This window comes from Chanodichthys erythropterus, chromosome 13, assembly GCF_024489055.1.
Source record: "Chanodichthys erythropterus isolate Z2021 chromosome 13, ASM2448905v1, whole genome shotgun sequence".
In the NCBI taxonomy this organism is placed as follows: Eukaryota; Metazoa; Chordata; class Actinopteri; order Cypriniformes; family Xenocyprididae; genus Chanodichthys; species Chanodichthys erythropterus.
In genome coordinates, this window is record NC_090233.1 from 17,920,710 (window position 1) to 18,064,888 (window position 144,179).

General features: G+C 39.3%; 7 protein-coding genes and 1 long non-coding RNA gene across 10 annotated transcripts in view; 4 read left to right on the forward strand and 4 right to left on the reverse strand.

The window, feature by feature from the left end:
- Positions 1 to 621, forward strand: part of nrarpb (NOTCH regulated ankyrin repeat protein b) — a 3,016-nt gene extending 2,395 nt beyond the window's left edge. Inside the window, exon 2 of the mRNA XM_067407067.1 lies at positions 1 to 621. This exon is cut by the window's left edge and continues 2,179 nt beyond it. The gene's annotated coding sequence lies outside the window, so the exon portion shown is untranslated.
- A 7,162-nt stretch (positions 622 to 7,783) lies between these two features.
- lcn15 (lipocalin 15) lies at positions 7,784 to 14,287 on the reverse strand. Of its 3 annotated transcripts, none has more exons than XM_067407895.1 (7): positions 14,144 to 14,287; positions 11,797 to 11,936; positions 11,574 to 11,650; positions 11,034 to 11,144; positions 10,838 to 10,939; positions 10,536 to 10,560; positions 7,800 to 8,395 (listed from the first exon to the last, which is right to left on the reverse strand). In XM_067407895.1, exons 1-7 carry the CDS (start codon positions 14,243 to 14,245, stop codon positions 8,251 to 8,253), a joined length of 702 nt encoding a protein of 233 aa, XP_067263996.1. In that variant the 5' UTR covers positions 14,246 to 14,287; the 3' UTR covers positions 7,800 to 8,250. The 3 variants fall into 3 exon arrangements, with proteins under 3 accessions (XP_067263998.1, XP_067263996.1, XP_067263997.1); XM_067407896.1 differs by having other exon boundaries at positions 8,253 to 8,556; XM_067407897.1 differs by lacking the exon at positions 11,797 to 11,936 and having other exon boundaries at positions 7,784 to 8,395; positions 14,144 to 14,238.
- Positions 14,288 to 16,444: 2,157 nt separating this feature from the next.
- On the reverse strand, positions 16,445 to 30,832 carry slc2a8 (solute carrier family 2 member 8). Its single transcript, XM_067406651.1, has 10 exons — positions 30,526 to 30,832; positions 29,971 to 30,133; positions 29,503 to 29,709; positions 27,685 to 27,784; positions 26,735 to 26,946; positions 25,103 to 25,252; positions 24,915 to 25,023; positions 24,642 to 24,818; positions 17,739 to 17,884; positions 16,445 to 17,653 (listed from the first exon to the last, which is right to left on the reverse strand). Exons 1-10 carry the CDS (start codon positions 30,609 to 30,611, stop codon positions 17,507 to 17,509), a joined length of 1,497 nt encoding a protein of 498 aa, XP_067262752.1. The 5' UTR covers positions 30,612 to 30,832; the 3' UTR covers positions 16,445 to 17,506.
- Positions 30,833 to 31,106: 274 nt separating this feature from the next.
- On the forward strand, positions 31,107 to 40,880 carry LOC137034942 (tetratricopeptide repeat protein 16). The gene is made up of 13 exons (XM_067408188.1): positions 31,107 to 31,241; positions 31,390 to 31,457; positions 31,545 to 31,635; positions 31,725 to 31,868; positions 33,356 to 33,456; positions 34,371 to 34,500; positions 34,581 to 34,795; positions 36,500 to 36,777; positions 36,966 to 37,107; positions 37,202 to 37,367; positions 39,812 to 39,948; positions 40,109 to 40,253; positions 40,725 to 40,880. Exons 1-13 carry the CDS (start codon positions 31,215 to 31,217, stop codon positions 40,878 to 40,880), a joined length of 1,800 nt encoding a protein of 599 aa, XP_067264289.1. The 5' UTR covers positions 31,107 to 31,214.
- A 20,453-nt stretch (positions 40,881 to 61,333) lies between these two features.
- On the reverse strand, positions 61,334 to 63,617 carry mymk (myomaker, myoblast fusion factor). Its single transcript, XM_067408306.1, has 5 exons — positions 63,483 to 63,617; positions 62,595 to 62,709; positions 62,218 to 62,366; positions 61,598 to 61,714; positions 61,334 to 61,480 (listed from the first exon to the last, which is right to left on the reverse strand). Exons 1-5 carry the CDS (start codon positions 63,615 to 63,617, stop codon positions 61,334 to 61,336), a joined length of 663 nt encoding a protein of 220 aa, XP_067264407.1.
- A 7,253-nt stretch (positions 63,618 to 70,870) lies between these two features.
- Positions 70,871 to 102,790, forward strand: adamtsl2 (ADAMTS-like 2). The gene is given in 22 exon segments (XM_067407886.1): positions 70,871 to 70,938; positions 70,940 to 70,975; positions 70,977 to 71,085; positions 73,436 to 73,452; positions 75,234 to 75,336; positions 75,633 to 75,775; positions 76,589 to 76,664; positions 76,893 to 76,995; positions 77,079 to 77,224; positions 77,323 to 77,446; positions 77,551 to 77,631; positions 79,731 to 79,906; positions 80,345 to 80,666; positions 88,571 to 88,925; positions 92,800 to 92,900; positions 93,013 to 93,139; positions 95,521 to 95,734; positions 95,950 to 96,105; positions 97,013 to 97,183; positions 97,265 to 97,441; positions 99,563 to 99,707; positions 102,669 to 102,790. Coding segments are annotated over 22 exon segments (3,072 nt in total).
- A 3,075-nt stretch (positions 102,791 to 105,865) lies between these two features.
- LOC137034866 (uncharacterized) lies at positions 105,866 to 106,666 on the forward strand. Its single transcript, XR_010896999.1, has 3 exons — positions 105,866 to 106,026; positions 106,159 to 106,275; positions 106,542 to 106,666. It is a non-coding gene; the product is annotated as an uncharacterized lncRNA (long non-coding RNA).
- Positions 106,556 to 109,112, reverse strand: LOC137034865 (protein FAM163B). The gene is made up of 3 exons (XM_067408086.1): positions 108,979 to 109,112; positions 107,091 to 107,206; positions 106,556 to 107,008 (listed from the first exon to the last, which is right to left on the reverse strand). Exons 2-3 carry the CDS (start codon positions 107,181 to 107,183, stop codon positions 106,556 to 106,558), a joined length of 546 nt encoding a protein of 181 aa, XP_067264187.1. The 5' UTR covers positions 107,184 to 107,206; positions 108,979 to 109,112.
- Between the last annotated feature and the right edge of the window lie 35,067 nt (positions 109,113 to 144,179).

Here is a 144,179-nt window from a genome sequence, read left to right on the forward strand (position 1 = left end):
TATATCTGTTTAGCTGTTTGTTTATTTTTCGAATTTTGTAAGTGGTCATATTTTAAATATATTACTTGCTGTATTTTGTACGTTTTGTACAAAGGCATTTTAGATATTAAATTCTGTGGTTTTAAGAAGATTAATGGTGTAATGCATAGACTTGTGCATGACTCAGTCAATGTTATTGTTCCTTGATTCAGCCTCTGCCTCTTCCTGTTCCTCAGGTAGCCATAGGGCTGCTCAGTATTTCGAAGAAACATTTCCAAGCGTTGTGACAAATGAACAGTGAAGCACATATAGGAATGCAATTAGTCCAAACAAATGTCTTTATATATATTAGTATTACACTGGTCCATAATTTAAAGAGAAACAGGTTCTATATGCATATAGCCTTGAGCAGATGGTAGCTGTAGCATGTATTAGCATTTAGCTCCTCAGTAAACACCAGTTTGGCTGCAAAGAAATTAACTAGTTAAAACAAGTCTACATTAATACCAACAATGTGAAAAAGATATGTTTAACTGTACTGCATGTGCACTACTTAATCTCAGTATATATTTTTTTTAAAAACGCATCTTGCAGATAATATATTAATGAAACTAAAGGCCACTGTTCTTTAAAGAGAGTACACCTTCGTGACTATGTTAAGCAAACTTTTAAAAATTGCACTTTGTAATAATAAACATTAAGTTTTAATTTAAAGTAGGCTACATTTGAAATCATTATGTTTTTGTCATGTTTTAAAGTACACTTATTTTGATGTTGACTATGTTATTTGATGTTATATTTAGGTAATATATTTTAAATGTAAGTCGCAACTTCGTCATTACAAATGTGTAATTGAAAATATATTAAAATACATGATATACAAGTTTCAATAGTAATGACATGAAAATATATTTCAGTTTACCATAAATGCCTGTCAATACATTCAACAGTAACCATATTTCAAAGACAATATAAGTAATTAGGAAATTAAAGATATACTATAATTAAGTACTACTTAAGTGGGTCAAAAAGCAATCTAAAATTCAGCTACGTGCACTTAATATAAATTTAGAATATACATTTAATATAAATTTACATTTAATGTAATTGTAAATAACATGCAATGAAGTGTCCAAAAACATTACATTCAGTTGGCGCTTAAGTATATTCTTTTAAAGTATTATTTTCTGTAATAAGCACTTTTTTTTCAAAAATAAGCTAAAGTTGTTTTTCCCAAGGGAAAACACATGTCCACCAGTCATTTGCAATATGCAGTTTCTTTGTTTGCACTTATCTCCCACATTTGAAACATTTATAAAAGGCACAGTTTCAGCTATATCTCGAACTTGAACTCTGCAAATGTCAATTCAGCAAATAAGTTACACATTTGTACATGTCTGTGTCTCAGTAGCATTTCCAAAGATGGCTACTATAGGCTACAGTGTGATATCAGCTGAAGGAATTAGCGCCATTATATGTACAGCTAATGCTAAATGTAACGCGTTGCCAAGCCCAATCATGCTAGCAACCTAAAGAGCAGAGGATTGTTACTAAATACTGTTAAAGCTGCTATATTTGTATCAGTGTATCCTAATTACTGGTTAGGGGAGTATGGGTAAGGATGTTAGAATTGCCACAAGTGCTTCCTTCGCTACACTGAGTAGAAAAACAACATGTTTACATTTGTTATATCAATTCAGGAGCTCTTGCCAGCATCGTCTAAGGATACTTAAGGGTAACAATACAAATCAATTGCCATTTTTTTAATATTGTTATATTCAACATTCTGTGAGCTGAACGATAGAACAATTATTTTGTGAGTTCTGATTAAATCACAGAAGAGAAGAACGTTATTAGCACATTAAAATTGCATCACACGTGTTCTTGTATTGCATCAGTTGTTTATGAAATAGTAAAACGAGTAGTTCACTTGTGGTTCACTCTTACACATACTGCTTACATTGCATTTTTCTGCCCAAATCACTCTCTCATGCCTCCAACTTTTAGTCCCTCCATTGACAGAAGGGGCAAAAGACAGATAGCAAGAGAGACAGGTGGCCAGGCCAATCCTTGCATGCCCTCTGCTCCTTTTAACTTTCTTTCACTATTTCACTCCATTTTGTGTGCTCTAGCTCGCAGTGACAAGCCGCCCCATTCACTCGCCCATTCTTCTCTCCTCTTCTCTTTTGTTCGTCCAGTTCAACTCTGTGCGCCTCTATTCATTCCCCAGACGGCCCACCATTGACGGGAGCCCCTGCCTAAGTCACACTGCCCGACCCGGACCCCCTCCCTTTACACACACTAACACACACACGCACAGCTCTGCAGCTGCTATGGTAATGAGAGAGGGGACAAGCAAGGGAGAAGGCTGGAGAGAACAGAAAGAGAAAGGGAGATCCTTCTCATGCAACTCAATAACCAGTGGCCCTGTTTTTTTTTTTTGGTTTTTTTACAAATGGAAAATCCGTCTACCTCCTTTTCTTCTTCCCTCCTGTCAGTTTCCCACCCTGTTCCCTTCGTCCTTCCCCTCCCCTAGCCTCTACACCTCCTCTCCTGACCTCCTCTTTCTCATTCAAATCCATTTCACACCATGCCCTGAAAAGGGATGTTCAAAGGTGTGTAAAGTAACCCGCATCCAACACTTCGGGCCTGAGAAAGCTGGGTGTTTATGTGTATGCACTTGCATGGGTGTCGGCTTCGATGTGCAATTGTGTGTATTTTTAGACTGTATGCTTGAATTGCATAGTACATAAGCAGCGGTGTTTCATAAACAGAGGTTTTATTGCATTTGATAATGGGTCAGAACATCAAAGAAAGTGGCATACAGATATATGAAGTCAAACAGGTGTAACTGCAGGTGTAGCTTGTTAAATTAACTTTGAACATGTTCTGACAAAACGATACCGGTTCACACAGATCAGCGAAAACGACTAAAACCGCTGTATTATTCATGCCAAGCCAGTAGTTGGCGATGTCACTTTGTCTATGTCTATAAACTGAACCCATAATATGCATGCATGTGACCTCACCGTTTTCACAAATTCACATTTTCGTAGTTTACACAGAGACAATAACGGTAGCCTATTGTTTTTAAAAACTTGCACTTTGAGTCTCGTTTTTAGTTTGCGTTTTTAGTCCCCCAAACACAGTTGCTGTTTAAATGAAAGGCCAAAACACATAAAAGGTTTCAGTTTTTAGTTGAAAACTACGGAGCCTCGCACATGACATGCAGGTAAAAAATAGTAGGTTAAATTGTGCACACGCTTTACTAAGTCGTTCCCTCGATTTATAAATCGTGCACATGATTTACTAAGTCGTTCCCTCGATTTGCTAAATCGTCTGCATGATTTACTAATTCTTTCCCTCAATTTCCTAAATCGCACACGCTTTACAAATTTGTTCCCTCGATTTATAAATCGCGTGCACGATTTTGCAAATCGAGGGAACGAAATAGTAAAATGTGCGCACGATTTAGCAAATCGAGGGAACGAATTAGTAAAATGTGTGCACGATTTACTTTTTTTCTCTGTATGTTATGTGCGGGGCTCCGTAGAAAACTGTGTTGTCTCTAAGAGAGAGGTATAATAATATTATAAATAAATAAATGTTAATATAATATAATATTCTCTGGTTTATTTTACTAGTTTTTAATTTATTAGTTGATTTTAATTTTTATTTATTCTTGAGGAATTAAAAGTGCAAATATTCCATGTAGTAAATCAGTTAGTATGAGGTCATAAAAAGTGCATGCATAATAATGACTAATTATTATGCATGCTTATTATCAGCGAAAATAAAATAATTTAAATTGAGTATAGCATGCCAAAGGCCATCTTTCCAAAAGCATTTCATGTCAACTGCCATAAATATCTACAAAATTATCTTTTGTTTTATATTTTATAGTTTAAAATGTAACATTTCTTTTTGTAAAATAAATTCCATTTGGTTTGATTATTTCTTATTTCTGATATTCTACATTTTCATCTAAGCGTAGATGTCCAAATACCCTTCCATTATATATGCAATATATACAGTAGTGGCCACCCTTTATTCAAATATTATTAAAAAAAAATGTGTTAAAGATTTTGTAAGCAATTGTTTTATTTGTGATAATGCAATGAAACATGCCAAATTGTGCCAATATAATTTTGGCCAGGTTGTCATACAAAGAAATTATGAACACATGCAAAAACAAGAGATAACCAATGAAATAATAATACAGTTGTGGCCAGAATTATTAGACCCCTTCATAAATATGATCAAAGATGACTCTAAAAATAAATCTGCATTGTTTATCCTTTTGATCTTTAATTTATAAAATTAGCAAAAATCTAACCTTTCATTGAAGGGAAAGAATTGAAAGTGCACCCCTAGAATTTTTTATGAGTAAAATATCTCTGAAGTATATTCGCATTCATATTTAACATTTTTTTAGCTCACCAGGGTGATCATGAACATGAAATTGGCCAGCCAGGACTTCCTGTTCCACAGGAGTATAAACATGAGGAAACACAGAGGCCAAATTCCCTTAATCATTCATCACAATGAGAAAAAACAAAGAATATCGTTCTGATGTGTAGCAAATGATTGTTGAGCTTCACAAAATAGAAAGTGGCTGTAAGAAAATAGCTAAAGCATTGAAAATCCCCATTTCCACTATCAGGGCAATAATTAAGAAGTTCCAATCAACTAAACATATTACAAATCTGCCTGGAAGAGGACGTGTGTCTAAATCGTCCTAATGTGTGGTGAGGAGGAAAGTTTGAGTGGCCAAAGACTCTCTAAGGATCACAGCTGGAGAATTGCAGAGATTAGTTGAGTCTTGAATCTCAGAAAGCCTAAAAAAAATTATCAAACAGCACCTACATCACCACAAGTTGTTCAGGAGGGTTTCAAGAAAAATTCTCTGCTCTCATCCAGAAACAATCTCCGGCATATTCAGTTGTTGAACTTCAAACGGGACCGGCTTCTACGGTCAGATGAAACTAAAATAAGAGCTTTTTAGCAGCAAACCCACCAGATGGGTTTGGTGCACACATGGATAAAAAGTGCCCCATGCCCACGGTTAAATATACTGCTGGATCTTTAATGTTGTAGGCCTATTTTCCTGCTGGAGCTCCTGGACATCTTGTTCAGATACATGGTATCATGGATTCTATCAAATACCAACAGATAAAAAATCAAAACCTGACGCTTTTGCTAGAAATCTTATAATGGGCTGTGGTTAGATCCAAAACAAACATCAAAACCAGCACAAAAATGTGTCACTGAGCACAAAATGAAGCTTCTGCCATGGCCATCCCAGTCCCCTGACCTGAACCCAAAAGAAAATGAGTGGAGTGAACTGAAGAGAAGAAGCACCAACATGGAGCTGGGAATCTGAAGGATCTGGAGAGATTCTGCATGAAGGAATGATCTCTGATCTCTTGTCAGGTGTTCTCCAAACTCATCAGGCATTATAGAAGAAGAGTGAGAGCTGTTATCTTGGCAAAAGGAGGTTGCAAAAAGTATTGAATAAAAGGGTGCTAATAATTGTGGGCAACGTATTTTGGAGAAAAACATTTATTTCATAATGTTATTTCCCCCCCACTTTCAATTCTTTTCCTTCAATGAAAGGTTAGATTTTTGCTAATTTTATAAATTAAAGATCAAAAGGATAAACAATGCAGATTTATTTTTAGAGTCATCTTTGATCATATTTATGAAGGGGTCTAATAATTCTGGCCACAACTGTAACTGATTTTGTTGTAGTTAATACTTTGTCCTGTGACCTTTTTGTTTTTCTATGCATTTTGTTGCATAATAAAATAAAACCTGTAGCTGTATTTGCCATTTTTTGCCAAATAATTTTGTCAGATAAATATCAAGTGTTTTGTTCTTCCTTCATATTTAAAATATTAAAAAATATAAAACACCCCCCCCCCCCCCTTTTTTTTTTTTTGATGGTTTAATCAAACTTGTAGGGTCATTAAAAGCAAATATCTCCGCCAGACATCACTTTTGGCCACTACTGCATATTACCATTCCAGTATATAATAAAATACAATTTAATAATTTTGCTCCAAGACCTTGTTTGCCTTTTATATGTAGGAACAAGAACAAGAGCAAAAACAAGTTTACCTTATAAGAACGAAAAAAAACGAAAAAAAAAGAGAGAAATATATATATATATATACATATATATATATATATATATATATATATATATATATATATATATATATATATATATATATATATATATATTGCATTAATATTAATAAACATATAAACTAGGGAGTGGTAATATATAACAAAACTAGCATGAAATATCCGTGTGTGTGTGTGTGTGTGTGTGGGGGGGGGGAGTGAGTGGGGTGAACTGGGGGACTCTGCTGGCAGACGGCTGAGGGGCCCCATGCAGTCTGTACTGCACAGCTATTCGTCTTATGTCTGTGCACGGTGACCTGTTAGACCATGTGACATCTGCCTGGCTGCCAACACAGAAAAGAGATGCAGGAGTGTCCATATGGAGCCTCCTTTCTCCAAATACTGACACACAGTTCGGCCCAGAGAGTGTGTGTGTGTCTGAGTGTTTCATTTTGATTAATAAGCACAGACACACTCAGATGGGGTTACACATCTGTGAGGTAACAGGCGGAGGGGCCTTGAGCAAAGCGATGGATTTCATGAATGGCACCGCAGACAAAAATGTTTCATTTAAGTAACTTTAAACCACAGAAACGTGTGTGCTTAGAGTTTGTTTTGCAGCGTTAATCAAGTATACATTCCTTACACGTGTTTGGGTGAGAAAAACATATGTGAAAGCATGCTTAAAATCATATATATATCGTTGAATGTCAAAGATGATGCGTTGGCACCAATGCATTTCAACCTAGAAATGCAGTTTTGAGATGTCACAGACCTTTTTCAGTTCAGGTCTAATTTGTGTTTTGCTCCATAATAGTGGTGTCAGATGTTGAATGACAGCATTATAATAATGATGTTAAATTACCATCAGTCACCCTGTGACATTGACCATTTACTGATATACTGTATGGCTTTCTGTACGTACGTGCTACAGTAAGTGTGCTTGCTTGCACCTGTATGTATGCATGTATGTATATGCTAGCACCTAATTACAGAGGATAAAGACCCAGTTGTACTAAAAGAAACTTCTGGGTTTGGGAGAGCAGAGCTGCTTTTCTGTTTGGCTGGCTTTGCTGAATGGAGCCATTCACAAGCCTCTAACCGCATGCTTTCTTTATCTTCATTGTTATCCCCCTCTTCCCTTCACCCACCGCAGCATAATGGCACTCCGTAAAAGGGGTGGGGGAGCAGTCTGATGGGGAAGGAGGGGGGTAATTGGGTGAAAGTGGAGTGGGGGAGGGACATGTAAAGGGGAGGAAGGAGTAGAAAGGGACAGAGGACCCCAAAGAGGGGTATATGGTGACAGACAAAGGCCCAAACTAAGCCACGCATCATTTGTCGCTGACAAGTGATGATAGTAGAGGAATGCTTTTCAGGAACTAGTTAATTGATTGATTGATTGATTCATTTACTAATTGAATGACTGATTAATTGGCTGCATTTTACAATATGATTTGACACAATGTTTACATAATCATAACCAACATAACCATTTATTTTTAATTAGAATATATATATATATATATATATATATATATATATATATATATATATATATATATATATATATATATATATAACATATGGAACCATATATATATATATATATATATATATATATATAGAATGCACAACATATAATACAAAATGCACCAAATCATCAGCATATAAGATAAGATTTCTGAAGGATCATGCAACACTGAGCACTGTAATTGCATCACAGGAATAAATTACATTAAAATAGTTATTTTACAATATTACTGTTGTGTTTTTATTCAAATTAATGCAGCCTCTTTGAGAATAAGACTTTCAAAAACATTAAAAAAATGAATGGTAGCGTATATACACACACACAAATGTAGCCTATTTATATGTTTTGTAACATGGAATCATGACCATTAAGAATGAGCCTATTTGTTTTATTTAATTGCAAAAAAAAAAAAAAAAGAAATAGAGTGGAATTGTAAAATTATCACAATGATTTGACACAAATGTTCTGTAAACATTAAGCAAGCAACCACACTAATACATTTCCATTATCAGTAGCACTGCCTGTTTGTAAACATCAGTGTCAGGTGGAACACTACATTATCAGAGGTTAACAGTGATGCTGGATGAATACAACAGCGCCACCTGCTGGTTTTACAATTGTAGCATGAACTGCGTTACATTGACAATGTTATAGTGTTGCATTTCTCCAATGATTGTTTGCGTTAAAACAAACACTGTTCCCCAAATGTGTAACAAAACTGAATATATGTAACCCAAGGTCTGACTCCACGGCTGGCTGAAAGATGGTGAAAGTATACAATTAGTTATAGAGTTCGAGTGTGTTACTGATAAAAACATCCTGTCCAAATCAATCACACTTTGGAAAGATTCTCAGTGGCAAAGACTGATTGATTAACAGTTTGTGCAGATTTGTCCTCTCTGAATTCTGCTGTATTCCTGCAGGTGAGTGAACAGTGGTGTATATTTTAGATTTGATAAAACAAGGCTTTTCATGGGTTTTACATCAACAACGTCACATTACAGTCCCATGTATTTCAGCAACAGGGAGACTGGGGCTAGTTGTCACAAATGCTTGTAGCGATAAGGTTTTGAAACACCAGCTACACAAACGTGTTGTATGTTGGTTTTAAACATTAATTTCAAAACATGTTGTTCTGAATAACAGCATTACTTCAATTTAGCCATTGAAGCAATTTAGCCCACATGCTGATATTCAGACCAGCATGATTCCCAGTGTGATATTGCATTTATACAATAGTACAATAAACAAGAAGTTAAAGGGGTAGTTCACCCAAAAATGAAAATTATGTCATTATGACTCACCCTCATGTCGTTCCAAACCCGTAAGACCTCCGTTCATCTTCAGAACACAGTTTAAGATATTTTAGATTTAGTCCGAGAGCTTTCTGTCCCTCCATTGAAAATGTATGTACGGTATACTGTCCATGTCCAGAAAGGTAATAAAAACATCATCAAAGTAGTCCATGTGACATCAGTGGGTTAGTTAGAATTTTTTGAAGCATCAAAAATACATTTTGGTCCAAAAATAACAAAAACTACGACTTTATTCAGCATTGTATTCTCTTCCGGGTCTGTTGTCAATCCGCGTTCACGACTCCGCAGTGACGCTGCTGACGTAATGTCATCTCATCTGCTGAATGTTACACATGTTCCAGCTGCGGCATTACAGAGCTCTCAAGTGTCAGGCATTGAGCGCGACAGTCACTCATTTCAGTCTTTTGTCACGCACTCCTGCCACACATTGTATTTTCACGCAGAAAAACTATTTATCATATATTTAATATGCCGCAGCGCCACTCTCTCTATGGAGCAGGGCAGGAATCAAGCGTGTCTCCCCTGGAGTTCTTAGTCGAGCCTGCCACTTATCAGCCAATCAAAAATAAGAAAGAGGCGACACAATAGCCAATCAGAATATAGCACTATTGTATCTGGGTAAGATTTAACGCAACAACCAATGAAAAAAAGCATATCCTGGAATTTGTAATGCTCGGAGCTCCACTTTAAGTCATGATCTCCTGTTTTAATGTTACAACTAATTCACAACTTTTAGACATGTTTGCGAAGGTTGTTTTGTTTACAGCGTGTGTCTCCCTCAGACTGTAAACAAAGCTCGGGCGCACCAGATAACACGTCATCAGCGTCTTACGTCAGCAGCGTCACTGCGGAGTCGTGAACGCGGATTGACAACAGACCCGGAAGAGAAGACAATGCTGAATAAAGTCGTAGTTTTTGTTATTTTTGGACCAAAATGTATTTTAGATGCTTGAACAAATTCTAACTAACCCACTGATGTCACATGGACTACTTTGATGATGTTTTTATTACCTTTCTGGACATGGACAGTATACCGTACATACATTTTCAATGGAGGGACAGAAAGCTCTCAGACTAAATCTAAAATATCTTAAACTGTGTTCTGAAGATGAACGGAGGTCTTACGGATTTGGAACGACATGAGGGTGAGTCATTAATGATATAATTTTCATTTTTGGGTGAACTAGACCTTTAATATTGAGTAACTTACATTTTAAACACAATACTTTGTCTGTTTTTGCTCAGCCAACGAGAATACTTCCAACTACCAAACACATCAGAATCAACTGTTTCGTTCAGTGAATCAGTATGTTTTGAACAAATCATTTGATTCACTGACTCACTCATAAAGACGGTCAACTTGTCACCACCTACTGGTGTAAGGATGTTATAATAAGAGTCATTGTAAAATCTCCATCACTATCACACAGGTTTACCAGTCTAGTGTGACAACATACCCCACTGTAAATTAACTGTATGTTATTTCTTGAGCACTAACGGTACAATGTTTTGCTTTTTGTAGGCATATACAGACAACAAGCCCCAGCCCTTATTTATATGAGGAAGTGGTAAATCCATACCTTGGTTCTAGGATAGGGCAGGGATCTAAAAAAAAAACATTAAAAATGCATTACAAATCAGCATATTTATGTATAATTGAAAAACGTAAAAACGTAGATCAATATCTGAGAATGATTCCTGTTAAGAGTGACATGTTTGTTCTGTGTGTGCGTGGTGTTTTGTTGATTCAGCAAACTTTAGAGGCCCTATTTAAGGTCACATAAATATTAAACATTAGCCTCAGTGCAGCTTATTCCTGTTTTTTGCAGTGTGGCAGTCTGACATAAACAGTTTATGTTCATTATATCACATGCAAACTTACCAAGATCTTTTGGGGTGATAATGGCCTCCTCAGAAAAGCCCAGAGATAAGGCAAAAGATCTGAATTTCTCAATTAGATCGGGTCTTAGTATGGATGACCGTCCTAGGAGCAATGTTTCTGACAGATTAGCATGCTTCATCAATATGTCCAAGACAGCATATGTGATATATCTTTTACATCATCAGTTTAGACTTACCATAAAGAGCTACTTGAGTGTACTCTTTGTCCATGTTCTTGTATTTAAGGACCAAACTATAATCAGTGTAATTGGTCTCCACTATCGTGACGTCTTTTGTTATCTTGTGCCCTTAACAAAAGGTCAGATATATCATGTTAATTTTAAATTAAGGGATGTGATGCATGTGTAGTTGAAGTGCATACTAAAATTGAAGTATATAAAGTTTAAAAAGTATACAGAGTGAAGCTAAATATATTGAAAAAATGCTAACCTATATTTAATTAAAATATTATTTAATATAACTGAATCAACCTAAAAACATTAATTTATATCAACAAAACTTTTTAAGGGTTTAATAAGGTAGATATATTTTTGCAAGTAAATTCAGTTTAATTTTATTCAATTTTGCACTATATTCTCAATATGCTGTATATAATAATTATTAATAAATTGATTTAAATGCATTTAAAAGTTTTTGAGAGTTACTGGTGTTCTGTGTGTGAATAATGACATCATGTGATAAGACAAAGATGTTTGAAAGAGGAAATGATAGCTTACTTTGGCTAAAGTAAGTGAACTCTCCAGGAACATCTGTCTTCTCGTATGAATAAACACTGACGGAGCATCCATATGGTCTGTTAGTTCAAATATATACAGATCATTAACGCAGAGCTCAAATGTTATGTTTAACCTCATTTCCCTATCACAATATGTTTTCCCTTTGTTATTCGAGATGGTGTGATAATGTAAATATGAAACAATATCTTGTCAAATTATGCACCTCATGGTCCACATGGTCAGGTTTACATTTCCATTGGTATCTGGTGCCAGAAGACCTTTAGAAAGCTTTATGTGGTTTTTGTACTTTGCAAACAGCTCTGACTCATCTGCAAGTCCAATACGGTACCATTCACCTGAAAACTAACAGTAAAAGGAAGTAAAAATGGTTTGCTGTATGAAAGATGGGTGGTAACTAAATACATTTTTTTTTTTTTAATACAGAGATAGTGTGTTAAAAGCACATTTTAGTTCATATTCATGGTCTCAAAATAGCACAAATGAGTACACTTAGTACACTTTGTCAAACCTGAAGGTAGGTGAGTGTTCAGGTGCTTCTTGAAAGATGTGATGGTTTGGGTAATGAGACCTTATTGTATGGTCTCATGTACCTATGTACTATACAGGCCAATTTGCACATGCTTACATCTTTTCAAAACTGTTAAACTTAAAGGATTAGTTCACTTTCAAATAAGATTTTCCTGATAATTTACTCACCCCCATGTCATCCAAGAAGTCCATGTCCTTCTTTCTTCAGTCGAAAAGAAATTAAGGTTTTTGATGAAAACATTCCAGGTTTATTCTCCTTATAGTGGACTTCAATGGTTCAATGTTGAAGGTCAAAATTACAGTTTCAGTGCAGCTTCAAAGGGCTTTAAACGATACCAGACAAGGAATAAGGGTCTTATCTAGCAAAACGACCAGTTATTTTCGAAAAAGAAAAATGTATATGCTTTATATAAACAAATGATTGCCTTCTAAGTGGTTCCGCAAAAACCGCACTTTCGTATTCTTCAGAAAGCTTACGCTGTATGTCCTACGCCTTCCCTATTCTACTTACGAAAAAATGGAACTGGCGCTGCGTTTGTTCCGTAAGTTTTTTTTTTTTTGTGAAAAAATACGAAAGTGCGTTTTGGCGGAACCACTTGGATGGTGATCATTTGTTTATATAAAGCATATACATATACACTTTTTTTGAAAAAGGGGCGATCGTTTCGCTAGATAAGACCCTTATTCCTCGTCTGGTATCATTTAAAGCCCTTTGAAGCTGCACTGAAACTCTAATTTTGACCTTCAACCGTTTTGAGGCCATTCAAGTCCACTATAAGGAAATAATCTTGTTTGTTTTCATCAATAACCTTAATTTCTTTTCGACTGAAGAGAGAAGGACAAGAACATCTTAGATGACATGGGGGTGAGTAAATTATGAGGAAAATTTTATTTGAAAGTGAACTAATCCTTTAAGTTGAAAACCTAGCATACACACAAAAAAAAAACACAAAAATGAATAAGACAGAAGACAGCAACATTTTTACAGTAATACCATATTGAAATAATCTGAATCTAAAACATCAAATACTATCAAAGCAATTAGATGTAACTGAACACATACACAAGCGTTAGTCTTTCAGTTTCATTACCATCCATTCAAAAGGGGAAAACTTGGTAATAATTTTTACTGTAATGTAAACATGGCCTATGTAAAAGATACTGCAGTGTATTATAAGCAGTAGAGAGTGTCATTCTTGCTTTGTAAAGAACTTTTACAAAATGAATCATTATCATGCATCATGCTACCTGATGTTAGTGTTTTTAGGACTGTGTTTGATGATTGACAAAGTGTGTTTGTTGGATGAAAACCTTTGCTAGTGTTATGGCAGAATGACTTGATTTGAGACATGTATGAAGTGTTTTGGTAGTTTTAGTGCAAATGTGAAATTAACTGCTGTGCCAAGTTGGTTTGAAGAACTAGTGTGAAGAGTTTTGAAACAGTAACTTAAGTATCGAGAAATGTGTCCTAGCGGTTGTAAAAAACTGTAATGTTAAGTAACTCGTATCACCAATTAAAGCAGGAATTATGAATACATTTTCACATCACTGCATCTATTCAATATACATCAAAACCGTTGATTTTCATTCTTGTATATAAATAAATGTACACTCAATAAAAGTGCAAACATTTTAGCATTACAACAGCTTGTCACTGGGGCAGTACCAAAGATATTGCTACTCTAAGGTACTAAAATACACAGTTTAGGGGTAAATAAGGTACAAAGTTGTCCTTTTAAGGGTACTGCCCCAGTGACAAGCTGTTGTAACCCTAATGGTACAATTCTTGCACATTTTTTTCTGACAGTGTAAGCTGATGAACCATGATCCATGCTTTAAGTAAATATTGTGATATGTGACACTTGATATCCCACTGCAGTTCGGCCTCTTTGCAACAAATGTAATGCTGTGAACATAGATTAATTTGAAATGTCTCTATTAAATGAAAAACATGCATTCAGTGCTTAAACTACTAACCCTCGAAATCTGTGAAACCCAAACAATTGAAAAATCATACTTACTTTCTCCAGATCAAAGTTGGGCTGAGGTTCAATAGGATACTGTTTGTTGAAACCATGCGTCCCCAAAAACATGCAAAGCAAAAGTGCTAATTCCAGAGTCATGCTGAAAGTTCAAACAACTCTGGATGGAAAAAGGGAAGAACGCAAAACTAATGACATATCAGAGAAGCATTGGGGAAACTCTTGGGTTTATATTTGCCAACAGCAAGGCAATGTTTGTGAAGGACAGGAGACCAGCCCCTAACACACAATGCATGTGTACCGTCATCTTCCAGTAAACTGCAGACCAGTAATGCAGTCAAGAATTAAAACAGCAAGAATTTTTGTATGTTAGAGAATCTGACAGAACAGAATCATGTAGGTATTATACTGAAGATTAGACATAAACAGTAACATATAAGGACATTGCAAACACAACGCTTTCAACATAATGCTTTTTTTAAACAATCTTTGGACAACTCTGCTTTCAATGTTGTTCTACAGGGACAGACTGTGGGTGTAAGATGACCCTGGACTTTGACTTGCACTGGTCCACACAAACATTACGACATCAATCTCTACATTACTCTTGTGTACACTGATGCACAAAGACTTGAATTAAACAGAGATCTCTTAATACCCATTAATACCTCTCTGATGGGCTACTTCTCAGGCAGTGCAACTTTATGCACATACTTTAAAAAATAAAAACAACAGTTGGAAGCCGCTAGTAATTTCACAAGTTCACTCTTACATTTAATCAGATTTTAATCCGAGTATATGCATATTTGGCGTGATGCACGAAGGGAGGGCACCGAGCTTGGAATTTTGTCTGAACCCAGAGTACTCCCCCAAATCCCTGTTTAGGATATGAACAATCGAGAGTGAGGAGTTGGGGTGGTGGAGGGATGCTGGAAAACTGTCGTAGGACAGAGGTAAGTCGGCTATAGGCCTTCTCTCTTGCTGTTTGGGTAGATTATCTGAACGTGCACCTCCTGAACTTTGTTAATAAAATTATAAGACCACACAAGCCATGATGACTCATTAATGAACAACATCACAATACATGAAATGTTAAACAGGAACTGCAATATGTAAGAATAAATAAAGAAATAAACAAATTGAAATGTAATGTTGAATTACTCTGTCTATATAGTTTTAGGTAATCTTGTTAATTACAGCTACTTTTGTGCTACTAGTTCTTTACATAAATGGACAGCAGTTTGCATTTTTAAATGGTTATGGTTCTGAAAGATACACAATGCTACAACAGAAACTAATCCCCAAGCTCTCGACTATAAGTGCAGTTATACAGTGCATAAACAAAGTTCACACAGCTAATATAACTCTCAAATGGATCTTTACAAGATGTTTGTCATTCATGCTGCATGCATGAATCGATTCCTGTGAGTATAGTATTTATTTGGATGTTTACATTTGATTCTGAATGAGTTTGAGGCTATATGCTCTGTGGCTAACGGGCTAATGCTAACGTTACACACTGTTGGAGAGATTTACAAAGAATGAAGTTGTGTTTATGAATTATACAGACTGCAAGTGTTTAAAAATGAAAATAGCGACGGCTCTTGTCTCCATGAATACAGTAAGAAACGATGGTAGCTTTAACCTCATTTAACAGTACATTTGCAACATGCTAACGAAACATTTAGAAAGACAATTTACAAATATCACTAAAAATATCATGTAATCCTGGATCATGTCAGTTATTATTGCTCCATCTGCCATTTTTCGCTATTGTCATTACTTGCTTACCTAGTCTGATGATTCAGCTGTGCACATCCAGACATTAATAATGGCTGCCCTTGTCTAATGCCTTGAACATGGGCTGGCATATGCAAATATTGGGGGCGTACATATTAATGATCCTGACTGTTGCATAACAGTCGGTGTTATGTTGAGATTCGTCTGTTTTCCGGAGGTCTTTTAAACAAATGAGATTTATATAAGGAGGAGGAAACAATGAAGTTTGAAACTCAACGTATGTCTTTTCCATGTACTGAACTCGTTATTCAACTATGCCAAGGTAAATAAAATTTTTGATTCTAGGGCACGTTTAAGTACAAAATTAGTGCATGAAAATAGAGCACTTTAAGTACATTATAGAAATGTACTTTTTTATTTCACCTGGGCCCCAAAAAAAACAAAAACATTTCTGGATTGCAAAATAGTGTGACACAGGAGAAGACAGTTCAACACTTACACTTCAGCAATTAAAAAAAAAAAAAAAAAGTAACATGCATTACATGCATCGTTACTTGAAAAAGTAATTTGATTACATGACTCAAGTTACCCCCAACTGCTTATAGCCACTATCTAGTACCAGATGGCAAAAATAATAAAAGTGATTTATTAGGGGAAAAAAACTCAACTGACAAAGAATGTAGAGGCTGCTCATTTTATCTGTATTCATCAGAATTATAGAAATATCATTTTACAAAATTCCTTTTTTAATAAAAGAAAAAACATTTTTGGCATATCACATAATTTGGCAAGTAATTGTTCATCCTTGACATTATTAAAGTACAGTGTGTAATACTGTGAACACTCAGCACCACATTCCAAAGCAATACATCTTCACTTTTGAGAGTTTGGTTTAATTTTGCTCACCTCATGAATGAAGCAAACAACAAAGAGTTCTTCAGTAACCATGTATATTAAAGGAATTAGTATTAATTAGTATTATCGCACTTTGTTCAATTTCTTTGTTATAAACTAAATAAAATGAGCAAGTGAGGTCAGAAAAAAAATTATGTAGTCACCAGTGCAGGTAATTAAATTCTTATTTTACTTTACTAACAATATATCTACAGAATATAAAAATGAGTTTCAAGTTAAACAACATTTCAGAAATATTTTTGAGATTGATCAAATCAGATCAAATAGTAGTTTGAGTTAAATTTTAAATTAGAATGTGAGCCACGTACATACTAATTTTAAAACGTAACATGAGCTACTACCTTGATACAGAGGAAATGCAATGAAAACTAAAGGAAAAAAGCTTATAAACTCTGCGTCAAACGAATAGTTGTTCATGCACAGTATATTGAGACCTTTCTCAAAAAACATCCATCATGTGACTTGCAAAGAAGTTCAAAAATAAACACAATGTAAAGTCATGATGTTTAAGGGTGTACCCATAGTAACAGTATGATGAGTCATGTTAAAAATTCTTGAACAATGAAACATCAGCCACTATCTATCACGCTAATTCAATGACAAATCACATTAAGAGAACAGAAAAGTGTCAAATACACACATCTTCGATTTGTAAACATTTTCATTATTTTAAAACATTAGATGTTTCTAACATGTCAGTGCAACTTGTTTCTTCAATATTTTGATGTTGGCACTGAGAAAAATTGTCTAGCGCTGATAAGTCCCTTTAAAACGAGCTTGAATCTCCTCCAAAGTTTTGCCTTTAGTCTCAGGGACAAACACAGCAGTGAAGATGACATTGAGAGCACACAGTCCTGAGAACATCCAGAATGTCCCTGCACTAGTTATGGCATCCTGAAAGAAACATTATTGATTCAGTATCGGACGTGTTCATTAAACCTAGAACGTTTATGGGGAAAATATATAACAGTCAGCTCACCATAAGGTTGTGGAAGGTCTTGGTGACAATGAAGGCACAGGTCCAGTTGGTAAGCACACACAGAGCACTGCCCAATCCCCTCACTCGCGTGGGAAAGATCTCGGACATCACCAACCAAGGAGTAGGACCCCAACCAAGAGCAAAACCTGGTTAACGTACAGTATGTAACATATAGTCAGACTAACTACAGTCTGTTCACTCACTCATCTTACACATATTTCACCAAAAATATGAAATGGACAACATCGCAAGTATAGCTAAATAAACTTTTTGAGAAATAATTTTTCATTGAGGCATGAAGTAGCAAGAAAACTAGATATCACTGTATATTTTGCTTTGTTTTAAAGTCAATTTAAAGTCTACATCTGTAAAATAATTGATACTCATTATTTAGATGGACAGAAAGTTCACAGACCGGGCAGACCGTGAATCAATTCGATTACCCATTCATAGGTGTTTTTTCATAAGTGCATTAATAAGATTAAGAACAAGCCAATCAAGGTCCTCAGGATTACTAGAAAGTTATAGTCAGGTGAGTTTAATCACTGGCTGTGTCCGAAATCACCCCCTACTCTGAAATAGGGCACTATTTGAGGGGACAGCCATTTGTAGTGGTGTCCAAAAACCATAGGGGACATTATCGAGTGCACTTATTGAATCCAACTGTACAACTGATGTACACTCAACGGCTAAAGAATACCCATAATGAATTGTGAGGGTTGTGCCGAATTAATTCCCATGTCTTGCCAGAAGATACGCCCACAGCTGAATCATCCATCCATCAATTTTCAAAACTGCTGGTCCAATGTAGTTACAGCGTAATATTATACAGGTATAAATAATTTTTTACTTGATTATTAAATTGTTTAATTAAGGTTTATACTGTACATGCTAGTTTCCAATATAAATCTTTTCATTACTAGTGGAGCTGCCAGTTTGCTGAGTTTCAAATGATTATTAAACAGCAAGCACAAACTATGCAAAAGCAAAAGCCCTTCCCAGTAGCTCCTCACTGCAGAACACAAGATCCAGGATCCAGATCCAGGGGGTGAAGATGGGTAGTTATAGGGATATGTTAAGTGGGAGGAGTTGGATTCAGAACCAGGGGATGGAGATGGGTAGGTTTAGGGATCAGGGGATGGAGAGCGGTAGGTTTAGGGATATGTAAAGTGGGAGGAATTGGATCCAAATCCAGGGGGTGAAGATGGGTAGTTATAGGGATATGTTAAGTGGGAGGAGTTGGATTCAGATCTAGGGGATGGAGATGGGTAGGTTTAGGGATCAGGGGGTGAAGATGGGTAGCTATAGGGATATGTTAAGTGGGAGGAGTTGGATTCAGATCCAGGGGATGGAGATGGGTAGGTTTAGGGATATGTAAAGTGGGAGGAGTTGGATCCAGATCCAAGGGATGGAGATGGGTAGGTTTAGGGATCAGGGGATGGAGACGGGTAGGTTTAGGGATATGTAAAGTGGGAGGAGTTGGATCCAGATCTAGGGGGTGAAGATGGGTAGTTATAGGGATATGTTAAGTGGGAGGAGTTGGATTCAGATCCAGGGGATGGAGATGGGTAGGTTTAGGGATCAGGGGATGGAGACGGGTAGGTTTAGGGATATGTAAAGTGGGAGGAGTTGGATTCAGATCCAGGGGATGGAGATGGTTAGGTTTAGGGATCAGGGGATGGAGACGGGTAGGTTTAGGGATATGTAATGTGGGAGGAGTTGGATCCAGATCCAGGGGGTGGAGACGGGTAGGTTTAGGGATATGTTAAGTGGGAGGAGTTGGATTCAGATCCAGGGGATGGAGATGGGTAGGTTTAGGGATCAGGGGATGGAGACGGGTAGGTTTAGGGATATGTAAAGTGGGAGGAGTTGGATCCAGATCCAGGGGGTGAAGATGGGTAGTTATAGGGATATGTTAAGTGGGAGGAGTTGGATTCAGATCCAGGGGATGGAGATGGGTAGGTTTAGGGATCAGGGGATGGAGACGGGTAGGTTTAGGGATATGTAAAGTGGGAGGAGTTGGATTCAGATCCAGGGGATGGAAATGGGTAGGTTTAGGGATCAGGGGATGGAGACGGGTAGGTTTAGGGATATGTAAAGTGGGAGGAGTTGGATCCAGATCCAGGGGGTGAAGATGGTTAGTTATAGGGATATGTTAAGTGGGAGGAGTTGGATTCAGATCCAGGGGATGGAGATGGGTAGGTTTAGGGATCAGGGGATGGAGACGGGTAGGTTTAGGGATATGTAAAGTTGGAGGAGTTGGATTCAGATCCAGGGGATGGAAATGGGTAGGTTTAGGGATCAGGGGATGGAGACGGGTAGGTTTAGGGATATGTAAAGTGGGAGGAGTTGGATCCAGATCCAGGGGGTGGAGACGGGTAGGTTTAGGGATATGTTAAGTGGGAGGAGTTGGATTCAGATCCAGGGGATGGAGATGGGTAGGTTTAGGGATCAGGGGATGGAGACGGGTAGGTTTAGGGATATGTAAAGTGGGAGGAGTTGGATCCAGATCCAGGGGGTGAAGATGGGTAGTTATAGGGATATGTTAAGTGGGAGGAGTTGGATTCAGATCCAGGGGATGGAGATGGGTAGGTTTAGGGATCAGGGGATGGAGACAGGTAGGTTTAGGGATATGTAAAGTGGGAGGAGTTGGATTCAGATCCAGGGGATGGAGATGGTTAGGTTTAGGGATCAGGGGATGGAGACGGGTAGGTTTAGGGATATGTAAAGTGGGAGGAGTTGGATCCAGATCCAGGGGGTGGAGACGGGTAGGTTTAGGGATATGTTAAGTGGGAGGAGTTGGATTCAGATCCAGGGGATGGAGATGGGTAGGTTTAGGGATCAGGGGATGGAGACGGTAGGTTTAGGGATATGTAAAGTGGGAGGAGTTGGATCCAGATCCAGGGGGTGAAGATGGGTAGTTATAGGGATATGTTAAGTGGGAGGAGTTGGATTCAGACCCAGGGGATGGAGATGGGTAGGTTTAGGGATCAGGGGATGGAGACGGGTAGGTTTAGGGATATGTAAAGTGGGAGGAGTTGGATTCAGATCCAGGGGATGGAAATGGGTAGGTTTAGGGATCAGGGGATGGAGACGGGTAGGTTTAGGGATATGTAAAGTGGGAGGAGTTGGATCCAGATCCAGGGGGTGAAGATGGTTAGTTATAGGGATATGTTAAGTGGGAGGAGTTGGATTCAGATCCAGGGGATGGAGATGGGTAGGTTTAGGGATCAGGGGATGGAGACGGGTAGGTTTAGGGATATGTAAAGTTGGAGGAGTTGGATTCAGATCCAGGGGATGGAAATGGGTAGGTTTAGGGATCAGGGGATGGAGACGGGTAGGTTTAGGGATATGTAAAGTGGGAGGAGTTGGATCCAGATCCAGGGGGTGGAGATGGGAAGGTTTAGGGATCAGGGGATGAAGATGGGTAGGTTTAGGGATATGTAAAGTGGGAGGAGTTGGATCCAGATCCAGGGGGTGGAGACGGGTAGGTTTAGGGATATGTTAAGTGGGAGGAGTTGGATTCAGATCCAGGGGATGGAGATGGGTAGGTTTAGGGATCAGGGGATGGAGACGGGTAGGTTTAGGGATATGTAAAGTGGGAGGAGTTGGATCCAGATCCAGGGGGTGAAGATGGGTAGTTATAGGGATATGTTAAGTGGGAGGAGTTGGATTCAGATCCAGGGGATGGAGATGGGTAGGTTTAGGGATCAGGGGATGGAGACGGGTAGGTTCAGGGATATGTAAAGTGGGAGGAGTTGGATTCAGATCCAGGGGATGGAAATGGGTAGGTTTAGGGATCAGGGGATGGAGACGGGTAGGTTTAGGGATATGTAAAGTGGGAGGAGTTGGATCCAGATCCAGGGGGTGAAGATGGGTAGTTATAGGGATATGTTAAGTGGGAGGAGTTGGATTCAGATCCAGGGGATGGAGATGGGTAGGTTTAGGGATCAGGGGATGGAGACGGGTAGGTTTAGGGATATGTAAAGTGGGAGGAGTTGGATTCAGATCCAGGGGATGGAGATGGGTAGGTTTAGGGATCAGGGGATGGAGACGGGTAGGTTTAGGGATATGTAAAGTTGGAGGAGTTGGATTCAGATCCAGGGGATGGAAATGGGTAGGTTTAGGGATCAGGGGATGGAGACGGGTAGGTTTAGGGATATGTAAAGTGCGAAGAGTTGGATCCAGATCCAGGGGGTGGAGATGGGTAGGTTTAGGGATCAGGGGATGAAGATGGGTAGGTTTAGGGATATGTAAAGTGAGAGGAGTTGGATCCAGATCCAGGGGTTGGAGATGGGTAGGTTTAGGGATCAAGAGATGGAGACGGGTAGGTTTAGGGATATGTAAAGTGGGAGGAGTTGGATCCAGATCCAGGGGATGGAAATGGGTAGGTTTAGGGATCAGGGGATGGAGACGGGTAGGTTTAGGGATATGTAAAGTGGGAGGAGTTCGATCCAGATCCAGCGGGTGAAGATGGGTAGTTATAGAGATATGTTAAGTGGGAGGAGTTGGATTCAGATCCAGGGGATGGAGATGGGTAGGTTTAGGGATCAGGGGATGGAGACGGGTAGGTTTAGGGATATGTAAAGTGGGAGGAGTTGGATCCAAATCCAGGGGGTGGAGATGGGTAGGTTTAGGGATCAGGGGATGGAGACGGGTAGGTTTAGGGATATGTAAAGTGGGAGGAGTTCGATCCAGATCCAGCGGGTGAAGATGGGTAGTTATAGAGATATGTTAAGTGGGAGGAGTTGGATTCAGATCCAGGGGATGGAGATGGGTAGGTTTAGGGATCAGGGGATGGAGACGGGTAGGTTTAGGGATATGTAAAGTGGGAGGAGTTGGATCCAAATCCAGGGGGTGGAGAAGGGTAGGTTTAGGGATCAGGCGATGGAGACGGGTAGGTTTAGGGATATGTAAAGTGGGAGGAATTGGATCCAGATCCAGTGGGTGAAGATGGGTAGTTATAGGGATATGTTAAGTGGGAGGAGTTGGATTCAGATCCAGGGGATGGAGATGGGTAGGTTTAGGGATCAGGGGATGGAGACCGGTAGGTTTAGGTATATGTAAAGTGGGAGGAGTTGGATCCAGATCCAGGGGGTGGAGATGGGTAGGTTTAGGGATCAGGGGATGAAGATGGGTAGGTTTAGGGATATGTAAAGTGGGAGGAGTTGGATCCGGATCCAGCGGGTGAAGATGGGTAGTTATAGAGATATGTTAAGTGGGAGGAGTTGGATTCAGATCCAGGGGATGGAGATGGGTAGGTTTAGGGATCAGGGGATGGAGACGGGTAGGTTTAGGGATATGTAAAGTGGGAGGAGTTGGATTCAGATCCAGGGGATGGAAATGGGTAGGTTTAGGGATCAGGGGATGGAGACGGGTAGGTTTAGGGATATGTAAAGTGGGAGGAGTTGAATCCAGATCCAGGGGGTGGAGATGGGTAGGTTTAGGGATCAGGGGATGAAGATGGGTAGGTTTAGGGATATGTAAAGTGGGAGGAGTTGGATCCAGATCCAGCGGGTGAAGATGGGTAGTTATAGAGATATGTTAAGTGGGAGGAGTTGGATTCAGATCCAGGGGATGGAGATGGGTAGGTTTAGGGATCAGGGGATGGAGACGGGTAGGTTTAGGGATATGTAAAGTGGGAGGAGTTGGATCCAAATCCAGGGGGTGGAGATGGGTAGGTTTAGGGATCAGGCGATGGAGACGGGTAGGTTTAGGGATATGTAAAGTGGGAGGAATTGGATCCAGATCCAGTGGGTGAAGATGGGTAGTTATAGGGATATGTTAAGTGGGAGGAGTTGGATTCAGATCCAGGGGATGGAGATGGGTAGGTTTAGGGATCAGGGGATGGAGACCGGTAGGTTTAGGTATATGTAAAGTGGGAGGAGTTGGATCCAGATCCAGGGGGTGGAGATGGGTAGGTTTAGGGATCAGGGGATGGAGACGGGTAGGTTTAGGGATATGTAAAGTGGGAGGAGTTGGATCCAGAGCCAGGGGGTGGATATGGGCAGGTTTAAGGATCAGGGGATGGAGACGGGTCGGTTTAGGAATATGTAAAGTGGTAGGTGTTAGATCCAGATCCAGGGGGTGGAGATGGGTAGGTTTAAGGATCAGGTGGTGGAGACGGGTAGGTTTAGGAATATGTAAAGTGAGAGGAGTTGGATCTGGATGGATCTGGATTAATCTTGTGTTCTGCTGTGAGGACCATCTCACCCTTCTGCCGCACTCAGTGTCCAAATTCACTTACTTGTTTTCATTCACTCCTTCAAGTGGACTTTATTAGTTGAGTAATGTAAGTAATACGGAATGAGGATATAAGGGGTGATTTTGAACACAGCTAATGTTTAGAGCTAAACTCTGCAGGGAAGTGGACCTAGATGGCCAGAGTTGAGAACCTCTGATCTGGGGTATGAATTATATAAGGTTATTTTGTCATCCTGCAACTGTTTGATAAAAAGTCTGATAGTCCCTCCCCATTGGCTACGCAAGGAAAGCTGCAACAGTTGAGTTCATGAAGTGTCCAACATTCCACACAATTTTTTTGGTTAAGTAAATGCATCATTCATGTATATACTGCGATTCATTTTATTTATTTATTTTTTTACATTTTAATTACATTTTTGACAGAAACAAATGATTCATGATTCAAAAATCCATGATTCACGATTGATGCATATGCATTGGCAGGATTTGAAATCAATGCATTGAGAAAACAAGTGAATCTTTACACCCCACTGCACATACAAACAAACAAACTGCGGAAAACGTCCTCACTATGTATGGAGAATTAGCCTAGAATAACCTAATCATTTTATCTTGACCACATACAGCAGCAAATTTTAATACATCTGCAGAATAATTCTTGTTCTATGGTAAGTTTCAGTGAAATACATTTCTTCTAACCTGTAATAAAAAGGCCCATGCTTCCCACAGCCAGCCAGGCCAGGTCTGTCGGGGGCTGCTCCGCCAGAGGACCCTGGGCGTCTGTTAGTAAACTTGTCAGTGAAGAGTTATTGTGCTTCATCACAGTCAACTTGAAATACACTCCAAACACTGCTTCACTAACACACATGGTGACACCTTGTGGGGGACCCAAAATAGAAAATCAATTTTAAAGAATTTTTCTTTCCTTTCAAAAACAGTGCAAATAGATTATTCCATAAAAGATGCTTCTACCAGAAAAGATGAGAAGAACTTTCCTCCCAGCCTTGTCCATGATAAGAGCAGCAACTGCAGTGAAGACCACCTGTGTGGCTGCAACAATAACAGTGGCCACATCGCTGCTCTGTGGCAGGCAATAAAGAACATTACAGTGTGCATTAACAGTAGAATGAAGGTTTTTGAGCTTCATCAAAAACACTCACTTTGAAATGGGCCTGCTCGAAGATCGTCTCTGCATAAAACATGATGGCATTAATGCCAGTAAACTGCTGGAGGAGCATCATCATAATGCCTACACCTAAAGGCTTATAGACACCAGGGTCCTTCAGATCCGCCAGACTGAAGCTTTGCTCCTGTAATCAATTAAATATCAATCTTAGTGACTTATATACAGCTGTACAAAGAATTTTATTTATTTATTTATTTTTTAATAATTTTTTAAAAAAGCTATGGAAAAGTGAAATAAACTTAAAATCATCAAAGATAAAATGAAACTTCAATTCTGGTTGGTAACACCCATATTTAATGATTCAATCAGTTCATGTTGAATAAAATTAAAGGTATAGTTCATCCCCAAAAATTCTGTCATTAATTACTCTATATAATGATATGCCATCGTGTAGTTTCATACCCACAATACTTTGACTCCTCTCCAAAACACAAATTAAAGGTGCAGTATGTAGGATTTCTGTCCGCTAGAGGTCGCTAGAGGCCTATTCAAAACAAAGGCGTAGTTTGATGACGGCAAGTTTGAGCGCGGAATCTTGGGACATGTGGTCTTCACCTCAACGGGCGGTGCAAAAGAATAGGGATAGGACTCGGGAAGAAATCATGTTCATGGATGCGATTATTAACATTACTGTAGTATGAAGCAGAGCAGGAACGAGTGTTGTTGGAGCTGAACGAGGCCGCTGGAGCGATTGCGCAACACACGCCTCACGAGCAGCGGAACTTTTATTATGACACAGTTTTCTCATGATTTACAAATAGTTGGAAACTTTTGGGATATTGTAAGTGCTCAAGTGAACAAAATATATAGCACTGGCCTAGTGGTTTTTTACTGCAAAAATCTTACATATTTAAATACTTTTAATGAATCCATATTTGATGTGCTCTTTGTATGTGCCTTAGATCAATGTACTGTATATTAATACACATTGATGCATTTATATATATTTTAATTAAATTTGAACACCCTCATATCTTAATTTAAAACATGAGGGTGAGTAAATGACAGAATTTTCATTTTTGGGTGAACTAACTCTTTGGGTGTGTTTACACCTGGTCACTTCATGGGTTTTCTCTGATCAGATAGCTATCCCATTGTGAAAAGACCAGGTATAAATGCCCTCAGAAACGCTTTCGAGACTTCAGGAGGTGTTCTGAGATGCATTCCACATTAAATTGGACAAGTGTAAATGCACCTGGTTGTTGAAACCACATATGCAAATTTTGTTCCTCCCAAAATGTTACAAAACATGACATTATAGCCCGATATGACAGCGCTAAAATGCATTGCCACAGATGAGTAGCTGAGTATCTCAGCAAGCCAACGCGCAAACAAAACTAAAATAAGACATTTATGTGGCCACGTGTAAATCAAACCATTTTAACAAATCAGATAGCTATCTGATCTGTTAATATGCATGAAGTGACCAAGTGTAAAAAGGCCCTTTAAGTTGCCCAACATTTTTTGTCAATGAATTTCCAGTTCACTCATAAAAAAAAAAGTCACATTATAAAAGGTAAAATGGCAATTCATGTTGATTTTAGTTTTGAAAGCAGCTCAACATTCGTTGTTTGAGATGTGAAATGAGAAATTTGTGATTTCTAACTTCATTTTTGTAGGCCTCTTCTATTCTCGCACACTCCCACTCTGCAGGGGCATCAGGACCCCTGAGAAAGCGCAGGGCCTCTTCTGCCTCTCTTCTTTTCCCTTGAGAGAGCAGGAACCGTGGCGTCTCCGGCATGAAGCACATAAACACCAGCATTAGTGCGGGAGGGATAGAGGATGTGATTGCTAACCATTGCCAGTCCAAGAACAAACCTGATAAAATTAATTTTGCATTACTTAAAGCGGTACTTCACTCAAAAATTACTATTCTGTCATCATTTACGCACCCTCATGTCATCATATAAATCACACCTTAATTTACTGGAGATACTTTTAAGTTATATACTACTACTGTATGTCACACAGAATGGGTCAGGTTTTCATATTCTTCATGTAAACACAGCTCAGATAGAGCAGTGTACAATGCAAGCTCTGTGTATGTTGAAGAGGGACATTCCAGAGCTAACTCCTGACCTATTCCATTAATGCAATACTGAAAAGCATTAAGATTCATTCCACAAGGATTCTTGCCAGAAGAAATTCGGATGGCATTCACACACATCTAAGCAAATTTCAAAGAACAAATGAAGTACTGGAGTGCAGGGATTCATTGGAAAAGAGACATTATGGCCTGGTTTCAAAGACAGGGCTTAGACTAGGCCATTTAAGTAGCTTTTATAAACGTGCCTTAAAAAAAAACATTACTGGTGTGCATCTTGAGTGATTGACAATTGACTTGCATGCATTTTAGTCTGGGACTAGGATTAAGCCTTCTCCATAAAACCAGGCATATATGTGCAAGATCTCACTGAGGTCAGTGAAAAAGGTTCAAATGTGTCTTCTGATTAAACATTAACAATCATCTCATACAGCTAACTGGAGTAACAGCTAACTATTACTCTCAAAGGCACTCAAGTAATTCAGTCACAAGACTTAAATGAGAGCCAATACCTGCTATATAGGCTCCCATAATGCCTATCACAACCATAAGTTGCACACAGGATCCCAAAGTTCCCCTAACACGCTCATGAGCCATTTCAGAGATGTAAAGCTGCAGAAACAGAGAGAAAAAAACAAGTCAGATGGATAATGTGCTATTGATCTTAATTCCATACATTTGGGTAAAAACATTGCTTGCATAATTTAAATATATATTATATAATATATAATTATATACATTATAATTAATATATAATTAGAAGAACACATGGTCAGGTCAAAGTGTCTGAATAATTTTTGGTTCCAAATTTTTATCAATTTCACTGGTAGTCCACTGTATGAAGAATATTTGGGTATAATATGTCACAGTTTACTTTACATAAATTAATTATAGTGTCCTGCACCCACTAGTAAAAATGTCTTTATAATTTTTGGTTTGACTAATTGACAATGGACGGACGGACGGACGGACGGACGGACGGACGGACGGACAGACAGACAGACAGACAGACAGACAGACAGACAGACAGACAGACAGACAGACAGACAGACAGACAGACAGATAGACAGATAGATAGACAGATAGATAGATAGATAGATAGATAGATAGATAGATAGATAGATAGATAGATAGATAGATAGATAGATAGATAGTGCAACAGTGCCCACCAACTTTTTCAGTGGCTGTGCCAAAAGTATTTTTACAATATGTTTTACCCATAATGATTTTATGAATGTCTTTGTTTAAGTGTAATAAGCCATAAAACAAACTAACCAGCTATGAGGTAAATCACAAAATTTAATTTGACGCAAAAATTGAAAATTGGACAAAAAGTTGAATGGCTTTAATGAGGGAATCTTCATGGGATCTAAAATTCCATGAAGCACTGTGAATAACATAATATAATTAAAATCAATGGAGAAATATAAAACTATTCAAGGAAACTATTTATTTAAAGCTGTTGATTATATACAGAAGCATCTATTGCTAAAAATGCATTCAAACATTCAAGTAGTCTGAGAGCATAGGAACATTCTCTCTATTACATCATTCGCAGTGCTTCATGGGAGTGGTTTGCTACTAAAGAACTCCTTTGCTCTGATTGGTGGAGATTTCTTTGCAGAATAGGTAAATTAGGTAAAGTATTTATCACTAAATTCTCATGGGGAAAATTAATAGGATTTTTAACAGCTAAGACTGTTAACTAGTACAAAAAACGTGATCAATTTTAGCTTCTCTTCATTGGCTGTATTTTTTAGAATTCAATTTAAAATTTTGCTGATTGATTTTAAACCTCTTAATGGACAAGCACCATCCTATATCTCTGATCTTATTTATTTGAACTCAGCTCCTAGGTCCCTCAGATCTGCCAATAAAGCGCTCTTGCATGTCCCACGGTCACGTCTAAAATCAAAACGTGACAGAGCCTTTGCAGTTGCTGCTCCACAGTTATGGAATTAAGAGTGCTTCTTCTATCTTTGTTTTTAAGTCTAGACTTAAGACCTATTTTTATTCCCTAGCCTTTCCCGTTTATTAAATTATGGATTAGTAATTGTTTTCTTTGTTCATTTTATTTTATTTCATTTATATTTTATGATTGTTTTGTACAGCACTTTGGTCAGTGTAAACTGAAGTTAAATGTGCTCTATAAATAAAATGTACTTACTAATTTACTTACTTTTACTTTTGTTAACTGACTTTTGCAGTCTATAATGATGATGAATATAATACTAATGTTTTATAATAATACTAATTTAATCAATAAATGTATTATTATTATTATTATTATTATTATACTCTGCATATGGCAATAAATAAGGTATTCTTACAGGTACAACAAGTGAAGTCACTCCACTGGCCAGACCAGTGAGAACTCTGCCCACATATAACATCCAGTGGTTCTGAGCAGCAATAATGATGGTAAACCCAAAGATGAATGGTATTGCACAGAACATAAGGCTCAACTTTCGTCCAATCTTCTCCACAATCCATCCTCCCAGAAGACCCCCAAGAGCCGCACCAATGGTCACCACAGACTATAAGACACAAAAATATAATGTTAAAACATCTGAACCCATTTTTGACAATCAAATGTCAATACATTGACAACTACATTTGGATTTTGGTTCTTTTTTAAACACACTGACACTACAATGAAAATGTAAGTTCTAGGAACTGAAAATGACAAGCATTTCCTTTACTGTACAGCCACATTGTAGTTGATAATGATAATAATAATAATAAATTAAAAAAAATCACATTGAGAAGAACAAAACGGACCAAAAGCTTTCACACACCCCAAACCAGGAAGCCTCATCTTTGTTGAGCTGCAGTCTCGGGTCTTGGATTCTGCAGAGTTCAGGTATGGCAGGAGAGCTGTAGCCCAGCACAAATCCAAAACTCAGGGGTCCCAGAACTGCTGCGAATGTGGCCATGTATAACTTCCCATTTTTAACTTTACTGTTGAGAGAAACATTAAAATGATTTAAGAAACAATAAACATTCAGTAAGTTTCATATCCTTGTTGAACAGGTTTATGTTTACCGGTGTGGTAAAAATATTGTCATACCAGAAATAAGTCTGCAATGACTTTCCGCAAAGGGAAAGTCATTGCAGACTTATTGTATGACAATATTTGAATATTTCCTCCTGAACTTTGAACAGATTACTGAGTGAATAACCATTTAAAGTGGCAATTATCTGTAATTGAGTAGTATTATATTTATTTGAGGATATAAACCATGGTGTTCTTTGAAGCACCGTGATAATCATCGTTGTCACATGAGATCTTCACATAACTTTTGTTTTCTCTAAGAGGAAAACCGCCTGAAGACAATACAGTGAACACTTACTCCAGGTAGGAGTCCTGCTCGGATCTGTCCTCTTCTGTTTGTTCATCATTGACCAACAGTGGTCTGGTCTCCTCATCATGATCCATCGTGTCTCCTCTTACAAATGATAATCAAGTAATCAAGTTCATAGATGATCGCCACGGACAAATTTGTGTTTTATGTCATACTTTACAACTGACAACACATGAACAAGTTCAGCCAGTGATGTAAGTTAACGTTATCAAAGCCTTTGCGTTTCGGCATCCCGGGTAAAAACTGCTATACTCAGTAAAAATAGTGTCATTATTGTCAGCTGATGCATGTGACAATAATAAACATACGTCCATTGATTTCAAAATAAGAGTCCGCAGCTTTTATTTTGCCTTACCTTGTCAAAAAGATCCTTTCACACAAAAGTATATGATTATACGTTATAATTTTATTATTTTTTCTATACATTTGTCACTTTGCACTAAATTACATTTTAAAGATATTGTTTAGAAAAAAAAATCTACATGCGGCCGTTTCTCTTCTTTTGCCATTCAATTGTTCCCATAGTTACTAAATGTTTTCAGAAGTGCTTTTGGTGTGAAGGACTGCAGGGTTTGTCGATTTGCTTTGGTTGTGGGAAACAAACGTGAGGCCTCTATAGGATTTTTATTTTCTTTAAGTGATTTTATAAACTTTTACGTCTTTTACGTGTTGTCAATATGAATCCACCTGATAACTGCGCTAAGGTTTGTATTTTTAAATGTGTGTGCAACATTTGCTGTGTGTGAGAGAGAGAAAGAGAGATTAAATAATATTGTACATACTCATGCTGCACAAGGAGGAATCCTTCCTGGTCATGTGTGATTTTGTATACAAAAATCTATATATTTTCAGACCCCAGAAATGAAAAAGAAAACGGATATGTATGGGCAGCTCATAATAAAAGAAAAGGCTGATAAACAGTAAGTGAACAGATTTTTTTTTTTTTTATATAAACAATACAATATAGTCTTACTGAGAGGCATACTTACATATGCCTACATGTTTAGTTATGAAGCAGGTGTTGGTGCCATGTCACAGTCTCAGTTTGAAAAGGCTGTGTCCTGTTTCTCAAAGGCCATACTGCTCCAGTCACACCAGGTAGAGGCCAGGCAGACTGTATTATGGATTGGTACTCCATAATTATTTGGCCCTGGACATCAATCACATTTTATATTTTCTAACTGCAGACTCAGTTTTACGTCCAGCGAGCAGAAGCGTATCTTCAGCTGTGTGATTTCCAGTCTGCAGCACTAGATTACAAACACGCCTGCAGTCTGCAACCAGAGACTGAGGCCTACCCTCAACGACTCTCCTTCATATACTACCTACAGGTACAAGAATTCATTTATTCACAGATAATAGAAATCAGATTAGGAGTTATGAATATTACAATCTGTGGACCCATTTTTAGGGGTTCAAGCGCAAAGCGCTGAAACCCTATTGTAACTGTTAAATTTTAAGTAGTTGTAGGGACTTGAAACTTTGAGGGCTGGTAGTACTCATACCGCCTACAACGTCACCAGGCTCACCCCGATCGGCCTGATGGGGGCGCTACAGAGGTCAAAAGTGTGAAATGGCTCATAACTCCTGAACCGTTAGGCCTAGGCTCAAGTGTGTCTCAAGGCTTCGCTGGTTGCCCTGGCGAAATTTTCAGGTATTTTGTATTTTTTGAAAATCCTACTTTTGCGAACAAGTCCTAGGTTTTTGACCCAATCGGAACCAAACCAGTGCAGCGAGATTCTCCAGATTCTGATTGTTAATAGTTACTAAAAAAAAACTAAAACGGCTATAACTCGTGAAAGAAATTAGATATTTTAATTTTAACTAAACATTTTTTTTTTATTTTTTTTTATTTAACTAAGCTCATTCTGTGGTCATGTGAAAAAGGATGCAGCGATTGGCCACTTGGTGGTGCTATAACAGGAAAAAAAACATGTAAACGGCTATAACTACTTCACCGTTAGTCCGAGAGACTTGAAAATTGCCTTGTAAGGTCTTCGTCCGAGGGGCCACTATTGTCTATGACAACATTGACGCACCTCGAAAAACATGTCCGCCGTCGGCCACTGAAGTTTGAGCAGCTATCAGACAAGGTTAACGGTGGCCAATTGGAACGAAACTTGCTGGGCCTGTTTCACTCTTGGCCCTAGAGGCCTGTGAGAAATTCTAAAGAAATCGGCCACTGGGGAGCGCCTTCACGTTTTTCACCTGCGTAAAGCATCTTGTATCACGCGATTTTTCGCATACGCCCACGACATTCGTACCACATGGTAGAACCCCTCACTCTGAGCAACTTTGCCTCTAGGACCGCCACTTTCCATCAAATCGTTCGTTAAATATTGGAGATTATTTCAAAAAACAACTTGGGCGAACTAGTCCAAGGTTTTTGGCTCAATCTCAAGAACTGTTAAAAAGCTTTAAAAACCACATATTTTCAATGGTAAATTGCCTGTATTGGCTATAAATGGTCTTTTCCTTTTATAATTTAAGTGGTTACATGCTTAATAAAATGTAAAATCTTTAACCCCAGTGTTTAAAGGCCTTAAAATGCTTGAAGCCCGATAATTGCTGCTTGCAGCTATATTTCTGTTTTTGTTTTGAAATGTAAAAATGCCATTAGAATATAGACTTTTTTTTTTTTTTACTTCATGCCAATTTGAATTTTAGCAATGTGTATGCATAGTTGAAATGCATTTTCCATGCAAATTAATTAATAAAAAGATAAAATGTGCAGAAATTTAAAGCCACCATCACAACAGTCCTTTGCCACAAACATTGTTAATGCCCAATTTTATGTGTGTTTTAACTGTCCTTGCAGGGCCAGTGTCTTTTTGATTTGGGGAAGTTTCTGGAGGCTCTGGAGTCTTTCACAAAAGCTGCAGAACTCAAACCCTACTTCCAGCCTTATCACATGAGAAGGTCATTGTAAATCTTAGCAGATATTTGATATTTGAAGTGCCCTTCAACGAGACTTGAAGTCTGCATGTGTCTGAACAAGCTGAAATAACCTTATAGCAAGCAATAGCATAAAATACCACCAGGTGGCGCTACAAGCTCTTTCTTCATCTTACTATCACCTAAGGTTCAGCTGTTTACATTGAGTGCTATTGCTTCTTTAAATTTTCCTTCATATGTTTGTGCATTAGGCACATTCATAATTATTGGGTAGCAGCATAATAACATAATTAAACATATTACTGGTTTATTATTGTTTAAAAGATGAACTGAAATGTATTTGTACATTTAAGTCACATTTAAAAATATGTGAATGTCTTTGCATTATCTAACAAAATATCAAAGTTTAATTTATTAATAAGAAATATAGTTTAAAATATAGCTAAGGAGACCTTAAACAGACTTTTCATGAAAAATAATTAAATCATTTATTTTTTACATTTTAAAACAATAGACATATTGTTCAAAATGAAGACAGAAGGTATTTGGACACCAAACAATTGATCTTACATTAGTTTCCACCAGTAACATTTAAAAGTTTTATTTAGCATGACATTTTAAAAGCTGAAAAATGCTGAAAAGTCAGGTTGAAGTAAGAAAAGTCTGTGTTGAAGTCTAAACAGTGTTAAAATTACCCTCAGCAGTACGAAAGACTTAAAAGCCATTGCACAAATGGCTAGACAAGTGCATTTAGTAATTTAATTTTTTTTTGCTGATGACACTTGAAATTGTTCTTTTAGATCTAATGCAATGCAATTCAGACATTTTTAAGTGTGACGTAAGTCTTCAAAAGTGTCCAAACACTGTTTTGGGCCACAGTGGATAGCATGAGATCATAATTTTCCATCATGTTTGCCTTTTTGTTTATATATTCATAGCTTGGCATGTCTGACTGCCCTGGGCCGCTACTCTGAGTGTCTTCGGTTGGTCAGTAACTGGCTGGAGACGGATGTCCAGTCAGCTGACCTCCTCATTCTGAGAGCTCGCCTTCACCACCAGCTCAATCAGGTCAGACCACAGCCTACAGAAAAAACATTTCCCTTCAAGTGACTGTAATAAACAGGTAAGAGGGCTATTTGTCTCCTCAGATGACTTTGTGCTATCATGACTTGAGGTCAGCACTCAGGCTGAAACCATGCTGTCCAGTTGCACTTGCACTGTTGAAGAGGCTAAAGGAGGCAGCGGAGCATTCCCATCGGGCAGCTGTTGATAAGGCATTGAATGGAGAGCTTTCAGACGCGCTGAGGAAAATAAACAGTGCTCTGGAGTATAACCCCAGTAAATCGCAGTACTACCTCTTTAGGTAAGGCTTTGAAGAGCTGCGTATTACAGCTTGCTGAAAGATTGAATTAAACATTTTCTGGTTTTATATAAATTTTCTGTTACAATGATTTTTTTAAATGTTGCTTTTTTTATGCAAAATACATATATTACCAGTCAAACATTTAGAGACACTGATTATATGTTATTACTGTTCTCCATATTTTACAATAATTTCAAAGTCATCAAATGATGCAGATATATTAAGAATATTTTAGCTATTTAAACTATATAGCTATAGCTTCTTCAAATTTTGTCTACATTGATAGCCATGGTAGTAGTATGATACATGTCACCCCCAAAAAGTGGTATTACTATGGTACCATGTCCAAAAAAAATTATTCTGGGCAGTATCAGAGACGACTATAGAATAACCCAAGATGCGTCACTTGTACTTTATGGGAGAATGTGCAACACGCAATATGGCAGAATAAGTCCCGCCTTCTAAATTAGAGCCAATCGCCGATTGTTAAAGTCATCCCGTCATTGCAGTGGCCGTTAGAAGCTCCGGTTCCTATGGAAACAGTCAGAGACACACGAGACGCACACTTAGGACTGCGCATGTGCATTAGCTTGATCCAGCCTGAAAAAAAATGTTTTTTTTTTGTCATGATTCGAGCGTTTAGAAACAAAATTTATGAGACAGTTGTTGTCGGATTTCATTGGTGATTTCAAATATGAAATTTAATTGAAAGCTTGGCAAACAGCTTTGGAGAATTTGATGTTTCCCCATTCAAAGAAATAGGAGCGGCACTTGAATGCCCGAGAGGCGTTTCAAAGGTGGCCGCCGAGTGAAATGACTTGTCTTAAAGGGACTTTGGCAGTACATACTGGTCCACCACCAACACTAAACCAGCATAAATAGACAGACAGACAGAGCATAAAACACCATTGGCTGAAGAAAGAGGGAGGGTGAAGTACTGGTGAAGTGGGTGGTCTGAGTCATGTATGATTGTTGTATATGCTTTACGAACCATAAATAAAGTAACACAATTGGATAAGTTGGAGGTGGAAACAAATGGCACCATACAGAAGAACTGGCTCAATAATGCTAAGAAAAAGATGAGGTTTTCTTACAGCTAAAAAGCAGTAAGAAAATTATTATTACACCATGGGCAAAAAAAGGATATGGAGCATGTTGCTAGGCTTTTTGCCCATGGCTTAAAAATCATTTTCTTACTGCTTTTTAGCTCCTCCAAAACACCAATCCATCACCATTAAAAGCGAGAAGGTCGAAATGGTGGAGTATTAGGCATTTACATGTCAACAGAGACTTACAGCTATCTGTAAACACTTGTCTGTCCAACCTCATCTTCTTTTTCTTAGCATTATTGAGCCAGGATGGCTGTCATCTGCATATTTAAAATAGTGGGATATTGGTGGTAAACTTTATTTGAATAACACCTTTCAAACATTCTAGCACAAAGTGTGTCATAGCATTAATAATATATACAACAATAAATAATAAATTGATAACACAAGAAAATATAAATTTTGGATGGACATCAGAACAGAAGTTCTTTAAGAGCTAACTAGTTTTTTCAGCAGTGATACACATTAGAACCATATTGTTAGTAGATGCTTTGTAAATGCTTTTAATAAAATAAAAAGACAAACTAAAGATATTAAATAATAATGTAATAATGTAAATGGTTTTAAAGTGCACATATTTTCTGCCTGCTCAAAGGGGGATTCTTTATCGACGCCTGAGAGACTTCACTGCTGCCATTGAGGATTTAGTTCTTGCTGCTGAATTCTGTGGAGTTGAAGAAGATCCTCCTCAGAAACACATGCAAGACAACTCAGAGGATTTAGAGGAAGATGCTCAGACACAACTGGTGCTCACATACAATGATTTTGCAATTCAGTGCTTCTCCCGCGGTCTGCACAGCGAAGCCATCATGCTGCTTAACAAGGCCATAGAGAAACAGAGAGACGCAAGTGAGCTGTTCATCAACAGAGGAGGTGTGGACTGATGGTTAAAGAGGTTAACGGGTGTTGGGCTGAGAGTGGCATAGAAAAATCTTAGAAAAATATTCAGAGAGGAGGTTATTGAAATGGCAGTTCTTGAATGCTTGCTTGTTTTACTTTGCTTATAGTTACAGGGCAGAATTTGTATTATCCAGGTAAAATCTGTCTCCTTTTTCCTCCAGATTGTTTTTTTAAGCTTTGTGATTGGACCTTTGCACTGGCTGACTATCAGCAAGCAGAGGAGATGGACCCGGACAACACAACTATCTGGCTACGACTTGCTGTTATTCACAACACAATGGGTCTGCACAGCTATAATGACAAGTAGGTTTAAACTATAGTGTTAAATGTGAAATTGAAAACATATTTCTTTATTTTATGCCTCTTGATATTATTTTAGAAATTTGATTTGTTCCAGGAAGTACCAGGAAGCAGCAGACAAGTTCTCTGTTGCAATACGGTACAACCCTGGTGTCGTTCAGTACTATGAGAATCGAGCAAAAGCTTATAGCAAAGTGGCCGAAATGGAAGAGGCCAAGAAGGATGCCATCAGTGTTCTTATCTTAGAGCCCACCAATGACCAGGCAAGTTTCTCGTCTCTTTGTCCCAAACTATGGTGGATGTTCCTTACTTAACAATACAGCATAAACCTGCATGAATTCCATGTTGGTCTAGGCTGGTTTATGTTGGTTAGAGCTGGTATAGTGCTGGTCTAGCTGGTGGACCAGATTAGGCCCTTTTCATATGACGTCACACAGCTTCCGTTTGGACTTGAAGCAGTGGATCCTCACTTCCGTCAGCATAGTGGAACACTAGCGCCGCTCAAATTAAGTGCACCCAATAGTTGTACATATGCCACAAAATGTGGTTAGAGGATGACTAGTCGCCTAATATTATTTAAATTCAAGACGGGGTGTTTGGCAGATCTCAAACCTTCTTACCGATCGGCGAGATTTGCTGCTTGAAGTAGGAGGAGGAGTTGAATACAAAGCATTGAAGCCATACTTTCTGCTGCCCTTAGTAACTTGTAAACTTTGCTGTCTTTATTGTAGATTAAACGATTAGTTCACTTTCAAATACAATTTTCCTGATAATTTACTCACCCCCATGTCATCCAAGATGTCCATGTCCTTCTTTCTTTAGTCAAAAAGAAATTAAGGTTTTTTATGAAAATATTCCAGGATTATTCTCCTTATAGTGGACTTCAATGGCCTCCAAATGGTTGAATGTCAAAATTACAATTTCAGTGCAGCTTCAAAGGGCTTTAAACGATACCAGACGAGGAATAAGGGTCTTATCTAGTGAAACGATCGTTCATTTTCGAAAAAAAATTAAATGTATATGCTTTATATAAACAAATGATCACCTTCCAAGTGGTTCCGCCAAAACCGCACTTTCGTATTCTTCAAAAAGCTTACGCTGTATGTCCTACGCCTTCCCTATTCTACTTACGGAACAAACGCAGTGGCAGTTCCATTTTTTCCATAAGTAGAATAGGGAAGGCGTGAAAATGTGGTTTCGGCAGAAGCACTTGGAAGGCGACCTTTTTTTTTTATATAAAGCATATACATTTACATTTTTTTTTTTTTTAAATGACCAATCGTTTCGCTAGATAAGACCCTTATTCCTCGTCTGGTATCGTTTAAAGCCCGTTGAAGCTGCACTGAAACTTTAATTTTGACCTTCAACTGTTTGGAGGCCATTGAAGTCCACTATAAGGAAAATAATCAGTTTTTCAGTTTTATTTAGATAAACATGACATACATAATTAAAAAAAATATATGTTTTATATATTTCTACATGAAAACTGTTAATGTTGTAAAAACTGATTCCTGTACATTTTAACCATAGTAAAAAAAAAAAAAAAAAAACATTGTTATCATCTCTTTATTGCAGAACAAGACTGTTGCATACACAAATATACAGAGATTTACAACAGCACTCATTGTTATAGTCGCATTAAATGAATGAAATCAAATTATTTCTCTCGGGAATAACACTGAATGAACACATATTCTATACTTTCATTTTGTATTTTCTATTTCTTACAAATTATACAATCTTATTATATTGCACCAGTTCAGTTTAAACTGGTATGATGTAAATGATCTAAAATCTTTACACCATTAATTATTTGGGGAATTGTATGTGGATGTGCTACTTTCAGGTGTCCATTATTGGTAAACAAATTTCTAAAAATATCAATCAAATCAATTTCTAAAAATAAAGATGTTTTTAAAGACAATATTCTTGATATTCCAAATAGGCTAACAGATTTGTTTGGACACACAATGGTTGTGATAAAACTCTGACAGCAATTCAAGGACACAAGTCTACATTGCTAGCGGAAACCCTAAGCAGTTACAGAATGGAAATAATAAATAACGTTACCAAACGAACCCGTCTGTGTAAATATGGTAAATACGTTAAAATAATTAGTCTTACTGTTGACATTTAGTTCGCATTTAAAGTTATTACAGCATTTTCCTGAGAAGTCGCCAGCGCAAAGGTAAGACAGAACTAAAGTTAAAAATAAAATTAAAAAAATTATTTTATGCAGAATGTTTATAATAAATATAAAGAAATTGCATGAAAGTTACGATAGTTTAATGTGACTTATATCTGAGTGAAATGGCTTCTCAAACAAGAAAAATTTTAGGACAGACTTGATTTTATCCATCAGGAATTGATTGGATCATTGTGGTTTGCTATTGCTGTGTAGGGGAAGTTTGATTAAATATTATAATGGCACATGAATTTTGAGCACAGATAAATAATTTATTATAAATACAGAAAAATTCCATAAAAAAAATAAGTATTGTCCATTTTCATTTCATGGTGACTTTAAAAATACAGTCATTGGCTGTTTTTGTTACTAATGAAATATTTTGTGTGAAATATTTTTTTCACTGGGCTTGAAAACAATGACTTGAAGAATAGAAAGTGTGCAAAAAACCTTGTTTAGTTGTTTAAGATGTAAAAAAGACAATCTTTAAATTGAGTTTATTATTCTTAAATCTCGGTTTAGGTGGTGCCTTTGCTGTTGAGTATGCTCCCAGGATGCTCCTTGACTGATATTATGTCCTGTGCCACTGCACAGTCAGTCAAAACTCTGCTGGTCGCAAAGATTCAAGCTTTCAAAATAGCAGCATCCAAAGTGTCAAGGTTTGTTGACTTGCTTGAACTTACTGAGGTTTATAGTTTTATTGATTATAGAGATGTCTGGGTTCTCATATCCTCAGAAGATTTTATGGTAGTTTGTGTGAATGTGGGTTTGATGCTAGGAATCAGTTTTTAGATTTAAGAGCACCATTTCTTCTGCTAGAGTTGGCAGGATGGCCCTTGCCAAAGATGACAGCCAATCACAAACATCCTCACAGAAGTTACAGGCTGATGATTGTCCACAGCAGAAGATAAAGCCACATGTCGCTCCAGTAGAGCTGGACAGCAAGCTATTTAAGACAAAACAGGTACACCTGTGGTAGATCTACACATAAAATGTGATTGCATTTACTTGTTGGTGGTGATACGTTATCGCTTAAACTATACAGACATTACCAATGAATTGTTTGGAATCAGTAAAACATTTTTATGTTTTTTATTACCCAAAGTAATAAAAAAAGTTGTTCAAAATTACTAATATGAATTATTAATATTTAAAAAAAGACTGTTTTATAATTTAGTCTTTATCTGTGGAGGTAAAGCCCCATTTCTCTGGTTTACTTAGAAAAACTATTACCTCATCAAAAAATGATTCCAATGTGCTAATTTGGTATCACAGAAATCTTTATTATAATCATAGCATAGTTAGAATTGGCTGTGATTCTTATAAATATTTCTTTCATTTTTATTCTGTTATTCTCAGTTAAATGTGTGAATTTTCTCAGAAAAGCTAAATCTGTTAAACCTGTGACATTAATTTCTTCTGTTTATGTTGTCAGATGAATGAATCTGTGAAAAGAGCTCTGCAGCAGAGGCAGCCCCTGCACTATGACGGGCCACGTCTGGCCCCTATCCACTCTGTACGTGAGGAGCCTAACACTCAGCAACGGCCTTATATGTGGAGGAAATTTGGGGGCTTTGGGCTCAATTGTTGAAGTCTTATTGGAATGAATCATTCTCAGCTATTCTGGTTACTGGGTAATCTGTCACTCCCATAATACTTTGGGTTTACTAAAGTGAAAACTTAAAGAGATACTTTACTCAAACATGAAAATTCAGTCATCATTTAATCACCGTCATGTCATTCATAACTTGTATGCCTTTATTTATTATGTGGAGAACCAAACAAACAAACAAAAATGTTTTGAAGAACATTCAAGTCCAAACATCATTGGACCCTATGGACTTTCACTATATGAACAATCCCCCCCCCCAACCCCCCCCCCCCCCAAAATGTCTTCTTTTGTGTTCCACGAAAGAAAGAGAGAAACGCATACAGGTTTGGAACGATATCAGTCATGTGTGATATTTCCTTTTAGGTTAGAGATTATTTTGGCATAACATTTGATTTAGTCAATCCTTTGCTATAATGCAGTGGGAGTTGTTTTGTTCGTAGCAGCTGTTGCTGCTCAGAGGTCCTCAGCAGCTGGGGAAACAGCTGAGAAAGTGAGTGAGAGAAGAAAGCGAGAGAGAGAACAGTATAAAAACACCACTGGCAGCTGATCCCAGACTTTTATCACAGACATTTACACTCCCTTGCTAATAGTGAAACACATGTTTTCAGCCCCTAGAGAAGACAGCCCGAGATTTTTGGCATGGTAATAATGGAACAATCAGACTTCATTTTCTGACATTTATTGTCCTTGTGCAAAAAGAAAACATACATGAAATAAAGCCTTTAATTTCTGTAATTGACCATTCAGTCCAGTCTACAGTTATGTAGTCTGTGAAAAGGGCATTCCATTCTCTCAGCTGTGTGGTGATTTAAAATCTTTACTAGACTTGCAGCTTATCTTTGTAGATGGCATGAATTAAATCAAATATATTTATAAAATAAATTTCTGTGGTTTAATCCTTATTGCAGTTTTAAAATTGTCAAAATGAAAAAGGTTTAAGGCATATCCTTCATGACAGTGTGAGGATATTTGTAAATATATAGGATTACATTGTATGAAAGGTGCATCACAAGGGGTGTGTTTGGAATAGGATATATACTACTAGTACTATATATATACACTACTAGGATCTATTTTCAACAGTCTTACTTATTAAAGGGTAAGTTTACCCAAACATGAAATTTCTGTCATTAATTATTCACCCTCATGTCGTTCCAAGCCCGTAAGGCCTTTGTTCATCTTCGGAACACAAATTAAGATATTTTTGATGAAATTCAAGAGCTTCTGACCTCCGTATACACAGCACTGTCATAACCAATTTCAAGGCCCATAAAGGTAGTAAAGACATATTTAAACTAAATAAACTAAATAAAACAAAAACACTCTGGCACACAAGAACTACACAGAAGTAACATAAACCAACCTTTAACACTGAAGACACCAGAAAAAGAGCTGAACTGAACAGAGGATTTAAATACAGACCAAACGATGGAGCTTAATGATACACAGTTGAATACAATGCACTCTAAAAAAATTATGTGTTGGCTCAACAACAACAAAAAATAATGCAACAGTTTGTACCAATTCTTTGAGTTATGACAATTTAGTGAACTTAAGTTCAACCAACAAGCTACACTGAGTTAGAGGAACTAAATAATTTGTAGCATAAACACATTTTTTTTTTAAAGTTGATTACTCAACTACAACTACAACTATCAGTTGTAGCCCTGGAACCAATTAATCTCATCCATTTCTAGATCAAATCAACAGCTATCATAGCACATGCTAACATAACTTATTTTGACATGCATATTTAATGAACAAGTAAGATATTGTCACTGGCATTAGCGCATTGCTTATAGAGTCAATGTTGTGTTTACGTTCATGTATCTACTCTTCAGCACAATGGTAACCACAAAAACTTCAACATTACAGAAACTCTTTTAAATGTTAAACATAGTATTAAACACTAACAGGTCTTTCCCTTCACTAAAAACAAATAAATAAACACTCAATTTCAACATTTATTCTCTTTATCCAGTCCTATGCAAAACATGCTGTGAACTAGAAATCCACTGTCTAATTTCCGAAGTTATCACGAATATCATCATGAATTTCGTTAAGTTCTGTCATGACAACTCTCGGAGTGTTTGCATGGTAATGGATATAACAATGTAGATATATTTGGTCTTGGCAGAATAGATCTGCTACGCTGCTGCTGCTGCAGAGCAAGTACGGGACTTGCTACCGCCAATACATACACGACACACTGCTGTGAGCAAGTAAGACATGCTGCTGCTGCACAAAATAGAGTACATGAACTACCGTAGCAGATCTATACAGGTGGAGCTGGGGAAGGTGGAAGGTTTCTGAAGCACGCTGCGCTGCTAAGCAATCCCAACTCATGTATTTAAAGATTAAGCACACAAGCTCATTGGCTACCAATACAGCAGGAACCAATCATCTGTGACCTATAGATAATGATGCGATAATTAGCAGGTTGTGTTAAAGGACCTATTAGCCTGTCCATTAGAGTTTCATGCCAGACTTTGTATTTCTGTCATGACAACTCTCGCTGCTGCTGCTGCTGTTGATTATTGCTGCTGCTGCTGCAGAGCAAGTACGGGACTTGCTATTGCCAATACATAAACAACACGCTGCTGTGAGCAAGTAAGACATGCTGCTGCTGCATGAATAAACCCCCAACAAAGCAGGTAACATGATATTAGACAATACAAGCCCAGTGTACTGCATGTCAAAGATCCCCCAACAATGCAGAAGGCAAGATGATGATTCACCCTCACCCCCCAGCAGATCTACCGCCAAAACATATGTACTGCTGCTGCTCCGAAGAGCAATAGGAACCGTGTGTATGCTATCTATGTGTGCCTGGCCCATTTTTGCCACAACTAAGTAATTCTGGACTGTAAAGCTTGGCTCTAGTGGCCTATTAGACTATGTGTGCCTGGGCTACCACGCCAAATGGCTTAGCTCTAGTGAACGATATGGCTATGTGTGCCTGGGCTACCACGCCGAATGGCTTAGCTCTAGTGGCCTATGTCTACGTGTGTCTGAGCCAAAAGGCTCGAACATACCAATTAGAATGTGCATTATGTGTGGCTTTAACAAATGGTAAAACGTTGCAGGCTAATAGAGATAAGAAATCCTCCACGACCATCTGAGCAAATAATAGTATAATGTAGCATCATTTGATAATGTCATTGTCAAACCCGGTATCGTCCTAAAGTAAACTCATTTGGATGAACCGAAATGAATGGGCATGACTCAACATGCATCAGCTGACCCAGCCCGAAACACGTAGGTACATGAAACATTAGCCTTGAAGAGTTGTTGAGGTTGAGCAATACTGAGAACAATGAGACTTCAATAGAAACGGAATATTTTGAATTAATATTCTGTCTGTCTGAGTTTCATGCTAATGCCTTACTGTTATATCTTTGTCTCATATGCAATGGTTATGTCAGTCAATGCAACTGACAGTGAATCCCATAACAATGTGAATCATATGTCTTATTTGGTGTTGTTCGTCTACCTCCATTCATTATATTATTATCATGGCAAGCAGACAGCAGTTTAGGTTGTGTGTTCCTCTCTGCCCATGCTACATCATGGTTGGGGATACACACAATCATTGCATTGTTTGTTTGGCAGCGGAGCATGCACTGCGGAGCATGCACAGTCAGCAAGAACGCATCGGTGTGGAAAGATTAGGGTTGAACGTCAAAAAGAGTGTAATTTCTCCAGCTCAGAGGACCACTTTTCTATGCGTGGTATGGGATTCGACTACGATGCAGGCACATCTGTCCCCTGCATGTATCAAGTCAATCCTGTCAGCAGTAAACCGAATAAAGCTAGGCCAGTCACTCACTGTGAAACAGTTTCAGAGACTGTTGGGTCTGATGGCATCAGCATCCAATCTGATACTGTTTGGCCTGCTGTTCTTGACCCTTACAGTGGTGGCTCAGGACCAGGGAGTTTTCCCTGAGGGGCAATCCTTTTCGCATGACTATGCTTATGTGCCTTGTAATCTGGAAGAAACCCTGGTTCCTATGCCAAGGCCCCTTGCTGGGAGCTCCTTGTCATTCCAAGATGCTATTGACAGACGCTTCTCTCACTGGATGGTGAGCGATCCTAGAGGGTTGCTCAACTCAAGGTCTGTGGAGGGGACACCATCTTTCCTGGCACATCAACTGTCTGGAAATGATGGCTGTCTTTCTGGCTTTCAAGAACTTCCTCCCCGACCTCAGGGGCCACCATGTGCTCGTCCGCTCAGACAACACATCGGTGGTCGCCTACCAGTGGGATTTGCGCTAGTGTCCACTTTGCAAACTGGCGCACCAAATCCTCCAGGGCGTCAGCGGCCGTTCAGTGCTTCTGTAACTGCAGAGAACAGCTTAACCTGGGCCAGTGCTTCGTGGATAAACATGAGACATTATTCAATTTGAGTACATAGAACAGGCAATCTTTGGTCTTTATTAATCTATTATTTGTTCCAGAGCAAGTCGAATTGTGCTATGTTAAATTTGATAATAATAAACAACGTTATGTTACATCATTATATATAGCATATTGGCTTCAACTAGACGGGACATATCAGACGAAGATTCCTCTCCGCTCTTCAAATAGGTAAAACATTAAAGTTTATAAACATAGGGTTCTTTGAGTAAAGAAAACGCTTTACATTTTTTTTTTCAAACATCAGATCTTTATTTACCTTTGTATTGCACAAAGATGTCCAAATCGTCCAAACTGCGTGCGCACTTCATTCACGAGGGGAGGCGGATTAATGTAATGAGGTTTGATTGACAGTTTGAGGATCCAATGGAGTTAAGAGGTTATGTCACAAGCTCTTTAAAATCCTTTTCATTCGTTAAATATTTGTAAAACCCAGATAAAAGCGTAAATGTTTTTTGTTTTTGTTTTTTGTAAATAACTAGTGCTTTGTTTGACTGAACTGTACAATTGTGCTTATTTGTTGTTCAATAAATATTATTTTATATAAAAACTGTGAAACAGTTTCAGAGACTGTTGGGTCTGATGGCATCAGCATCCAATCTGATACTGTTTGGCCTGCTGTTCTTGACCCTTACAGTGGTGGCTCAGGACCAGGGAGTTTTCCCTGAGGGGCAATCCTTTTCGCATGACTATGCTTATGTGCCTTGTAATCTGGAAGAAACCCTGGTTCCTATGCCAAGGCCCCTTGCTGGGAGCTCCTTGTCATTCCAAGATGCTAATGACAGACGCTTCTCTCACTGGATGGTGAGCGATCCTAGAGGGTTGCTCAACTCAAGGTCTGTGGAGGGGACACCATCTTTCCTGGCACATCAACTGTCTGGAAATGATGGCTGTCTTTCTGGCTTTCAAGAACTTCCTCCCCGACCTCAGGGGCCACCATGTGCTCGTCCGCTCAGACAACACATCGGTGGTCGCCTACCAGTGGGATTTGCGCTAGTGTCCACTTTGCAAACTGGCGCACCAAATCCTCCTGTGGTCCCGGGGGAAGCTGCTTTCACTCAGGGCAGCTTATATCCCTGGGTGCCAAAACCAGGGAGCAGACATCCTGTTGAGGCAGGGGCTGAGGGAATGGAGACTCAAGTGGATCTGTTTGCATCTCGAGAGACATTTCACTGTCCACTTTGGTTCTCCCTCACGCATCCAGCTTCTCTCAGACTGGATGCTATGGTTCAGACATGGCAGAGGCTATGTCTGTATGCATTTCCTCTGATTGCACTGCTCCCGAGAGTTCCGAAACAATGTCTGTCTCATCTTGATAGCCCCGCGGTGGCCGGGCAGAGTATGGTTTTCGGATGTTGTGTCGCTCCTTGACAGCTCTCCTTATGAGATTCCTGTCAGGAGGGACCTACTAGGGGTGTGCCTGAAGCCGAATACCTTATTTGGAAAGGCATGGATAATGGCTTCAAAATGGAAAATGATAACGGATAATTCTGTCAAATAATATTTGGCTGAAACTATCCCAGCCAGCAATGACACGTGGGGCCCAGATGGGTTAACTAGGGGTTCCATGGGTACTGTGTGGGCAAGGGCTTTGGCTGGGTGAAATCAGCGGGTCCCATGTAGGTTTTGTAGTACGAGTCCCACATAGGAAGCCTATATGAGCTGATTACATGGGCCCCATAAGGGACAGGCATGGGTTTGATCTGGAAACACATATATGGGTCTTGAATGGCATATTTATGGGCCAAGTGGACATGGGTTTGAACTGGGAATGCACATTTGGGTCCTACATAGAATTTTTATGGGCCAAGTGGGCATGGGTTTGAACTGGGAACACATATATGGGTCTTGCATGACATATTTATGGGCCAAGTGGGCATGGGTTTGATCTGGGAACACATATATGGGTCTTGAATGGCATATTTATGGGCCAAGTGGGCATGGGTTTGAACTTGGAAAACATATATGGGTCTTGAATGGCATATTTATGGGTCAAGTGGGCATGGGTTTGAACTGGGAATGCACATATGGGTCCTGCATAGAATTTTTATGGGTCAAGTGGGCATGGGTTTGAACTGGGAAAACATATATGGGTCTTGCATGATATATTTATGGGCCAAGTTGGCATGGGTTTGAACTGGGAACACATATATGGGTCTTATATTTATACAACAGTTCTGTCTGGTTCTCGAATCTGATTGGCTGATAGCCATGCGATATTTCAGCATAACAGCACTCCTCCTACCTTTTCACCGTTTGTATCACTCCGCTTGAAGTGACCATCATGGTGGCCGACCAAATCAACCGAAATTTTTACAAATACTACTTGTTGTACCACAAACTGTAGTTTTAATAGTTGTAGTTAATAGTTAAAACTTGTTTTGACGTTTTCGGAGATGTGAGCTCCAGGGCGTCAGCGGCCGTTCAGTGCTTCTGTAACTGCAGAGAACAGCTTAACCTGGGCCAGTGCTTCGTGGATAAACATGAGACATTATTCAATTTGAGTACATAGAACAGGCAATCTTTGGTCTTTATTAATCTATTATTTGTTCCAGAGCAAGTCGAATTGTGCTATGTTAAATTTGATAATAATAAACAACGTTATGTTACATCATTATATATAGCATATTGGCTTCAACTAGACGGGACATATCAGACGAAGATTCCTCTCCGCTCTTCAAATAGGTAAAACATTAAAGTTTATAAACATAGGGTTCTTTGAGTAAAGAAAACGCTTTACATTTTTTTTTTCAAACATCAGATCTTTATTTACCTTTGTATTGCACAAAGATGTCCAAATCGTCCAAACTGCGTGCGCACTTCATTCACGAGGGGAGGCGGATTAATGTAATGAGGTTTGATTGACAGTTTGAGGATCCAATGGAGTTAAGAGGTTATGTCACAAGCTCTTTAAAATCCTTTTCATTCGTTAAATATTTGTAAAACCCAGATAAAAGCGTAAATGTTTTTTGTTTTTGTTTTTTGTAAATAACTAGTGCTTTGTTTGACTGAACTGTACAATTGTGCTTATTTGTTGTTCAATAAATATTATTTTATATAAATATGTCCATTAGTAAGTAATATGGATTGAGTGAAAGTTACATTAATACGCCATTAGATGGCGGCAACACTTTACAGGAGGAATGAGTCAGTGAAGCACAAGAGACTTTTAAATTGAAAGGAACTTTTGCAAAGGAAGTTGTTTTTAGCGCTGTGGTGTTATACAAAGATCGCTTTCCTCAGAGGACATTCAAACGGACTTTTATAATGGATATAATATTATGGACATCGACTTGAAGAATGAATGTAATGCAATATATCAGACAGGTAATAGCCTACTCTCTCTCTCTCTCTCTCTCTCTCTCTCTCTCTCTCTCTCTCTCTCTCTAATACTGTATAAAATTCAATGTGTTTCAATGAAGCGACTCGACGTTCCTTCGTTACTAGTTCTAAAGTGACGTTTTAGAGTTAGTAATGGAGGCTTGGTCCAACTGACAACTTGAGATATGAATCCGTGGCGGAAGGAAGTAGTGCTGCACAAAAGAGGGTTTTAAAGACACTCCGTTGTTGTTCTTATTTATTTACACACTCGTGCCGTCGAACTGTTGTATAAACGCAATATCACACTCGTAGCCGTGTGATATGGCTGTATATCAGCAAGCAGTGATTACCTACCTATGGACTAATCACAGCGTGCTGATATACAGCCATATCGCACGGCTACTCGTGTGATATTGCTCATATCTATGGGTAAAAAAGAACATCGACAACACAAACGCCATGACTGTTTTGGATGTATTTTTTGGAGAGATGTTTTGTTTTCTTTTTTTCAGACATTTTTAAAAAATATAACGTTATATTTTTTATTTATTTACCGGTACGTTGTAAAATTTAAATTGTTAAAGATTATGTTTGTTGTTCAATGTATTATATAATGAGTGTATTTTGTATTGTATTTTTGGAGGGTTTTTTTTTCAGAGATTTTTTTAAAATATATTTTTTAGTTTACCATATGTTGTGACATTGTTTTTTAAAGATAATTTTTGTTGTTCAATTTAATATATTTCTTGCAGTTCAAAGCATCAAGTCTTGTATTTATCTTGTACATTCATTCTTCATTTTTAATTTTTCTTAGATTGTTTCCTTAAATGAATGGTTGGGCTTACCTTGCATGAACTGCCCAGTTAGGACCAACATAAGATGCTTTCAGAGCCCACTTTAAGCCCATATGGGCATTCACGGTTGAATCCTGGTGCAAGCCCACTTTAAAGGTCCCGTTTTTCATGTTTTTTTTTAAGCTTTGATTGTGTTTATAGTGTGCAATATAACTGTTCATGTTTTGTGTGTAAAAAAAAAAAACAGTATTTTTCACATAATTTACTTATCTGTATACCGCTGTTTCCACTGTCATAAAAACAGGCTGATGACTTCCTTGTTCTATGAAGTCCCTCCTTCAGAAATACGTAACGAGTTCTGATTGTGCCAGCGGTTCGTTCCTGTGTTGTGATTCGACAGCTCTGAGCACACCGTGCCCGGAAAAGTCACGCCTCTTACCATAACGTGGAGATCACAGTCTATGGTGGAGATGCATGCGCTCAGTGTTATTGTAAACATGTCTTTAATTTTACCCTATCAATTTGAGCCGGAATCAGACCCGGTGATTGGACTGCGGGTTGTAAAAAACACTGTTTCGACGACATGGCGACAAACACACTCTACAAACGCAACTCTTGTGTATTCCTGTGGGCGGATGTTAGTCAAAAAACTGTTTTAGACCCACATGAGACCCTTACAGATCCCACTTTAAACCCACCTGGGCATCCATGACTGGCCCCCATGTGGATCCCGGGTGCAAACCCACTTTAAACCCCTTTGGGCAGGTGGGGCCCAAATGGGTCTGTCATGAATTGCCCGGTTAAGACCCACATAAGACCCTTACAGATCCCACTTAAAACCCACCTGGGCATCCACGGCTGGCCCCCATGTGGATCCCGGGTGCAAGCCCACTTTAAACCCCTTCAGACTGGTGGGCCCCAAATGGGTTTGGCATGAATTGCCCAGTTAGGACCCACATAAGACCCTTACAGATACCACTTAAATAATAATGGGGCCCACATTTGCCGCCCATGAAGCCCTCATCTGGGCCCCACATGTCATTGCTGGCTGGGATACACATGTTCTACTGTTCAATATGTACATGTAATTGATGCAAACCTTGCACAATATGATATGTGTATGAATGGAATTAGCACGGCACGATCGCAAATCAAATAGTTCTGTCTCTGTCTCTGAGAAACAAACCTGCTCTCTGTCAAGATAATCAAAGATACATACACATTTTCTACTAGGTCTACATGGTCTACATGTTTGCTCCTTTATCTGTTGCTGATTTGAGTGGGACACACACATTTGTTTAGAAGATAGGGGACATAGTCTTGAAACAAATATTTTTCCATGCTGTTTTCTTTTCCCCACACTTTTCCAGACCAGGAAATTACATAAATCAAATTCCATAAATTTCCAAACTGCATCGGAACCAGTGAGCCAGGGGAAAGCACGATATTATATACAAACCTCTAAAATCACTACAGAATGAGTTTGTAAAGTCAATAAGTGTAAATTCTATGAATGAACTGAACACAAATCAAGTAGCCGCATTCCTGTTGCCTTTTCCATACTTTCCAGGCCTGAAAATTATCAATACTTCACCCCTGCCCAGAACTATGGAAACTATGGGCTTGGCCTCTGAGCTCATAGATTCTGGTCTCTCAACTGAGGTTGTTGAGACCATCCTCCACTCCAGAGCTCCCTCCATGAAGAAATTGTATGCCCTAAAGTGGAGAGTCTTCAATTCTTGGTGCAGTGTTCATCTACTGGACCAAGTTAACTGCCCTGTTGGTACAGTGCTGGAGTTCCTGCAAGAGCATTTCACTGCATGGTTATCTCCGTCCACTTTAAAGGTTTATGTGGCAGCCATAAATGCTTATCACATTCCTTTGGGTAGAATGTCTGTAGGAAGAGACCCATTGGTCACACATTTTCTCCTTGGCACTTTGAGGCTGAGGCCTGCAGTAAGCACTAGGGTGCCAGCTTGAGACTTGACTTTGGTGCTCCAAGGCCTGTTCCTGGCTCCCTTTGAGCCTATTGAAGAGGTTCCAGTCAAGTATTTGACTCTCAAGACAGTGTTCCTCTTAGCTATCACTTCTCTAAATAGGAGAAGTGCAAGCTAGGATAGGATAGGAGATCTACAAGCTCTTTCGGTTGCCCCTTCGTGCTTGGAATTTGCACCCAGCATGGTAAAGGTGGTCCTTCACCCTAGGCCAGGGTACATTCCAAAGGTCCACACTAATGTGGCTAGATCTATTGTGCTGCTAGCCTTCTGTCCTCCTCCCTCCAGTTTGTGCATTAGACGCTTATGTTCACAGATCTGCACTGTGGTGTAAATCTGAACAACTGTTTTGGGTCTCCTAGCAAAGGGTCCCCAGCAGTCGACGGGACAACCTTCCGCATGTCAGTCCGGGGCCACTCTACTAGGAGTATGGCTGCCTCTAAAGCTCTCTTGTAAGGAGTTCGCTTCAAGATGTTTGTGATGCGGCAGGCTGGTCCTCACCGTACACAAGTGGTGAGGTTCTATGAACTGAACTTGAGCTCTACACCAGGGGCTTGGGTGCTCTCGTCCTTGTGCTTTTACGATTTCACACTAGACACTTGTCAATATGGCGGCATGAGTATAAGCGTTCTCTCAGTGTCTTCGAGTTCTCTTGAAAGGGAATGTCTTGGTTACTACTGTAACCTTGGTTCCCTGAAGAGGGAACAAGACACTGCGTCGACCTGTTCCCTGAAGAGGGAACGAGACACTGCGTCGCCCTGCCATACTTCCTGAGTGCTTGTCAGCAAATTACATCAGACTTTTAGAAGCTAACACTGCACTCTTTGGGCATGCTTTATTTTTTTCTCGTCGTGACGTCTCCCGGGACATAAGGTATTTACATAAGGTATTTTCTAGAGGCTGCATTTCCGCTAATTTCCATATTTTTGAAATTACATTTTGATCATGATAATTTTGAGAAAAAACATTTCAACTATAGCTATCTTCCTATTTTTAAACAAGAGATTTAAATAATCACATTATAAATAGGATATTATTTTCCTATTATTAAATTAAATATGAATTTATTTGCATAATTCCAAGCATATGACATTTTATTTACAGTAGACAATCATGCGACTACATGAGCAGCACATTCCCGGGTACGTAGGATCACTAAACTTGTGAATAAATTGCCATCTAAATGTGTGAGTTTTATCACTGAGGTGCCATGCAAATTTATTTTTACAGACATCCACGTAAGAAACAATTAACTTTGAATAGTTCTGTAGTCGATGTGTACTGCATAGGTGGGCTAGTTGTTGAGGAAATTATCATTATTAACTCTTATTAAGCATATCTAAACCAGCTAATTAAGATCCTTGGGTCAACTTGAAAAAAGAGCAGGCAGGTGTGTGTCTTGTGTTTATCCATGGGGGTGTGTCAGACAAAGGAGACTTTCAAAATGTTCAGTGTTAGGGGTCTTCCAGGAACAGGGTTGAGAAACACTATACCAGGGCAGCTAGGAAGATTCTGGAGATCTTTCAGGAGCCATGGTCCAAAGCTCTCTGAATTCAAGTACATAGGATTGTTACATGCTGTTTTGTTTGTCATCATTTGTATCTATATGTAGTCAAGCTTATGTCCGTCTCCAGGACAGTTTGACTGATGTAGTCACACAAGACCTAATGCCTCTAGGAGACCTCATCTGCTGTGTAAACAACCCGTTTTCATGATATTAGTTCTCTTTTTGAAGTGGAACATTGCATCATGGAGTTGATGATGGGAACACTCCACATGGGCCGTTGTCTGAAGCATGTGTGTTACATGACAATCTTGATTGGCTACCACAGTCAGGTGACATCACAGACATGCTGGAAGTGTATAAAAGGGTGCCTAGTGAGAATGTTATCAGCTTCTTTGACTTCAGGAAGCCGTTTGTCTGTCTGTGCATGGGATTTTGTGTGTGTGGTTAGGAGAAAGAAAACCATGTCTAGCACATTTAGGCGTACCACGCTAGGTCATTTAAAACGCCTGATGATTCTCATGAGTTTCTGAGATGATTCTTGGAGCATGTTTGGTCAGCCCTCGAGGCTCCGCTCCCACCTGGATTTTTTTAAAGGGGATCTCGCAAGAAGCCAAAGGAGGATCTAAGGGAAGTCATCTCAGCCAAAAGGCAAAGAAAGCCTCTTTTGGCTTCACACTTTTCCGCTGTTAGCGTCCTGCCTTTTTTTCTGTCACACCCTTGATGTCTACTTAGCAGTAAAGCTAGACTGTACAGTGACTGTTACATTCACTTCCTTATTTGTTTCTCCAGAAGCTTGCACTGTGGAGATAATATGGACATTCTTCCCTGTGTAGAGTTTGGGCTCTAACGCTATTGAATTAAACTTTTCTTCCTGCTGTTCTTCTTAGTGCAGGATGGGCGATGCAGTAGTGAAGTGAATATGACAAAAATTTTATATCACTTTTTCATCTGTTGCCTGTTTCAGTACTAGGAGTATGGAGTTGATATTGATGTGCCCCCCTGGTGGCAAATAAATGAAGAGATTGGGCATTTCACACTGTCGTGTTCCACTTGGTCATCTGCCGCACTCCAGTGAACTGGGTATAGAGGAAGTTTCAGTATCCTTCATATTTCATATGGACAGAAAAAGGAAAAATGGGCAGTTCGCTGCTCGGTTCCTGCACCTTTATCTGTCTGTTAATCCCGGTGGTGGGAGTTTAGAGGTATGGCATAGTGTGTATTACTTTCCCATAGCATCAACTCCATTCCGTAGTCTTGTTTAAAGGTGCTCTAAGTAGAATTTGAACAATGCTGTTGGACATTGTTGATATTGTTTACCCAAACAAACCCACCCCTCTCTTCATTGCTCCACCTCCAGAAGTCACACTCCAATCCTAACAACCCTGCTCCAAGTCAGTCTCGAACCCCGGCCCCATCACAGCTGGCATGTCAGGTGAGTGCGTTAACAATGACGCTAAACACTGCATTCTCTGGCGGCCGTCAGCGTGCAGTAGTTTAACAGCAAAACTCTCACTATCTGGCCACTGTTACACACGAAATGTGAGTGGATGTCTGCTTCGTGAAAAATAAATCGCAGTTGACAAGCCATTTTGGCTTGATCACTATCAGCACCTCTGTGCCTTCCAAATGGCCCTTGTAGCAAGAGAGTGGGGGTTGAAACAGTAAAGCAAATGTCTTTGTTCATTTCAAAATATCTTTGGATATTTTAAATCTTACAACTCACATGAGTATCGGGATCAAAGCATCTGTTTTCAGGCCTTCCCACTTAGCTCTCTCCAGCACTGGAAAGCTTTTCTAATGTAAACGCAGGTCCTTAAGCGCTTGCCCAGGCATAAACCTTCATTCCAGTGATATTCTTTTGAGCTCTTTTGTATTGTGTCCCATTTCTTGTTCTGCAGTTTTTTTTCCTTATTTTCAAATCTCCTTCTTGCTCCACCTCTCTCCTCAACCGTCATATGCCCCCTAATGCTGATTGGTTAATCGTTTGTTGTTGGTATCAGCCAGACTAACTTCCAAACAATGTATTTGAAATACTACTGAGTCTCCCTTTAAGTATGTACATGCAGTTTCCTGAGAAGCAGAACTTTGTCATGTTGCCATACCTCTGGCATGCCTGTACGCTGTTCTCAGTAGGTGCTCTTATATACCCTGCCAGCGCCTGTGACGTCACCTGACTGGGATAGCCAATCAAGATTTGCTTGTAACACACATATGCTTCAGACACATGCTTCAGTTCCCATAGCATCATCTCCATGACACACTGTCTTGTTCCCGTTCTCAGGGAACCGGGAACCGAGATGTTTTATGAAACCTTTGAGTTTCAATACTGTAGGTTTCATTAATTCTCTAATAAATTAAACATTTTAACCTATCAATATTGTGTGATCACATATTGTGATGGCATGTTAAAAGATTTTTCTTTCTGTAACCAGCTACATCAAAAGACGTGTTTGTGTGCTTGCACATACATTTTGTTACTTCTTGCGGTTTGCTGGAAATAAACACTTTGAAAAAAGTGAAACAACCATATAATTTATGTACAGTGCAATTTTATATTGGTCTAAATGAAAATCATGGTTCCCTTTCGAAGGGAACTTCAACTCTGCGTTCAATCACGCTTTGGGGAACGTCACACGTGAGCTGATGTCTGAAAGCCAGGTATCAAAAAAACTCCAATCATATTGGCCGGCGACAGCCTATGACATCATCATAGTATATGACATCACCTGTAGGTATATAAGGAGCGCCTAGAGAACCAGGAACTGTCTTTCAGAACTGTTCTGTCTGATCACATTTTTATCGACTTCGGTAAGTGTATCTATATTATGCCTTACAAACATTCAAGAGAGTGTGTTCATCCGTTTTGACACTTGATATACACATTTCTGGGCGTTTTCAGTCTGGAGAGGAGCGCGCATAGACAGTGCTTGAGGGCGTTGTTTGTGTGTTTGTCTGTTGTTTACTGTGAGCGTCTCCCTATCGGGATGCTTCATTCTTGCTTGGCACTCTTCTCGAGGAAAGAGGTGTCCGCATCTGTGCCTGGTGATTCTGGTCCCGTTTGTGCTGAGGCAAAACGGCGGCTGCAATCATGAAGCTTGCAGGTGAGCTCGTTGGGAAGTTTGAGAAAGTTGTATTCTCTCTCAGCTCCCCCGGGGCTGATGAGGATGAGTTGTTGGATGATAATGACGTCCGTGTTTGGCGTCATCGCATCCGGCAGCGAGCGCTCCTCTGGCTGCTGTGTATGCGGAGCTGCTGGTGCTGGCAGGCTGCGGCTGCCGTGAGAGCACATTAAGAAAGGGGCCGCGCGGCCGGCTCAACAAGGGGTTTCTTTCTGTCCATGAACGCTGCAGCTCCCATAAACTTTCCATTCCTTCCTGATCTCCGTGTTTGAGATCAGGAGGGCATGGAAAAACCCCTAGCTGTTCAGATTTGTATCTGAGCCCAGACAGAGTTAGTATGTATGTTTAGGTGGGCCTTAATCGGCCGCTTGACATTGTTTGCTTGTGAGCTTCGCTTTCTTTCTCTTATTCATGAGATTTGGAGGTGAAGCCCAGGCTTCACTAGGCTTGTGGCCCTGTAAGAAGGTGCATTTGGTGAGATTAATAGCTAGGTTGTAGACTGTCTTTAGACTCTCTGATGCTGTCTTTCTCAGGTGGTAGGCCATTATCTTTGCATAGATAAGTTATGCAGGCGTATGCTAGGCCCCACTTTCTAGAACTTTTCATGCTATGGAAAATGTTTTTTCCACTTGATTTTCTTAATAAAGTTTGAGTTGACGGTGCTAGCTTTTAGCCTTCGTCCTCTAGGGCTTAGTACAGATTTGAGAATCTGTGTGGAGAAAATGTTTATCCTCATTGGAAACAGCATGTATGTCAAAGCATTATATTTGCTTTGAGTTCTAGACTTTTGCCCTACATTTGTATGTGAGCTAACTTATGCTGCCACAGGTTAGCACCTGTTCTCATAATAGCAGGCTCTTTGATGTTAGCCTCTATTGGAGAGATTGGTGACTATTATATTCCCCAGTTGAGGTTTATTTTGTCACTGAGTGCACCATTTGTTGGATTGCATACTCAGGGTAGTATAGAACCACTTTTTGAGAAAAGCTGGTTTCTATTAGCTCCCTTTCGTGATCTTGTTAACAGCTATATTGCATATAACTTTGATTGTAGGCTCTTATGGTTAATTAGCCTCCTTCTAGTTAGCAATTGTATTTCTAACAAGTGCTTTTAGTTGATCATAGTTTGCTCACATAGTTTACCACAGGCTTTTGCTATGTGTCCGTTTGAGGTAGTAGGCCATATAGGCCTCCCTTACACCATATTGGCATTGTTTAGTTGCCTTTGTAGGCCTCCATTGAATGTCTTACTGTTGTGACAAAGTACTCTAGCTTATGTGAGTCTTACTCCACATAGAACTACTATCATGGTGTAGGCTCTTTCTGGCCTCCATGGTTATGTGCCCACAGTATGGTCTACGTATTAGGTCGAGCTTTGTACTTCTCTGTTAGAGTTGTCTGTGTAATAGTGCTTAGCTTCCTAAGCTGATCATTAGGTGAAGGCTTCCATGAGGCCTCCCATTGAGGATCAGCCCCAGGCTGGTTTGTGCTCCTCTGTATCAGGGTTCCCTAGCACACAGCCTCCTCAGTGCAAATAATCAGGCGCTGAGTAGATCCTAGGATGAGCGGATTATACTCCCCTCAATACGAGGGTTTATAGCACTTAGCTGAATTCTGCTCTCCAGGATACCCCTCTCTACGGATAGGTTTGAGTTGCTTACTGCCCCTCTCGCAGTCGCTCTTACTTGCTCACTTCTCTGAAGAATGTGTTATTGAGATTCTGTATTCAGACAGGGTTGGCCAAGACCAGGTCGGCCTCCCTGGTGGCATTGGGGGTGACTTCGTTCCCCTCTAGTGACTGGTTGGGGCTCCTTTCGGTTCCCTGGCCACATTCCCTTTAAGGGACCACTTTTCCTCTGAAAAGTTGGCCCCAGATGCTTTTAGCGGGCTTGGTAGGCTTTCTACGGAAGGCCTCTTTGAGGCACAGCTTGGGCTGTTGGCTGTAGGGAATGCTGTCACTGACCGCCTTTGTGTGACCCGAGGGTGAGTTGCTATCTGGTGTTTCATTCAAAACTGCTCGACGTTTGTGTAGCCATCTTTTGGCATGCACTCTCCTTAAGCATGGTGGCGTGGGTATATTGTTCCCCAAAGCGTGACTGAACGCAGAGTTGAAGTTCCCTTCGAAAGGGAACATCTCAGGTTACGTATGTAATCATAGTTCCCTGAAAACAGGGAACGATGTAACTATGGTTACATACGTAACCTGAGACGTTTCTGCTTTAAACCTCTTTTGTTACGTTTGTCTATTTTTGCTTAAAATCAGTGTCGATGTGAAGAACACATACAGGCTAGGAGAAATTATTGTGGGTTTTATTTATTTTTCTGTTTTTTGTTTGTTTGTTTGTTTTTGTTTTTTTTTTGCTCCATAACAGTAAAGATTATAGACATAGATATTTTAAAAGACATCACAATAAACACTAAGGTCTTTCGAGGAGAATATTCCTGTCTTTATTAATAATAAGTAACCTAAATGAAACATTGAATAGTTTTTAAGAAGCGCACTAAGCTCGACAGTAAACATCAAAAAAGGTGTCTGAGATAGAAGGAATAGATAGTTGATCTTCTTGGTTTAAATACATTACCTCAAAAACAAAAAAAGAGGCTGAGAAGTGGAAGAGGGCCATGGCAGACTGTGAATTTCATCTTGCCAACCAGCAATCTAGATACGTTTGCTTTCGAATGAACCTTGCGGTGGTGGGGCTTGGTGGAGTTTCCCTCAGACAGTGTGTGTGGGGGGGCCGAGACCACGAACAAAGTGGTTTTAAACAGACAGTGGTCATAAAGAAGCCCAAAAGTGCTTCACACTGGTGTAATAAAAGTGTAAGGTTACTCTTTTTGGCAGATTAGGACAGACAGCCAGGAGAGTCACGAGTTGCCAGCTTCCCCCCCAGACAAAAACACCTTTCACTGGGCACAGGAGCTGGTGGCCTGGCCTCTAGTCAAAGAAGTCTTTGCAGACCAAAATTTCATTCACGTTTGCTGGGAGACTGTTTTGTCTAAAACATGCCGTGTGTGTTTGTAATTTTTGGAGAGTGTTAGGAGCGTGCAGATGGACTGACTTAAATGGACTGAAGTCTGAAATTCAATGAAGTTTTAAGAAAGCCACAAGATTTTTCTTTCTTCAGCCTTGTAATATAACAGTTAATTTTCCTTGAATGTACACAAACAGACTAATTCAAAATAAATACTGCAGTAAATCATGAAAAAACTTTTATTTAAAAATGAGAAAAATATGAAAAACAACAATAGATACAGTTAAATTAAACAGTGTAATAAATAAATATATTTACATAAAAACAAATTCTAAAAACCTCCCGATATACTTGTTGGATTAAAATGTACCTCCATCCACCAATATATATATATATATATATATATATATATATATATCTCAAACCTTCTTTATATGTTAAGTTTAGAGTTTAGTTGTACCCAGATGATGTCTGACCTGTCTGGCACAAACAGATGAATATAAAGAATTAAATGACCTCTTTTACAGTCTCTTAAATGTACATAGACAAGTGGTCCCTACTGAGGAACCTTTGAAAGACAGTTTATTCTTTTTGGATAGATTATGTGTCTGCTGTTTTTTTGTGACTCATAAACTTTCCAGCTGGATTTGAGGAGTCAAATCCAGTTTTAGTCTTGGTCTGTTCTTTTCAGATGAACTCTACTTGTCATAGGGACAGTCTTCACTGTCACAGTCTTTATCTTGCTTTAGTCTTTAAACATATGTTTCAGTATCTTTTCAGTGATTTTGACTATCAGGGCATCATGCTCTCCCTATGAATAAGTTGTCCAAGGCATACTTGGCCTGCTGGGAGGTCGTATAACTGTCCTCACTTTCAGGGTGCTGTTAACAGACACAGTTTCTTGCATTACATGGTGCGTGGCCGGGATTTGTGTAACGGCAGGCCAGGACCACAGGTCCGCATCCAGGGTTTTTGAGAAGTAGTCCAGATAGTCCGTGCTTTTTCCTTCATCTGAGGTTGTGATGTCTGCCATTGAGAAAAGGAGTGTGATTAACATGAGGGACACTTTCTGGGAAATTAAAGGTATAATTCACTTAAAAATGACAATTCTGTCATCATTTAATCTCGCTCATGTTGTTCCAAACCTGTATAACTTTCTTCTGTGAAAACAAACAGGATGAGTTCTGCCATCTGTGACCTACTCTATTGTACAGGCAGGAACACACCAAGCCGACGCCGACGTACTAGTGGCGACCAAAGCAGACTGCGGGGTTGGCTCAGCGTCTGGGTCCAAAATTGCCCTGACACACCAAACCGACGCTCGACACCCGACAGCCAAGTAGCACGTCCGTTCTGCACCTGCGTAAGATGAAATGCCTTTCCGTACCAGCAGGTGGCAGTAGCTGAACAGCCAATCAGAATGATTAGATGGCCAGACGGACCGATGAGCTCCGAAAAAAAGCAGACGAGGACCAACTTCAGCCAACAGTACGGAACTGCCTTAATACGATAGGCATGTCTTATCACTTGATGGCGATAGTGAAGATAAAAGACAGAGAAAAGTGTAGTAGAAGAAGATCGGTAATAATGATGACATCAGTAACTATCAGGGCATTGGCTCTGATCACGTTCCCTAATTGGCTGTTTTGTTGCAGGGGGCGTAACTTGTAGCAGTAGGTGTAATTGCAGCAGCGTGGTTTGTAGTACTGAAGGACGCAGTCAGATACATGTAGAAATTTAAGTCATTATACACTGATAATTTCCCCCTCCAGTCTGTTGATATTCCTGAATTCCTGGCAGAATTATTCAGACCAGTTTTGTGCAATGAATCAACTGATTCACTGAAAAGATCTGAATCAAAAGAAGGTTTTTCTTAAACCGGGCATTGTTGAGCTCTCATGAATTCACCGTGAAGAACTAGGGTGGAATGAAGACTTGGTCAATGGCGACTTTCATGGCCTGTTTCTCGCATAAAGCGACTTCAGAAGACTTGGAATATAACATATTTTATGAACCACTTTATGCTACTTATATAGTCCTTATTATGCCCTTTTTCAAGTTCAACAGATCGAATCTCCATTCACTCTAACTGAAGTTGTGTTATGAACAACACTCTAAATTTCACCTTTTGTGTTCCACAGAAGAAAGTTATACAGATTTGGAATGATGTGAGGGACAATTAATGACATGAATTCTTATTTTTGAGTGAACAATCCCTTTAAATGCTCACTATGAGACTGTTTGTCATCTTAAAGAGGCTTTCAGGGTGAGGAAAGCACCTCTACAGCTTCGCTCAGATAAAAAGATGCATCATACACAGCAGCAGAGGGTGTAGCAGTTAAGCTTGGCTGCATTGCGTCCAGTCCCAGCATAGCGGTTCTTCTTGGGCAGCAGCAGAATGAAGGACACAGCCAGTGACACATGGTAGAAACTGTGGACATAAGCGTAGTCCCACTCCTGCAGGAGTAAATGAGCAAGTCATTACCGCAGTTACGCAAACATGCTTTTCTAACAAATTGTGTAATGTGTTCCTCCAGTTGCAGTAGCTGTTTAAGAGCTGCATCATATTTTTACCTCAAAATAGAAGCGAAGCATCAAAGCAAGAGCACCGAAGCAGAACCCTGGCCCCACTTGTTGAGTGTAAACACTTTTGTCTGGATAAAGGCCTTTCTTTTCCTTCATTTTTTGTAACTGGAACAATGAAAAAACAATATTGTAAAACCTTGTGAAAGCATTTGCGGTAGATAATAAAATCTTGAGTTTCCATGTTGTCAATACGAGCAAAATACAATTCCTCATCAAGCTTATTTCAGCTCTGCTCTTACAACTACATTAATCTGATACATTAAAAAACATATTTGTCTCTGTTTTTTGCTTCTGTCCACACTGAGATGTGTTTTTGTCCTGTAAAAACTGCCTTTTTAAAGACGCTCTTCAAAGTGAATACATTTGAAAACACTGTTTTCGCATTGAACTGTGGATTGTGAAAACAAGTATTTGAAAATGATGACACGTTTAGGTATTTGACGCACATTGCACCTATTATTCCGGCATGTGCCAACTATGTTCTATTCACTTGCACAGTGTTGCTAAAGATAAAGTATTGCCATTTTCAAATGCATGTGGATTAATGTAGACATAGCATTGTCAAATGCATTACTGTAAGAACTGCATCTGATGTGTCTCAGACTCACCCATTTGACTGTTATCATGAAAACAGCTGTTCCAATTGGGCCGGAGTAGATGCCGTAGCCCAAGCGGTCCTGGTAGATCCTCACAGCCGCGGTTAACACACCAAACATGGTGAGCGAAGAGCGCTTGGGTTCATCGAAATCTCCCAGTGCTGCATGAGAGCAAATGGACACATATTCTTTACATGACACACCGGAATGCAAGATATAAACACTTGTCTCACTGCTCACTGATTTAAAATAATATTTTAAATCACTTTGTTTGACTGTTTGACCCATGGAAGTGCATGTGTATTTTATTATAAATAGATTTATACCTTTACAAAACATTGAGATTTGCTCTAGATTAGGAAATGGAGATGCTATCATTATTTGCTCACCTAATAGTGTGACCCACATGGAGATAGCTGTGCCATACACGCTGAAGTACTCCAGAATCTCATACTTCATGAAACAGAGAATGGACAAGCCCGGACCGTCACATGCATGGTAAATCTGAGAACAGATGGAGAAAACACATGACTGCTAAGTCACCTTGATAGAAAGGTATCTGCTGAGAACATAAATGTAAATTTAAAAGGCTCTAAAATAGATTACATGAAACTTTCCATGTCTGAAAAAAATACCTTTTTTTATGGCTGTAGTCAGAGATGCCTCTAGTTATATATATATATATATATCAGTTGTGGTTCAGATTGAGCCAACTTAGTTTTGTAAACTTTACTTCATTGGTTGTTTTGTAACGCACTGAGAGTTCAGGGCCATGTCACACAGAAAGCGTTATCACATTCCAACATGATCCTTTTTAATTGTTTTTCCTGTTTAATTGTTGAACTGCACCTTGTTAAGTTGGCTTGTCAGAGTGAAAAAAAATTATATACCTAAAATTTGCTTTAATTGAAATGAAAATATCATACCTGTCTTTTTTATGTTGGGTTTTTTGCATTTTTATATTGTTTTTCTATGTAAAGTTAGCCACGTCTCACAGCTTTTTTTCAGCGTCACACACAAGCACTACCTTAAGAAAAAGAATTTCTATTTTAAAAAAAATTTCTACCATGTTGTTGTGCTACATCTGATGTTTTTGAACATAAGACCATGTTCTGTGTGAAGGGCCCCTTTAGCACAAGTATATCATTACAAATGACAGATACACAAGCTGAAAAGATACTGAAATCTCTTAGTTCTGTATATTAGGGTATATTGTATATTGAATAAAGAAAATGCTACTTTTTAGTACACATCTATAAAAGCACCCATTCTCTTACCGCTGTGAAGAACATTGTGAAGAAATAGACCATGGCCTCCATGTGGAAGCCCCTCTTGGCGGCCACACTGGCTGCAGGCAGGAACACCAAACTGCTGATGGTGGGCAGCAACATCTTGGCGATAAACGCTCCCATTGTGACCCAAATAAAAGGCCTTGGGGTTTATGGAAAACAGGGTTGTTTCAAACCACCAGATCTTTTGGAGAAGCGGCTGAGAGAGTGAAGAAGTGATTCTCACACACTCACAACCTCCTCTGGAGGATCTTTAAAGTTTAAATGGCTCAGAGAGGTCTGTATGCGCACTGTCATCAGAACAGCAGCTGTCTGCGTGAAGACTGGGAGAGGCCTGCAATCACATGGCACGCTTCTGTCACACATGTTTGGGATTGTACAACAACAGTAGCGGGACAAAAGTGAAGCCATTTATGGTACTTCACAATCTATGGAACCGCAATCACGGAGTCAATGCTGAGTCAAGGTTTTACCAGGCATAAAAAAATTTCTAGCATGCCATTGGGCGTACAGAGAATTCTTTGAAATGTATTTTTCTTATACTGGTCAGTCTGGACGGCAATGTGTTGAGTCTCAGACATTGAGCTTCTCATGGGTGAATCGATCCTCAGCAGTGGCTATAGAAACAGCTGTCTCTTCTGGGTTATTGACATTGGCCTCGCGAAAGCACCTGTATGCGTCATTGCAAATCTGTGTTTGACGTGAATGTGGTTCTGAGGGCAGAAAAATGTGAATGGTTATGGTAAGGTGTAGGCTTAAGATGTTTGTGTTTGAGACCAGTGAGTCTTGCGTAGACCCATACCAGATGTACTTATTAAATGAATAAGGGGAACCCAAGAACAAATTCTCACTTCGTACTGGTCACATTTCATGTGGTCAAAATATGTCTTTTACATCTTTGAAATCTATTATGTTATGCTCCTGAAACATTTTATCTAAAATGTCCATATTTACATTCCAAAAGTCATCAAACTCCTCTGATCTGCATCAGCAACCATTTAGTTCAGCGTATATGGCAGAAAAGACATAAAAACTTGTTCACTCTAAATCAATAGGAAACAGATGTGACTTAGTGACATTTCTCTAATTTAAACTAGAGTTATTGAAATTTAGCACATTAAATGGCAGCAAGATGAACTGTAAATGCTTGTGTTCTTGCAGCACCGCGGGACTACCCTTCTGTATCCTGTGGCTTTTTTGATGTGGCTTTAACGACTTTCTAAATAAGACTTCACACAGTCCACAACAGTTAGGAAACTCCTTATTTTGTTATTTTGAGCATGAGGGAGAGTCTTGCTATGGACTTTGTGGCTGGTCACTAACAGCTGTTCTTCTCTCAGCTGTTGCACCTGCGAGAGGAACACAAAGGGTGCAGTGTGCTGAGCGCTCCTCATGCCCGACATTCTCTAAGTGACTCTGTAACGTGATTCTCCAAGACACCAGAGAGATTTCAAACCTCAGATACTTCAAGAAGAGTCCTCTTTCTTGACCAGTCACTGTCCTGGAATGAGGAGTCACATTTGGGGTCACATGCTGAAAGTGCAACATCATTGCTTTCACTTGTCCATCTCGCTGTGGCCACATTTTTGTGTAGCACTGTTGCTGAATTTGGCCTTGCAATGTCAAATTAGTTGTAGAGTGTAAGGTGCAATGTGTAAATTTTAGGAGGATCTATTGACAGAAATGCAATATAATATACATAACTATGTTTTCGGTGGTGTATAAAGACCTTACATAATGAACCGTTATGTTTTTATTACCTTAGAATGAGCCATTTCTATCTACATACACTGGGGGTCCCCTTAAATGTTAAGTCACCATTTTGCGCCAGCATGTTTCTATAGTAGCCCTAAATGGGCAAAATGGAGCGCATTTCATCAATATGTTCTTCTTCTTCTTCGTTGGTGTTTTTAGAGGCAGATTGAATTGTCACTATGTTGAATATGCAAGAAGAAGAAAAAGAAGTAGTAGTAGTAGTTGTCGTCTGGTTTATTAGAAGCACAGACTGTTCTTTGTTAGAAGTAAGAGGAAACCTCATTGCTTGACTGGCTACTCTCTGCTGTCTCAGATGATGACTTCTTTGTCCTGTGTTGGCCAAATAGCTTCTCTATGTGCTTTGAAAGGGAGGGGTGAGCAGTGGACTGAGCAATTCACAACCTCACCGCTAGATGCTGCTAAAATTTACATACTGCATCTTTAATACCCTTAAAAAGAAAAAAAAAATACTATTCAATTGTGCTATTAGTATACCTCTTTTAAACTAAACATAAGAAAGTATACTAATTTTATGTACTTCTCAGAAATATACTTTATATTTATATAGTCCACTTGTAGTGTACATAGGAATTTACTTCAAATCTACTTAAAGTACAGTTAAAGGTATATTTTTAACTATAAAAAGTAATACCTAAATAGGAATGTAACGTAGTTCGTAAATGTGGGAAGAAGAAGGCGGGAACCGGCGAACGTTCAACAAAAGTTTAATTCAAAATAAACAAAGAACAAAACGAAAGTAATGGCACAGAAACATAATAAAACATAAAAAAGTCCAGGCCTGGTCCTCTCACGTCCTTCACTGACGTCGCTCCTCCTTTTATGCCTCCGGAGCTCCTCCGTGAGAGACTCGAGGCCGGCGTGCCTCGCAGGTGATGCTCATTATCACTCGCGTCACCGGCCTTGCGCCGTTCCCTCACGGCTCTCGCCCACCCTGCTTGTCACATACCCCCATCGCCCCTCGCAGGCCGGGGTCGAGTCCCCCGTCCCCTGCTTCATGGCGGACGGCAGCAGGCTGCGGCCCACGGCGGACGGCGGCGATTCCTCTGCTCCCTCCTGGACGGCAGCCACCCCACCTCGTCCCAGGAGCACGGCATTCGGGTCTCCGTCCCACCTTTCACAAGGCTCCAGTACCACCACCTCGGGCAGCCTCTTGCGGTCTTCACACTCCCGCGCTGCCCGAACTCTGCAGCACCGCGATCCCCCTCAGCAGCAAGGGCTCTACGACAGCATGTCCCTCCTTCCTCCCGGGTTTCGGCACCAATGTAACGTAGTTCGTAAATCTGGGAAGAAGGAGGCGAGCGTTCAACAAAAGTTTAATTCAAAATAAACAAAGAACAAAACAAACGTCTGCTGGCCACACAAACATAATAAAACATAAAATAAAGTCCAGGCCTGGTCCTCTCTCGTCCTTCACTGACGTCGCTCCTCCTTTTATGCCTCCGGAGCTCCCCCGTGAGAGACTCGAGGCCGGTGCGCCTCGCAGGTGATGCTCATTATCACTCACGTCACCGGCCTCGCGCCGTTCCCTCACGGCTCTCGCCCGCCCTGCTCGTCACAAGGAACATAGTAGTATATTTAAAGTGCAAAAATAATATATAAATAGAATTATGATGTTAAGTTCACTTAAAGAAAACTCACAAGTACTTGTGGTATAAAACTACTAAATTAGTAGTTTACTGAGAGTATACTTCAAAGTGTACTTTCATAAACTAATAAATGTGCTATAAGTGCACTATGTAAGATTCCTGTCCGCTAGAGGTTGCTAGAGGCCTATTCAAAACAAAGGCGTAGCTTGATGATGCCAAGTTTGGGACATGTGGTCTACACTTCACAGCCGGTGCAAAAGAATAGAGATAGGACTCGGGAAGAAATCATGTTCATGGATGCGATTATTAATGTTACTGTAGTATGAAGCAGAGCAGGACCGAGAGTTGTGGGAGCTGAACGAGGCCGCTGGAGCGATTGCGCAACACACGCCTCACGAGCAGCGGAACTTTTATTATGACACAGTCGCTGGCGCTGCTTCTGCTTTTCAGGTCATGAGTATGAGGTAACGCAGCTCTGTTTATCATATTAGATACATTTGAGTGTGTTTAAAATGATGTTATAACATTAGTGATATTAGTATACTTACTACATCAAGTATATTTTTAAGTATACTTTAACTTAAGTATACTTAATAAAATGAACTTAAAGTATACTTATTTTTAAGTTTTCAAAGGCAGGTGTTCTCAACTCTTTTTTAGGTTCCATAATTCTTTTAGCGCATTCAGTGAAATTCTGACACAAACTCATAAGCTGGATTGTTATATTGACACAGTCGTTGAAATCTTCTGCACTCTCATCTGGATCCCTAGCTGAGAATCTCTGGTCCAAGGCATGAGTATTTTTTGGATGGATTAAACTTTGTTGACATAAAAGTCTGTATTTTATCTTTGAAATGAGGGCCTGAAAAAAGATCATTATTAACAGGATCATTATTAATCAGGAGATACAATAAAGGAAGTGTTTCTTTTAATGATGTCTCAACAGTTCTGAAACATTATCCATATCAAACTTAAGACCCAAACTGAGGTGATTTCAACATCATTACATTTTAAAGGTTCACATAAAATACATACTATAATATTAAATAAATAAATTTTACATATTTTAATTGAAATCAAAATATCATACCATGTTTATTCTCAGAAACTGAGAAAATGTATGTAATAACTCTTTGACTTTCGAAACATTACAACTACAAAACATTCTGTTTGTAAAAGGGTTTGCACAAAACATGTTTAAAATCACATACCAGAATGGAGCCAGACCAAAAACAATGCCTAAACAGCTAAGTGTATTTAGCTTTTGGTTAACATTAACCAAATAATCTGTGTGGACTAAGTGACGACAGAGGTTTCAGAGGAAGGGCATATTTTTCAAGTTTCTTTAATATGATTAAAGATTACAAAGACAAACCTTTTTTTCCCCTTTGGTATAACCATTAATAATCAATAACCTTGAATAATTCAAAAACAGACCAGGAGTGTGACATTCAGGTTGACTATACCAAAAATATGTTTCCTTTATAACATCAACAAACTGTTCAAAACTAGTGATCACTTGCACTTTAAAATGCAAGTCTGCTTATTTCCTCATATCTGTGTAGCTTACAATCAGTTAGCATAGCAGAGCTGATTCATTGTTCCAACAGACCCTGCCGAATTAGGCTCTAATAACATGCCTTTCGTGTGAGAAGAACATTTGTTTGGACTATGAATGTAGGGAATGCATTCATGTGTGGTACATTAGACAGCTAGTTAGAGAGCATTATTTTTGCCTATTCATTCCCAACTTTTTTTATTTCCACAAAATACACCTGGGTTTCCATCCCCAGTTTAGAATGAAGGAAAACTTCTATTTTCTTGTGTCTTTATGACAAGAGCATTTTTCCTACACAGCCCTTTGCCTTAGGAATATTGAAGGATCTCTCTCCTTCTCTGTCACACACAAATTTTCCCCTTTGTTTTCTGCCTTGTAATTTTAGGCATTTAAAAAGCAACCATTCCTCCAGACTTCCAGACTGTGCAAATCTCCTGAAGTATGTCTATCACCATACAAATCTGTGGTTGAGAGGAGTGTTTGATTGAGCTATAAGTGTAGCGAACCGTCCCTAATGTACAGAGCAGACAGACAGGCAACTGAGGGAACATGTGGTCTATAAATGTACACGTCACACTGCACAGGCATGGTGGTCTCAACTATCTGCCTCTGCTGCCCAAGTCTTTTTCTCCATCCATCTCTCTCTTCCTCCCAGTCCTGTGAGTCTTTTATTACACTGCAAAATCACATTGTTTATCAATATTTTTGTTTTGATTTCCAATTATAATGACAGCTCTCAGAAGAGTTTAGCATGGTAATGGATATGACAATGTTAATGTATTTGGTCTTGGAAGAATAGATCTGCCACGCTGCTGCTGCTGCTATTAATGCTGCTGTTGATTATCGCTGCAGAGCAAGTACAGAGACTGCAAGAATGTAAGACTATCAGCATGTAAGACATACTGCTGCTGCACAAATAGCATATATTTGTGCAGATGTATACAGGTGGAGCTGGGGAAGGTGGAGGGTTTCTGAGGAAGTTTAAAAGCAAGCTGCAAACTGCTACAGCAAACACTGACCAACTATTTAAATGCTGAGCAGCAAGCTTATTGGCTGCAGATGTAACAGGAACCAATTAGCTTGTTTTATGTGTAGTTGTCAGCAGGTTGCATTAAAGGGTTAATTCACCCAAAAATACTCATCCTCATGTTGATCCACACCTGTAAGACCTTCTTTATATTCAGAACACAAATTAAGTTATTTTTGAAGAAAAAACCAATACACATTTTGAGGTCCAGAAAAGTAGTAAAAACATGGTTAAAATAAACAACATGACTAAAGTGGTTCAATCGTAATATTATGAAATGAAGAGAATACTTTTTGTGTGCAAAAACAAAAATAACGACTTTATTCAACAATATGAACCGTTGTCATACATAGTGAACTCAGTGCAGGCTTTCGTGTTTACGTCCGAACGCTGACTCATTATTGGCCGAAGCTGAACATGTGAGCACCATGACGCATACATGTGATGCTGACACAGGATCCGGCCAATAATAAGTCAGCGTTTGGATGTAACCAAGGAAGTCTGCACTGAGTTCACAACGTATGATGGTTCAACGGTTCAAATTGTTAAATAAAGTCATTATTTTTGTTTTGTTTTTGTGCACAAAAAGTATTCTTGTCGCTTCATAACATTTAAAGTTGAACTAATTTAGTCACGTTGGATATTTTAACCATGTTTTCACTACTTTTCTGGACCTCAGAAAGTGCAATGACATTGCTGCCTTTGTGTGGTTCAGATACCCTCGGATTTCATCAAAAATATCTTAATTTGTGTTCCGAAGATGAACAAAGGTCTTACGAGTGTGGAACGACATGAGGGTGAGTAATTAATGATAGAAATGTCATTTTTGGGTGAACTAATCCTTTGAGGACCCCAGTCTGTGCCATGTAGAGTTTCATTTCAGAACTTGGTATTACAATGAACAAAAAAACAAAACAGTGACATGAAAAAACCTGAAAAAAGAGAAATGTTTATTTACCAAAAAGAAACAAACATACAGTGTTTTTATTTTGAACTCTCTTTTTTCATTAGTTTGCTCAGTCACCATTTGATTTTCTTTTCAGAGACACTAATCTCCATCTTTGTCATTGTACTCATTGTTGTCATAATTATCAGGATTCCCATTAAGTGCTCTTACATTATGGCCTGTGATATTGATGGGTCTCTCTGTAGTGATTTGGCACACAAGACAGACTTACTGTACAGCAGGAGAGGTTGAGAGGATGATCTGGAATAGATAAAGTGTGTGTGGGGAGGATGAATGGACTGATGTGATGAGGAGGGGTACGGGGTATGTGTGTGTGTGTGTGTGTGTGTGTGGGGGGGGGGGGGTTCTCTGTGGGAAACGACAACTTCCTCTCTGTCTGTCTGCAAGTGGAGACCAGTAGACAGCAGCTTGGCTGAGTCTATGGCACTGTGGCTCCGCTCCACCACACAGCAGCGGCAGCCCATGAGCTTGGCACCAGCCGGGAAAGTGTTTTCACGTAGGCGTTCCCAAACTCTGCCACTCTCTTCCTGCTGGGACTGAAGGAAAGAAAGGGGGAGGGAGGAGGAGAGGAAGGAGGAGAGGAGGGATGCAGGAGCACACCTTACCCTCTTTACAAGGCACATCCTCAGAACACACCATTAGAAACCACCACCAGCACCACCCACACTGTCCAAGCAGCACTCAGCTCCAACACTGCCCCTGGACTGCAGGTAAGGGCAAATATTTATTGTGTGACTGACTCTCTCTCTCTCTCTCTCTCTCTCTCTCTCTCTCTCTCTCTCTCTCTGTGTGTGTCCATTTCGCTGAATAGTGCTGAATGTTTTGGGAAAGTGCATGGGAAGCCAAGCAGACTAGACACTTGTTCCACAAACCCAAACAAACAGTGTTAACTGCTCTGCTGATGCAAAGAGCTGGATGACAGTGAAATAAAGTGAAAGTAATGGTCACCCAGTAAAAAAATATTTATATCATGTGATAGTACTGTGGCACTGTTTTCTGTTTTTGGGTCCAGCTGCAGAGAACAGCTGAGGCTTACTTTAAGTCCAAAGTAGAAAATGTCGAAAATTGTTCTTTTTGTATGATCAATTCTGTAATAAATTCATGAAAATTGTGCTTTTGCTCTTGTAAGCTATTTGTTATTGAAAAGTCTACTTAAGTTAAAATATTTAGCTCTTATGAGTCTGTCATGTTTTAAAGCGTCCAGTTGAAAAATCTCTAGAAAATTAATGTGTGGTTTTGATAATGTGTAAAGCAAGATGGAAATTAATTTGGTATTAGACTTGAAAATAGCTACTCACATAAATAAATCACCATGGATGATGAATGGATGAGGGGAGCCACAAGAAATCAGTGTGCAGCTCAAGAGTGGACAGCATCCAAAGCAAATGAATGGGAAAGATGGAGCCCTAAAAAGTACAGTACAGAGATATCATGGCCATGAATTAAGAATTATTTCCCATGATGTAACTAAATTAAAATGAGTGAAGTAATTAGTACAAGGTGGCCATGGTTTAACCAAAACGGAGGAACAAACTCTTAATATCTATTTTATTTGTGTGTGTGCAGGGCTCCGTAAGTAAGCTCAATAATTCAAAAATACGTTTTCTGTTTCACCTTTTTACTAATTTGCGATAATGGCCGGCTGACCGTACATTATTTTGTTTAGGCTACTTGCTAAATGAATAAATATATGAGCATGAAATATCGATTAGAGTTGAAATGATTTTCATGTACATTCTCAGCTTCTGCTGAGAAAAAAATAGTTCACAACTTACAAAACAATCAATATTTTCAACAAGATGAACCCTAATACGGAAAGGGCTAGTTCACCCAAAAAAGAAATTTCTGTCATTAATTACTCACCCTCATGTCGTTCCAAAACCATAAGACCTTTTATCTTCGGAACACAAATTAAGATATTTTTGATGAAATCCTAGGGTATCTGATCCACACAGAGGCAGCAACGTCATTGCACCTTTTGAAGCCCAGAAAGTTAGTAAAAAAAAACATGGTTAAAATAGTCAACGTGACTACAATGGTTCAACCTTAATGTTATGAAGCAACGAGAACACTTTTTGTGTGCAAAAACAGAACAAAAAAAAAAGACTTTATTTAACAATTTGAGCCGTTGTCATACGTTGTGAACTCAGTGCAGGCTTCCCTGTTTACGTCCGAACGCCGACTCATTATTGGCCGGATCCTGTGTCAGCATCACATGCATGCGTCATGCTGCTCACGTGTTCAGCTTCGGCCAATAGTGAGTTGGCGTTCCGACGTATACAAGGAAGACTGCAATGAGTTCACTACGTATGACAATGGTTCAAACTGTTGAATAAAGTCATTATTTTTGTTTTGTTTTTGCGCACAAAAAGTTTTCTCATCACTTCATAACATTAAGGTTGAACCACAGTAGTCACGTTGACTATTTTATATGTGTGGATCAGATACCCTCGGATTTCATCAAAAATATCTTAATTTGTGTTCCGAATATGAAGGAAGTCTTATGGGTGTAGAACGACAAGTCACTCAAAAAAATGTTTGGTTAAAAACAACCCAAGTTGAGTTGAAAATGGACAAACCCAGCAATTGGGTTGTTTTAACCCAGTGGTTGGGTTAAATGTTTGCCCAACCTGCTGGGTAGTTTTATTTAACCCAACTACTGATTAAAAATGACTATATGGCTAGCTTAAAATGAATCCAAAATAGGTGAGAAATTAAAAATCAGACACATAATTACTAGAGGCAACAATAATAATCAAAAGGTGTACATTTATTAATAAATGTTTATTGTTTATTATTCATTTTCTTATTAATAAATGCTCATTTATTAAACATATAGATAAATGTTAATTTCCAGCATGTTTTGGGTTCATTTTAAGCAAGCAATACAGTAATTTTTACACAACAGTTGAGTTAAATAAAACTACCCAGCACGTTGGGCAAACATTTAACCCAACCACTGGGTTAAAACAACCCAATTGCTGGGTTTGTCCATTTTCAACCCAACTTGGGTTGTTTTTAACCCAGCATTTTTTAGAGTGTAGGTGAGAACTTAATGACAGAAATTTCATTTTTGGGGTGAACTAATCCTTGATGTCTTACAAGGTTATTTTCACTACAGTTGATAACTGAGATGAAAGATGACACCAGATGCGTTTTTATGAAACAAGAGAAATGGAGTTTTTGAGTGTATTTGTTATCATGTTAATTGAATTTATGATTGTAATCATAAACACATTATGTAGCACAAATATTTTTACAGTTTACGGCACTTTTTACTGTTTACTGTTTACTGTTATACTTCTAGTAGCCTAATATATATATATATATACCAACAAATTGAAAATGTCTCTCACATTCACAGGAAATAGCTTTCGTCCATGTTAAAAAATTAGGTAGATAAAGAAATCAAACTTGTATGTCCTGAAATATCTGTTATGTGGTTGAAATCCCTTTAGATAAAATCTGCCAAATGCATAAATGTAAATGTACTGCTCTCAATATTTCAATTTCTGCATAAATGTGTCACAACACTTGCTGCTGGTCTCTTAGCACTCACATGCTTGACCTGCTGTGAGTTTGTAGCTTTCACCTGTTTGATAGAAAGCTGCAACATTGATTTTACACTTGAAGGCTGCTGAAAACTGAGGAATCCTTGCGTCTGGTCACCGTGACCAGAAGCTCTTCCAGAGAAGGATGAGTCTGCTTCCAGCTCACAGACAGGGCTTGCCCCCCCAAATGGGGAATGGCCCTGCTGTCTGTCTGCTGCCAGGGAAAGAAAAACACCCTTCTTCCCTTGAGCGGAGGCCCCAGGGGAGGGGGGAAGGGGGTTAGCCTGTGTTTACTCTCTTTCGTGGCCTGGGAAGCACAGAAGAGGAAGGTCTGTCTCGGCCGTCGCAGCCTCGCCGCGTGGTCTGTGGGAGACGAGTGTTTGGCGAGCTGGCGGTGCTCCAGCTCTGTCTGGGGTGGATAATGAACTCCAGGTGCTCCAGTGGGTAGTTTAAGACACCTGTCACCAATATTTAGTGCCAGGAAAAGCCAGACTGCAAACAGAGTGAGATGATCTGTTTGCTTACTTTAAGGAGCCTATACCTAATTGGAGGTGCAGGTCTGATGAGAAGTCATGAGATGGAGGAGAACTGGAGAAGTTTGTGTGATTGGTGATTTTTGCTCACTCTTATGGTCTTCTTAAATATCTAATTGCAGTGAAGTGTGTATGTTGTTGCATCACTAGACACTTGAATACAAGCTATACATCCTTTCATTGTATTTCAAGTGTTCTTGCCACAGAAATGTCATGCTCAGGCATATTGAAAGGGATGTGTGCTATTATTTTTAAGGCAAGTGGATTTTGAGTGCAAAAAAAAAGAAGCTATCTGTAGCGTCTTTGATTCACCTAAATAAGGGTGGGCTATATGACAAAAATACTCTCCATAGACATAATGATTTTTATAATGTACATACTTTATATTCTATCCCCTTACCCTAACCTTTATAGAAAAAAACATTCTACATCTTTTTACATAAAACAAAAAACAAAATGGTTTTACTATCCTTGCATACCTATCATTTGGTATCCACAACAGGGAATACCTGGACCACACACACACACACATAGAGCTTTTTGTCATGTATTATCTATTTGCCTATAGGGCACTAAATGATCTATATACTCTCACTGTCATCTACTCAAAGATATCCTCAGAACATATAGCAGATGTGAACTGAAACAAACTCCTTTGTGTTTAGATCTGTAGAGAACTTTTTAAACCTATGTTTTGGAGGCTATTCAATTTTTTTTCCTCCAAATATTCATGTCTTACAGGATGGGGATCTGGTCAAGGGCCCAGTATGCGGAGAGCAGTCTGGTGCTGCTTGGTCTTGCAACGCTGGCTCTATCTCTGGGCAATCTCTCAAGCAGAGGACAGGTTTTAATGTTCTAAGTTGTTAGTTTTTATGCAATGTGATGATAAATCAAAACCCAAGATAAATCAAAAGCCATCAGAGCACCAAATTTTCATATTTTTGTAGAACACACACAAACACACACCTTATTTTCCCCATTTTTTTTCTTTAGTTTTTATCATAAACATCACTTTTTTTTGTAGTGTTATTTGTTATACTCTATTTCAAATATTACAAATATAAGAAATGGTATAGTCTGCTCGCAGCAGATGTTGGTCTCCAATGTTCATTTTCTAAATGAACTCTTTATTTTCCAAAGGAAGAGGGTGTTGCCTCTAACAGTCTAGAGGACGGGCTGGAGGTGATCACATACTGGTGGGGAGAATGGACAAAATGGACCGCTTGCACACGTACCTGTGGAGGAGGCGTCATGTCACAGGAGAGACACTGTCTAAAACAAAGGTAATTGAGCAACAACAACATTTTATAATACCTAGACATCTATTATAAAAAAAAATTAGTTACTGTATTTAAAGCTGGTAATATTTAACAGTGAGATAAATATAATGGGAAGAACATTTGCACAGGGTTTCCCTGCCACTGCCCCACCTATGAAACTTGTTAGCTAGTTATGGTAGCTAGTTAGTATGGAAGCCCACCATATAAGAAAAAGAAAGTCATGCTTTGGTAAATCATAAAAAGTTAGTCAAAACTATGAGATACTAAGTCATAATTAGGATATAAAGTCAAAATTATGACATAAAAGTCAAGTCATAATTAAAAAGTTAAAATTATGAGATATTAATTATGAGATTCTAAGATATAGTCATAATTGTAACATAAAAAATAATTATGAGATAAATAGTCATACTATTTCATATACTAAGTCATAATTATGACATTAAAAATTAGACTTTATTCAATTCATTGACATAATTTTTAACTTTTGTCTCATAATTTTGACTTAGTATCTCATCCTTTCAAACTTTTATCTCTTAATTATAACTTTGTAACTCAAAATTAATACTTTTTGTCATAATTATAACATAATTATAACATGATTATGATTTACCAAAACATGATTTTTTTCTTATACATCGAAAATGGGCTTCTACAAGTTAGCCTGCTGAAATTCAATGCTTTTGTTGAACTTTTCTAATCCTTAAACATAAATCATTTCATTTTTTATTAAAAAGGAAAAAAACTTTTAGTGTAAAAAATGTCCTGTTGTTTTCAACTGCTACTAAACTAAAACAATATATCTTTCTTTCAAAGAAAGAAAACAACAACTGGTAAAGACAACATGACGTGCACAGGCAATGCAAAAAAGTATCATCTCTGCAATGTAAAGGTCAGCTCACAGTATCTGTCTTTCCTTTCCTCACACACATACACAGTGCACAGAAATGCATCCCAGATGCCTAACTTGACAGCGAGCCTCATGTTCCACTTTCACCCGAGGCTTACTGTAAACGCATAATTTGCTCTTTTTGGTCAGTTTTAAGGTTGCCTATTGTGCAGTGGCAACCAAAAACAATATTCAGTTATTTTCAACTGACTGTATTTCTGTGAATTACAGGAATGTCCTTCTACAGGAAGGAGCTTCAGAGAAGAGCAGTGCTGGTCATTCAACTCTCAGGTTTACAATGGAAAAAATTACCACTGGAAACCTCTCTATCCTGGTATTAATTGTTTTAATTAACGAAGCAGTGCTGTGAAGGTATCATTTACGTTGAAACAATGAACCCTGTTTTTATCCCTGTAGATGACTACGTTCATATCTCCAGTAATCCATGTGACCTGCACTGCACCACCTCTGATGGTCAAAGGCAGCTGATGGTACCTGCACGGGATGGAACGTCTTGCAAATACAGCAACTACAGGGGTGTGTGTGTAGATGGGAGATGTGAAGTAAGAGGCTTTTACTGTATATGGCTATATGATTTATTCTTATATTTCTTTTCTCATGCATGTGATCTTAACTTATTTACTGATGTGTAACTTTGCAGCCAATTGGATGCGATGGTGTCCTCTTCTCCCCCAACACCCTGGATAAGTGCGGTGTCTGTCAGGGAGATGGGAGCAGCTGCAGTCGTGTTACTGGGAACTTTCGCCGTGGGGCTTCTGGTCTAGGTAATGTCAGTTCAGTGTTTTGTAGAATGGCATTCCTATTCAATGGTTCTGAGTAAAATCATCAAGGAACTAGAATCCTAATTAAGTGAACTCTTTCCTTCAAGGCTATTCTTTCATAACACAAATCCCAGAAGGATCATGGGACATCCAGATTATAGAGAGGAAGAAGTCTGCAGATATCCTGGGTGAGAAACTGTACTGTGAATCGTTCAGAGTGGTATAGCATGTGAATTATATTTTCTGTATGTTGTCTGTTACATAAACAGACATTTATAAGTGTGTCCCAAAGGGTAATCAAAAGTTCTACACACACTTGCGGTCTTCACGCTCACTGGAACGCTTGGGCCAAATACTGGAAATACGTTATTAGGACAGGCTCTTTGAATGGCTTGCATGCTCAACTGTGTGCTGGACTTTCAAAGTATGATAAATACTTCATACTTCATCTACAATATCAAGTGAAAGCCCAGGTTTTCCATGATGCAAATCTCTGCAGAGAAATAATTACCCTAGTAATTTATTCATAATAGCCCTTTCTGAACTTACAAGGAAATCTAAGTTTTAGGACAAGCATTTTTTATTTTGCGTGTTTGTGGTTTGGGATTGGCACAAAGCAAAACGCCCATCACACAATCACAGTTATTAAACTTTATTTGCAATGCTGGATAGATTTTACACTCTAAAAAATGCCGGGTTGTTTCAACCCAAGTTTTGGTCAAAAATGGACAAACCCAACCTTTGGGTTAGATTTTTAAATGCATTTTTTAACCCAACGGTTGGGTTTATCCATATTTGACCCAAATTTGGGTTGAAACAACCCAGCATTTTTTAGAGTGTATGTGCATATATATATATATATATATATATACACTGCCAAAAAAAATTAAAGGAACACTTTCATAGAATAGAGATCAAGTCAGTTAAACTCCTGGGATATTGATCTGGTCAGTTAAGTAGCAAAGGGGGTTGTTAATCAGTTTCAGCTGCTTTGGTGTTAATAAAATTAACAACAGGTAACAATGAGACGACCCCCAAAACAGGAATGGTTTTACAGGTGGAGGCCACTGACATTTTTTCCCCTACTCATTTCTGACTGACTGGCAAGGGTCAGTGTCACTACTGATAACATGAGGCGAAACCTGGACCATACAGATGTTGCACAGGCAGTCCAACTCCTCCAGGATGGCACATCAATTTGTGCCATTGCCAGAGGGTTTGCTGTGTCTCCCAGCACAGTCTCAGGAGCATGGAGGAGATTCCAGGAGACAGGCAGTTACTCTAGGACAGGGCTGTAGAAGGTCCTTAACCCATCAGCTGGACCGGTATCTGCTCCTTTGTGCAAGGAGGAACAGGATGAACACTGCCAGAGCCCTACAAAATGACCTCCAGCAGGCCACTGGTGTGAAAGTCTCTGACCAAACAATCAGAAACCGACTTCATGAGGGTGGCCTGAGGCCCCATCCGTTGACTCATTGTCAGGCATGCATACAAGCACGTGGGGACCATACAAACTACTGAGTACCATTTTGAGTTGCTGCAATGAAATTTCAGCAAAATGGACTAGCCTGCTGCATCATTTTTCACTTCGATTTTCAGGGTGTCTTTGTAATCAGTACTCTGTAGGTTGATCATTTTCATTTCCATCGAACGATATGGCATCCTTTCGTTCTTAACACATTACCCAGTCCATATCAGTATAGATATCCAGCATGATATTTTTCCCCATTGAGATGATGTGTTTCCAAAGTGTTCCTTTAATTTTTTTGAGCAGTATATATATAGAATATATAACATTTTCTGTCATGACAACTCTCAGAGTGTCTGAGTACAAGACTTGCTACTGCCAATACATACACAACACACTGCTGTGAGCAAGTAAGACATGCTGCTGGTGCACAATATAGTTTACATTTATTACCTGTAGCAGATCTATACAGGTAGAGCTGGGTAAGGTGGAGCGTTTCTGAAAGCGTGCTGTACAATGCTACGCTAATGCTGACCAAGTATTTGAAGGTTGCACACGTGACCTCATTGGCTACTGATACAGCAGGAACCAAACAGCTGTGCTCTATAGAGAATGATGTGTTTGCAAGCAGGTTGAGTTAAGGGCCTATTAGCCTGCGCCATCTAGAGTTTCATGACAGAACTTTGTATTTTACTTCACTCCAATTAACAAAATTACTTAAATAAAGATTCATTCATTTTGCTGAACAAGATTGAATGAGAAAGTCAATAGAATGATCTGATTTTGCCATCACTATAGTTCACCCTTGTTATTTTCCAGCTGTGACTGACCAAGCGGGGAACTTTTTCTTCAACGGTGCATATAAAGTGGACACCCCACAGAACTTCCACGCAGCAGGGACCATTTTCAAATACCGACGGCCTACAGATGTGTATGAGACGGGGATCGAGTACATCGTGGCTAAAGGGCCCATCGATCAGCCCATCAATGTTCTGGTACTGTAGCCGTGGTCCTCCCTTCGCCGCCAAGGGCTCATGGGTAATCTCACTGGCTGGCTAACAATGGCTTCGACTTTGTGCAGGCCAAAGGTCTAATGGTTCACTCTGCATAAATGGTAATATTCTGATACATTGTCCCAGGAGGAATTACTATTTCACTTTAATATGGGTTTATGGGATGATTGTGGGATGATGCAATATTTCAAAAAGAGAAATTCTGTATTCAGAAATGTCTTTGGACATTATGGCCATTTTTTTTAACCGCAGTACCCTTTTATTACCAAAAAGAGCATGATTCTGTGCAACAGAACAGCAGTTAGTCCAGAATATTTATATATTGTTTCCTGAAAGTGTAAAATGGGATATTATCATAACATATTTGTATTAATCGTCTCTTATTTGTTGGACATGTTTGCTCTGTCTGTTCCCTTAAAGGTCTGGAACCAAAACGGCCCAAATCCTTACATTACTTATGAGTACACGGTGATGAGGGACTCTATGGCTTCTGTCTCCCAGCCCCCCATTTACACAGGCCCTCAAGGAGGATCCAGTCTGGTTTCTGTAGAAATTGGGAGTGTTTTACATCATAATGAGAGCATGTATGATAAGGCAGTTCCTGAGATGGAGGGGAACCAGGTACAGACCACTGGGCCCAGAGCTGTGGAAGGACAAAAGCCTGGCCAGGAAACAAATGAAGTGTACAAGACAGCTAACATCGATTGTGAGCAGGATGCTAACACACCAGTCCAGTATACAGGTAAATATATTAATTTACTCCATATTTGTCTATACATTTCTTACCTTAATGAGGAATCAAATTTGAGATTGTATTAAATGTGTTTGTCTATTTGTTAATGAGGGATTTGTGGACACATTAATTTAGAAAAAAAAAAAAACTTTCATCTTAAAGTGAAAAGTTAAGTTATATGTTGTTACTATTATATGGTGTTTTTATTTTGTAATTATTTTCTTATATATTTCAGAATATTTAATTATTTTATTATCTTCATTATTCATCATAACCTATAAGAATTGAACAGTATCATCCAATCTGAATTCTTATTATGCTTATTATTACTGATGTTGAAAACAGCTTAATGTTTTGGTTGAAACTGTGATACATTTTTGTCTGGATGTTTTGATGAATAGAAAGCAAAAAACAAACAGCATTTATTTAAATAGAAATCTTTTTGTAGCATCATAAAAGTTTTACTGTCACTTTTAATGATTTTAATGCATGCTTTTTTAGAAAATGTGTTGATTTTTTTTTTTTTTCAAAAATACTAAAACTGTGTCAAATGTCATTATTCAATTCATCAACTAAATTATCAAAATGTATTTACATAGAATATTTGATTTGGTATTTTACATGAATGACATTTTTAGTTTTTTAAATAAATCAATAAAATGTTATGGGGCAAGATGTGCATGATTTTCAGTTTTGTGATATAAATTAATTAGCAAATATTTACATTTATTTCCTTTAAAAATATAAAAAAATCCCTTTTGAAGGAATTCCCGCTGCGTCGGAAGTAGCAACGATATGGGAACATAACGTGGAAACATTTTGCGTCTTGAAGCACGTGTAAAATCAGTCCAATGTCATGGTGGGACGTCATCCTGGGGCATGTGACTTCATGACCAGGAAGCTACAAAGCGCACACGGACCAAACAATGTCAGCTTTTGTGCCTTCTCTGTGTGATCTGTATGTCTTACGCAGATGGCCAAAGCACGCAGATGGATCTAGCGGAGAGATTAGAGATGGGCGCTACCTTTTCTCTGCCCTCACCCACTGATTCTAGTGCCTTCTCTCAGGTGTCGGAAGGACGCTCACGTTTCTCCAGCCTGAGTGAAGGCTGCAGCTTATAGGAGGTGGATGTACCCATCATTAAGGCAGGAGAGTTTGAGGACTCATCACCTCACTCTTCTGCATATGAGGAGCTTCTGGAGGTTGTGACTCATGCTGTGGCCAAGTTAAACATCGACTGGCTAGCTGCGAGACAGGGCACTCGTCCTCAAAGCAAATTGATGAGAGCTTCCTGCCTAGCAAAGTGCAACCTCCATGTCGGGGCCTGACATTTTTTCCTGATCTCCACAATGAGGTGTCAAGATCTCTGCCCTCAAAACAAATTGATGAGAGCTTCCTGCCTAGCAAAGTGCAACCTCCATGTCGGGGCCTGACATTTTTTCCTGATCTCCACAATGAGGTGTCAAGATCTCTGCCCTTGTCTTCAGCCCCCATGTCTCCAACTAATCATCGATTATGGGGTTGAAAAAGTAGGTATAGGGCGATGCTTAAGGTGGAGCAGATGCTTGCAAGCTATCTCTCCCCCAACACAGCATTGTCCCTCAAGGGCCCGACATTACCCACCAGGCCATGCAGAACAAATTCAGCAAATACCCTTGGTGGGTAAAGCATACATGGCAGCAGGTCAGGCAAGTGCATTTTCATCAGATCTGAGAACTGATTCGTCACAAATCACGATAGACCTCAAGGATGTATACGTCCATGTATCCATCCTTCCACAGCACAGGATATTCCTCGGGGTTGCTTATTTGTGAAGCTTACCAGTCTCAGATTCTTCCTTTCCAGGGCATCCGATTATACCCGATTATATTGATGATTGGTTGATTCTGGCTTAATCAGAGCATATGGCAGTTTGGCATCGAGATGTCGTCTTCATCTATATGAAGGATTTGGGGGTTAAAGCTGAATGCCAAGAAGAGTGTGCTTTCTCCATTACAGAGGACCACTTTTCTGGGTGTGTCTCCCAGCCCCTGGGTATAGGATTCGATGATGATGCAGGCAATTCTGTCTTCTGCTCATATCTTGTCGATCCTGGCAGCCGTAAACAAGGTAAAGCTAGGCCAGTCACTCACTGTAAGACAGTTTCAGAAACTGTTAGGTCTGATGGCAGCTGCGTTCAACGTGATATCTTTTGGCCTGCTGTACATTAGGCCTGTGCAGTAGTGGCTCAAGACCAAGGGGTTTTCCCTGAGGGGCAACCCGTTCCGCATGATCAAGGTTACGCGCAAGTGTTTTCGTACCTTGGTGATGTGGAAGAAGCCTTGGTTCTTGTCCCAAGGTCCTATGTTATGGGCACCAATTTGTCTCAGGATGCTTATATGCTTCCCTCACAGGCTAGGGAGTGATCCTGGAGGGTTGCTTAACACAGGATCTGTGGAGAAGTCATCATCTTTCATGGCACATAAATTGCCTGAAGATGATGGCTGTCTTTGTATCTTTGAAACACTTCCTCCCAGACCTGAGGGGCCATCATGTGCTTGTCCAGACAGACAACACACTTATTTGCGTCTCAAGAAATGACACACTGTCTGCCCTGGTTGTCCCTCATGCATCAAGCTCTCTGCTCCTAGGAGTTCTAGAAAGAGTTTGCCAGGATGTCATCAGTCTACTTCTTGTAGCCCCGTTCTGGCCAGCCCAAGTATGGTTTGCGGACTTAACCTTTCTCCTCTGTGGCTCTCCAAAAGAGATTCCCATCAGGAAGGACCTCCTGTCCCAGGTGGGTGGCACACTGCTTCATCCCCTCCCGGATATGTGGAAACTATGGGTTGAGCCCCTAAGGGGGACCAACTCCTGAATTCTGCTGGTCTCTCAACCAAAGTTTCCTAACCCAAAGAAACTTTATGCTTTGAAGTGCAGACTTTTCACTTCATTGTGCAGGAACTGCCAGTTGGATCCAGTTAACTGCCCAATTGGTACAGTGCTGGAGTTCCTTCAGGGCAGATTTTCTGCTTTCCCCCTCCACTCTGAAGGTCTATGTGCCAGCCATAGCTGCTTACCACGCACCTTTGGGTGGTGAATCATTGGGTAGAAACTCACTGGTAAATAATTTCCTTCATGATGCTTTGGGGCTGAGGCCTGCAAGCCATGCAAAGGTTCAGGCTTGGGATAAGGTCTTGCCACGGCAGTCTTCCAGCCTTTTGAGTCTGTCTTAGAAAAAAAATCTGACTCTAAAAACAGTCTTCCTCTTGGTTATCTCATCTCTTAAGAGAATAGGAGATGTGTGACGAGCAGGGCGGGCGAGAGCCGTGAGGGAACGGCGCGAGGCCGGTGACGCGAGTGATAATGAGCGTCACCTGCGAGGCGTGCCGGCCTCGAGTCTCTCACGGAGGAGCTCCGGAGGCATAAAAGGAGGAGCGACATCAGTGAAGGACGAGAGAGGACCAGGCCTGGATTTTATTTTATGTTTTATTATGTTTGTGTGGCCGGCAGACGTCCGCGAGGGTCTGCCGGCATTACTTTCGTTTTGTTGTTTGTTTATTTTTGAATTAAAGTTACGTTGAATGTTCGCCGGTTCCCGCCTCCTTCTTCCCGCCTCCTTCTTCCCACATTTACGAACTGTGTTACATTGGTGCCGAAACCCGGGAGGAAGGAGGGACATGCTGTCGGAGAGCCCTCGCTGCTGAGGGGGATCGCGGTGCTGCGGAGTTCGGGCAGCGCGGAAGTGAAGACCGCGAGAGGCTGCCCGAGGCGGTGGTGCTGGAGCCTTGTGAAAGGTGGGACGGAGACCCGGATGCCGTGCTCCTGGGACGAGGTGGGGTGGCTGCCGTCCTGGACCTGAAGGGAGCGGAGGAGTCGCCGCCGTCTGCCGTGGGCCGGAGCCTGCTGCCGTCCGCCATGAAGGGGAGGAGCAGGGGACGGGGGACTCGCTGCCGGCTGCCCTCAGTCGGAGGAGCCATCGCCGGCCGCCAGGAGGCGGTCGAGGATCGGGCCGTCCACCGGGCGTCCAGTGCCACCGCATGGCACCGCGAGAAAGAGCCTCTTGGCAGGCTGAGGACCGGGCGGCAGTGTGTCGGGGAACCGGACCAAGAATTTTTTTTTTTTTCCTCTCTCCCCTCTCTCGTCCTGTCGCTCCCCTTGCTTCCGTCTCCTTTCTCTCGTCTCGTCTGTCCTTACCCCCAGGTGCTGCGGCCGCCGAGACAGGCCCCGGGGGGGAGTAAAGCGCAGTCTCGGAGGTACCCCCCGGCCTGCGAGGGGCGTTGGGGGTATGTGACGAGCAGGGCGGGCGAGAGCCGTGAGGGAACGGCGCGAGGCCGGTGACGCGAGTGATAATGAGCGTCACCTGCGAGGCGTGCCGGCCTCGAGTCTCTCACGGAGGAGCTCCGGAGGCATAAAAGGAGGAGCGACATCAGTGAAGGACGAGAGAGGACCAGGCCTGGATTTTATTTTATGTTTTATTATGTTTGTGTGGCCGGCAGACGTCCGCGAGGGTCTGCCGGCATTACTTTCGTTTTGTTGTTTGTTTATTTTTGAATTAAAGTTACGTTGAATGTTCGCCGGTTCCCGCCTCCTTCTTCCCACATTTACGAACTGTGTTACAAGATGTTCAGGCTCCGTCGGTCCCCCTTCATGTTTAGAGCTTGCTCCCAGCATGGTTAAAGCCTTTTTGCACCCTAGACTGGGTTACATGCCTAAGGTTCCAACCAATGTTGCATGATCTATAATCTTGCAAGCCTTTTCTCCTCCTCCATATCAGATGTCAGACCAGGAGAAGCTGAATCTGTTGTGTCCAGAGCACTGGATGCTTATGTCCACAGAGTTGCCCTGTGGAGGAAATCCAATTAGCTGTTTGTCTATTTTGGTTCGCCCCCCCAAAAAAAAGGTTCTCCAGCAACCAAACAGACAATAAACATGTGGATATTCGAAGCTATCTCTCTTGCGTATGAGGCATACAGTCAGACCTCACCTATGGCTGTCAGTGCACACTCTACTAGGAATATGGCGGCCTCTAAAGCTCTATGGTCAGATGTTTCACTACATTTGTATGATTTTACAACCTGGGGCCAGTATTTCAAAGAGTTTAAAGTCCCCCTGAAATCAAAATGTAAGTTTTTTTAGCTTTTAGTATGAATATGTTAGCCTTAAGGTTATGAATAAACTGGTGTGCTCCAAAACAATGACAAAATTCACATTTAGGAGATCATGACATCACTGCGGACTTCAGCTTCTCATCATATCTTCTGTCAAATCAAATACTCTTTAGAAGTCCTGCCCCCTCTTACACTACAAGCAGACGTGCAGACTTAATTTGTTCACACATTTACTAGTTTCTATATGGTGATTGGCACATAGTGCACTATATAGAGGATAGGGAACGATTCAGATTGTGTAAATATGCTTTCCATTGACGTGAATGATGTCAGTTTTCGTATTAGTGTCTTGTGAACCACCGCAGCGCGAGCACAGTCTGCTCCGGTCCAGAGACATAGCGGATCATATGCGTGAGTCAGCATAGACCACAAAACATATCGGACCAATTTGAATCCTGCACAGAATGCTGTATTTTAAACTGATTAGGAGGAGAAATGGTTAGAGATTAGAGGGCAACTAAAGCTTTACCGGCTCTGGCTGAGCTGATAAATGAAATGCTATTGGCTATTTTTTTTAAAAAGAGGCAGAGCTGTTCAGTATTACTTCCTGTTTCAGTTGAAATTACGTCAAAACATTGAATAATGCTGTGCGTTCCAAAGCACTTCTAATTCCTACTTCTAATTTATTACTTTAACACTAATCAAAAGTAAAATAAAAATATGTGTGTATATCCACACTTCTGATGGGTTCAGTATAATCCATTATAATTTGAACAACTGGCCCCTGGACTTGGACTCCACTCCGCAGGTGCTCATGTGTCATGTCCGAAGTGCTGGCAGGATTCACACTAGACAGGCACTTGTCAGTATGGCGGAGTTGGTAATCTTGTTCCCATAGTGTTGCTACTTCCAACACCGCGCAAGTTCCCTCAAAAGCAAACATCTGAGGTTAAGAATGTATCCAGGGTTCTCTGAGAATGAAACAAGATGCTGTGTCGCCCTGCCATACTTCCTGTATGCCCGTGATCGACTTGCTTCTGCCAATCAGAAGCTGACATTGTTTGGTCCAGGTGCGCTTTATAACTTCCTAGCCACTACATAACACACTATGGGATGACTTCTCGCCATGACATTGGACTGATTTCACATGTGCAGTTGTAACCTGAGACAATATGTATAATCACCCTGAGCTCATCTCTAAATACATTAAATACTCTAAATAAATCAAGTCACTTTTATTTATATAGCACTTTTTACAATGCAGATTGGCACATCAGGTGGCAAACAGGTGTAAAAATGGAGAAAAAAACTTGGGAGAAACCAGGCTTAGTTGGGGGCCATTTCTCCTCTGGCGAACAGTGCTTTGTTACGATTCAGGTAGCTATCATAAGTCCGATGGGATTGCAACATACAAAGTATTTATTCCAGTGTCATCCAGTTGAGGATCGTATTCAGGTATTCTAGGTATTCTAGGTATTATCAGCTGTCCTGAATTCTGAGATCGCAATAGACGTGAAGGACTATAATGCATTAAGAGCTCACTCATGTACTGGGGAGCTAAACCATTTAGTGCTTTGTAAGTAATTAGCAGGATTTTAAAATCTATATGATGTTTAATAGCGAGCCAATGCAGTGATGACAGAACCGGGCTTATATGGTCATACTTCCTAGTTCTAGTAAGAACTCTAGCTGCTGCATTTTGTACAAGCTGTAGTTTATTTATCAAGCGAGCAGAACAACAACCCAGTAGAGCGTTACAGTAATCTAGCCTTGAGGTCATGAATGCATGAACTAACTGTTCTGCAATTGTCATTGAGAGCATATGTTGTAGTTTAGATATATTTTTAAGATGGAAAAATGTGGTTTTACAGGTGCTAGAAACATGGACTTCAAATGAAAGATTGGTATCAAAGAGCATACCCAGGTTCCTAACAGATGACGAAGACTTAACAGAGCAGCCATCAAGTGTTAGACAGTATTCTAGGTTATTACGTGAAGAAGTTTTTGGTCCAAAAATTAGAATCTCTGTTTTTTCTGAATTTAGTAGTAGGAAATTACTGGTCATCCAATTTTTTAAATCAGCTATGCATTCCGTTAAGTTTGTAAATTGGTAAGTTTCGAAGAAATATAGAGCTGAGTATCATCAGCGTAACAGTGAAAACTAACACTGCGCTTCCTAATGATATCTCCCAAGGGTAGCATGTACAGAGTGAAAACCAACGGTCCTAGTACTGAGCCTTGTGGTACTCCATATTGAACTTGTGATCGATATGACATCTCTTCTTTTACTACTACAAACTGATAACGGTCAGATAAGTATGATTTGAACCATGACAATGCAATTCTACTAATGCCAACATAATTTTCGAGTCTATTTTGAAGAATATTGTGATCAAAAAATTAGTTGGAGAGGGTGAAAAATTCAGAGAGACCTGACATTTCCCTTTGCTAAAATGAGAATTATAGACATTTGTGTTTGCTGTTGGTTTGACATTGATAATTATAAATGAGGTTGGATGTCCTGATGTAGGTTGTGCCCCTGTCTTGCATTATAGTCTTTGATACCACACTACTCTTTGAATTTCCTTTCTATATAGAGCATTCACAAATAAAATTGGCAGTGATCCTCTTTAATTAGTTGTTATTGAATGCAGTAATATATGCAGTGATCCGTTTAAAACCCAGACTTGTATTTTGGGTTGGCACTGACCATGTTTTTTTTTTTTGGATTTATTTTTTAGTTGTACCAGGTGTAACAGGTGCTTCAAGCTAAATTAATTTAGCCTTTAATTAAAATGAATCCATCCTTCTTCTTGTTTTAAAAGAGTGGAATTGCAGCTGGCCCAGTGAAGTAGGAGCCCCTGGTGTTGTACCAGTCAGCAGACCTGCAGAGGACATGACAAACTCTGAAAATCTCATCTGGAGAGTGCTGCTGGGAGAACGCGTTGGCTCAGATGGTGTTCTTGCAAACATCTCAACCAATCAGTTTCTTACTCATAGAGATGGCCTGTCCTCGGAAGCAGGCCCACTGGAGTTAGACTACAGCAGTCTTGAGCATGCGGGTCTTAATGGCTCACTGCTTGAGTTCACCCTCGGGCACCGACGAAATGACACGGGGGACTTTCTGCTCCCAAACAGAACTCTTACTACCATTTTACGCAGTCGCAGCAATCGCACCAGGTAAATATGGTTATGTACTGTATACTATAGTTCAAAGCTTTAGGGCTAATGAGCATAAGACACTTGCATAAGACAGATTGCATTTATTTGGTCAATAATACAGTACACAGTATTTTAGTGAAATATTTTGCCATTTAAAATAACTGTTTTATATTTTTATTATACACCACGTGCAGAATTATTAGGCAAGTTGATTTTCTGGTCATTTCTTTTTTCAAGCACATTTTACCAATTAAAAACCACATCAATCTTAATAACTACTATTAATTTTGTATTTAATCATTTATAAATGATATATAATTGTTCATGAAGGCTGGAAGTGAAAAACGCCTTATATTCAGGTGTACATAATTATTAGGCAGGTTTTCTTTTGCAAATAAAATGAGATTTAACTCTGAAAAGTCAAAAATTATTAAATGCCTATGAGAAGGATGCAATACTAATGCAATAGAAATTGCAAAGTTAAAGGTGTAACATGTAATATTTTTGCACTAAAGTATCCAAAAACCACTAGGCCAGTGTTTTATATTTTGTTCACTTATAATATCCCAAATGTTTCCAACTATTTATAAATCGTGAGAAAATTGCAATTTTAACCAAGGCTCCGGGATGTGTGAGGAGTTGCCTATCAATTGTGTCATACCCGCGTCACCCTCGGTTTCCGGTTTTATTTTGTAAAAACCATTGAAACACCAAAGACGCTTTAATATATTACATGTTTTAATAGGCAAGGGAACAACTGTTTGGTTACATTTACAGACAGAAAACTAATTATTGTTATATAGCTCAACACGTTTAGTCTTATTGTTTAAATCTAATCTTCTTGATTTTTTTTTTTTTTTTTTTTTTTTGCGAGTACCATGCTTTACCACGCCTCATAGAAAAACACCATTTTTGTCAAGTAGCTAACATAGCATAATCAGATGCAGCTTTATTTTTAGTAATCGTAATATAGAATTTTCTCCATCATACAATACATTTTAAAATTAATTGCATGTCATTTATCAACACAAGCCATCCAGTATTTAATATGATTATAATATGATTCTAAAATCGATCTAGCTTACTGCAGTGTGTCTCAAACAAGTGTCTCATAGCAGCCGCCAAGCGAATGCACAGAATAATGTTATAACATAATTTTCAACACTCTCAAATGTATCTGATATGATAAACAAAACTGCGTTACCTCATACTCATGACTGGCGCCGGCGACTGTGTCATAATAAAAGTTCCGCTGCTCGTGAGGCGTGTGTTGCACAATCGCTCCAGTGGTCTCGTTCAGCTCCCACAACACTCGGTCCTGCTCTGCTTCATACTACAATAAGGTTAATAATCGCATCCATGAACATGATTTCTTCCCGAGTCCTATCCCTATTTTTTTGCACCGGCTGTGAAGTGAAGACCACATGTCCCAAGATTCCGCGCTCAAACTTGCCGCCATCAAGCTACACCTTTGTTTTGAATAGGCCTCTAGCGACCTCTAGCGGACAGAAATCTTACATATTGCACCTTTTAAGGCATGATCATTGGACAGCAAGACACTCATTGGGTCAGCAGGGACAGACAAACACAGTTAAAGAAGAAAAGACACATGTTAACTGCAAAAGAATTAAGAATTAAGGTGAAGAATTAAGTGTGAAACCATCAGGAACCATTTATTCTCCAGCGCCACCATTTTCCAAAACTGCAATCTACCTGGAGTCTCTACTGAAGTGTAGTAAAATACATGAATACTGTTTTTTATATGCTTTATAGACAGACAGATTGAGAGTGACTCCTGAAGGACCAACACCACATCATATTAAGTGTGGGTCATTTTTTAGGATTCTTTAGCTAACCTAAGTCTCTGAGATCCTGACACATTGCACTTCTGGAGACTCCAGGTTGGTTGCAGTTCTGGAAAATGGTGGCGCTGGAGACTAAAGGGTTCCTGATGGTTTCACACTTAATTCTTCACCTTAATTCTAAATTCTGTTTTGGCTAATGTGTCTTTTTTTTCTCTACCTGTTTTTGTCTGACCCTGCTGACCCAATGAGCATTTTGCTGTCCAATGGTCATGCCTTAACTTTGCAATTTCTAGTATTGCATTAGTATTGCATCCTTCTCATAGGCATTTAATAATTTTTGACTTTTCAGTCTGAGTTAAATCTATTTTTTTGCTCATTTTATCTGTGAAAGAAAACCTAATAATTATGCACGCTGGAATATAAGGCGTTTTTTACTTCCAGCCTTCACGAACAATTATATATCACTTATAAATGATTAAATACAAAATTAATAGCAGTTATCAAGATTGATGTGGTATGGAATTGGTAATATGTGATTGGGGAAAAAAAATATGATCAGAAAATCTACTTGCCTACTAATTCAGCATTTGTTCCTGTGATGGCAAAGCTGAATTTCCAGCAGCCATTATTCCAGTTTTCAGCATCACATGATCCTCCTGTAATCATTCTAATATGTTGATTCTAAGATGTTGGTAGTACTCAAGTAATATTTCTTATTATCATCAAAACTGAAAACAGTGTGTTGCTTAATATTTTTCTGGGAACTGTGGTATATTTTTCATATTATAAAGTTTAGAAACAGATTTTATTTTTTAAATAGAATCTTTTGTACATTATAAATGTCTTTACTTTGATGTTAATTATTTGGTATTTCTTTCAAATAATACAAAAAAATCGTACGGACCCCAAACGTTTGAACAGTACAGTACAGTTTGATCAGTGTTTTATAATTTTATAATAATTATTTTCTATAATATTTTAATAATTCTAATAATTATTATAATATTTATTTATTTATTTTAATAGCCAATAGTCTTTAGTTACATAACTGACATGAAGGATGATTTGCTACTTGCTAGTCAGTTGTGCTAACGGGAGGGGAATTATACATTTAGAAGGCATCTGATTGGCATTTGACAAAATTCTGTGTAGTGCAGGATGAATCATCAAAGCTCCAATTCTGACTTCACGAGGTCTAAAGTCAGAAAAGCCAACATGCTGGTTTGCCAAGTGATGGCACAACTTGAATGTACTGTTCAAACTCTACATTGTGCAAAGCTAACAACAGCTAAATCTCAATCTTTAATCAGCTCAGTAGCTGGTCGAGCATGATGCTAGAAATCTCAAGACAATGCCAAGGTCTTCCATACAATGAAGCAGCGGGCATCTTTATCAGTTGGCTCTTTTGGCAATTTCAAATGTAAGGTCCTAGGCTTGTGTGGGACAGCCCTGCTCATGGGTGAATGGAATGTGCTGCAGACTCAAGCTCTGGCTTGGTTTTTTGTTAACGTTCTTGGAGACATTCAAAGAGTGCCGAGAGGAGACGGCCAAGCAGAGGCTGGCGGGATTGCATTCCATCATATTTATAATTCATGCTGGGTTCCCTCCGCCGTGTCCAAACACTGCTTTACCAGCCCCTCTGCCAGAGATCATAAAGAACATCTCATGAAATGCCCTTACTCGTATCTGAAGAAGAAAAGAAAGATTCCAGGAGGGGAGAAGAAAAGAAGGCTGAATGTAAGGATGATGGACTTTCTGAGAAACATAATTCAAGATATTTTGTTATTTGTGGAAAAAAGTGCCATAGATCACTCGGGTACAGACTACGCTTGTCGCATCAGATAAATCCCAGGAATTTATCATGAGGAACAAATTTTATTGGCTCCTGTCTAGTTGAGGGAATGCACTGTTTTCCAGCCTTGACATTAAGGTAATGAGTGTGACCAGGAATGGTAAAAATGTTAGTGGTTTTATGACTGGAGTGTCAGTTGGTGTCTCGGCATCAACAAACGTGAATGCTCTGCCTAATATACAGTGCAGGTGGCTGAACCGTGGCCTAGTCTGAGATGCTGTTTTATTTATCGCAGAAATAACCAAAGGCTCCTTCAGAAGAACAAACTGAGCGCTGCTGACATGTACCGTTGGAAGTTGTCCTCACAGGAGCCTTGCAGTATGACATGCTCAATAGGTAATCAAGGCATTATACTCGGTGGCCACAAACATCCACACATAAATATCACTGCTTGATAACCATTTTTATGTTGGGAGGTTTGTTTTATACCATGCTCTTTCTCAAATAGGTGTGTCGAAATCACTTGCCATGTGTGTGCGGTATGATGGCATTGAGGTGGATGATGTTTATTGTGATGCTTTGACTCGACCAGAGCCAGTTCATGATTTCTGCATTGGCAGAGAATGCCAGCCCAGGTGCGCATGCTGCAGTTGTCACAGAAATGCAGGGGGAAAGTACGGAGCGCCGCACATGACATGCATAAAAACAATACATTTTCTTACTAATTAAAGGGATAGTTCAACCAAAAATGAAAATTCTGTCATCATTCATTCACCCTTATGTCATTCCAAACCCATAAGATGTTGGTAAATCTACAAAACGCAAATGAAGATTTAATGAAACCTGAGAGGTTTCTGTCCATTGAAAGTCTAGGTGAAAAAAGGTCATAAAGTAAAATGTAAAATGAATCCATATGAATCAAGCTGTTTAATTCAAGTTTTGTGAAGAGATTCAATTAGGGCTGCACGATTAATCGCATGCGATTGTCATGCGAATGTCCATCACCTGCTTTCAAATGGAGCGGCACTTAATATACAGAGCCGTAGTTTGCGGACAAGCTACGCAATATCGCGTTCATAATCGCAGATGAATCGCCTTCGATTATGAACACGATATTGCGTAGCTTGTCCGCGAACTACGGCTCTGTATATTAAGTGCCGCTCCATTTGAAAGCAGGTGATGGACATTTACCGCTAATCACAGAACCGGCTTTACTGATGAGACACGCATGACAATCGCATGCGATTAATCGTGCAGCCCTAATTGAATCTCTTCACAAAACTTGAATTAAACAGCTTGATTCATATGGATTCATTTTACGACAGCTTTATGACCTTTTTTCACCTGGACAATATAGACAATCTCATGCGATTAATCGTGCAGCCCTAGATTAAATCACTGTATATTATGAACAGATTTAATTTAGCCTTTAATTTACATCTAAGCAATGATCGACACATACATAGAGCACATCACATACGGTAAACACGGAAGCTCAAATGTGTGTGTGTCATGCACAAGAATCAATGAGATTTGTTCCAGAGTGATAGAACATATGTGATGTGCTCTATGTATGTGTTTTTATATGTAATGGATTATATGTATGGATTCATTTTATGATGCCTTTATGAGCTTATGGATCTTGTAAGTTTTTGTTACCCAGACTTTCAAAGAAGGGGCAAAAACCTCTCAGGTGTCATTAAAAATATCTTTATTTGTGTTTGAAAGATTAAGTATGATTAAGTGAAGTATGACAGAATTGATATTTTTGGGTGTAGAATCCCTTTAAGTATTTGTTAATCAATGGCCACGTTTTATTCATTTGTTCCCTCGTTTTAGTTTAATTGTGGCCATATTTGATTAATTTATTTTTAGGCAAATCTTTGCTACATTGTATTAATTTGTTCTTAATTTAGTGTTTAATTTAAATCGTAAATCGTGGCCATAATTTAACTAAAATGAGAAAGCAAATTGGTACAAAGAGGCCACCATTTACCTAAAAAGAGGGAACGAATGAATAAGTCATGGGAACAAAATCTTAAAGGATTAGTTCACTTTAAAATGAAAATTACCCCAAGATTTACTCACCCTCAAGCCATCCTAGGTGACTATGACTTTTTCTTCTTTCCGATTAACACAATCGGAGTTATAATAAGAAATATCCTGATGCATTTAACTTTATAATGGCAGTGAACGGGATCAACGAGTATGAAGCTGAAGAAAGTGCATCCATCCAAAGCAAAACGTACTCCACACAGCTCCAGGGGGGGTAATAAAGGCCTTCTGAAGCAAAGCAATGCATTTGTGTCAGAAAAATAACCATATTTATAAAATAAAAATATTTAGCTTCTGCCAGACTGTCTTCCGTATTCAACTTAGGAAGAAAGCTTTTTTCAGAAGTTGAATTCAGAAGGTGTAGGACATAACGTAGGCGCTTTGAACTGCAAGAGGCATTACACTTCGTAACTTGAATACGGAAGGTGGTCTGGCGGAAGCTATATATTTTATTATAACTTGTTAAATATGGATATTTTTCTTAAACAAATGCATCGCTTCGCTTCAGAAGGCCTTTATTAACCCCCTGGAGCCGTTTGGAGTACGTTTTGCTTTGGATGGATGCACTTTCTTGATCTTCATACTCATCGGTCCTGTTCACTGCATTATAAAACTTGGATGTTTCAGGATATTTATTAATATAATTTTGATTATGTTCATCAGAAAGAAGAGAGTCATAGACGCCTAGGATGGCTTGAGGGTGAGTAAAGCCTGGAGTAATTTTCATTTTAAAGTGAACTAATCCTTTAATTTGTGTTAAAAATAACTTTCTTTTTTCCTCATGTCAAGTGCGCGGCTCTGTAGCAAAGACAAGAAAAGGAAAGAAAACAACACAAAAAATCCTCCCCCCCAAAAAAATTCTGTCATTTACTCACCGTTGTGTCATACTAATTGCAATTTTATTATGTCTCATAAAAAGTGTTACTTGACACAAAACTCTTACTGTGCTCTTTATGTGTAGATGGGAGGCAAGCAACTGGAGTGAGTGTTCTCGGACCTGTGGAGAAGGTTTCCAGTTTCGCCTTGTGCGGTGCTGGAAGATGCTGGCTCCCGGCCTAGACAGCTCAGTGTACAGTGACCTCTGTACAGAGGCACAGCTAGAGCGCCCCCCAGAGCGTCGGGCATGTAAAAGCCCTACTTGTGGCCCTCAGTGGGAAGTAGCTGAGTGGTCTGAGGTAGGTTAAGAGCTCTTTTACATAATCCTCCATTATAGCCTCCATACATTGTAAATAAATGAATAAATAAATTATTAATCAGTATTTTTGTCTTGGCCAGTAAAAATTCCTAAAAATCATTTAAACAAGATCAATTTATATGAGTAGCAAACTGAAAACTGAAATGTTTGGACAATGTCAGTGTTATCAAACTAGAATACTTGTTTGTTTTGCAGTGCCCAGCTAAATGTGGTCTCAAGAGTCTGGTTACTCGAGAGGTCAGATGCTCAGATGAGAATCATGCATGTGATGAGACAACTCGCCCAGTGTCTACCAAAAACTGCACCGGCCCTCCATGTGAGCGCCAGTGGACAGTGTCTGAGTGGGGACCGGTGAGACACTCTCAAGAATTGAAATGCACACTCATTATGTTTGACAGTTTAAAAAATATTTAACACTGTATTTTAATCAAGCACATTGATGAATCAGATTGTGATGCCACATTTCCGCCATTATTAACATTGTAAATCTAGCAAAGTGTTTTATATTTTCATTTAAAAAATTATGTACACTTATAACACTATACTTTGTGTTTTATTACCTTGGCATCAAACTACTGTAGTGTTTCTAATACAGTGACAACAAATTTGACATCTTTCTACGGAAGAGGATTAGGGCCAAGCAATAATAAAAAATTAAAACCATCTCGAGACTAAAGTTGTTAAATTTCAAGAAAAAACGTGTTAAATTTCGAGAAAAAAGTGGAAATAAAATGTTGAGAATAAACTCATTAAATTACGAGAAAAATTTCATTAAATTTCGAGAAAAAAGTCGAGATAAAATGTTGAGAATAAAGTCATTAAATTATGAGAAAAAGTTGTTAAATTACCAGAACAAATTTGTTTAAATGATGAGAAAAAACTCATTAAATTTCGATAAAAAAGTTGAGATAAAAATGTTGAGAATAAAGTCATAATTTAATGAGTTTATTCTCAACTTTTTATCTCGACTTTTTTCTCGAAATTTAACGACATTTTTCTCATAATTAACGAATTTGTTCTCGTAATTGAACGACTTTTTTCTCGAGATGGTTTTATTTTTTTATTATTGCTTGGCCATAATCCTCTTCCGTATCTTTCCCTTTTCTGACCATCTCTCAATATTTTTTTCCTACTTTGGAAGGTCGTAGAAATGAAATGACAGAAATGTTATTTTTGTGTGAACTATCCCTTTAAATGTGATTTTATTGGATGTGATTGCAAGACATATTTCATATTTTCATATTTCATTTTTACTCAGTGTTCAGGCATCTGTGGGCATGGAAAAACCGTTCGGCATGTGTACTGCAAAACACCAGAGGGACGAGTGGTACCTGAGTCTCAATGCTCACCTGAAAACAAACCTTTGGCCATTCACCCCTGTGGAGACAATGAATGCCCTCCACATTGGCTGGCTCAAGACTGGGAGAGGGTGAGGATTATGCTTTAACTGTGGAAAAAAAAACCCAATGTTTTAATCTTTCTCCGGTAATCATTGTCTTCTGGCTCCCAGTGCAACACAACATGTGGGCGCGGTGTGAAGAGAAGGACAGTGCTGTGTGCCGGAATCACAGGTGGAAAGGTTCAGATCCATGATGATGAGGAATGTGACAGCAGTAAGCAACCAGTAGATGAGGACACCTGCTTTGAAAGGCCTTGCTTCAAGTGGTACACAACACCATGGTCTGAGGTGAAACATTGAAAAGTGTATTCAATTTATGATGGCAGATTGAAAAACTATCAAATATAACTAGTATCAGATTGATAGAAAGAACAGCTGGCCATGTAGGCATTTACACTAAACTAAGTGAGTTACTCAACACTGCGTCACAATGCTGACGGTAAGGGAACACTTCTGCGTGATTGCGTCTGAGGTACGTGTGAATTGTGAAATCACTCCAATCTCATTGGCGAAACATCATCAGCTTCTGTGCCTTCAGTAATTTCTCCATGTTATTCTGTCTCCTTCTAACTGAAAAGACACCTGCAAGCTATCTCTCCTAGGAGTCTGTATCACCCCTTTAGGTCCTGACAATCCCCACCAAGTCCTGTAGAAAGACATCCTCCTTAGTGGGCAAAGATTACGTGATGGCGGGTCAGGCTGGAGCATGTCTGCACACAATGGCGATACTGCATACCAGGCTAAACCTGCTTAGGGATCAAAAGATTTCAAGAGGCAAAGAAACAGGTGGCGGCGTTTCAAAAGCTATCCCTCGCCGGACCCAGGTCCTGGGGTCTGCTGCTAAGGAGCCCAGTACGAGCTCCTCTCCCAGGCAACAACAGAAGCAGAGTGTCATTTCTCAAGCCCACCCTCAGCGAGACTGAGAGCGAATCTGAGAGCTGCGTTCACACCAAACGCGAATAGAGCGACAAATTCGCGTCTACCGTGTCTAGTTTGCCGCTTGAACATTTTGAATGCATTCGTGCGTCTAGAGCGAAATAGACAAGCGTTTGAAGCGAAATTGACGCGCGTCCGAGGCGAAATCCGCTTCTTGTGGGAGGGGCAAGTGCTAGGCGGTTGTCTGTTTGCAAGATGGCTGATGTTGATCGTGCGTTCATCGAGAGAGCTACCGCTTTGTATTTGCTCTGGAGAGCAGAACAGCGGCGTAGGGGTCAGCGTCGCGGGAAGGCCGCGGGTCGATAAACGTGTACGTGACTCAAAAGTGAAATGTGTATTTACAACTTGCCAGGTAGCCCAATCTCCTCACCGACACTCTTCCAAGCGAAGCGACACTATTCCTGTCTGAAGTATGAACTTGTGTCATAAATCTCTGGGTGACTGCTCACTGATAATATCAGTCATTCCTCCATTTTGAATGAGTGACTCCGGACGGGCCTGCCGCCACAGCAGCAAGCAGGCTCCTGATTGGTTAGCGCGGCGCAAATTTACGCCAAAGTTCAAATTTTTCAACTCGGTGGCAGACGCGTAAATGCACAAAAAGCACCATTCGCGCGAAACTCTCGATTCGCGTCATTCGCGCAAACTAGACGGCAAATTTGCGTCTTCCGCTCTGCGCTAAACACCTCATTCGCGCCGCGAGACCTCCAGACGCGCGTAAATGCATCTTTACATTGACTTAACATTGAAATCATTCACGCCAGACGCTCTATTCGCGTTTGGTGTGAAAACAGCATAAGGTTTTGTTGTCAGGTGTTTTCCTCCAGGAAGTGTGTGATGTGGCAGGCTAGTCGTCTCAGCATTTATCAGATTCTAAAGTCTGGATTTGGATTCCATGCCAGGATCTCAGGTGTTTATGTCCTAAGCTTGTGCTCCCCATGATTTACACTGGGACAGGCATTTGTCACTATGACGTAGTGGGTATGAACATTTCCATAGCATCAACATTCTGACGCAGCGTTGATTTCCCTCATAACCAAGGGAATGTCTTGGTTACGACTGTAAGTCTGGTTCCCTGATAAAAACATGAGACACTACATCGCCTTCCATACTTCGGGCATGCCTTTGACTACTTTTTTCAGCTAAACAGAAGCTGACGATGTTTGCTCAGGGTATCATTTATAGCTTCCGTGGTACGCCGTCATGCATCATGGGATGATGTTTTGCCAATCAGATTGAAGTGATTCCACACTGGCTTCGGATGCACTCACGCAGAAACATTCCCAAACATTCTAACGCGGCATCTTTCTTAGGGAACCAGGGTTACAGTACTAACCAAGATGTTAACTAGGTTTTAAAAGACTCTACTTTTAAAACCTATACTTTATCAAGTCTCTCTTCTCCAGTGAAGGCTCCCAACTTCGAGTCTAATACACTGTTCTTTTCTCTTGCTTGTACTCAACTGTTTCTCAGTGCACCAAGACTTGTGGTGTTGGTGTGAGAATGAGAGATGTGAAGTGTTACCAGGGAAGAGATCTTGTTCGTGGATGTGACCCTTTGACCAAACCTGTTAACAAACAGACCTGTGCACTCCAACCCTGTCCCACCGAACCTCCAGGTATGCAAAACAGTTCATGCTAAATTTCACATTGTTCTAAAACTTGATGCTGATATTTTTCCAGTTAAATATTAATGTATATTAAATATGGGGTCAAAGTTGACAGTAAAGACGATTAAAAAAGATTTCTATTTCAAATAATTTCTTTCTATTTATCAAAGAATCCTGAAAAAATGCATCACAGTTTCCACAAAATATTAAGCAGCAACTGTTTTCAACTTTGATGATAAGAAGAAATAGAATGATTTCTGAAGGATCATGTGACACTGAAGACTGGAGTAATGATGCTGAAAATTCAGCTTTGCCATCACAGGAATAAATTACATTTTTTAAATATATTAAAATACAATATATAAATATAGCTGCAAGCAGCAATTACGGGGCCAAGCACAAAAACGACACAAGAAGCCAGCCAACATGGCTGGCAGCATCAGACCAACAGCAGCAGTTAGCAATTAGAAAAAAAAGTTATTAGCATTTTTGTCAATTTTGTTATAACTTTTGACCACAAGGTGGTGCTGGTCCGAACCTTCTCAGGCTCTTTTAGGGCATTGTCCTGATGACCCATACCAAATTTATGAATTTTGGTCAAACCCATCAGAAGTTATAAGCAAAAATAGCCATTTTTCTTATCTCCGCACCAGTAGGTGGCGCTGCGCCGAAACACTGCATGATGCCTCAGGTCATACTTGTGATGACAGGTACCAAGGTTGGTCTAAATACGATAAAGCAGTGCAGAGATACAGCTACAAGAGTGTGTTTTACAACATGCCTCAAATTCATTGCTCCGGTATACGAAAACGGTTTAACGTATCGACTTGAAATCCATAACTTTTTGTCGGCATGGTCTGTAGATGATACAGTTCAATTTTGGTGAAAATCAGAGCAATGGTGTAGGAGGAGTTCGAAAAAGTAGGTTTTTAAAGTGAAACAATATGGCGGACAGGAAGTTCAGCCGACTATAGCAAATTTGATATATATGTTCTCAACATGACCCAAGGAATCAACTGAGACCAGTTTCATTACAATTGGTGAATACAGTCAAAAGTTATTAGCATTTTTGTAAATTTCATAATCACTTTTGACCACAAGGTGGCACTGGTCCGAAACTTCTCAGGCTCCTTCAGGGCATTATTCTGATGACCTATACCGAGTTTCGTAACGATACTTGAATGCGTTCATAAAATACAGCACTTTAGCACAAAATTCAAAATGGACGACGGCCAAAATGGTTGAAATGGGAAAATTGGATATCATTCGACTCGGCATGATTCCCCGAATCCAACGAGACCAAAGTTATGATTTTTGGACAAACCCATATGAAGTTATAAGCAAAAAAATCCATTTTTCATATCTCCACTCCAGTAGGTGGCGCTGCGCCGAAACACTGTATGATGCCTCAGGTCATGATTGTGATTACACGTACCAAGTTTGGTCTGAATATGATAAAGCATTGCAGAGATACAATTTCAAGAGTAGTTTTTGCATCATGCCTCAAATTCGTTGCTCTGGTATACGAAAACGTTTTGACTTATCGACTTGAAATCCATAACTTTTTGTCGGCATGGTCTGACGATGACACGGTTCAATTTTGGTGAAAATCTGAGCAACGGTCTAGGAGGAGTTCGAAAAAGTAGGTTTTTAAAGAAAAACAATATGGCGGACAGGAAGTTTAGCTGACTATGGCAAATTTGATATCTTTGTTCTCAGCATGACCCAAGGAATGTACTGAGACCAGTTTCATTACAATTGGTGAATACAGTCAAAAGTTATTAGCATTTTTGTAAATTTTGTTATAACTTTTGACCACAAGGTGGCGCTGTGCCGAAACTTCTCAGGCTCCTTCAGGGCATTGTGCTGATGACCCATACCAAGTTTTGTAAAGATACGTTAATGCGTTCGTAAAATACAGCATTTTAGCACAAAATTCAAAATGGCCGACGGCCAAAATGGCCGACGGCCAAAATGGCCGAATTGGGAAAATTGGATATCATTCGACTCGGCATGATTCCCCGAATCCAACGAGACCAAATTTATGATTTTTGGACAAACCCATCAGAAGTTATAAGCAAAAATACCCATTTTTCATATCTCCGCACCAGTAGGTGGCGCTGCGCCGAAACACTGCATGGTACCTCAGGTCATGCTTGTGATGACATGTACCAAGTTTGGTCTGAATACGATAAAGCGTTGCGGAGATACAGCCTTACTTCTGTTTTCGCAAGCACTACGTACAATTCGTTCGTTAGTTTTTCGAAAACGGTTTGAGGAATCAACTTGAATTCCATAACTTTTTGTCAGCATGGTCTGAAGATGATCTGATTCAATTTTCATGAAAATCGGAGTAACGGCCTTCGATTCGTCTTGAGCCAAGGAATAAGAGGAAAAAAGAATTGTGTTTCTAGCCCTTATGGTTCAAAAGTTACTAACATAAACATAAGTGCAACTTTGGACAGCTGGTGGCGCTAGAGGGATTGAGTTAGAGACTCCAAATTTGCTATGGACAAAGGTCAGACTGTCCTCTGACTGTGTGCCAAATTTCACAACTTTCCCGCAAGCGGTTCTATGGGCTGCCATAGACTTCAAGAGCGGAAGAAGAAGAAGAAGAAGAAGAAGAATAATAATAAAAAAAAAAAGAACGCCAACAATAACAATAGGTGCCTCCGCACCTTCGGTGCTTGGCCCCTAATTAAATATATATAAAATGTTCAATTGGTGTCATATGTCACTAGTGTGCCATTTTTTTGTTCCTCGTTATTGCAATTCATTATATTTATAATGTTATGTAGGTTTGAAATGACATGAAAGTGATAAATGAGGATAGATTTTTAATTTGGGGGTGAACTAATCCTTAAATATGCACTTAAATAATAGCCAAAACATTTTAATAGCCAAAAATGTGCTATAGGTCCAAAGAAATCATAAATAACATGCATTGTAACTACTTTATTGCTTCTCCAGATGAAAACTGCCAGGATCGTCCCACCACCAACTGCTCGCTGGCTCTGAAGGTGAATTTGTGCAGTCACTGGTATTACAGCAAGGCCTGTTGCCATTCTTGCCGTAATCTTCGAGCTTCCTAGCTACTCTCCAGCGCTCAGGTTTTCATCTCTTCATGCCATCTGCATTGTGCTTGTTTTAGGATTGCAGCAAGGGAACTTAGACTCAGTATTTGGGTATAGCTTAAGCTAGCTCCATAAAAACTTCATTACTGCCAGTATTACAAAATGATACCTACTTTATGACAATGTCCTGTGTTTGTGGGATACAGTAAGGAAATATTAAATTATTTGATTAATGTTCAGAGGATTATATTGCATGTCATAAAAGTATTTATTATTTGTCAGGTTTTATTGGACATTTATTTTCTGGCAGTGGCAGAGGTCGATACTGAATGTTACCTCTGGCTAAAGATGGCTGATTTAGTACTGTACATCCAAACACAGGCTGACCCTCAAGCCACTGCTGGCTCCTACGCTCTACTGTCTACTTTTATCCAGTTTAACTATTGCTAGACCTAGGCTTATGTTAATTTATTGGTTACAGCAGTAGTTTTATTGGGTTCTCTCATATGTATGTATCCGATTAATTCATTTTTGTATCATTTGATTTGAATTGACAAAGGATTTAACAGAACTTGATATAGCCAAGTCATTTTATCCTTGTCATTGAGTGAGTCCTGACACTTGAACGTGCTATAGTTGAAAATGTATCTGATTCATATATTGTTTCATTAAGACACAATAAACCTCATATATTGTATACTACCTTACCTCAAGTACAAAAGACAATCAAATTTGACTTTCTTATAGAAAAACAGTTGTGTACTTCTCCGAATATTAAATAATAAATATTATACTCCAAGGAAATGCTGTGTTTTTTGTTATTTTTTATATAGGTTTTACAATAATAGAATTATTTATAGAATAATTTACATTAATAAGATGTAAATGAGTGCTATTTTAGTATTATTGATATACCATTATAGTTTTTGTTTATACTTTGAATTATATTTTATTTTTATATTTTCTGTTTCTGTTTTAATTTTGTAATTTTGTTGTGTTTTTGTCATTTTTACTTTTAAAATACATCTTTAGTTGTATTAAGTTTAAGTTTTTAGTTTCAGTTTATTTAGTTTCGGTTATTTTAGTACTTCAGCTTAAACTATATATATATATATATATATATATATATATATATATATATATATATATATATATATATATATATATATATATATATATATATATATATATATATATATATATATATATATATATATATATAATTTCAGTTAATGTTTATTTTTAAAATCATTACTTTATTTTTATTTCGAGTAATGATTTTTGTTTTAAGTATGGTTTTAGTTTTAATTATCAAAAATAACCTTGGTGTAAAAACTAAGTTCATTAAGAATACAAAACATTTCAGCAATTTTTGGGAGTGAAAAACAGTAGTAATTCAGTAAAATTCATCTGCAAAAATCCCAACATACATAACACAAACACACACACACTTTGTCTCATTTAATGTTTTTAATTGACCAAAGTATGGATAGACCCTTTTTTCTGCACAAGAACTGATGCCACCTGCTGGCCAACAATGTGCAGTTAAATATGTTCATCACATCATGAGAGCTCAAAACCTGCTCATCAAACCCTCACACAATGTTAATATTAACAAATCTTGCATTTATTAACAAATAAAAAGTTAAAAGACAATAACAGATCATTTTTCTGGTGATCAAAATCAATGCAGAGCGAGTGGCACTAAAGATGAGAATGCAGACAATTATAAAGTCAGTCAATTAAATGTATTACACAAACAGACACATATTCACAATCCTACATGTAAAACTATGACAGCAGGTGATATCATCATTTCACAACTTAAATATACTGTACATCCTCACCATTTTTAGTTTTATCATACCAAATCACACCAACCTAATATATCTTTTAATCGTCTATTTCATTACAGCAGTAAATATCTGTGAGAGACAAATAATGTGAAACAATATCAAAGATATGAAAATTTTACTCTCCAGTTCTCATGCCAATAAAAAGCCCTATTAGTTACATATGAAGAGTGAACGTATGAATAATATAGCAAATGCTTCTATTACACAGTCTAAGAAAAGTCTGTAAAATAGGACACAATGTACTGTGTTAATAGGAGTTAATAAATAATACATTTACATAAATCAGTATTTATTTTTCACAGGTGTTTTACCCACATTTGAAATAATGCATCGCATTGTATTGTGTTTTACACTCTTAGAAAAAAAAGGTTCAGTGGGGTTCTATATAGAACACTAGGGTTCTTGACTCAATGTTATAGAATCCTTTATACCAAAAAGGTTCTCGCCAAACAGAACCCTTTAAGGTTCTATATAGAACCTTTTCTTATAGCGGTTAAAGGGATAGTTCACCCAAAAATGAAAATTTGATGTTTATCTGCTTATCCCCAGGGCATCCAAGATGTAGGTGACTTTGTTTCTTTAGTAGAACACAAATGATGATTTTTAACTCCAATCGTTGCAGTCTGTCAGTCGTATAATGCATGTCAATGGTAACAAAATCTATGAGAGTAAAAAAACATGCACAGACAAATCCAAATTAAACCCTGCGGCTCGTGACGACACATTGATGTCCTAAGATACGAAACTATCAGTTTGAGTGAGAAAGTGAACAGTATTTATATCATTTTTTACCTCTAATAGTTTAAACATGGTGCCTCTAGTAAAACAGTTGTTAAACAAATGGAAGTAAACCACAAAAAAAACATGGTTTTATTACAAAACTTCATTTTATTTTGTTACTTTTCGTAAAGGCAGCTTTACAAATAAAAAGGACACATACAAAGATCTTGTTCACATACCTCAGTTGGATTTGGAAAAACCATAGGCACAGCTGATGGTTTAAGTTGTACTTGATCCTCTCCTGGGTATGTAAAATCATCAGGGTGATCGCTGCAGACCCTCAACAACTTTAGTATGTTAATGGGATGTGTTGATATCCAGCCGAAAAGCAATCAACCATAACTTCAGGCGAGCAGGCTCAGAAGTTGGGAAAGCACCAGTCCCGAATGTAAGAATGTAATCTTTTAGTTTTAAGTCGGTTTGAACAATCCGGATAAGCACAAGTAAGTACCATTTTGATTAGCCGTTGTACCTACAATGTTTGTGCACTGTGTAAACAATGAGTGACGTATACGCATGAGAGATCACTTCCTTGTGTAAACTATGCCAAAGTACACACCTCACGCACCGGATGCTGTGCGTGCGCTCAAGGCAGTTGGACATAGTGGTGTATCAGAGGTAAAAAATTATATAAATACTGTTCGGTTTTTCACACAAATCGATTGTTTCGTGTCTTAGGACATCAATGTGTCGTCACGAGCCGCAGGGTTTAATTTGGATTTGTCTGTGCATGTTTTTTTACTCTCATAGATTTTGTTCCCATTGACATGCATTATACGACTGACAGACTGCAGCGGTTGCAGTTAAAAATCATCATTTGTGTTCTACTGAAGAAACAAAGTCACCTACATCTTGGATGCCCTGGGGGTAAGCAGATAAACATCAAATTTTCATTTTTGGGTGAACTATCCCTTTAAAGGAAATGTCAGTAAACTTAGATAATCTCCTTGCGGATAATTGCCTTTTCTGTTTCCCTACGGATTTTTTTTCTTACAGTGCACATGACTATCCTGATCGATCAATCAATCAATCAATCAAAAGTAGATATTTTGGAATTAATGTAATAAAATGAATAAAATGGAGCACTAGGTACAGAAAGCATCATTACAAATGTGAATCACACAATATTTCAGGTGAATACGAGGTGCTACACATCCGTGCTGACGCTGTGATGAGTCAGCACTTCCTGCATGGTGACGGAGCGGATGAGGTTGAGTTTGTGGAAGCTGGGCGTATCCATTGGCAGGTCTAATTCCTCCTGCTGCAGAGTCCTGTAGCTGATCCTGCCACCTCCATTGCGCAGCCCCTCCTGTGGGCTCATGTACAGCGGCAGATAGCCCGAGCAGGAGGGGCAGAAAGTGTACGAGCGGGGCGGCCTGTAGGGCATGCGTGGGGTGTACTGAGGATAGCTGACTGGTCCATTGGGCTCAAAAGGCTCTGCAGTCATTAGCAGCTGATTGGAGGACGCGTATTCGGGGAAATGTTGAAGACTCAGTGGACTCTCGGGTGGACTCGGTTGGCGTGGTGGACTTGGCGATGCCTTGGCAACGTCAGCCTCCTCCTCCCCCTCCTCCGACTCTTCTCTTTTACAGCAGTAATACTAATGGGCAGAGTGAGACGTCACACTCAGTATGTAAGAGAAGAGGGCGGTACTTATGAGACAAGCAGTAGAGGAGGATTACCTGCAGCCTACAGTAACACAAAACTGTGACAATAGTTAGCAAGATGACTGCAGCTAAAATTCCACCTGTGATGACCACTGTGCCGGCTGTCATTCGAAATCCTCTCCATCAACAAACTGGGCATGCCATAAAGACAAAAAACAGAGACACAAAGAAAATTGATGTTTGGATGCAAAGACTGACAGATATATACAGTACATACGTAAGCTACTGGACATGTTTATACAGGATTAGTGGTCAACTGATATATATATATATATATATATTTTTTTTTTTTTATGGCGAAAAATACACTACCTTTCCAATTTTTTTGGGATGATGTGATTTTAAAAAAGAAAAGAAAATAATACCTTTATTTAGCAAAAGATTTCTAATTGAAATACTATTCTTTTCATCTGGAAAAAAATGTATCACGGTTTCCTCAAAAATATTAAGCAGCACAACTGATTTCATCATTGAGTATAGTAAGAAATGCTTATTGAGTTATATTAGAATGATTTCTGAAGGATCATTTCAATTAAGACTCAAGTAATGTCTGCTGAAAATATAGCTTTGCCATCACAGGGATTCATTATATTTTAAAATATATTAAAATAGAAAACATTTATTTGAAATTGTAATAATAATTCACAATATTGCTGTTTTACTTTATTTTTGATCAAATAAAAGAGAACTCAAAATTTCAGAAATATTTTAAAGATCTCTCTCTCTCTCTCTCTCTCTCTCTCTCTATATATCTATATATATATACATACATATATATATATATATATATATATATATATATATATATATATATATATATACATACATACATATATATATATATATATATATATATATATATATATATATATATATATATATATTAACATTATTTAAACAGAAAAAAAATCTCACAGTCTCACAGTAGTCAAATATTAGCACATATTGGTCTATACTACTCATGAATCTATTGCATACTCTCAATTAAATCATTTGTTAAAATTACATGTACATCTGATGCCTATTTCATGCTCTTTGATTATGAATTCAGTAATTATGGAAAATAATAAAAACACATGCTACAGCAGTGTAATAAAAAACTGATCGATGATGCATTAAATGATTTTAAAAAAAAATAGCACATTTGCACAATTTCAACAATATGTCTAAGGAATGACAGCATGTAACAGACGAAAGACATTTACAAAGCTCAGGTTATTTAGTCATAATTAGAACACAAATTAGTCAGTAGTCAGTGTTGTTTACCTTTACAAATAATCCTGTCACTGTCTATGTGAAATGCAAATGAAGGTGCAACTAGACGCAAGTGAATCAGAAAGGGCCCCTCAATAAGACTTTTAGATTTCATGGCATATTTGGACTCACCTCAGGCCAGAGACTCATTCAAGCCCAAATAAACTAGTCACCCATTTGCACAAATCACATGGCAAAGCTTTATATAACCAAATCTAAAGGTCATCATCAGTTAACAGCCAACAACAAACGATGTCTAAGGTGATTTAGGAATATTTAACTTTACTATAACATTAACGCGAAGGGTCTGACAACAAATAAAGCTGTATGAATTTTGCTCAACAACAATATATATCAATATTCAGAATTAACAGAAGAAATATAGTGACAACTTTATCCAAAGTAAAATAATGTATAAACTCAATTCATTTATCATTTTAAAGTAGCCCATTAAATGTGAACTAAATTCCATTTCCTGTAAATAAATAATCTTTTGATTTTCTTATCGATACTGTGAGAATAATCATACAAGCGACCCTTAATGAGCATATTATTAACATAGGCTACTAATTATTTCATTTTTAAAATATAAATGTCTTTTAAATAGAACTTAAACTGCATTAACTCAGAAGATGTATTGTATACTCACATTATGGTATCTACAGAACATATGGCACTTGTCCAACGCATCCGGCGAATTTACCCACAAACTACCCACAAAATCGCTTTTACGAGGTCACATCTCCAGACGGAATTACCATTCTATAATAAATAGATCAGACAAAAAGATCACTGAACATAGTGGATGACTTTATGAGCACTGAGAGCTGTGAGGAGAAGAGCGTCCGCTTGAGTCACGTCCCACATCTCAGTGTGTGTCAACCTCTCCCCACTGATCACACGATCATTCACTCATAGGCTATAGTTGAAGTCAAGTCCGCGTTTTCACTGATATTGACTAAATCCATATTTAAAGTACGTATTTTGTAGGCCAATCAGGTAAATATCGCTACTTTCAAATATGAATTTGGACTTTAATCTAACAGCGGCAGACTGGTTTGAGAATAAGGCTATTAGTGGTCTAAAGATCTGTACTACTTTTGAGATTTATAGTATAGGCCTGTTGTTTTATTCTGATGCCTGCTTAAGATATGTTCTGCTGGTTTCGAAAGAGAATGTGTAGTATGGCATCTCATAAGATCTAAGTGTTATTCTTGTGATTCTAGCAAAATGCTCCTCAAGTTGTCTTCCAGATGCAAAGTGTGAAACATGTAGATGACACTTTATTAATTTTTCATTAATATTTTTAAGTTGCAAGTGACCTAATTATTTGTTAAAATGTACTTGTACTTCCTCTTTCTTTCTGTCAAACACACACTCACACTCTCAAACATTCACTGACTTTTAGTCCCACTTTAAACTCTTTCCTGCCGCTGACTTTCCTCCTGTTGGACCACTTTGAGTGCTGCTAAGAGGAGATAGTTGGAGAGTGAAGAAAACCATATTTTAGTATATGAATTATTCAGCCTTCAAATATTAAAGGAGGCTGAGATTCCAGTGTATTGTACGGACACGGTCATGATAAATTCATAAGTAAAGATGCAGTGTATAAGGCAAGGTTATTTTTCTCTTTTCCCTCTCTTCTTTTTCCTCTGTCAAAAGCTGCTCTCAGAATTCCCACTGGAGCATCCGCGCCTTTCCATCCACTGGAATATTTGGAGTGAAAGGTTGGACAAAACTGATTGCAGGAATATAAGTTTGTATAGACACATGTATTTAAAGACACGGAAATTATATTGTTGCATGATGACAAATCTACGGTGGCCCAGTAGTGCACAACACAACGAAATAAAGCCACAACACAACGAAATAAAGCCACAACACAATGAAATAAAGCCACAACACAATGAAATAAAGCCACAACACAATGAAATAAAGCCACAACACAACGGAAACAAGCCACAACACAACGAAATAAAGCCACAACACAATGGAAACAAGCCACAACACAACGAAATAAAGCCACAACACAATGAAATTGTTACAGATCCCTTGTTCTCCTAGACTCCATTTCCCAAGATCCTCCTGTTCTCCACACCTGCACTCACTTCCCTCGTCATCTCCCCATCATCACGGATCACCTGCACCTGGACTCTATTGTTAGCACTCCCTTTATATGACACTCACTCCCTTCACTCCTTGTCCGTTCTGTATGTTGTTTACCGTGTATGTTGGCGTTCCTTACCTTTGTTACATTAAAAGCAGTATATTATTGTGGAAATCCGCATCTGCCTCATCTCTCTACCAGTACACGTAACAGAAGAACGGACCCATTATGCTGGATTTCCACAGAATAATGGAGACTTCCACTGGCTCCCTGGCTCCTGCTCCTCCTACGCCTCTCTCTCATCTGTCAGCCGGCGATCGCCTCATCGGGCTTCTTCAGGTTGGTCGTTCACTGGAGAGGTATGTGGAGGAGTTCGTTGAGCTGGCTTATCTGTCTGACTGGTCCGATGCTAATTTAATCGCCCTGTTTTTGGACGGTCTGGATGACAACACTCTCCGTCTCCATGAACCTGATTATCGTCTCTCCTTAAGCGAAACTATCAATTTTATTTTGTTTTTGAATAATTCCCAATTCTATGTGGATGAGTGTTGGTCTTCAGTCCGTCCAGAAACACGGTCAGCCGGGCCAGTTAGTCAGTCTCCGTATTCCTCCGCTTACCCCTCCAGTGAACGTCCTTCCTGCCCCACGCTGGGCCCACACTCTCCTGCTGGGTCCGGAAAGCGGAGGAGGAGGAAAAGACCTGCCGCTGAACCCTTTCCAGCCTTCACTGAGCCCGCTCCAGTATCTCCAGAGCCCGCTCCAGTATCTCCAGAGCCCGCTCCAGTATCTCCAGAGCCCGCTCCAGTATCTCCAGAGCCCGCTCCAGTATCTCCAGAGCCCGCTCCAGTATCTCCAGAGCCCGCTCCAGTATCTCCAGAGCCCGCTCCCGTCCCTACGGGGATTCTAATTGTGTTTGAGGGCATGGATTGGCCCTCTGCTCCAGTCTCCGCCGCCGAGCAAAGTTCTCCAGTCTCCGCCGCCGAGCAAAGTTCTCCAGTCTCCGCCGCCGAGCAAAGTTCTCCAGTCTCCGCCGCCGAGCAAAGTTCTCCAGTCTCCGCCGCCGAGCAAAGTTCTCCAGTCTCCGCCGCCTACGAGCCCTCAGCTCCAGCCGCCGCCGCCGAGCCAGCCGCTCCAGCCGCCGCCGCCGAGCCAGCCGCTCCAGCCGCCGCCGCCGAGCCAACTTCTCCAGCCGCCGCCGCCGAGCCAGACGCTCCAGCCGCCGCCGCCGAGCCAGCCGCTCCAGCCGCCGCCGCCGAGCCAGCCGCTCCAGCCGCCGCCGCCGCCGCCGAGCCAGCCGCTCCAGCCGCCGCCACCGAACCAACTGCTCCTATGAACTGTGTTTTTGAACTCTCCAGCCCAAAGACTGTTTCCCCTCCCTGCCTCCCTCTCCCGCCTCCGTCCATATGTCTCAGCACTGTACCTCCACCTCAAGCCCCTTCGCCCAGATCTCCACCTCGGACCTCTGGGCGATTACCTACACCCTGGCTCCAACCTCCCTCGTCTCCACCATGGCCCATCAGTCCACTAGTCTCACCAGTCTCCATCCTGCCCCCGTTCACACCTTGTTCCTTCGTCAGCCTGCCCTCACTTCTGGACTGCACTCCTCCGTCTCTGCTCCGTCCCTCCGTCCCTCAGTTCCAGTTGGCCTCCTCACTCTCCCCGGTGTTCACTTTGTTGTATGTCGTCTGCCTTCTACTGCGGCTTTCTGGAGCCCCGGCTGCGCTTCGGTCGGCGGAGCCGTGGATTCCGCCATCTCCCGCCGGTCCTTCAGCGCCGCCTGGGCTCGACGGCTTCAAGGTTTCGGCTCCTGACCCTCCATGGCTGCCTTCGGCCCCTGACCCTCCATGGCTGCCTTCGGCCCCTGACCCTCCATGGCTGCCTTCGGCCCCTGACCCTCCATGGCTGCCTTCGGCCCCTGACCCTCCATGGCTGCCTTCGGCCCCTGACCCGCCATGGCGTTTGAGCCCGCCCTGGAGACCTCCACTCCAGTCTGCTCTTCCCCCTGCTCCGGCTTGAGGTCTCCAGGGCGCCCACCCCCCTCCCGGTTGTTACATCTACGGCGCGAGGACGCGCCTACCGGGAGGGGGAGGTACTGTTACAGATCCCTTGTTCTCCTAGACTCCATTTCCCAAGATCCTCCTGTTCTCCACACCTGCACTCACTTCCCTCGTCATCTCCCCATCATCACGGATCACCTGCACCTGGACTCTATTGTTAGCACTCCCTTTATATGACACTCACTCCCTTCACTCCTTGTCCGTTCTGTATGTTGTTTACCGTGTATGTTGGCGTTCCTTACCTTTGTTACATTAAAAGCAGTATATTATTGTGGAAATCCGCATCTGCCTCATCTCTCTACCAGTACACGTAACAGAAATAAAGCCACAACACAATGAAATAAAGCCACAACACAACGGAAACAAGCCACAACACAACGAAATAAAGCCACAACACAATGGAAACAAGCCACAACACAACGAAATAAAGCCACAACACAACGAAATAAAGCCACAACACAACGAAATAAAGCCACAACACAATGAAATAAAGCCACAACACAACAGAAACAAGCCACAACACAACGAAATAAAGCCACAACACAATGGAAACAAGCCACAACACAACGAAATAAAGCAACAACACAACGAAATAAAGCCACAACACAACGAAATAAAGCCACAACACAACTAAATAAAGCCACAACACAACGAAATAAAGCCACAACACAACGGAAACAAGCCACAACACAACGAAATAAAGCCACAACACAACGGAAACAAGCCACAACACAACGAAATAAAGCCACAACACAACGAAATAAAGCCACAACACAACGAAATAAAGCCACAACACAACGGAAACAAGCCACAACACAACGAAATAAAGCCACAACACAACGGAAACAAGCCACAACACAACGAAATAAAGCCACAACACAACGAAATAAAGCCACAACACAACGGAATAAAGCCACAACACAACGAAATAAAGCCACAACACAACGGAAACAAGCCACAACACAATGAAATAAAGCCGCAACACAACAGAATAAAGCCACAACACAACGAAATAAAGCCACAACACAATGAAATAAAGCCACAACACAACGAAATAAAGCCACAACACAACGGAATAAAGCCACAACACAACGAAATAAAGCCACAACACAATGGAAACAAGCCACAACACAACGAAATAAAGCCACAACACAACGAAATAAAGCCACAACACAACGGAAACAAGCCACAACACAACGAAATAAAGCCGCAACACAACAGAATAAAGCCACAACACAACGAAATAAAGCCACAACACAACGAAATAAAGCCACAACACAACGGAATAAAGCCACAACACAACGAAATAAAGCCACAACACAATGGAAACAAGCCACAACACAACGAAATAAAGCCACAACACAACGAAATAAAGCCACAACACAACGAAATAAAGCCACAACACAACGGAAACAAGCCACAACACCACGAAATAAAGCCACAACACAACGGAAACAAGCCACAACACAACGGAAACAAGCCACAACACAACGAAATAAAGCCACAACACAACGGAAACAAGCCACAACACAACGAAATAAAGCCACAACACAACGAAATAAAGCCACAACACAATGGAATAAAGCCACAACACAATGAAATAAAGCTACAACACAACAGAATAAAGCCACAACACAACGAAATAAAGCCACAACACAATGAAATAAAGCCACAACACAACGAAATAAAGCCACAACACAACGGAAACAAGCCACAACACAACGAAATAAAGCCACAACACAACAAAATAAAGCCACAACACAATGGAAACAAGCCACAACACAACGGAAACAAGCCACAACACAACGAAATAAAGCCACAACAAAACGAAATCGAGCCACAACACAACGGAAATGCTCCCGACCACTTGGGGGCTCTCAGAGCTCGGTAATATCAGTATTCCTTGCCACTGTTCCATAAAGTTGACAGTCTTACAAAGATATCAACACCATGATTAGTTTTAAGTATGTAAACATTGTATATCGACATGAAATATTAATTAAAAATCAACTACGTGCACAATAGCTTCATATTTATACTTGTGAATGATTTGACGCGATACAGCGCATGATGAAGGGAACATCCACCAATTCCACCAAGTGGTTAAAACATATAATTTGTATTCATTACAATGACTTGTCTTACCAACAGGAACTAACAAGCTTTGGAATTTGAACATGTCTGTCTGGGGGAAGCTAGATATTTTACTTCATAACTTGTTAAATATGGATTTTTTTTTTTTTTTTTTTTTACATAAACACATCACATCACTTCAGAAGGACTTTTAATATTTTATTTAGTCACTTTCTCAGTCTCAATGCTATCAAATGCTTGTTCTTCAATACATGACAAGTTGATTTAATTAACTGTAGTCATATGAGCCAGAGGGAGGCTCATATGGCTACAGTTAAATAAATCAGCCTGTCATACTGACCAAACAGCTCAGAGGAACACACAGTCAGAATGTGACTCAACGTACATGAAATGTGGAAAGATGCAGTAAGATAATGATGCTGTTGAAAAATTTATTTTCTCTATAGGTTTGTCAAGGGCTTCATATAGGAAACCAGTGGTAGTTAATACATTTCAGTCATGTAAACAAAGACAGTGAAGATAATATATTATGTATTTAGATTCTGTCATGTTCATAACAGCTGTGTGATTGTGAGTATGTGGCATTTTTCTAATTCTTGACATTATTTTCATTGTCATTAATAAAATGCTGACATCCTCTTTGAGATGGAAAAAGGAGAAAAAACATTGTAAGGATCTGTGTTTGATGACTGAAACATTTCATTAAATCATTTCATGCTTACTGAGCTTCAGGACATCCTTAAGGAAAAAAAGACAGCAAGAGAATTTTGAAACATGATGTGCTTTCTTGGAAAAACTGAGTAATGTCATTTGCTCTGGCAGCTGAGCAAATTCTGTGGGACGGGGATTATGCGGTCCACTCATTTTGACTGCCCCACAAGAACACAAATGGACAGAGAAAGGTATTTTTGCAGCTTCACTATGCAAATGTGTTAGAAGACAAAGTGTATGTATATTTGATGAGGAACAAGGCAGGCATGTCACTTTTCTGTGTGCGAGACAGAGCTTGAAGTGCACTGAAGAAGAAGAAGCGACCTCCGGCCACACTGAAAGTAATATGCCATGTCTGCAGACAGACAGTTTTTAGAGTTAAGATTAAATCTGTTTAGAATTGCAAAATTATTACATTATGATTTAAATCTTGAGCCTAATCAGAATCTTAGGGCAACCCAGTTGATACTGTGGGGCTGTAATAAATGGTAAGGTGTTCAATTATTTAGCACTGATTAAAGCCCATACAGAAAGGCCATTTAACTTCCGTCCTGGGCAGCCACGGTCCTGCAGAGTTTACTTTCATCCTGAATCATCCTTAAATCTACCTGTAACCCTGAAGACCTTAATTAACTTCAGATTTGAAGAGGGTTAAAGTTTAACTGAAGTGAAATTTAATTTATGGTTAAAAAAACCTGACAGTGGTAGTTGCAAAAATTTGACTGTAAACATACGCTTATGTTTCAGGCATTACAGCATGTCATTTGGTCCCTTTATATTATACACTTTATGTTTTTCATAATCTTGCATTGTTCTCTGTAAAAAAAAAAAAATCCTCATAAAATTTTACGGTAAAAAAACGGCAGCCGTGGTTGCCAGAACTTTACCGTAAAAAAACCCTAGCAACATTTTAGGTTTTATGGTACAGCACTTAGGTTATGTTACAGTAGTTTACAGTAGTACAGTAATTTAAAAAATGCAATAAACATTAATTTAACAACATTAGATGTAACATAAAACCCTAATGCACATAACTGATTAGAAAAAACTAAGAAAAACTATAAGAAAAAGAGTTACAGTATTTCAACAAAAATACATCAAATGTGAAGTGTCGCAGGAAATTGTGGGAATGTCAATTTATGGTTTTTCACTTTAAATTATACAATGATTTATTTTTCCACTTCCAAAAACTGTAAATTGAATGGCATTTTACTGTAAAATTACATGAATGTACCATTAGATCTATTACAGTTCACCGTATATAGTATGGAAACTTTCTGTAATCCAATAAACTATTTTTCACCATAGCATTTTTACAGTCTTTTACCATTAAAATCACGGTCATTTTTACCATAAGATAAAGTAAATTACAGGTAATCAATTTACATTTTACTGTAGCATTTTTGCATCAGTTTTTTTTTTTTTTTTGTTAAAATTTTCTAATATTTTTAGTGTAACACTCATATATCTTAACAACCAGATAACAATTCCCTGGAAACCACTGAACACCCAGGCAAGGTGGTGATTTCTGTGAAATTGTCCTGTCCCAAAAAAAGGCAAAAAGCACAAAAAATATAAATTATTTAATATAATTTTAGATTTTAAAAAATACATAATGTTCTTTGATTTATCCGCCCATAAACGTAACTTTTAAGTCTTCTAGGAGACTAGAAACAGGTGCATTAGCCCATAGTACCTATAGCAGTGATACTGAGTTGTTCAGAAAGGAGAAGAGAGGAAAGAGGGTGATACTGAGCACACCTTTACCATTATTCCACATGAGGGACAATTTACTGAAGCATTTCATATCTGTAAGGAGCGTAAGAGCAATCTTTTATTTATCGCTTCTGAAATGCAGCAGGTATAGAATCATTTGCTGAAAAAGCACTCATGGCTTTCTGTCAACCACAGTACTTCAAAGATCTGTTAACGCTCAGTATGTCAGGAGCAGTTTCTGTAAATGACATCCTGATTCAGATACTGTTAGCCTAGACCCATACCATTATTATTATATCTAATGTCAGATTAAATATTGACATCGCTCTTTGGTCAGTTTGAGTGTGGTTTAGTCACATCAAGTGGTCAAGTTAAGGATAAAAGAGGACTGAACTTAATGCTTCTTTAACTGAGCTCTGTCTTCTTGGGAAACTGGGTTACAGGCTCCAGTATTTCTCTTTCTCTCTTCTGATTCGTGGACTCTTTATTCCCAGTGGTTTTTATGAGGCTTTCAAGCACCCAAAAGGACACAAAAGCACCATAAAAATAGTTCATATGACTCATGCCCTTCTTCTGCCATGATAGTTTTGTGTGAGGAACCACAATTTAAGTTATTCACTGAAAATCTTCAGTTCTAGCTATCCTTGATACAGTTATGAAAGTTCATGACAGAAGTACTTACGTCTGATTCATGAACAAAACATTCTTTTGAGTCGGCTCTTTTCAATGAATTGTTTAGTCTGAAAACAGTGACCACTACATTATCCAGCTTTTATGTTTCACAGAATAAGTCAGAAGGGTTTTGAAGAACATGAAGTAAGTAATGACAGAATAGCAAAGCTTTCCCACACCTCTGCTAAACAATTGATAGGTAGGCTATTGTGCAGTTTTATTCCATGATTTATGTCATTAATTAAATGTTAACATTTATCTTACTTCATTTCAAGGAGTACAGCAGTGAAAAGCACTTTACAAGCACCTTTTGAAACCTTGTGTTGTGCATGTAGCATAGCATAAAGCATAATAATACAAGACCTATGTAAAATAAAGAAGATCAAGCAGTATAGTCTTTGCTTACTTTAAACCACACAGCATACTGTTACGGTTTCTTCTAAGCAAAAGACTCAGTTGAGAGTTCACATTTGAGTTCAGAATTGAATGTTCATTTCTCTACCATACCCAGCATCTTCACCTCCAAGATCATCTGAGACCAGCCACCCGGACAGCTGCTGCATAATTGGTTTGCATAACCAAAGAATTTCTGCACAAACTGTCAGAAACTGTCACAAGGAAGCTCATCTGCATGCTCGTCTTCCTCATCAGGGTCTCGACCTGACTGCAGTTTGTCATGGTAACTGACTTGAGTGGGCAAATGCTCACATTCGATGGCGTCTGGCACTTTGGAGAGGTGTTCACTTCACAGACGAATCCCGGTTTTCACTGTACAGGGCAGATGGCAGACAGCGTGTATGGCGTTGTGTGGGTGAGCGGTTTGCTGATGTCAACATTGTGGATCGAGTGGCCCATGGTGGCGGTGGGCAGGACAATGAACACAGGTGAATTTTATTGATGACATTTTGAATGCACAGAGATACTGTGACGAGATCCTGAGTCCCATTGTTGTGCCATTCATCCACGACCATCACCTCATGTTGCAGCATGATAATGCATGGCCCCATGTTGCAAGGATCTGTACACAATTCCTGGAAGCTGAAAACATTTCTTGCATATTCTTGTATTGCCAGCACACTCACATGTCACCGGACATGTCACCCATTGAGCATGGTTGTTTTGTGATGCTCTGGATCGACATATATGACAGCGTGTTCCAGTTCCTGCCAATATCCAGCAACTTCGCACAGCCATTGAAGAGGAGTGGACCAACATTCCACAGGCCACAATCAACAACCTGATCAACTCTATGAGAAGGAGATGTGTTGCACTGCGTGAGGCAAATGGTGGTCACACCGGATACTGACTGGTTTTCGGACCCCCCGGACCCCCCCCCCCGGATCCCCCAATACAGTAAAACTGCACATTTTAGAGTGGCCTTTTATTGTGGCCAGCCTAAGGCTCACCTGTGCAATAGTCATGCTGTCTAATCAGCATCTTGATATGCCACACCTGTGAGGTGGATGGACAATATTTGAGAGAAATAGGCCTTTTGTGTACATAGAAAAAGTCTTAGATCTTTGAGTTCAGCTCATGAAAAATGGGGGCAAAAACAAAAGTGTTGCATTTATAATTTTGTTCAGTGTATGTGCAGATAAGTTTTTTTTTTTTTTTTTTTATAATTTAACACTGTGTTTGCATATTTGATATTGTGGCTTTATATATGGTCACTTGCATGTGTCATCATATTATTAACATTTTACCAAAATAAAGCTTAAATGGAGTTACAAAGTTATACTAGCGACTGTCGAAGACTTGCACGTTTTGTCCATCAGAATGGCCACATTTGAGGCAGTAGGCAGTATTAGAATGGCCACATTTGAGGCAGTAGGCAGTATTAGAATGGCCACATTTGAGGCAGTAGGCAGTATTAGAATGGCCACATTTGAGGCAGTAGGCAGTATTAGAATGGCCACATTTGAGGCAGTAGTGTTTATCTGAGGCAGTAATGTATTAGGTTTTCATCAACTTACAGGTTATAAAGTTTATTGTAGCTATGTGGGCACTCAGGTTTTTCAATCTTTTGAACAAAATCTCTTAAGATGAAGTGTTGTGCACAGGCTATGTAGACAGTATTGGCTATGGCTCAATGACGAATGCTAGACTAATATGGAATTAGATTTGTGCCAAATGTTTTGAATGTAACGCCTCTCAACGAGCTCTAAAATACCTGTCTGAAAAGGCAAGTACTTTTTTTTTTTTTTTACAATGGTTTTTAAACTGATTTAGTCTCTGATAAGGATGAGGATTGATGATTTATGATGATGATGGTATTCGTCTGTGCTGTTCATGAGAGCTTATCTTAACAATGTAGTTTAGCAGTAGATGAATACAGATATAATTTCACGAGTTTGTTTCCTCATAAAATCTTTAAGCTAATAAGGTTAAGTATATTTGGCTTGCTGTCCGCTGTGGAGGGGCTAGAGGAAGCAGCTTCAACTCGAGCTTGGATATACCCCCCAGCGACTACTAATGCCTGGAAGAGGAGTACGATAGATGAGATCCCTAAATTATGTGGTGGAGTCTGATGCCAGAGTAGGGTGAGTAGCTGCTTATATGCTCTGGTCGTTAATTGAAAGATTAGGGTTCCGCCCTCTTAAAATTATGTTTGAATTTCACTAATTGAAAGATTAGATCGATTCACTCCTCCCAAAATTACGTTGTGAACTTCACTTAAAAACAAAACTCCTAACTTTATCACTAAGGAAGCCACTTGCAGCCACTTCCAATGCTGGTCCTTTCAAAAGAATGTATATACTGACTTGTATGTAAACCCTGGGCACGTGCAAAGTACATGAAAGTCTCACAATCATACATGATCCAGTTTGTTCCAGTTTGATGTGTATTTACGGTCATAGAATTAATATCACCTTTAATTGCACAGAACTTAGCCTGCATTTAGCTTAGTGCTATTCACTGGTGATTGCTGCATGATTTCACACCAGATGATGGCGCCACTCTCCATAAATTCATATCTCCTATCACCACATCAGGATCCTTTAATGAACAGAAAGTTCAAAAGAACAGCATTTATTTGAAATAGAATTTTGTTTTTTGAAACAATGTAAAAGTCTGTCACTTTTTACTAATTTAATTGCTGAATAAAAGTATTCATTTAAAAAGGTATTCATTCCTTACTTTTGAAAAGTATGCAATTGTATTATATCCTTAAATATTTAGCCAAATCAAACACTGTAGGCCTACATACTTTTGAAATACCCAAAATATCCCTAAATTCCCTAAATATATATAGGGTATAAATATCACTTTGTGTCATTGCACTGTTGGAAGAAAAGTGTCAAACACCAACTTCTAACTCAATACATCAGAGAAGATGATGTAAACTCTTTGAGCCAGAGAGACGTGCATTACCATTAAGAGCAATATGGAGCACTAGTGAGGATCTGTCCCAACCTGCCCTAAGCCCCCTGCAGCCTTAACTCAGCTAGCATGTAAGAACAGGTCTCAAGGCCTGCCTGAGGTGAGAAATAGTGGGTGCTCAAGGGACTCCTCCCTCATCTCTTGCCATACGCCGTTTCTGTTATTACTATGCGTCCTGGCAGGCAACTCACACTATCTTAACAGTTGATCATTCACACTATCCCTTTCACCCGTCCCCTTATGCAAACACATGCAAACTACCAGCAGACTCCATCTGCAGTAAATCATAACTGTCTCTGAAGGGTAAATCTATTTCCTCAGTGATTTTGGACTGTTTTGGACCCTTCCTGGCTGATCAGAATGTTCAGAGAATGATCAGAGTTTTATCTGCAGAAATGAACCCAAATACAATTGTTATACTTGTGTTTGTCCTCCATCAGAGTCATAAGTGATAATGATTGGATGTGAAGTTAGCACCTCTAGGATTTGCTTGTGCTGTGTGAGGTAAATATTGACTTAAATGACTGAATGGCTTGTCCTGCTCCTGGGCACCACTCTTCCTCTGTGTGTGTCATTTTGGCTGAGATAAGAGTGAACAGATCAGTAAATATACCAGCAGACCATGCGGTCTCATCCAGATGTCTGTAAATCCCCCCATTTTACCATCACACACACTGAGCACAATATCTGTAATTCAACATAAATATGGAAATTGTATTGCAAAAACCTCTATTCTCAATCAGTATCTTGCCTTATTAAAATAACAAAAAACCTTAAAGCAATAGTTTAAAAGAGCTTATATAATGTGCTTTCCTACAATTCATGTTATACTAAAAAGTAAAAGTTATAAAAGGAGAAATCAAAAGAAAATAAGTGTAACTGTTGACCTTTTAAAAGGTCTTAAAGTGATTTGGGAAAAAAAGCTAATAAAACTTTCCCATAATTCAAGATTTAGATTTTGATATCAAATAATTACAATTGTAAATCATAATGAAACAATAAAACTAAATGAAAAATAAAAATGTATGCATCCACATCTGTATAGAGCTGCACTCACAACGAATCATTAAAAGACTGCAATCTTGATTCAAATATCGACACAGTCTTATTCCTAAATGATGATGATTCGCCTGTACCTATTAAACCTTTGATGAAACCACAACAGTACATTCAAACAGTTTTTGATTCAAACCTGTGTTCATGCTGCCGCTGATCCAGAGAAAGCAGTTATCATGTGTAGGTATGAAAAAGCACCACAAACAACATCACAGTCTTTTCAACATCACAGTATGGTTATTTCTGTTAAAAATATTCAAATTATCATAGATGTACTGGGATAAAAATGTATAGTTTAGATATAAACAAGTCATCATGGCAACTACAGTAAGAGATTTAAGAGATTCATTCAAAAACACTGTCTATAGCCGAATGAGTGGGAAGACAAGGCACAGCCAAAGGCCTTGAAGTCTGTGGCGTAGGCAGAGTGACAACTGACCAAGGTGGTCTCAGGTGAAGCTGAGAGGGCAAGTAGCCAAGGTGGAGCCAACTCATCGATGTTACGGGCTCGACGGCTTGAGGCAGAGTCAGGGGATCCAATGCCAAGGCGGAGCTGGAGACCTGAAGACCCAAGGCAGATCCATGCAGCAGAGTGGAACAAACAGAAGAGGAGCGACTGAAAGGGTCCAGTGGAGGCGGGCCGAAGAACTGGCTGTCATAGGTAGAGGAGGCAGAAGAGGGAGGCTGGTGGGACAATCAGCAACGAGAGACTTGGAGCTGGGCAAGACCAGCAGAGACGCAGGAGACTTGGAGCTGGGCAAGACCAGCCACGATGGGAAGCTTTGGGGAATAACCTCTTCTATTAATTGCGATGGGCTCTGGCTCTGTGTCTGTGGTGGGCTCAGGCATCCTATCCTTAGGGGGCTTGGTTGGTGGCTGGCTGGGCTGTGGATGTGGAGTGGGGCTGGTGATGTCTTCTGCTGTGCAGACAGTGAATGAAGATCCACAATTCACCAGCTCCCACTCCAGATATGTGGTTTGATTTCCCTGAGGACCATCCACAGGCAGTCAATAAGCACACAATGGTGAATTTGTTTGTTCAGACAGTTATTGTAAATTAACAGATTCCAAAAAGATTTGTATGTTTTGAGTCCCTATGTTACATTTGATGTCTTTTTTTTTGTATCAGTATGTCTTTGTCTCTGTTATATAAATTAGGGAGGAACTGAAGGCGGCCAGCGAAAAATGGGGCTGAAGAACTGGCTGTTGTAGATAGAAATGGAAGGAGAGGGAGGCTGGTGGGACAATCAGCGACAAAGGAAACTTGGAGCATGGCGGGACCCAGGAGATTTAGAGTCGGGCAGGGCTGGCTGTGATGGGAGGCTTTGGGGAATAACCTCTTCTACTTCCTCATTAAACAGTACATAGTCCAGGTACAGCTGACAGCGGTGGGAGTATGGGTGGGGCTTCAATCCATCCCCTCATACTCCATGAGGACACCTACAGGAACGGATGATTTTGCCTGCTCACATACCGGTCAGAATTTCCGTTCGGCTCAGGCTCCAGGATGATGATTTGCTCAGGTGTTGGCTGTGGCACTGGCATTGAGGTGGGCTCAGGCTGTCTGCGGTGGGCTCAGGCATCCTAACCTTAGTTGGTGGCTGGCTGGGCTCAGGATCTGGAGTGGGGCTGGTGATGTCTCCTTCTGCAGTGCAGACAGTGAATGAAGATCCACAGTTCACCATCACCCACTCCAGATTTGTGGAGAAATTTCTCTGAGGACCGTCCAGAGGCAGGTGTGCCTTGGACAACTCGCTGATCGAGGCTTGTGTAGAAAAATACTCTGAGTGACCGGTCCAGATAGTGGGTGAGGCATGCCAGGCATTTTTCCTTTGTGTGGTCCTTGAGGGAGTGCTCTCCTTGTTCCAGCAAAAGGAGGCACACGGCAGGCACTGTAAATCCATGTTCTTTCCTGATTTTTGGAAATTGCAAACTGGATGACTACAAAATCAGTGTTTAAGGCCAAACACAGGTGGGAAAAACGGGGAGAAAAATTTGTTGTTGATCTGACTGTACTAGGGCTGCATACAAAAATGTGGAAGTATAATCTGTAGTTTTCACGAAAGCCCTGAAGTTGCCAAAAGTCTGACTTTTGCTGACAAATAAACTGTAATTTCTTGTTCCAGGTAACACAGAGAAAGAGTAAATATAGATAATTTACATATACTACTGACATTACAACAATAGAAAGCAGGTTGAAAATCGGCAAAGTTGCACTTTAATGGCTCTTTCTCTCTCATGTGTCTTTGGAAAGTCTAATTTTCAAGTTCATTCTGGTGATTTGGTTTGTTCGGACAGTTCTTGTACATAAATGAATAGATTCCAAAAAGATGTGTATGTTTTGAGTCCTTACATTTCATTCATTTCCTTTGTTTGTTTGTTTTTTGTATCAATATGTCTTTGACTCAGTTATATATTAGAGAGTATTCTAGAAATTAGATTTTCTAAAAAAAGAAAAAAAATTTTTAGTTTAAATGTATCTTTTCAAGTTTGATGTTGTCACCCTAATTGGGATTGAAGAAACCACACTGATATACCTGGCCATCCCTAGCATGTGGCGGGTCCCAGTGCGGGTAGAAGATGTGCAATGGATGGCCATGTTGATGTTTCACAAATATCCACCCACTAGGAGATTTCTGTTGATGAATGATGAATGACTTAATGTTCTTTTTTGGTATACTATTCCTTTGAAAAATATTAATTTATCTGAAAAGCACTGCATACAATATTATTTTCAGACAGTTCATCTTGAATACTTTTGTATTTTTCAAATAGATTTTTTTTCACTTCTCACTATTAACAAATATCTATAATTCTGCAATATTATTTATCATATTCTTAAAGACATATTTAGCAAATCCAAAACAGACTGTCAGGAAAGAAAAATGTTTTTATAAAACTTTTTCTTTGCACAGCTATCAAAATGTTCTCTCTTTTCTCTGGCAGTGAGTAAGAGGGAAATCGATCCACTGACATTAGAGGCCGTCTAACAAGGATAAGAAATATCGTAATAAAGAATCATAATCCCTTCCTAATCCCTCATTACAGCAGGAGCACCATTCACAACTCCTGCCTCCATCATGACAGCAGCTTCTTTCATTCTCTCAATATTGTTCTGATTCTTAAGCACATCTCTCCACAGGTCCAGAGCTCTTTGTCTTTCTTCTGCATTAGTTTTACTTCATCTGCTCATTGCTCTATGAGACCAGATATGCTTTAGAGGGAAATATTAAGCTTTTGTGTGGTGTTGGGTATAAGATGATTAAAATGAAACATAAGACATATGTTTAATGACTCCAAACCTGTAGGGATATTTTTAAAAGACACTGATGGGTTTGGTTTGGTTTCAGGGTGAGAATGATTAAGCCCTTAATGAAAGGGCCAAACAATTACTTCTGAAAGTGGAAGTGCTCATTTAGTTAGTCAGTTAGTTAGTTAGCTGTTGTCCTGTCCCTGTGCAGCAGATTATACATGAAAAGTAAAAGGTTGATCTCAAATCACTATACATGCCCTGAGATGCTTAATGCATGTGGGTTCCTTTGATTTATTAAGTGTAACACAATTTTCTATATTTTATGAAATTACAAAAAGAATAAATAATTAAATTATTAAACAATGACATTTTGAATGAGCACAAAACATAAATAAACATACATACATACATAAATAAATATATATTTTTTATGATACTACAATTTTTATCTTGGTTTACACTGGTCTTATCATTACCTTTGACTTTCACTTTTAACAAATAAAATCTGAGTAAAACAAGACATACATACACCTAAGTTAAATATAAGGGTAACACTTTACAATAAGTTTCATTAGTTAAAGATTAGTTATTAACTAACATGAACTAACCATGAACAATACATTTGTTACTGTATTTAATCTTCGTTAATGTTAGCTAATGAAAATACAGTTGTTCATTGTTTGTTCATGTTAGTTCACAGTGCATAAGTATCTTATGTTTTTGTCTTCCTTCCTCCTTATGAGGGTGCATTCATGTGTAATATCAAAAAAGAGCCTGGATTCAGACCCCCTTAAATATAAAATATTCTTTGAGAAATCTCAGTTGTTTTGTGTCTAATATTATGCTTTTATTTTGTTCGACATTGTCAGCAATCGTTCATACAGAAAATCAGAGATGAAACTTCTTTATTTGATATTTTTTCTAGATTAACAGTTATACTGTTATACTGGATTGTGCCTGTTATGAATTGAAAAAAGAATTAGTTCACCTATAATCACCCTCATGTCATTCCAAAGGTATAATTTTCTTCTAAACAGGATATTTTGCAGAATGTCCTGAGTGTATTTTCCATTTTATGACATAACATTGAGAGCCAATCTAAAAGTCAGTGTAAAAACTGCATGATAGTCATATTTTTCAAAATCCTCTGACCAGCTCAATGGTGTTCAGTCAAATTAGTCTTTCGACTTATGGTTTAAATTTAGGCCTTTTTGCAAGTTAATCATAAAATGGTCTGGTCTGAGTTTAAAAAAAAAATCTTAAAACTTCAGTCCTTAAAACTTCAGGATTACAGCGCAGCAGATCTAACAGCTGTCGTTTGACATTTACTGAACAGTTAAAGCTAAAGTGACAGTTGCTTCTGAGGCATGTGAAAACAGAGCTAAAGTAATTGTTACTGTGCCTTCAAAGAAGATTAGAGAATTGATTTCAGATAGCAGGGGCCCATAACCACCATCAGCGTGGTGAGATCTGTTCAAGCATCGTTGGCTCTGCAATAACACCAAACACAGTCATAAGAATATCAATTTAAGCAACAAACTATGTGACAATCACAGCTATTGGAGTTCAGAACATTAGACTGTTTAATGGGTCATTGTGTTTGTGAATATAATAATAATATAATTGAATTAGTGATTTAGAATCTTAAATATTTCTTATTCATTGTATCCTAACCCCATGTGTAGCCCTGTAGCTGGATTTTTGGAATGAATTAATGTATGTATGAAATCATATGGTTTCTCTTTCATATTTAATTAAAAATATAATGAAAGCTCAATTGTGTTAAATTTTATGATGATTAAAAAGCTTAATAAAAGCCAAATCTTTGTTCTCTTTTCATCTGTTCTTTTTCAAATACATTCCACAACTGCAGAATAAAACTCAAAGTCACTCAGTCATTGCACATTTAACCAGGTGTATTTAATGAATGGACAGCACCCCTCCTTGTTGATACCTTCTCTATTCATCCGTATCTCCTGAACTCTCCGACCTTCAGTCATCCTGCAAGTGTTTGCCTTGTGTAAAGAGAAGAGCAGGTGCAGATCAGACTCCTTTAGGCTATTTGTGTTTGTAAACGTGAAGACTTAACCGCAATCACCGTCTGCAAGTGGCAGTGAACTCTGTGTAGTCTAATCAGAGATGATAGCACTGGCAGCAGACGCCAGGCGCACGTTACACCCTGAGGCTCTGATCAGGCTGCCCTCTGCTCTTGTAATGAGGCGTGGCGGAGAAATCTCACTGAGTCATGCCTTGCATTTTCTGTCTTCTAAACTGAATAAAGGAAACAGGGTATACAAAAACAGTTTAAATTATATCTGCTACATGATATTTTTTTTAGTAGCATCAGGTAGCCTACTTGATTTGGGATCACGTATAGACCAGTATATCTCTGAATGACTGACTGTGCAGTATCTGGTTCCTGATTTTGCACTTATCTAATGTGAAGAGGGTTCAGATGTTCAGATAGGGACAATTATAGATAAAACAAGTCAGACCAAAACATCCAACACAATTGCATAATCCAAGTGTGTTCATCAGCAAAAATGCATGAAGTGGCCAAGTGTAAATAGGCCAATGACAAAACAACATGATGAATGTGGTACATGACATCTACTGTAAAAAGATGTATGGTTTCAGAAAGTAGCTGACTGAGTCAGAAAGCCTATCCCAGTGTATTAACAGCACATGGAGGTGCATTTCCTCACCCAAAATGTTTAGCTGTTTGTGTACGGACAAGCTCCTCTCCAGTAGGGTGCAGTGCTTCAACCACTAACAATAGGAGACAATTCAGCTACTGACTCCTCAGGAGCAGTCAAGGAGGTCTAATACCCAGCTGTCCATTAGCATTTGCATTCATCTAAATGAAGTGCAAGATTTGATATTTGACATATTTGCTCATGAGAACTCAGAAATTTTTGAGCCAGTCACATTACCCATAAATGAGACTTGTGTAGCTGTAGCTTCTGTCTTTTCTGTCTACATTATCAGAGGGTGGAGTGAAGTCAGGGAAACCCAATCTCACTGGTTTACTAAAGGATGGAGGTCCGGTGGAAGTCTCTTTGTCTACACGATCTATGCCCGGTGATCCTGCTTTGCCAAAAGACAATAGAGTCAGATTGCAGTGTGTAACATGCCCTTTGATAAACCACACAACTTGTATGTGCCCCAAATTTTGTTCTCCAAATGGCTTGTCTGAGGAAGAATGAAACATGGAGTGACCTCATCTTATTTCAGAGGTATTGTCGCTTAAAATCTAGTGGGACTTACAGAGAATGGAAAGTAACTCCCTCCCAAAAGACTGTAGGCCAGAGTTCTTACCTGTTGAACACTCACTATAACCATATTTATTTCAAAGGCATTTTGTAAAAAAAAATGGGCTCACTCTAGTGTTTTAGCTCTTTTTTGTTTGACTATACATTGTAAATCTCTTTTAGCTATTCAGTCAAGGTCTGGTGTCTAGCACGTTTAAAAGAGGGCAAGAACAACAGGCTGAAAGGTGACACTGTAATAAAAGCTCAGTAGTTTATTCAATAATTCACAGAAGGCTACAGCAATAAACACATAACTGATTCATTCAGATTAATTAATTAATTTGCAGTTGATTTCGTTTAAGATGGGCGTTTGTCATTTAGAAAAAAAAAATTAAAACATTAAAAAACTAGACATTTTGAACGTACAGAGAACATTCAGAAATAACATTTTCATCACTTAATATGACATTTTCAATCACTTAAAACATTAGCAAAATGCTTTTAGAACACATTTTTTTTAAAAGTGACCATTTTGAATGCGTTCCGTCAAGATGCGGCATCAAGATATCATAGCAGGTCAGTTTGAGATGCTAATTGTTTGTAATTTAATAAATGTTGACTGTTGAATGTAATTTGTACACATGACAAATAGCAATAAAGCTTGCTAGTGCGATAACAATTGCATGGTTATATTCAATCTTGCTAGTAAAGAAAGTCATTACTACTGTGCTGTTTGGAAATGTCCAAACTTGTTGAAGCTGTATTTCTTGTTAATTTAGCCACTGTATCAAATAAATACCTAGGGGTCTGTTTGTTTTCTACTAAGAGAGTCAAAAAGTAAGCAGATCTGACAGTTTTTACCGTTTTTCTTTATGCAGATACATTCTGTATGTCTTTCCACGCAATGCAAAATACCTCCAGTTTTGTTTTCTTCCAGCTGCGCTCCATTTTCCAGGCTGCTCTCTTGAGGGTGCTCATTATACCACTGCATTGGACTGTTTTTCTTAATCTTCTTTAAGTGCAAAGGAGCAACTGTGTCTAAAGTGCTAGAAAAGAGAGAGTCGTTGGTTTCTGTTGCAACATTGTGTTCTTCTAAGCTATCTGGTATTCTAAGGAGTTGAAACAAATCAGGAAGAATGTTTATAAAGCAATCTTTAGTGATAAAAATGATAGTTCTACCATATTTATAACAAGGAGATGGTTTTGCAGCCTTGGCTAAATTTATTGTACACAAAAATATATAATTATATGTCATCACTCTGCTGCAGAATTCATATGATTATGACATTGAGTGGGTCCTGACATATGTTGTCACATAATGTAATAAAATATAAAAGTTTTTTATTGGCGTTTTTCGTGTACAGACAACAGCGTTGTCAAAATGATCCCCATTCACACAGATCCACAAAAAACGCTAAAAAACGCTGTATTAAGCATGCCAGGCCAGTAGTTGGCGATGTCACATGTAAAGAAAAACTAAACACCTATAGACTGAACATGCGTTATGCATGTGCATGACATCACCATTTTCACAAATTCGCATTTACACAAAAACACTAACGCTATCATTTTCAAAAACTTGCACTTTGAAACCCGTTTTCAAAAGTTTGAGTTTTCAGGCCCCCAAAACACAGTTGTTGTGTAATTGAACGGCAACAAAATATCTTACTATTTCTTACTTTTTCAAATAAGTAAAGCAAGTTCATATGTTTTTCCATTTATTGATTGACGTCTCCTGTCGCCGTGTTGAGAGAAATCAGGAGTAAGTGCAGAGTAAATAGTAGTTCTAGACTAAATGTGACCATGCATTTACTCATCTCACTTACCAAAAAAGGACCAGTATTCCTCAAAATGAAAAAACAGTGAAATGCAAGAACTCAGAATATTATGCAAACCTTCAATATTTAATGTTAAATAATACAAATGTACTTTAAGTATTTAATCTCACTCTATTAACCAATGTCTTAACTGCTGACCTTCAATGCTTCAATGAACTAATCCAACCATACTAATAAGCAAAAATGACTTTAGATAAACATTACATTTGTGTTTTATCTTTTTGTTTTTTTTATTGCTGAAGTACGAGTGTTGAACTGTCTTCTTCTGCGTCCTAATCTTTTGCAATGCAGAATGGCAGCACAGCTGAAAGGTTCGTTTGAGCTGCACCCTCTACTGGAGACTGGAGTTCAATATTCTTTCTGTAAATAAATCCTCAGACATACTGCAAATTGTTGATCCACCTTCCATTTTGTCATTTCCACCAAATTTTCACAAGTATTTCTGAACTCTTCCACCCTTTCCACAATATCTCTCAACTCCAGTGTCTGCTTCCTATGAATGCATGGGAAATGTCTTGGTTGTAGTTTTTTATGGCCTCCACCCAGTCATAGCTCAGTGACACACTTATTAGGTTCAGAGGTTTATTACTCAATCACTATGTCAAGCACTCCATCGCCTATGGATACACATCTTAAGGCCTTGGATTGGACTGGCATCTCAGCAGACATGCGGTCTGACAGTGTTTGATGATTGTCGACAGCTTCTCTCAGGCTTCAAAGAAAACGTGATGGCTAAAGATGTGTGACTGCTCACACCATAATCTATTTAAAGAAAGAACCGATCCAAATCTTTTTCATCCACCCTCACAGGAGTGAAGCGTTTTCCAAGGACTCTGTAATACAGTGCATTAGGAGATAAAGGTCTTCTCCACACAGCTGCTTTATGCTGACAGCTTCTTGGAAAACTTTTCTCCCTATCTGTCACTCTCTTGCCTTCAAATTTAAATTAATATTGCAGTGAACAATGAAAAATCATGTTATTCCATTCCAATGACTTATTTATTTCTGTTGAACACAAAATAAGATGTTGAGCAAAATGCTGCTCTTTTCCATTCAGTGAAAGTGGAAGGAGACTGGGCTTGTCAAGTCTTCAGCGACAGACTGAAATCCAGTCATTATTTCAATGAAAATCTTAACCGCCAGTTAAGTCAAACATTAATATTGTTTCACATGCTACCTTGTGATGTAATCAACTTGAAAGATTTACGTGAGGACTTGAAACCTACAATGGGTTTTTACGGTGGCCCAGTAGTGCACAACACAACGAAATTAAAAAAGCAAACATAAGTTCACAGCACAACGAAATAAAGCCACAACACAATGGAAACAAGCCACAACACAACAGAAACAAGACGCAACACAACGGAAACAAGCCACAACACAACAGAATCAAGACGCAACACAACGGAAACAAGCCACAACACAACAGAAACAAGCCACAACACAACGGAAACAAGCCACAACACAACAGAATCAAGACGCAACACAACGGAAACAAGCCACAACACAACAGAAACAAGCCACAACACAACGGAATAAAGCCGCAACACAACGGAATCAAGACGCAACACAACGGAAACAAGCCACAACACAACAGAAACAAGCCACAACACAACGGAATAAAGCCGCAACACAACGGAATCAAGACGCAACACAACGGAATCAAGCCACAACAGAACGGAAACAAGCCACAACACAACGGAAACAAGCCACAACACAACGGAATCAAGCCGCAACATAACTGAATCAAGCCACAACACAACAGAATCAAGCCACAACACAACGGAATCAAGCCGCAACACAACGGAAACAAGCTGCAACACAACGGAATCAAGCCACAACACAACATAAACAAGCCACAACACAACAGAATCAAGACGCAACACAACGGAATCAAGCCACAACACAACGGAATCAAGTCGCAACACAACAGAATCAAGCCACAACACAACGGAATCAAGTCGCAACACAACAGAATCAAGCCGCAACACAACGGAATCAAGTCGCAACACAACAGAAACAAGCCGCAACACAACAGAATCAAGCCAAAACACAACAGAATAAAGCCACAACACAACGGAATCAAGCCGCAACACAACGGAATCAAGCCGCAACACAACGGAATCAAGCCGCAACACAACGAAATAAAGACACAACACAACAGAATCAAGCCGCAACACAACGGAATCAAGCCGCAACACAACGGAAACAAGCCGCAACACAACGGAATCAAGCCACAACACAACGGAATAAAGCCACAACACAACGGAATCAAGCCGCAAATCAACGGAATCAAGCCGCAACACAATGGAATAAAGCCACAAGACAACGGAATCAAGCCGCAACACAACGGAATAAAGCCGCAACACAGCGGAATCAAGCCACAACACAACGGAATCAAGCCACAACACAACGAAATCAAGCCACAACACAACGGAATCAAGCCACAACACAACGGAATCAAGCCACAACACAACGGAATAAAGCCGCAACACAACGGAATCAAGCCACAACACAACGGAAACAAGCCACAACACAACGGAAACAAGCCAGAACACAACGGAATCAAGCCGCAACATAACTGAATCAAGCCACAACACAACAGAATCAAGCCACAACACAACGGAATCAAGCCGCAACACAACGGAAACAAGCTGCAACACAACGGAATCAAGCCACAACACAACATAAACAAGCCACAACACAACAGAATCAAGACGCAACACAACGGAATCAAGCCACAACACAATGAAATCAAGCCGCAACACAACAGAATCAAGCCACAACACAACGGAATCAAGTCGCAACACAATGGAATCAAGCCGCAACACAACGGAATCAAGTCGCAACACAACAGAAACAAGCCGCAACACAACGGAATCAAGCCAAAACACAACGGAATCAAGCCGCAACACAACGGAATAAAGCCGCAACACAGCGGAATCAAGCCACAACACAACGGAATCAAGCCACAACACAACGAAATCAAGCCACAACACAACGGAATCAAGCCACAACACAACGGAATCAAGCCACAACACAACGGAATAAAGCCGCAACACAACGGAATCAAGCCACAACACAACGGAAACAAGCCACAACACAACGGAAACAAGCCACAACACAACAGAAACAAGCCACAACACAACGGAATAAAGCCGCAACACAACGGAATCAAGACGCAACACAACGGAAACAAGCCACAACACAACAGAAACAAGCCACAACACAACGGAATAAAGCCGCAACACAACGGAATCAAGACGCAACACAACGGAATCAAGCCACAACAGAACGGAAACAAGCCACAACACAACGGAAACAAGCCACAACACAACGGAATCAAGCCACAACACAACGGAATCAAGCCACAACACAACGGAATAAAGCCGCAACACAACGGAATCAAGCCACAACACAACGGAAACAAGCCACAACACAACGGAAACAAGCCAGAACACAACGGAATCAAGCCGCAACATAACTGAATCAAGCCACAACACAACAGAATCAAGCCACAACACAACGGAATCAAGCCGCAACACAACGGAAACAAGCTGCAACACAACGGAATCAAGCCACAACACAACATAAACAAGCCACAACACAACAGAATCAAGACGCAACACAACGGAATCAAGCCACAACACAATGAAATCAAGCCGCAACACAACAGAATCAAGCCACAACACAACGGAATCAAGTCGCAACACAATGGAATCAAGCCGCAACACAACGGAATCAAGTCGCAACACAACAGAAACAAGCCGCAACACAACGGAATCAAGCCAAAACACAACGGAATCAAGCCGCAACACAACGGAATAAAGCCGCAACACAGCGGAATCAAGCCACAACACAACGGAATCAAGCCACAACACAACGAAATCAAGCCACAACACAACGGAATCAAGCCACAACACAACGGAATCAAGCCACAACACAACGGAATAAAGCCGCAACACAACGGAATCAAGCCACAACACAACGGAAACAAGCCACAACACAACGGAAACAAGCCACAACACAACAGAAACAAGCCACAACACAACGGAATAAAGCCGCAACACAACGGAATCAAGACGCAACACAACGGAAACAAGCCACAACACAACAGAAACAAGCCACAACACAACGGAATAAAGCCGCAACACAACGGAATCAAGACGCAACACAACGGAATCAAGCCACAACAGAACGGAAACAAGCCACAACACAACGGAAACAAGCCACAACACAACGGAATCAAGCCGCAACATAACTGAATCAAGCCACAACACAACAGAATCAAGCCACAACACAACGGAATCAAGCCACAACACAACATAAACAAGCCACAACACAACAGAATCAAGACGCAACACAACGGAATCAAGCCACAACACAATGAAATCAAGCCGCAACACAACAGAATCAAGCCACAACACAACGGAATCAAGTCGCAACACAATGGAATCAAGCCGCAACACAACGGAATCAAGTCGCAACACAACAGAAACAAGCCGCAACACAACGGAATCAAGCCAAAACACAACAGAATAAAGCCACAACACAACGGAATCAAGCCGCAACACAACGGAATCAAGCCGCAACACAACGGAATCAAGCCGCAACACAACGAAATAAAGACACAACACAACAGAATCAAGCCGCAACACAACGGAATCAAGCCGCAACACAACGGAAACAAGCCGCAACACAACGGAATCAAGCCACAACACAACGGAATAAAGCCACAACACAACGGAATCAAGCCGCAAATCAACGGAATCAAGCCGCAACACAATGGAATAAAGCCACAAGACAACGGAATCAAGCCGCAACACAACGGAATAAAGCCGCAACACAGCGGAATCAAGCCACAACACAACGGAATCAAGCCACAACACAACGAAATCAAGCCACAACACAACGGAATCAAGCCACAACACAACGGAATCAAGCCACAACACAACGGAATCAAGCCACAACACAACGAAATCAAGCCACAACACAACGGAATCAAGCCACAACACAACGGAATCAAGCCACAACACAACGGAATAAAGCCGCAACACAACGGAATCAAGCCACAACACAACGGAAACAAGCCACAACACAACGGAAATGCTCCCGACCACTAGGGGGCTCTCAGAGCTCGGTAATATTACTATTACAGCTCTTTTAAAAGTGCTCAATGACATCTATCTAGCCACTGACTCTGGAGACTCGGTAGCATTGGTACTTTTAGATTTAAATGCCGCTTTTGACACAGTAGATCACAATGTTCTGCTGTCCCGTTTAGAACAGATAGTGAGCATCAGAGGTTCAGCTTTACATTGGTTCCAGTCATACCTGACAAACAGGAGTTTCTCTGTCAATATTGGTAAATTTCATTCATCTTCTGTACCATTGACCTGTGGGATTCCTCAGGGCTCCACATTAGCTCCTATGTTATTTTCTTTGTACATGCTCCCTCTCAGTACCATCTTCGAAAAGCATGGCTTAAATTATCGTTATGCAGACGACACACAAATATATTTTCCTCTTAAACACAAAAATGGCACTGAACAGATGGCCGCTTGCCTTTTAGATGTTAAAACATGGATGGCTCTGAATTTTTTAAGTTTGAATGAGAGAAAAACAGAGGTTGTGGTGTTTACCCCCTCTGATGTACAGGGTACAGGAGATGTAAATCTTGGTGTTCTGGCACCTTATGTTAAACCATGTGTGAAAAATTTGGGCGTGTGGTTGGATAGTGCCCTAAAGCTCGATAAACAGATTAATCAAGTTGTGAAGTCCAGTTTTTATCAGCTGCGAACTTTAGTAAAAATGAAATCTTTTCTGTCATTTGCAAACTTTGAAAGAGTAATACATTGTTTTATCACTACAAGACTTGATTATTGTAATTCTCTTTATTTGGGGATTAATCAGTCGTCCATAAATCGCCTTCAGATGATTCAAAATGCTGCTGCCAGAGCCCTGACAGGAGTTCGCAAACGAGAACATATAACTCCTGTCCTTCAGTCACTCCATTGGTTACCAGTGCAGTATAGGATACATTTTAAAGTATTGGTATTAGTTTTTAAGTCGCTGAATGGGTTAGCGTCACCTTACCTTTCAAATTTGCTGACAATCCATCAGCCTACACGTGCTCTCAGGTCTGCCAACCTGAGGCTTTTAGTGGTTCCTAGATTGCGGCTCAAGACCAGGGGAGATCGAGCCTTTTCAATAGCGGCACCAAAACTCTGGAACAGTTTGCCCACGGATATTAGAACTGCCTCAACTCTGTCCATTTTTAAATCTAAGTTAAAAACTGTTTTATTCCCCCCGACAGTCTCAACACCAGATGCAAACAGCACTGTGTGGCACAACAAAAACAAATAGAACCCATTATAATCAATGATTCTGTCTACACTGGATGCGACACAACAAATTCCCGACAATAAACTGATGCCCCATTCTATTTCTGACACAAAGAACTAATGGATTTGCAATGGTCACTTTGCTGCGTCCAGCAAGGTGTAACACAATTCTATAAAAAGACTTTTTTTTTAAAAAATAGTTTTTTGTGGTACTTATTTCTTCTTTTTGGAGCTTGACAGCCTCAGTGACCATCTACTTTCATAGTATTGTGACGTTTTACACTTTCCCAGGAGAAACAGACAGGAGACGAGAATCTGGTTTGCAAGCACCCAACGGGCTGTGATTTATTTCCTGAACGTTTACAATATAAAATGTGCGTATCAGGAGGTGCCTTAACTTTCCCCAAAATAACAAAACGCAAAAAGAGCCTGACTAACTTTTCTTCCACCCCGCTCGTGTCCAACTCACTTCTTTTTCACTCCCCACATGCAGCGCTTGCCCCTCCCTCCTCACTCTTTCCTTCCCGGACACCTCCCCCCAACAGCAGGTGGATCAAGTAAACACATTTATATCAGAGAATAAACAGTGTCGTCGCCACAGTATGAAAAGAGCAGCCTGGACATTCTGCTAAATCTCTCCTTTTGTTTTCCAACAAAGAAAGTAAGCCATACATATTTGTATCTGCATCTCTCTGTTAGAACTGCCTGTGAATGTCAAATGGAGTAACATGTCTCAACAAGTACATTAACTTCAGATCTATTCTAGGTTGCTGTGGGTGTTGCATATGCAATGTTAAGCTGAGCATAAACTCACTGCATAGATATTTATTTATAATTTTTTATAAGATCATTAATTTGATAATGCTAGAAATCATTTAAATGGTTTGGAGTCATAAGTGTATCAAAACAGATTTGCTCTTATGTCCTCTTGGCTCCACATGCTTGATTTGATACTCTCAAAATGAACTTTTCACCTTATCATGGTTTTTTCCATCCCCAAATCTCTGTAGATTCACAGAATTTTGACTGCTAAGCATAGACATGTCTTTTTATGGTATGTTTATGAGATGTTAACAGGATATTTTTTTAATCTGTGTGAAATTTACTGCTGATTCTTTGGAGTTGTGGTTGATGGATAATGTCTTTTCCATAGTGGTCTTTGCAGGATGGGGACCCAGACGTCACATCTGCCATTGCTGCTCTCAAGAGGCCCCAGGGCATGGGAACCTCGATCCTCCCTGTGGTCTGGGACTCTGCTTTGTCCCTCCCACCCTCACTAATTCAACATGTTTCTCTCTCTCTCTCTCTCTCTCTCTCTCTCTCTCTCAGTCTTCCTGTCTCTGCCACCACATTGCTCTATGCCATTCCTACATCATTCACTCTTCTCTCTCTCGATCGCTATCCATAGCTCTTCCTTTTCCCTGTTCTATGCTCTTTTTTTACCACCCCCTACCCCCACAATGGTTATTTTATAAGCATTTATTTGAGGCTGTGAAGTAAAAAATGGGCATGAGAAAATCTGGGGTTGCTAGGGCAGTGGTGATTCTCTCACAGGCTCCCTGGTGACTACAGATGAAAATTAGTTTGTAAATTGTTCTATTTCAAAAACTAGTGTCAACATGGGCAAACAAAACAGACATCCTGTTGAATATGATTGTACAACTTCCACTCCATGCTCTTCAGTTCCCTGTCACATTTCTCTTCCTGCATTTGACCATATTATTTAACTTGTTTCCTTTTTAAATAATAAAAAACAGAAAAAATGGCATGTTTTGATAAAAAAAAAAAAAATGCAAATACAAACCCAAAGACATCAACCGATCAACTTTACATCAACAGAAAACTTGAGAACTTCTTAAACTGCTTAAACCTGCCATTATTTTATCCCATTCTTTAAACCTTTCCTTTATGCTTTCTATCATTATCTCACTGTATAATATGTTGCTGTTAGTTTCTTTCACATTTCAGTAATCTTGCATCATATTTCTTCTTCAGACTGATTAATCAGGTCATGATTCATGGTTCACGTCCATTTTTCTGTTTTTATTAGCCAGAAATAGTATAGAGAGTGGCAGGAAACTGTTGGGAAAAAAAGAGGGAGAATTGCATTGGGACCTTTAAATGTCACATGAATTAATCAATTTTAGTGTCTAGTTTCTGTGATTTAATCAGTGTATGCTGAAATAAAAAAAACTTTTAGCAGATAATCACAAGTCTTTCTTTTACATAAGACAGCTGACATCCTTGTAACAGTATATGACATAACAGTGCAAATTAAATAAATGAACAATAAATGAAACAATAAATGAACAATAGATAAAACAATGAACACATTCTTGAATCTTAGGTTAAAAAAAAGGTTAAATAGAGCTGGCAACAAATGCTTTTAGGGGCCACTGTGCCCTCCAATTAGTAGATGCTGTTAACAACGTCAAACACGCCCTTGAGGACAGTAAAAAAAAGCTTTTACCAGAAATGTGACCCTTCAGATCCTGCCTTTAGTTTTATTTGTGACTAGTGTGTCATGCAATTTTGTATTTGTATTTCCATATTGTATTTCCCACACATCCTTTTCCTTTTGGACAGATACACTCAATTGTTGGAAAACATCAGTCTTAGATTTTAAATTTGTCAATGCACTATATAGTCAGCCCATTTCCAGCTTATCATTGAAGAGAACAATATACTTATTCAGGAGCAATTCATCCGGTGGACAAAAACAAGCAGGAAATCAGCCTAGCACAGGCAAGAATACAAGATCCAGAGATCTCCAGTGTAGATAATGTTTTAATTCATTAATTCTTTAAAAAATAAAACATATTTGAATTAACCTCATCACCTATTTTCCCCCCCTTAACACAGTCACCTCTTGCTTAGTAGTGAACACGGTAAACATCTGATATTCTTTTTATTAGGCTATAGAAAGAAGTTCTGCTTGAAGTGACGGCACTAAAGCCCTCAGCTCAAGTTCTGCTCACCTGTCTCTCTCGTTAAAAACAACAACTGGATGTCCATCTAAGGCCACAACAATCTCTCAGCCTGTCAAGGCTGTTCCTCGGGGGCCTTCAAATGAGGTTGAACACATGGCCCTCCACGTACAACCACCCTTATCTGTCAGCAAACACATACATGGATTAGCCTGTGCTTTTATCCAAAGCTTCTACAGATGCTGTCATCTAACAAAATATCCTTTCACAGCTTCTTAAACTTTAAATGAACAGAAGCATGAAGACACAACAAACATTCTGAGTTATTGTTCACAATTCTTTATCTATAAAAATTAAATATTTATCTGGAAAAAAATTTACTGTAGTGAGTTGGTACCCACAATTAGAGTACAGTAAGATGTAAAAATCTTGTTCAGTTCAGAAGAACATAATGCTTAATGTGTACATACAGTATAAATAAGCATTAATATTGTTTCAAGTATTTACAGACTACATGCCATAAAATGTTATACTGTACAAACCGTATTTTATATCGCCCTACTCTACCCCTACCCCTAAACCTACCCATTACAGAAAACTGTGCACATTTTTACTTTCTCAAAAAAACTCATTCACTGTAAAAAAATGACCATGATTTTAACAGTAAAAGACTATAAAAATGCTGCGGTGAAAAACTGTCAATTGGTTTACAGAATTGTTATTAGTTTCCGTACTATATACGGTGAATAACTGTAATAGATCTAACGGTACATTTAATGTAATTTTACTGTAAAATAACATTAAATTCACAGTTTTTGGAAGTGAAAAATAACAATTCATTGTAAAATTTACAGTGAAAAACCGCAAATTGACATTCCCACAATTTCCTGCGTGACACTTCACATTTGATATATTTTCATTGAAATAACTCTGTTTCTTCTTAGTTTTCCTCATTTTTTTCTAATCAGTTATGTACATTAGGGTTTTATGTTACATCTAATGTTGTTAAATTAATGTTTATTGCATTTATAAAATTTCATGCATGTTACCATGATGGTGTTTAGTGTGTGTGTGAATGACACTGTGTGCACCTTCTATATGTTAGTGTTTTCAGCTTGTGGAAAATCTTTGATTCATCATGTGACTCTTATCACCACTGTGTTTGGTGACTGTCGTGTATTATAAAGGTACAAAACAGATATTAGTACTTCATTAAGTTGGTAAATTAACAGTATATCAGTTAATGAAATACGTTATTTTATCGTAAATTGCTACTGTATTTTTTTACGGTAAAGTTCTGGCAACCACAGTTGCCGTTTTTTTACCGTAAATTTTACTGGGATTTTTTTTACTGTATGATTCTGGTACTATATGGTTCTGTATGATTTATAAGCCTTTTGAAAAATGAGGACGTGGGGTAATGTCCTCATAAGTCAAACTCTCCTTGTAATACCTATGTCATACCCATGTCATTATACAAATTTGTGTCCTGATATTGTCGCAAAATTGCACACACACACACACACACACGCACGCACGCACGCACGCACGCACGCACGCACACACACACACACACACACACACACACACACACACACACACACACACACACACACACACACACACACACACACACACACACACATATTGTAAAGATTTACTTTTAAAACTATGACTGCCAATAGAAAAAAAATGTAAATGTGTTAAAATTATATTAAACATATTCATTGAAAAACTGTAAATGGTTTAACATCACATTATGTAATTTTACTGTGAAATACTGTCAAATGTATGTTTTTTGAAAAAAAAAAAAAAAACAAATTACCCAATTATTAACAGTTAAAAGAAACAGTAAAAGGAAATTCCCAAAAGTCCCTACATGACACATCACATGAGATTATATTTTATATAATTCTTTTTTATTCTTTTTATTTTTGTTATTAGTAATGTATATTTGGGTGTTTTGTATTAAATTTTTTTTGTATCATTTAGATTATATTGTGGCTCATTCTGCGTTGCCATTGCTGCATTGTTATCAGTACATTTTCAGGTAAAAAGCAAATTTTGGTAGTTTGATAGACTGGCAATTAACATTATACAGGCCCCAATGATTACCAATTAATATTTAGGTGTGTGTGCCAGTATGCCATTCTAATACCTGAAACAAAAACCACAACTATTGTTTTTTTTTTTTTTTTACTGTAAATTTAACAGGATGCTTTTTTACAATGATATCTTAAGATAACATAATGTCATTTTGCAAAAATATAAATTTTTAATTGTTTTAAAAGTCTCATGACTAATTTCGGGATTCAGAAATGTCACTGGAAATTTTCATAGAAATCTTGTTGCAGCCCAAGGCACAGAGAAAGTTCCCTGGTATATGTTTTTCTGCATGAATTTGCATTTTACAATATCTGTTCCAATGAGACCGTTTTGAACAACAAACACAGTTTTACATATAATTTGACATTATCTCTTGACTTTAGAAACCACAACACGCATTCACAGAGAAAACATCTCCGGGCTTCTGGATGTTTACTGTAAATAGAAAGGTTGGCTAGTTGTCATTTTCCACTAATACCACTTAGTTCCCAGGCTCTGGAGGAATTTGGCTCAGTTGCTGAACTAGTTGAACTAAGCTGGGAAAAGAGATATCAGGTTGGATAATAAACACTGTTTGCTGCCTCTAGCTGGCTTTCTTTGTTTCACAGAAGAGCCGTTTGCTGTGATGGTGTATAAGGGCAGGTGACAGGTGAGACAAATCTGAGAGCAGTTCACAAAGACACACTCACAAACACACACACAGCTAAGTCAGCAAATGGAAAGCAGTTCTAACAGAGACACTTTGTTTGTTTGTTTTGTTAGTGTGCGGATCCTGCTGGTGGCTGATGCAGATGCCATTTCTCTCTGTCAGTCATGTCATTAAGATAATTCTCAGGTCATTAATATTATGTTAGTCTAAATCAGATAAAATGCCACACATTACATTGTAAACCTGAATATTTTCTATCACACACACCATGGGTCCCCCCTCCATTTTGTGCCGGCATGTTTCTACAGCAGCCCTAAACGGACACTCTACTAGATGCTGCTAAAATGTACACACTGCACCTTTAAAGTTTAAACACACCTTTAAACACACACAATTTCTGCCAATCTCATGTTAATCTTGAGTACCTATAGAGTAGTATAACATTCTTCATATCTCCGAAAAGTCTTTAATTTGATCAGATTTATAAAAGCAAGATATGCTGTACCGAGTCTTTCCGAAAACAGCTGAGCTCCTGGAGGCGTGCCGTGGGCGAAGCTAAAGAGTCACAAGCATGCGCAGCTTTTGCGAAGCTATCAATGGTCAGCTAAACAAATGTATTTAAAAACACACAATACACGATCCCAATATCCCTGGATAACTTATGATTCATTTTACGTTCGTGTTGTTTACATTATATACACTTGTGCACCGATTGCCAACAAAACAGAGATTTGATGCAGTTTTACTAAACACGTGTGGTTCTGACTCATGACCAGGATCTTTTACTGCTGTGACCGCTCCACCTTTCAGTTTCAAACGATCTGTATATCCAATTTTGAACTGGGCCTTGTTTAGAAAACCATAAACGCCGATCCTGAGTGCTCGAGCAGCCATGGAAAACATGATATATTTTCCATTCATTTTAACCAATAAAAAAATTGATTGCAACCTTTAGATACGACTTTATACTTATTTTGATACTTAATTTAAGGCGGTTTCTATGGTTATTTTAATGACAAATATTGAGAGCACATCAATGTAATGTGTGAGCACAAATCTCTCAACTCCACTTAATGCTGGGTTCTTTGGGAAGCAAGGTTATCTTTCCCTCACAACCAAAAACACACTTCTTTGGCTTCTTTGACTAGCTATAACTTGCTAATTCAGTTAAAGCTAACTTGTTAAAGGTACAATATGTAAAATTTTTGCAGTAAAATATCCAAAAACCACTAGGCTAGTGTTATATATTTTGTCCAGCTGATTACAAACAATATCTCTAATGTTTTCAACTACTTGTAAATCATGAGAAAATTCCCATTCTAAACAGTGACACGGGGCAGTCCAGTCGCCTGTCAATGACGTCAGTTACCTTTGTTACCGCCTTTACTGACGTAGAAACCACATGACAACAGTGCCGTGGACAAATGCGGAAGTAGTGTCTAGCGTCCAGCAAACCACTAGCTTGCTTCAAGCAGTTCCTTATTTACTTCTTGCACGTTTTATGGTGGATTGTGTCATAATAAAAGTCCCGCTGCTTGTGAGGCGTGTGTTGATCAATCGCTCCAGCTCCTCGTTCAGCTCCCGCAACACTCGGTCCTGCTCTGCTTCATACTACAGTAACGTTAATAATCGCATCCACGAACATGAGTTCTTCCAGACTCCAATCCCTATTCTTTTGCACCGTCCGT

Excerpts from the sequence above, each read along its gene's own strand:
- lcn15 (XM_067407895.1), bottom strand. The coding sequence starts at position 14,245 with ATGACTCTGGAATTAGCACTTTTGCTTTGCATGTTTTTGGGGACGCAT. Across the intron at positions 11,651-11,796 it reads CTGACCATGTGGACCATGAG|ACCATATGGATGCTCCGTCA; the intron begins GTGCATAATTTG and ends TTGAACTAACAG. Across the intron at positions 11,145-11,573 it reads GTTCACTTACTTTAGCCAAA|GGCACAAGATAACAAAAGAC; the intron begins GTAAGCTATCAT and ends CCTTTTGTTAAG.
- slc2a8 (XM_067406651.1), bottom strand. The coding sequence starts at position 30,611 with ATGGATCATGATGAGGAGACCAGACCACTGTTGGTCAATGATGAACAA. Across the intron at positions 17,885-24,641 it reads CATGGGCCTTTTTATTACAG|GTTTTGCTCTTGGTTGGGGT; the intron begins GTTAGAAGAAAT and ends TACGTTAACCAG. Across the intron at positions 17,654-17,738 it reads AGACCTTCCACAACCTTATG|GATGCCATAACTAGTGCAGG; the intron begins GTGAGCTGACTG and ends TGTTTCTTTCAG.
- LOC137034942 (XM_067408188.1), top strand. The coding sequence starts at position 31,215 with ATGAATCCACCTGATAACTGCGCTAAG. Across the intron at positions 37,108-37,201 it reads CTGCACAGCTATAATGACAA|GAAGTACCAGGAAGCAGCAG; the intron begins GTAGGTTTAAAC and ends GATTTGTTCCAG. Across the intron at positions 40,254-40,724 it reads AGCTATTTAAGACAAAACAG|ATGAATGAATCTGTGAAAAG; the intron begins GTACACCTGTGG and ends TTATGTTGTCAG.
- mymk (XM_067408306.1), bottom strand. The coding sequence starts at position 63,617 with ATGGGAGCGTTTATCGCCAAGATGTTGCTGCCCACCATCAGCAGTTTG. Across the intron at positions 62,710-63,482 it reads TCACAATGTTCTTCACAGCG|ATTTACCATGCATGTGACGG; the intron begins GTAAGAGAATGG and ends ATCTGTTCTCAG. Across the intron at positions 62,367-62,594 it reads CATGTGGGTCACACTATTAG|CACTGGGAGATTTCGATGAA; the intron begins GTGAGCAAATAA and ends GCTCTCATGCAG.
- LOC137034865 (XM_067408086.1), bottom strand. The coding sequence starts at position 107,183 with ATGACAGCCGGCACAGTGGTCATCACAGGTGGAATTTTAGCTGCAGTC. Across the intron at positions 107,009-107,090 it reads TGTGTTACTGTAGGCTGCAG|TATTACTGCTGTAAAAGAGA; the intron begins GTAATCCTCCTC and ends TCTGCCCATTAG.